This window comes from Seriola dumerili, unplaced genomic scaffold, assembly GCF_002260705.1.
Source record: "Seriola dumerili isolate Sdu_G_001 unplaced genomic scaffold, Sdu_1.0 BDQW01000044.1, whole genome shotgun sequence".
Lineage (NCBI taxonomy): Eukaryota > Metazoa > Chordata > Actinopteri > Carangiformes > Carangidae > Seriola > Seriola dumerili.
Genome location: NW_019174299.1, coordinates 5513884 through 5626412, shown reverse-complemented (window position 1 = coordinate 5626412; position 112529 = coordinate 5513884). Strand labels below are relative to the sequence as shown.

The window sequence follows — 112529 nt, the reverse complement described above, 5'->3', positions numbered from 1 at the left end:
CCCCCCCCCCCCCCCGCCCACCCCCCCCACCACCACCACCCTCCCACCCAGGATATCTACTGACACTCAATCCTCCCTCTGCCAAAACAGACTGCTGGCAAGGTCTCATAAGGCCTTGGAACGCACACGTCATCCTTCCTTCAACAATCATGCCAAATCATGTTCTCTTAAATTACAGTAATGGAGCAAATCCTATGCATTTCTCATTGTGCAATATGTATAGTTGTCTGTGATGCAGCAGTGCCATCTGTCGTGAAAACCCTGTAATTGCCATCCAGTACTAGTGCTCCTACAAGACCTTTGATCCTATGTACATTTCTGTTTAAGGAACCCCAAGTCTTTGTGGGTAATCGAAGCCACCGGGTTTCCCCGCCATACCGATGTGATCCTCCCCAGTCGCACAACTCAGTGAACCAGCCAGCCTTTAATCTTCACTGTTTGTTTGTTTCTATCGCTCATTGGGAACTCTGACCTAAAGAACTGAAACTTTTCTTAAAATAAGAATCTAGAGAAGGCAAATTATATGTAGAAATCATAGAGTAACTATAGAGATTTTATCAGAGTTGCTATTGTTATCTGTATCACAAAGAACTGCTATCATAGAAGAGAGTAGATAATGTTATTGTAGGCTCTGTACAGCATACAGGGAAAGGAAAAATGCTTTGCTTTCTTTCTTCTTTTTTTTTTTTCCTCATTTCTTTGTTTATTTACATGGTTTTACCAATATGTTTTTTTAAAGTACAAGAGAAAATATTTAAAACAAAATTTTATGAGTGAGCTTTTTTTTTTTCTCTCTTTCCTTGTTGACGGTGTCTGAATTAATAAAGTTATTCAAGGCCTTTTTTAGAAGATATCCTAAAGTCACATTAGCCAGGCCTTCTCAGGGGTAACAGGTTGAGCAAATGCTAACATGACCATCCATTCAGGGTATCCCTCCATATCTCTAGAGAGCAGGAAACACTGTATGCATGGATGGATTGACAAAAAAACAAACAAAAAGACTTACAGTGCTGTACATTAGAGAGGACAAGGGATGGTTTTGGAAAATAAAGCTTTTAGAACTTGTAAAAAAAAAAAAAAAAATGGTTTTAATGTGTGTGTGAGTGTGCATCGTGGGTACAACAGGAAAACAGCAGCATCCCAGAAGGCAGTGCTTTGATTCAGACTGATATTTGAGCAATAACAATATGTGGGTGGCTGCGTGAGGAAAGAAAATGACAGATAACTCAGGCAGATGATTGCTAATGAATAAACAGTGACAACACGAGTGCTCAGATTCACGAAGATGCTCAACGTTGCCCTCGTTCTTGAATTATGTTCGGTACAGTTCAATCATACAACAGTACATAATCCTGAGTGTGCAGGTGCAGGTAGGCAGGCTTCTCAGCGACACCCTCACAGCATCTGTTCATGTGCCAACATCACAGCCGCTCATTTTCCCGCCATTTCAGGGAACAACTTGTGACAGCAGGGCTGGTGTTAACCCGCAGATACAATGGTGAAAGCAAATGGAAACAAGTTAAAGCTACCACGTCTGAGCTCTCTTACATCTGTTGCGCACAGAGGAGCGATAGAATAATATACCTGAGTGGCTGATGTGGTTTACAGACAAGCTAATCTCCTTTATCTTCAGATGATTCTCCACAGATGGCCGCTACAATACATTGTGTTCTGGATTGGCTCCGGCTACAGCGGGAAGATTTGTTATTGAACAGTGAATCCTCCTGGAGTGTGGAACACTATCTCACTGTTTCTCAACATCTGCTGTGTGTTTGCCAACATGACGCAGTGTGGTTGCCTGTCTCTGTACTGTGGTTCCCGTCATCCCCAAAGCCAACCTCAACACATCTGTCCCTGGACTCTTCGTATGTGATAAACTGTGACTCTGTGCTTTCATCTATCACACCAGATCACCGTGTACTTAGCTCAGTTAGCTCTGTATTAATTTTCCAGTCTTCCTCTTTATTTGAAGGAGAGCCCTTGGATTACACACTGATGTTGTCCTCTACGCCTCAGGCCAAGCACCAGCCTCTCCTTTGTGGAAACGTGTAGATAAGCACGGCACCTCCTGTGGTGCCAATCAAAGGAAAGCCATTGGATCCTCAGCACTTCCTAAAGCCGGTGATACAGTAGGAGGACATGATGACCTTGCTAAGCTGCGACACTGGTGTACTGCTCCATTATCTTATCTTATATGTTCTCCGTGGAGGGAGTGACACCCTTATCTCCTGCTGCGGTGGTCAGCCAACGCTCCTTCACTCAAGAGTCACGACTTTTACAAACAAGGCTTCAGTGTAGATGTATGTTTGTGCGCGAGTGTGTGTTTGTGCGCGTGTGTGTGTGTGTGTGTGTGTGTGTGTGTGTATGTGTGTGTGTGTTTGTGTGTATGTGCGTGTGCGTGCATGCGTGTGTACACAAGCATAGGCCTTTATGAATTTGTACCATTAATCAAAGGCGTGCAACAAAGATGGGACAGGACGGGGAGAGGGTGAGTCAAACCTGGGACCATGGTGTGCAGTAAGGGTCCTGAACAACATGAGGCCGCCATGACACCCTGTGACATAGAGACAAAAAACACTACAGGAACTGACATGGCCAGTTTTTCAACTGTCCACTGTCATGACTAATAATGTAACACAGTGGCTGATAGAAAGAAATAGCCTATATTTGATCAAATTAACCCCAGTAGCACTTTATTTTACATATTTAAGATATGGGACAATTAGTAGAAAGGTCAAGGTAAATGTATGTGTCTCAACACTAATTACCTTGAAATAAATAAGGCATAGTAGAAAAGTGCTATGTGCAGTAATTAACTACTAAATAATGATGTATTTGTTATTTGGTACATAAAAGAAATTAATGGCAAATGCACAACAGTAAACAATGTACTTATAAGTAATTGTGCAGTATTTTCCATGTAAATATGCTGTAATTGTGGCCATTAAAAAGGTAACTTCCTCCTGTAATGTGTTACTTCATACTATTACCAAACATACATGATACATGTTTCATGAAAAAAGAAAAGAGTCTTAAATAGTGTGGAGTGTGACTCTGTGGGAATAATGTGTTAGTAGAATGTTATTATACAGTTCATCTTGACTTAACATGCTAATAGTTTTAATTAGTGCATTAAAACATATCGTACCAAATCTGAAAGCACATCGGAGCCTATTCTAAACTGTGTAAACTACATATATTGCTACCAAATAATAAAGCGTCAGCATATGTAAACCAAATATATACAACTTTTTCATAACTCTTTTTATGTAGTCTGGTTATTCTTACAGACGGTGGGTCATTTATTTGTAACCGATGCCTACACTGCAATTATCTAGCAAATACAACTTAATTATTAAACCTATTACATTATACCATAGTCACTAGTCACTACTTATCATTATTTTTGGTCCTAACCACAGTTAATTAGCCTTTGTATAAATATTTATGGCAGAATTATTAAAGATGTACTTGTTACTGGCTGTTAATGATAACATCACAAAGACAGTGCTGGGTAATTACTGTTAAATAAAGAGACATCCATGTTGTTGCACTGTTGCGGGACAAAATTAAAGGAAAAAAAAGGCACAAAACTGGTGACAGAATGAGACATTAATTTGTTCCTCTGCTTCCACTGTATCTTTATTTAACCGTTCATCGAGCTTGGATTGTCTTTCTTTTCGACTGGTGGGAGACAACGTGTCAACATGTCCCCCGGGATAATGTCAGCAGTGTCAAACTCCTTCAGCATACTCGCTGAATGTACAAACTCTGAGCAACAACTATAGGATCCCATTTTTGCACAGTTGAGAATGCTTTAAGCTTGACTTATCCCAGATGAGATCACCCTGTGCTTCCAGGACAAATGATCTGTCTCAGACACTCGTGGGCAGCCAGCATGACAGCCAACATTTGACATAACTGATGGCTTGAGGGCAGCTGATATTTCCACCCCACAGGGGAAAAAAGGCCTGATAGCAGAAAGAATAAAGGTGGCACTGCCATTTAAACTGCATGTGTTCACTGCTGTGTGGAATTGTTTTGTTAATCCGGCGCTTCATGATGGGGGACTGTGGAAGGAGGGTCACTGCAGCAGCTTCCAGGGTTGAAGTCTATTTTCTCCTCACACAAAAAATAAAATAAAAAAAACAAGGGGGGGATAAACTGTTATTTATTTTATGCCCCCCCGGGAGAGCTGGATGCTCAGCTGCAGTCATGAGACACGCTGTCATGCAACAGTAAAAGAGTATTACTGGTGGCAACGCAAGGGTGTCGCCTTGTTGCCCTGTGAATGTCACAAGCAAGTAGAAATTTCTCTTTTGTGGTCAGTGTAGTCTAAAGGAAGAGGGAGGTTCATAAATCACACAGGCAAGTGACAAATTGACCCCCCCATGTATTTCATTTTATTTTGTATTGTAAATCTTCTTTTTCTGTTTTTTATGGAGGTCAATACAGACATGGAGGCACCGAACAGAAAGCTTTGACAGGAGAATGTACTGACAACATGCAGGAGTCTCTCCCTCACTGTTTTACCTTGGGGACATCAAATTAACATCACTGTGTACTGTCATAGCCCAAATGTATGATATAATAACTGAACCATCTTGAGTGAAGTAACATCGGTGCACTAGCTCAATCCTAGTCATTAAAAAGAACATGATTGAAATGTGATAGTACATGATAGCACCCTCTGGGGAAACTAAGGTGAACATAATATCATTTCATAAATGTTCCACTTGAGGTTTTCTCATTATCTTAAATTAACCTCTCCAGTCAGCACGCCTGCGTGGAACCAGCAGATCCTTTCCTCCGCTCAAACATCTCTGACCTCGTCTGGCTGGTTGTTTTCACTATACTCCCAAACTGGTTTAAGCTTGTACAACAATTAATCAATGTGACTTTTCAACAGGTATTGACTGCCAAACTAATTAATGTTCCTATAACTTGGTACAATTTTCAAGTCAAGTCAACTCTATTTCTAGAGCACATTTAAACAGAGCTTGAGCTGACCAAAGTTCTAAACAAATGACAATGAAAATACATAAAAGCAAGTAAATCAAATGTATAGAATAAGTAGAACGCAAGTAAAGCATAGTAAACATACTGTATACAGAACATGTAAACATACTGACAAAAACAAGAAAATTATAAGGAGCTAATATACCAATTATGAACATGACAGCTGTTGGAGGAAAAAAGACTCCTGTGCCAAGGCATCGTAGTAGGGCCAGGAATCCAAAAGCCTCCCCTCTACCATAGACCTAAGGCTCTCGTCTATCCTCAAGCTGGGCCTCGCTACGGCTGCTACTCCAACACCATTGCTCCCAGGGTCCTTCAGACCATTTTTTATCCTCATTCACTAGGTTCCATTTTATAACAATCCTACTTCAGTTGTGAGTATAGCTATTCCATTGGATTATATAAGTTTAACATTTAGTATATTTATAATGCATAGTTTATTTTAGTGAGAATTTACTATGACACAACAGACTACAAGGTTAGTAAGCTAAAAAGGCCTGTGAATAAAAATGTCTCTTTAGCTTAGATTTAAAAATAGAGATGGAGGGAGCACATCTGATATCTAATGGCAGCTGGTTCCCTAATTTTGAAGCAGCAACTGCAAAGGCTCTGTCACCTTTCAGTTTCGGTCGTGATCACGGAACATACAGGAGGGAGGAGCTTTCAGATCTGAGAGATCCAGGAGCTGAGTGCCGATGAATAGGGTCTGAGATGTAAGGTGGGGCTTGGACATTAAAGGGTAAGGTATCAGGTAATCAGCATGGTCTTAAACTGAATTCTAAAGTGAATAGGGAGCCAGTGGAGAGAGGCTAAGACTGGGGTGATGTGTTCATTCTTCTTAGAGCCAATGAACATCCCTGCGGCTCCATTCTGGACCAACTGCGAGCGAGATAATGATGACTGGGGAGGGCCTAAAAACAAAGAATTACAAAAGCCCAGTCAATTTTGTCCTCCATATCATGGAAGGACAAAATCGGTTTAATTTTGGAAATGGTTCTTAGCTGATAGAAACTGTTTTGGACAACAGAAGTGATGTGCTTATCTAGGCAGAGCTCAGAATCAAGAATAACACCCAGGTTATTTGCATGAGACTTCACATATGGTTTGAGGTGGTCTAGCTTACTTGTGCGGAGGCTTCTGGAGTTAGAGGGACCAAATATGAGTACCTCAGTTTTCTTGCTGTTCAGCTGAAGGATATTGTTTTCAACCAGTTTTCTCGATTTGCAGAAATGATACGCAGCAGAATTCTGAAAGAGCAGCAGTGCACAGACAATCGCAGGTACCTGAAGGTTGCATTGGGGTTTTGGTGTCAGTTTCGGGGTAAAAAAAAAAAAAAAGAGAAGATCAGTCAACATAGAATTTCCACTAACCAGTGAGTCACTGGCACATGGGACATTTTTCCTCATTATGTTTGTCATGAATATTTCACTTTTGTGTGTGTTGCTTTTTGTTTGCATCAAAAATCATCAAATACACTGAAGAGGGTTTATTGCGTGACACTTGACAATTTCATTTGCCTCCTGATCTCAATTTTTATTCTTAAACTGGTATGAATCAATAAGTATATAACTGTCACATGTGACACCCATGTGCTCAGAATTCAAACAAATGTCCAAATGACAATGAGTTCATTAGAATCATTTGGCAGAGGCTTTTGTCAGGAGCAGTTTACAAGAAACGGATTCAACCTCCAGTGTAGCCAGAGATTGGTTACAGTCTAGTGCAGAGAACCCAACGTTTCTGAAGTGGATGCATATCAATATTTCCCTTAAAAGTAGATAGTTCACAACAGCCTCCAGTAATAGTAACTGATTTCATGACAACATCCAGTGTTTTGCAGAGACATCTACTGGCCATGAAACAAACTACAACAGACATTACACTGAAAACCACCCTGGTCAGGCACTGGAAAAAAAATCCTTTAATTTGTTTACAAAACATGCAAACAAATATCAAGTGAACACATTTTAAGGATATTAAAACTTGAATGCTAGATATTCACAAAAAAGTTGAATGATAAGTTGAGTTGATAGACTCAAACACATGAATATTCAAGACAATATCAAGAGATTTCCCCTTTTCAATAAAACATATATTAAAAGCTGCACGTTTGATCTTGAGTTGCACCCTGGATGATCAGGTCAGTGAATGTCTAATGTGTTCTTATGGGTTTCATTGTACAGCTCAGTATGAATAGACCAGCTCCAACTTCAGCAGTGACTGTAACTGATAATGTGAGCTGTGTTGTTGATGATACAACATTTTACTATATATATTGTGCCCCAAGTTTCTTTTAAGTGTAGCAAGCAGAAAAAAAGTAGCACCTGAGCCTGCAGAAACCGCCTTTCATCTGAACGTCTTTTATCTCATATTTAAAGCCTGTACAGAAGGCCATATGTGGTAAGGAATGTCAGTCATTCACTCTACAAAATCCAACAGTGAATCTCTGCATACATACAGTGTAACAAATCTCCAGTCCAGCAAACAGCACAATTACTGTACACCATCAATAATATATCAGTAAATCTCTTCACCCATCATAACTTAAAGAACATGTGAGATTCAGCATTTGTGTGATGTGAAATTTATGTAACATTTGAAACTGCTGCCATTTCTGATTTGTTCTGTGTGTACATGTACATATAATAGTAGTACGTGTACATGTGTGCATGTGCTAATTTATCTATACAGTGAGCACTATGAATCTATCTTAAAACTCTGGACTGTTTGAGTATACACCAAAATGAAATGCTGATCGTCAGTAGTCTGAGAATTATATTATGTAGGACCAACGACAACAGATGTAATTGTAAAGAATGTGGATAAACAGTTTGACCATAGTCCAACCCAATAAAGTGGGAGTGACAAACAAAAAAACTTTGCATGCTTTGATGATCTTAACTGATATGTCAAAATAAAATCAAGAAATCACCACTTTCAGTCATAATAAGTATTTCACCAAAACATCAAATATACTGCAGATGCTATGTCAATACCAACAGTGCTCACTGTATATAAATATCCATACAATCATCCTGCCTTTCCTCTCATCACTTCTCCAGATTCTCAAAACCAACTTTTACGACCTCAGTCCTTCATGATAACAAAATTGATCCTTTAGTAAAACAGGGTTCCCTTTTAACACACCTCTTCTCCCTTTTCACTCCCTCTTGAATGTGACAACAGTGTTTGGTCATTTAACTGTCTGTAGAACCACTGCCCTTATTCTTGTTGCGACTGAGAGGGAAGGTGGACTTGCTCTGTGGCTGGGTCATTTTACTGGCCAGGTACACAAAGGGCTCAATGAGTGTGCGCCGGTCCACCACCGACACCTCCCACAGACGAACCTTCTCGTTCTTCGCCCAGTTCTGGGCCAGGTTCGAGTCGACTCTCCTTTCGTCCTGCCTGTCTAGCTTGTTACCCAGCACAACAATGGTCACCTGTGGATCAGGATCATCAGGTTGGATCGACATCAGTGTAATCTTTAGTACCATCAACATCAATGCCCCCCACTAAATCTGCTGTATTTCTGCTATAGTTTTACCTATGGAAGGAAACAACATTCAAATGAATAACTTACATCTCATTCCAGTGCGTAGGGAAGATCACTAAATGTCTATATTTAATTTAAGGTAAACACAATTGTTGCCTTTAATTGCTAGACACCTGTGTCAGACCCAGAAAATCTCAAATATGTAGTGTCATGAATTTATAAAATCTGCTATTGTTAACCTGTTACCTATTTGTCTATTATTGTTAACCTGATGTAACCTGACCTCAAAAGCAAGATTACAACAGTGACTCACAAGCTGATATTTACTGTAACAGTGTTATGCATTAAGACATTGTGTATTTTGAAGCAGGATGTTTTGCTCAGTTATGTATTATATGTCACTTATTGACATTTATATCCACTCACTGATAACATTTATAGGACGTTTATTAAGAAATTGTAATCGAAAAAAAAACAGCTGACCGAATTGCTTTGGTGTCTCTAAATTGGTTCCTTCTAAAATGTTGCGGCTCACTAAACATATAAATGTGGTGAGTCCTTACCTCTTTCTTGTCTCTATGACGGTCTATGTCCTTCTTGAGTGCCTCCATTCGCTTAAAGGACTCTTTACTGTCAATGCTATAAACAAGTACAAAGCCATCTGCAAAAGTGTAGTAATGTCGAGGGAACTCCATCCCATCCCGGAGTCCACGGGTGTCATAGAAGCGCACCTGCTCTCGTGTGCCACGGTCAGTCTCTATGGAGCCAATATAGATATCCTCCAGGGTCTCCATGGGCTCCGAACCTGTGAATACACAAAGACAACCGTGTTTCATTTGGTGTGATATACTGCACAAGTATTAATGCAATTGCTTGTGTAATTAACACAAAGTGACTGAGCATTTTTACATTCCCTTACTTGAAACAAATATCAAGACACTTTGTATGACAGTTTGTCAGCAGAAAAATGTAAACATGCAGTACATGTCAGTAATGGTTAAGTAAATGCCAATTAATGTTTGCATCCTTGTAAACCTTAAACTGGAATGTAGCAATAAGTATAATATTAATCCGCCAAACCTGAAATTACACAGTCATGGTATTTTATTTTTCTAAGCTCTTATCACATGCTGTTCATCGCCCCAATGTTGTTACTGATGCTATCATCTGTTCATAGTGAGTATAAGCTGTTCCCAGAAGTGCCTGACTGAAAGCATAGCAGCATTTTGACAGGCTGTTTCAGGACCTAGATAGAAATATCTCAGATAACACTTTTTTCAATTTTTATAAGTGGTGTTTCTGAAACTTGATGATGATTCAATTGCATAAAAAACACACTGCATAAAAAAAAAAGTTTAATTTGTTTATAACCTTCTGGTTTACACATTCATGATCAAGTGTATTATGTACTGTTATTGCCTTGACTGTAACATTTGGATACAATGCATATTTAAACATGTAATGCCACTAATACCATAGAAAACTATTGACAATCAATTATTGTATGAACTATGGATCCAAGCAACTGTGAGCAAAGCCTAGACGTGTTGTATGCCCACTGCTATGCTTTTTTATTCATTTGACTCGTGGAAAATACTGATCGTGTTATCTGAAATAATGAGTGTACAACATGTAACACAATATTGTTATAAAAAGTTATACCTGCAACATGGTTGGCATACAGTAGCTGCTCCAAAACAGCCGTTTTACCTACTGCACCTTGGCCACACACAACCACTTTACAGCTCTTACCCATGACTGTCCCTCAGGTCAGAAAATCTGAAGAGATAGAAAAATGTTGAGTCAATTACTTTATAACAGTGTAACTGTATAGCATAGCATTAGAGTACACGCTATTTGGGAAGCTAGGTTGCTTCTGTTTATTCTGTTAGACACATTCACTATCATAGAACTAATAAATAGCTTGCCAGCAAACATATAAAATGATTAGTCATATATATTACAAAGTGAAACGTCAGCTAGCTCAGTATGCTAACATCGTTAGAGTCAACAATGTATATGACATCTACGAATAGCTTAGCATTAGCTTTCGGAGAGATACACGATATTAAGCAGCTAATGTTATTTGAAACTAGCTGACCCGACTAAAACTCGTGTATTCACATATTAAAACTGATATTGGCGAACATTTGGAATATATGTGTTAGTTATGACACAAATGTTTAAATACAAACTAGCCACTTTCCTTACCTAGCGGGCTACTTCCTGTTTACAGTGTACGTAACGACTGCAGTAATGTGGCCCCGCCCCTCCCCATTGACGGCAAAATGGCGACGGAGAACTGTGATGCTGTGAACATGGACCCTGACATGGACCTGCTCAGCGACGAAGAATTAGAAAGGTACGACACATGAAGTTTATGTTGTCAGCGGCAGAATTACATCTACAACGAAGTCTTTTACTGATATGCGCCGTCACAAGTCCATGCCATGTTAATTTTCTCGTCGTTTACTAGCGCTCCGCCGCTAACTGTTTAGCTAAATTTGGCACAGGATAACGTTCGGATTGGTTGCTAGCTCCTGTGCTGGATTTCTGGGTTGCAGCCGGAGACACTGTCATATGTGAAAATCTGCCGATACCTGTCGACTGTAAAAGTTGATCGTGCTGAGAGTACCGCGTTCACGTCATTGCAATATTCCCAGAATGGTGCTGGCTGGATAACTAGTTAATGACACCATTCACTCACTGTGTGGTCGTGATGTAAAACATGAAAGGCTTCCAAAAAAAGTAATGGCAGTGGCCCACAGCATGGTGTCATATGTTCCTGGCTCTGCTCTGCCTGTCTGCTTCACAAAATAGCTACGTGTATGATTGGTGTAGACACTTCTGCCCTGCTGGTTTGGCTCTTACTATGTTTAGCTAACTCAGGCCAGTGACATCTCAAATGCACACTGTCATAAATAATCATGGACATATAGGTGATTATGAATGTGATGCTCAGACATAACGGTCTTACAATGTGAATAATGAAGTGTAAAGCCAACCCAGCCAGTTAACAACTACATACAGTATATTCGTGATCTATTCTCAGAGCTACTCATCTCAGACTTCTGTGTTCAATTTGCGTTTAACCTTTTTCTGTCTTCCTGCTCACTATTACACAGGGAAGCGGAGGGCTTCAAGGAGCAAGGCAATGCATTTTATATCAAGAAGGATTATGCAGAAGCATTCAATTATTACACCAAGGCCATAGGTAATTATTCCTAAATAATTCTCGTTAGTCTTCTTTATGTTTGGAAATAATGTTGACTTCTTGTATTGGATAGGCCACAATAGCATGAAGTCAGTGTGACTTTGGTGTGGTGTCAACCAACTTGTTTTTTTATACAGATATGTGTCCAAAGAACGCAAGTTACTATGGAAACCGGGCAGCCACATTAATGATGTTGTGCCGGTATAGAGAGGCTTTAGAGGATTCCCAGCAAGCAGTACGACTAGATAACACCTTCATGAAGGTAGGCTGTGGGGAAACAAGCCCTTACATTCTATTAAATGGGAAATCCATTCATTTTTTGTCTTGCATTGCTAGATATTTTCTGTTAGTGACACCTTTACAACAGCATCTACTTAGGAACTTTAACTTGAGCTTTAGAGAAGTTTGGCACAACTTTGAGTGTAGTTGTTTTCTACATTGCAGAGCTTTGCAGCTGTTGTGTAACCAGTTTTATCCATGCATACATTTTTGTACATAGTGATATGTTGCTCTTCAAGTCATAAGCTGTAGCACATCTCTATAATATTGATCAATCAATAAATCAATCACACAAACCTTATGTGTATCTGTGTATAATAGGTCACAAGTCTTAAAAGATGTGTCAAAAAACAAAGGCGTAAGTTGTAACTAGTCATGGTTTTATTTTTGTTCTTGTTCACCCAACTGATTTTAGCAAGGGTGGGAATTGAGGAATGTTGAGTTTGTGAACTGTAAGTATTTTACCCACAGGGCCATCTGCGAGAGGGCAAGTGCCACCTGTCCCTTGGCAATGCTATGGCTGCCAGTCGCTGCTTCCAGAGGGTTCTGGAGCTGGAGCCAGATAGCAGCCAGGCACAGCAGGAGGTGAGTTGGCCTCAGCATGATCTGGCAATTTGGATGTGATTATCCACTGTCAGATAAGCTTTGCCTAGCCAGTGCAAATAAAGTGCAAAAGTCTGATACTGAGCGGTTTAAGAGGATATCAGCTAGAGTTACTGTCAATTCCCAATGAGCAAGCCAGGATACAAGTTTGAGGTTATTCAGAGAGCCACTGCTGCTAACATTGACCTGATTTTACAATCACTAAGCATGGCACAAAAGAGAGACCAGTAGTGGCTGCACAGCAATGAAGTCAACTATCTACTAGAGGTCTTTTTCTTTGTCACTGAATACCACAAATTCTTTTGGCAGCTGAAGAATGCAGAATCTATCCTTGAATATGAGAGAATGGCAGAGATTGGATTTGACAAGCGAGACTTCAGGATGGTAAGCTACTCAGTGATTACAGTGTTACTTCATTTTGGGATTTATATGCTATAGTATGTCAAGCAACACAGACTGCGGATATTCCTTGGTTGTTTCTAGGTCGTCTTTTGCATGGACCGGGCCTTGGAGTCAGCCTCAGCCTGTCACAGGTTCAAGATACTGAAGGCAGAGTGCTTAGCCCTGCTGGGACGCTACCCAGAGGCTCAGTCTGTTGCCAGGTAACAATGCATATTTAAAAATTACTTGTCAATTCCTGCCTTTATTGAACAGTATTGAAATTTGTCACAATGATCGCAAGGTGAAAGCAGAATAAGACACAGGGTTGTGCATGTGCCACACCATGTCACACCAATACATCTATACAGCATTCATTATGATCATATTAGAGACATGTTTATCAGTTAGATACAACAAATGAGTAATCCTATATCACAGAGCTCTGTAGAAATGGGAAAAGAGTGAGATGTGATTTGAAAGAAGTTATGTAAAATGTACACATCCGGAAAGTCAGACAACTCTATAGAGCCATAATCTTATTAAATGCACCAGGTTTACTGTGATTTATTGATCTGACTCATCTTTGATGATTGCGAGTATGCACGATTACAGAAATCCACGGGCCTCAACACATGATGGTTCTAAAAACGACATGCACCACTTTGTGTTTTTATGTTTCTTAAGAGTTATTTTAGTTTTGGCACATGGGTGTAAGAAGTATACACTTGACCTCAAATTTGCAATCACAAGACTGTACAAATGGCACAGCCTTACAATCATTCCACTGTGTTAATTTGACTTGAAAATAACAATTCTCTGGGTAGTGCCCTCAGGAACTGTGTGATTCTGGCTTTGTTTTCAGAGAGGTGGGCACAGTCATTCTCACAGTTTAAAGCAAGCAACTAATAACTTTGGATGGTGCCCTCTTTCCGTTATGCACATGTCTGTTACCACATTTACATTTCAGTTGCCACACCACTGCATCCTTGGCAATGTGTCATCACTGCAGGGAAATATAGATTCCACAGTTTGCTGTAGTTTGATGTGAACTAAACTATTACAGATGATGACACAGAATGCCATATTTTTGGTGTGATTTCTCTTTTTTTTTTAGTATGTATGTTTTCTTCTAACATTAATATTGATTTTTTTTTTGCTTCCATTTAGTGATATTCTGCGAATGGACTCCACTAATGCAGACGCACTGTATGTGCGTGGTCTTTGTCTCTACTATGAGGACTGCATTGACAAGGCTGTCCAGTTCTTTGTTCAGGCCCTGCGTATGGCTCCTGACCATGACAAAGCTCGGCTTGCATGCAGAGTGAGTTATTCAGAAGAGAAGAGTTTTGTGAACCAGTTAAACCATTTTCCCTATGAATTAACTGAGGAAAATTGCCTAAGAAAACATATTTCAGTACTTCTTTTATCCATCTTAAGTCAGATTGACTTCTATTACCGCAAAGATGGGCCAGAGTAGATTTTTAAGATTGTCCTATGTGTTTGTTTTCCCAGAATGCCAAAGCACTAAAAGCCAAGAAGGAGGAGGGGAACAAGGCGTTCAAGGAGGGAAACTTTGAGGCAGCCTATGAGCTGTACTCTGAGGCACTAACAATAGACCCCAACAACATCAAGACTAATGCCAAGCTGTACTGTAATAGGGCCACTGTTGGATCTAAGGTGAGACACATGCACAAGAGAGATACCACTTGTTGTTTGGACATCTGACGAGTTGTTTTTCATTATGGGAGAATCCTCTCATCCTCGGTTTTAGTCATTTCAAACACAACACTCGAGAAGATAATGCACACTTTTATATTTTGGTCATGTAAGAAAGAAATTTTATAGTCATCAGCACAGGATTAACATAAAAACCTACTTAATTACTGACTGTGTGGCCGTTTGCCACATAAAGCTGGATATGTTTGACACCATATCAGTAAAGATTGCAAACGAGATATGGACACAAACAGCTCTGACTAAACACAAAGTAGCAGATAAGGACAGAGTAGGACTTGTGTCTGTTTAGATAAAGGTAAGAACACAACCACAAACACACAAAACTCTAAACTGTGACTCCTACAGTGCACTGGACTGAGATATTTTTGATAAGTCTAGAATGATAAGCTTGTTCCAGGCTTACAGTAATGTAATTGGCATGCATCACACACACACACGCACACACGCAAGCCCTCATTCAGTTAGTTTCTGAGTGAGTTCTCATTCTGTTCCTATGACAGTATAAAGTTTTTTGGTATATTTCCTTTGTTGTATTTTCTTCTGTCAAATCAAGGCCACTACGTTTCTGTGTCTGCTTTGCATGGTCATACTTTTTTTCTTTTTCTTTGAAAGCTGAAGAAACTAGAACAGGCCATTGAAGACTGCACAAAGGCCATTAAACTGGATGAGACCTACATCAAGGCCTATTTACGGAGAGCACAGTGGTACTTCTAATATTTCTAACTCTGTTGTTAATAGAGATAGCAAGTAGCTCTTGCTATCTCTATTATTTGCTAACTCTATTACACACCAGGACAAACAGAAGACAGTGTCATTATCATCAATTACACTTTTATTCTATTATTCAAATTTGTTAAAGAAACAATGACAGACTTGTGCATACTGTGTTGCAGCTACATGGACACAGAGCAGTATGAAGAGGCAGTGCGAGACTATGAGAAGGTTTACCAGACAGAGAAGACAAAAGGTGAGAATCTGACTCCAGCATTCCTTTTCATTTTTCTAATTCATGGTGCTTAAACATTATGCACTGGGAGCTTATGACTGTTTTGCTACCTTCTGCCATTTTAATAACATTTATTCCTGTTGTTTATTAATCCGTTCCTTCTTTTCTTTCCATTATTCCATAGAACACAAGCACCTCCTGAAAAATGCCCAGCTGGAGTTGAAGAAAAGCAAACGGAAAGATTACTACAAAGTGCTAGGGGTGGATAAGAATGCCACGGAAGATGAGATCAAGAAAGCTTACCGCAAACGTGCACTTTTACATCACCCAGGTGATTTATTTCTTCAAGCGTTGTGATTTTACACAGGAAAAGAAACATCTAATGTGTCATTAACAAACATAACACTTCTATTCTATACCTTTCCTCAGACCGTCACAGCGGAGCTAGTCCTGAGGTGCAGAAAGAAGAAGAGAAGAAGTTCAAGGAAGTGGGCGAGGCCTTCAGTGTGCTTTCAGACCCAAAGAAGAAGTCACGCTATGACAGTGGCCAGGATCTTGAGGATGACGGCATGAACATGGGAGGTCAGCACCTGGGCAAGCCTTGGGGTGGGAGGTTTCGAGGGTGAACAGATCGAAATACAAGTCGCGTCTGAGCCAATGAGTCACTTCTTTATTATAAAGCAGCAATTGATTTTATAGTGAGAAGGTTCAACCTGGCTGGAAAGTTCTCTGTGTTGATGACTATTCTTACTTGCAATTTATTTCTGCCAGATTTTGATGCCAACAACATTTTCAAGGCGTTCTTTGGAGGCCCAGGAGGTTTTAGTTTTGAAGGTAATTTATGTTCTATTTGTATCCAAAAATCTGAGAGAAGTGATGTGATGCTCTTCTGTCAACCACTTTGGAAAGATACTCTGATTTTGTATTTCAGTTATTGACTTGTTTGTCGTTTGTTTCAGCATCTGGACCAGGAAATTTCTTCTTCCAGTTTGGTTAATTGGAGGATTCGTCTACCTAAACAGTTACTGCATCAGGACTTTTCAACAATGTCAACTCCCTGACCCACCATCCGTATTTAATAACTGACTGATTGCAAGTCAGATTCTTGTCTATGCCATTGACTGAATGAATGCAACCCAATGACCACATACAGCAAATGATTTAACGCCCGTATAGCAAGGACACCAAGACAGCTCAGACTGAGTTGATAGTGTTACTGGTTTTGGATTTGGTTTTTTTCCCTCCAGAATGAAACAAACTTGAAAGCCAGTAATGGCTAGCAACAATGGTCCAAACATTTTCTGGATTTTTGAGATAAAAGAGATTGTGCAGCTATTGTATCAGAGCTTTTAGGGATCCATACAGGAAGTGACATCCTGGGGAAACTCTTGAGATGCAACTGAGCACTGAGCAAGCTATTATCCGGCTCGTCTCAACTTCCTGCTGACGGTGTATTCTCTGCATGAAAATTAATAAATTGCTTAATGATTTCTGAAGAAAATCACTGAGCAATCAGCACCTCCCCCCCTTCCCCTGTCAGTCAGACAGACAGACAGACAGAGTTGGCTGCTACGAATTCACACTGAAAACTGCCTCCTTGTCATAAGCCAATACGAGCATTTGAGCATTTTTAAAATTCACAACACGTGGAGCCTAGACCTACACATAAAGTACAGCTGAAGCACACTAGAAAGATGGCAGTGGAGACAGCTGTGCTGGCTTTGTTGCCAGCGAAGTCCCCCTACCTCTTGTTGTCACAGGTTTTATGTTTGATGTTGCCATTCACAGATTGCTGCATTGTACATTTTACTGGAATGTAAAGTGTTGATTTGTGATGATAGTTGATGATTTTTTTCCATTTTTTTTATTTTGATATGTATATTTATTGTAAATTTGCTGTCTGATAGAACCATTGGTGTAAGATGAGGACACTTTTCTATTATGTAAACGTTTGAAAGCGACATCGATTGTGAGCGTCCCTTTGACACAAATTCAGGAAGGTAATTGTTTTGCTTGATCAGCATGAAGTATTGCACAGAAACAGATTATGCTCTTTGTGTTCCTTGACTGTGATGCAAGCTGTCTAATTTTACTCAATGCAACAGATAATAGAACATTGACCTGTGATATGTTTGCCATCGTCTAAGAAAGTCAGGCACTTGTGTGATGATGAAACCTTGTAATGTTTAGTTGCTTCCTGATGAGTGTTTTGTTCTCTTGGTGCATTTCATGATGAAAAGAAAAGCATCCTCATCTTTGCTTACCTTGTTTTTGCCCTTATGGTGAAACCATCCTCTCTTTACCCTTGAAAAGTACCAGCCATGTCAATAAAGTTGGCCTCCTCTGGGTTTCCCCTTAACTGTTTTTTTCATTTAATTTTACTGGAATAGTATCAGTATTAACAATTCTAACAAAATTATCAACCTTTAATGATAAGGTATAATTCATACTGAAAGCAGATTTTTGTTGTGCTGCGTTAAACGGCCAGTAGATGGCGTTACTTTCCTTCCTTCTAGTTTGTTGGTGTGGTTGCTAGGATACCGGAGGTGTTAGTGTGTTTGGATACCTTCCGGAGTTAAGTTTTCTGTGAGCGTTCGTCTGTGAATTAAGTTTAACGTGACAAAAAAATGTCAGGCAAAGATGGAGGCGACGATGGTCAAAAGCCACAGAGCGTATTCTCCACTTTAATGGCCGACGGGGATTGGCTTTACCTTAAAGGAGAGTATAAAAAGGCTATAGACAGATTCACAACGGTAAGAACAAAGAAACTAGTTACCTAGCCAACGTCAGGCATAGCACATTGTCCTAACTGAAGCTCATCATCTTGTGGTGATAACGCATTGTCCAAGGCTGTCAGTGAAACTTTTCAATGTAGGTACGGAATGCCTTGTTTTTGCTCTTTGTTTAGGCTCTGACTTTAAAGCCTGATGATAAGAACTGCTATGTTGGCCGAGCCAAATGTTACCTGAAGATGGGGCAATCTGAAAACGCTTTAAAAGATGCAGAGGCTTCACTCAAAGAAGACGTGACATTTTTCGAGGTACACATTAGTCAGCAGAAATATTTACGTTTGTGCGTTCCAGCGTCTAGACAGAAATACATGCATTATATATATGCATTTATACTATTTAAATCACAGACCTCAAGACAGAACTCTATTGTAAATATACGAGAAACTATGAAAAGTGAAGCCTATGACAATTTATTTTATCATGATTTTTTAGGGATTGTACCAGAAGGCAGAGGCTTTATACTACTTGGGAGAATTTGAATTCGCACTGGTGTTTTACCACACAGGACAAAAGCTACGTCCACATATACAGGAGTTCAGACTGGGTATCCAAAAAGCACAGGAGTCCATAGAAAACTCTGTTGGTTGTAAGTAATTTAACACATTTTTGTGACTTAAATTATAATGACAGCATATGAATATCTTTCTCACAATTTACGCTTAAAATCTAAATCATTACAGGCCCTTCATCTGTAAAACTGGAGATTAAGGGAGATTTATCATGTCTCCAAAAAGATGAGGAGGTAAGTCTTTCACTTGCCCTTCAGTAATAAAGTATTTAGTATGCATGCTTGGAGACAGAGCTGTTAAGGATAACTGCATGCATACAGCAACCAAGCAATTCTACTGCAACAGTAAAGACAAAAAAAATATGAAACTTCTGAACAGTATTTTAGTCTCACCCAGGATCACTTCTTTAACCAATGGGTTAACATAGACTTAACAGTTTTCTATATGTAATGTTCACCCTGACCTCCCATCTGAAGCGCAATACTATGTTTCTGAATGACTGACCTGTAAAGAGGGTACGGCCAATTACTGCTATTCAGCATCTGAAGAAGGAAAAAAAACAGCAGACCCAGAAGACCCCCAAGAGTGAAAAGACAATCAAACAACTGCTGGGAGAGTTTTACAGTGACAAGAAATATCTAGAAAACCTTCTGAAAGACAAAGGTACTATGTTATTTCTATAACCTTTTCTGACTATACTTTTGTCTCTCTACATCTTTCATTTGAATATACCTGATTAAATAGAGATTGAATGAAATTTGCTGTCGTTGTGGCTTCAGATGTTAACTATTAGTTTCTCCACCGTTCAGTACTGCTCAATATGTTTGTTTAATCCTAAATACAATGATGTTGTTCACTTTTAATAAACTGATATTTAAAACTGTTACGCAATGATCTGCAGATTTGGTAAAAGGCAAGATGAAGAATGGGGAACAACTGCAGGACGTCATTCAGAGCTCCCTGACATACCTCGACAATTGCACTGAGTTGTGGAACCAGGAGAAACCTATCTGTGCACGGGAAAGGGACCGTAAGCTCATGCAACAAAAATGTAGCAAGCTCTGTCCCATTGCACCCTCTGAACCTGCTCTGTCCCTGCTGAAGAGCCTGGATGACTTCGATGCAGGTAAGTCAGGACTCTGGCTGAACTTGTAGCCTTGTGCGTTTCTTTTTGGCCTAAAAGTGTTTACTTTATGTTTGTTGTCTTAGAGTTGACATCCGGAAATGCAGAGAGTAATCTCAAGAAGGCAAAAGAGGTCATGAAGACAGTGCAGGGATGGTCAGAGAAAGATGCACCAAATAAAAAAAAGGTTTTGGGCAGCCTGCACAGTTGCATTGGGAATGCTTTGATCAACCTGGGAGATATGGAGAAAGCATTAGACCATCATCAAAAAGACTTGGAGTTGGCTAAACAGTGGTGAGAATCTGAAGAAATTACACAAGAGGAGTCAAAGTATAGTACAACAATAGATCAGATGTTCAGTAATCTTTCTTATCAACAGCAAACTTCCAGAAGCAATGTCCAGGGCGCTGGACAACATTGGCAGAGTATATGCCCAAATTGGACAGTTGACACAGGCCATTGAGTTGTAAGTAAATAACGAAATATCTACTGCTCTTGTGAAATATGCGACATGGCCATCCTTAGCAAAAAATGCTATTTTGATGGTAATCTTTTCTAGTCACACCTTTCATAACAAGTATTATCTTACATTGAGAAATTACTATGGAAGATTAGTTTGTTGGTGACATTATATTTATTAAATTGTCTTCTCCCTCTTCTCTATTTCATTTTCTTCTCAATTCAGCTGGGAAAAGAAGATACCACTTGTGCGTGGTGGTTTGGAGAAGACCTGGTTGTTTCACGAAATTGGTTGGTGTTACCTGGAGCTTAATCGCCATAAAGAAGCCCGAGACTATGGCGTCCGTTCAGTTGCTGCGGCTGATGAAATTGCTGACGAAAAATGGCAGATAAATGCCAACGTGTTGGTGGCACAATCAGAAAGTAATTCTTTGTCTGATTTTATCACCTCATATTAGAAAATTTCGATTAACAGTAACATGTCATCTTCTAGTATTCTAATGCTGTTGTAACTGTACAAACTAGTGACCTGACCTTTAAGTAATTTCCACTGTGTTTATTATCAGTGAACCTTGGAAACTTTGAATCCAGTGTCGCCAGCTTTGAGAGAGCCTTAACCCATGCCAAACTGCAAAAAGACGACTCCGCCATGAATGCTATTCAGAAGGTTCCCACTCTGTTTCCCATTCACATCATCTGAGTTCCATTTAAAGATATTTTTAAAGGCTGACATTTATCATTCTTCATTTCAGGCTCTTGATGCAGCAAAGCAACACCTAACACAATGAGGATGTATCCAGTCAAGACTGAGTGCAGCCTGAAATAAAAGAAAGAGAATGATCACTGATCAAAACAAGTTCTATAAAAGTCATCTGACATGTATTGAAAAGATTTTGAATGTATTTGTGTTTGTATTTAAATTTGAGACGTCTTTGTTTTTTTCAGTAAGATTTTTTAAAGAAACAGGCTTATAAATAAGACCCAGTGTCTGCTTACAGGTTTTGATGAACACAGGCATGTTTTGAGTAGTAACTTCTCAAGATTAAAATATGAACACCAGTATGAAACACAAATATAAACGAGGCAATGGATCGTGGTGTTGGGTTATACATGATCAAGCTACGAAGGTCATATCAGGAGCAATGGTCTTTTGTTACAGACAACAGTAAATTGTACAAAGGTATACTGTTCTCTGAGAAGTAAAAATATTGGGAAATAACATGGGGAATTACTTTAAAGCCCCAGATCTGGCTTTCACCCCGCTTTTAGAATATAGCTGGGGAACTGGAACCAGAAAGAGTATCTTTCTATAAACAGTCTGACTTACCAAAGTTATTTGATTTTGTTGGATTACTTCTGGAGAATGAATTATATTATTTTTAGTACTTTAAATATTTTCAATCACAATGAACAATCTATTTGTGAAGCTGTGTTTTTGTCAAAGTTCTCTGAAAAACTGCAATAGCTATTATATAGAAAATGAGTCACTTGATACATAAAGTAGGGGAATTTTAGGGGAACTTCCACGTCACACCTCTTCTGTATCTATCATCAGGCATGCATGAGTGCTTGCTGCAAGGTTAACACAAATGTTGAGTGCTTTGTTTGTGTGTAGGTCAGAGACAGCAGAATTACAATTTATGATAATTTTCAGCTTTTTAATGGGACCCTCCTTTTTCTGAAATCTTGATAATGGATGTATAATTGTGCACTTTTCAATTAAAAGAATTTGGTTATTTTCCTCAACTGAACTCTTCATAAATGTTGGAAAAAATCACTGTTACATTGCCTTGTGTGTTTGCAAAGTAGTCTTATCACTTTGGGTTTGTCAGGTCTACTTTACGGGATAGGAGTGGTATCACATATAAAGTGACTGAGGTTCACACCTGTTGTGTGTGTGTGTGTGTGTGTGTGTGTGTGTGTGTGTGTGTGTGTGTGTGTGTGTTGACGTGAAAAATTGCAAATCATGTAAAATAGAGACATTTTTTTTGTCTTTATTAAAGTTCAGCACACATGTACACAAATACACATTCAGTTTATACACAAGAACAAATGACGAAATATATAAAATTAATTATTAATTATTTAGAAAATAATAGGATGTAAGGCTTTAATTATAATTTAATGCTTTTCGATGAATATTTTCAAAAATCAATGCAAATAAAGTTTAAAATGTTAAATAAATATAAGCTTATGACTTAGGGAAATTTTGCAGCGGTATAATTTTATATTTCCCCAGTGGCGTCCTTCCGGTGTCAGGGGCGTGTCCGTGGCCCCGCCCAGTTGCGCGTTCCCGGGAATTTCCGTTTTTTTCCCGTCTCCTTGAAGAGTGGAGCGGGTGCGTGTCTGTGCCAAGGATTGCCTTGTCATTGTATCCAGAGAGAAACGCGTGGTCAGCGGCACCACCGACAGCTTCACTGCAGCAACTGGTAAGCTGGCATTTTAGCAAACAATAGCCACTCATACTGTATGCTACAACTCGTTCATTATCTTTGTTTACTCAAATTACCTAAATAAGTTGTTCCAGTAGCACGCGGTGAGTTGTTTCCGCCTCATAAACATCCAACTTGATAAGACGTGGCGCTGTAGCTGGTGGTGTTATATCCAATTTAACTGGCTGCCAGGCTAAATTGTTTTTGTCTGGCGTGCTAGCGTTAGGTGCACGCCACTCCCCGCCTGGCCACATTGTGCAGTTAGTGAAATGTAATGTCCAACCTCTATCGATTTTCTCTGTTTAAAACCATATCTAAGGTCACTTTGCAGCGGCCGTCGAATCTTATTTTAAAATTTCTGATTCTTGGTTAAGTTAATTTATTATCTATTCAGTTAAACTTGCCTTAAACAAAAAAGACAACCACCCTCTCACTCACTGCGCATTTACTGCTGCTGTACCTTTTCTAATAAAACGAAAGAGGTTAAGTTAAATGAACGTGAAAGTGTTGGTATTTCTTAATTTTTCATGTTTGGTTTCGGGTTGCATTTTACCAGCTGGTAAAATACTGAGTTCAGTGTGGGCCAGGTTTGTCTTTGTTGCTACATTGGGTTGAGTGTTGAGAGCTTCCCCTTCTGTCTCATGACACGACGAGGTTTCGCACATCTGTAAAATCAGCATTTAGAAACATACCTTACTCTGACATTTGGCAAAATATCCTGCCACACGGCGGAGGTCGCTGTAGTATGATGTAATCACACTTTTCTGCTATGCCCCATTTTCTTAACCACCCTTTGTCTATGTTTGCTGGCAAGGTTTACCGATGTTAATTTCTCAATACAAGGTCTAAATACATATTTTTGCAGTCATGCTTGCGTGTCTCTACCATTGGACTGCTGGCCTTATTCTTTAACACATAAATGGAAATTAAAAATTGATTGAGTTGTATCAGCATTTTGCCCCCACCCATCCTATATGCACAAGGGCACAACACTGCTTCTAAACAAAAATGAACATTAAAGCTTAATGTTGTTTCAGGGCAATTGGATTAAATCAGATGCGACATTGTGTCCACCTACTGCACCAAAAAAAGATTCAGTCCCAACAAAACCACTCTCTTTCTTAAATTATGGAGTAACTTCCCGTATGAGACATTATGACCACAATCCTGATAAAACTGGCCTCTAGAAGGGCATGTGGTTAAAAAGCATATTGACACTTCTTCCACACTGTTTGCTGCCACATGTACATATTCTTCAATTGAGCCAGTTAAAGAAAAAAAATAATAATTTTATCAAATTGCTCAGTAGGACAGTCTGTCAATCCCAAAATGTAACCTTCGCCATTTTAACCATTTCAGTCAGATTTAATTTGGAGATATGATGCATGAACCCGAAATAAATGGATGCATGACTCATGCCCTGCTCCAGCCTTGGCCTAGTATTCAAACTTTTCAAGCCGTAATTTGCTGAGAGTTGGAGCAACTCTATTTTTGTGCTCTTTAAGGTATAATGGGTGGGAAAATGTTGAAAGGGTTCTATGAATTCAGTCATCACTGGGCTGATTAAAGCTTTTCTCTCTTTCTTTTAATTATGCATTTAAGGTACATGGTGGTGTATAAAGGCAGACTGTAAGCCAGACATGGATACTGAAAAGAGCAGCGAGGTTTTAGATGCGTCAGAGACTCCACAGCAAGAGGAGGCTGTAATGGAAAAAGAGGTTGTGTCAAAATTGGAGACACCAGTGGAATCCACAGAGCCTGAGAAGCCACCAGCTGCTGGTGAGGAGACTGAGCAGCTGGCAGTAAATGGTCATGATACAGAAATCATAAACGTAAAAGAAACAGAAGAGTTGATTGTGACAGAAAATGTGACACTGTCCGAGGAGAAAACAGAAATAGAGATTGACGACAGCTTGCCCAATGAAAAATCTGAAACGGAGTCAGTGCCCGGTGCGGTGGCTCCACCAGAACCAGATGAGTCATCTGAAAAGATCTCTGACCCAGTTGCAGCTTTAGACACAGAACCAGAGAACAGTCAGCCTGAACAGCAGCCTGTGCCAGAGAATGACCCAGAACCTTTGCCTGTGCAAACGCCTCTGGCAGAGAGTGCCCCTGTACCAGAGCCAGAGAAATTGGCAGAATCAGTTCCAGAAGCTGAACTACAAGAGCAAACATCACCTGAACCAGTCACACTGCCGCAGCCAGTAGAAACACAACCACCCACCCAAGAAGAGAAAGTGTCAGAGCAAGTGGAGACTGAAGCTGAACTGCAGAATACCATGGATACTGGAGCAGAAGAAGTTGCCAAAGATGGGGAGGCAGCGAATGATGTCGCAGCTGAGCCTACAAAGGAGGGGGGAGAGGAAAAACCAGCAGATACAGAGAAAGCAGCGGCATCGGACACGGTTTTGGTGGCAGAAGTTTCCTCTGATAAGCCAACAGAAGCTGTGGCATTAAAGGAGGACAGTTCAGGTGAAAATGTGAAACCTGCAGAGGACAAGAAGGAAGCTGAACCTGAAAAATCGGTTGAGTCTGATACTCTGAAGGGAGCTGAGGCGGCAGCAGCAGCAGATGATGAAGTTGTTAAATCTGAGCAGAATAATGCTGAACCTGAAAAGGAAGAAGATACAGTCCCTGCATCTGGTTCTCTGTCCTTTGCCCTCCTGGAACGAGAGCAGACCAAAAACGCCCTGCGCACCTCTCGCACCCTTCTTGTTCTCAGAGGCCTTCCAGGAAGCGGCAAAAGTTTCTTGGCGCGTGCAATAGCTGATGCCTACAAAGACCACTGCTCTGTCATCTGTGCTGATGACCATGGTGTAAAGCCAGAGAATCCAGAATCATCTGCGGACGGATACAAGGCTCTGGATGAGGCTGTGGTGGCCTGCTGCAGCGCAGGAACAGCTTCCTCTGTGCTGATAGTGGTGGATGACACCAACCACACCCAGGATCGGCTGGCCCGCCTGGGGGAGATTGCTGAGGCGCACCATCTTGTTGCCATCTTCCTGGAACCGCAAACAGCATGGAGCAGTGATCTAGCACAGCTGACCAAGAAGACCAGGCGAGGCCTAGAGGAGGCCCAACTGGAAGCCATGAAGGGTCCACTCGAGGAAGTGTCCATTCCTTTTTACTTTGGCTGGTTTCTTCTCTCCTCTGTCCAGGACAAGGTTAGGTGCACATCAATGGACTTCCTTAAAACGCTGGACACCTTGGAGGCCTTCAAGAAACACATGATAGACTGTGAGTGTGTTTAAAGTTGTTTCATTACAAAGGTGAATGCATCAGTGAGAAATATCAAATCTAAGACTAATCTCTCATATCTTTGGCATGACTAAGATGCAGCTGATCTTGCGTTGTATTTACAGTCACTGGTAAAGCTGAAAAAGAGGTGGATCTGGAGCAGTACTTTGAAGCCAAAGGAACCCTCCATTGCACTACAAAATTCTGTAACTATGGGAAAGCAGAAGGTGCCAAAGAATATGCACTGAAGCCAGTAAGAAACGAAAAAGAAAGAAAATGTCATTTAATTGTTTGTTTATAGCTATGTATGTTTGTAGGCATGTAAATGTATTGTCTATTTTATTTCTTGCATTGTTGAATAGACATTTCTCAGTAACAACCTATCATACTAAAATTAATCTTGTGATATTCCCTTTTCTTCTGCTTTCTAGACTGTCAAAGATTTCTATGGCTCTACATTTGAGCTGTCACTGAGTGCTCTCTTTGTCACTCCTCGCACTGTCGGTGCCAGAGTGTCCCTCACTGAGGAGCAGCTTCTGCTGTGGCCAGACGATGCCGAAAAGGAGGCAGCGTCTGTTGTCCCTGCAGCTGCCTCCCTGCCTCTGGGAAGCCGCGCCCACGTTACTCTGGGGTGCGCAGAGGGTGTCGAGCCAGTTCAAACAGGCCTGGATCTGCTGGAAATCCTAGCCCTGCAGCAGGAAGGCCAGCAGGGGGAGCTGGTTGAGGAGATGGAGCTCGGCTCTCTGACCTATTATGGTGAAGGAAGGTGGCTGCTCAGCCTCAGAGAGCCCATCTGCGCCCCAGCCTGCTTCTCCAGCTTCTACACGCGCAAGGAGCTGGAGCCGACCAAAAAAGAACCTGAGAAGAAGAAGAAGCCAAAGTGCAGCATACTGTAAATGGCAGACATGGGGGTGTGTGGCCTGGATGACTGGTGAATTAAAACTTAGGCTTACTCTGTGCAAGGTTTGTGTGTTTGTGCAGTGTTTAGGGATTCAGTAATAGCCACCCTAAATCCACAAGCTGTGTGCCTTTTACTGTTGATTTGCACCACAACCCAAGATGCCTTCAGTCCAGTTAGGCTTGTTGTTGTCAACGTTCAGTATCTTGTTTCACATATCAGTGCCAGAGTTGCAATACCTGGCTATTTGCTGAGGTGTTGTTGGCTGCAGTTTTAGGTAGTATAGCCTCCTCCCACAGCTCCACAGTTACCTAAAACTTAGATGTCCCCTTCTATACATGTCAGTGTTTCTCAGTATTCAGATGTGAATGATAAACTAGGTACTCTCATTGCATGCATCCCAGGTTAACAGTAGCAACATATTAACACTTTTCTGACCTGCTAACGGTAGCTCTGCCTCTTCAACATATTTGTCTGGTGTTTACTTTGGCTTAGTTGTAAATGAAAAAGATAAGCTGTCATTTCTGTGCAAGTGTGTATGTGTGCGCAGCCTAGGAAGTAATTGTTACAATAGCATATGGGCCAAAGTTATCTATTTGATTAAGTGTATTAGAGTAATGTCATTTATAGAGGTTCTTCCTTGTAAAATCTTTTGCACTGTGCATAATTTCAAAGGGAGAATGCTGATGAATTTTGGCATTTGTTTCAGCAGCTTGCACTTAGTACTTCTCATGCTGTGAAACCAAGTCCATGTTTTGCAATCTTTTCTACTGCGCAAGACTGCACCATTGATCCCTTTTATCCTCTTTGAACAGCACTTCCATGTATTGCATTTTGACTTGTATCCTCTGTGACTGTAATTTTTGAAGGGCAACTCCTACTTTGTGTAGCTCTTATGAATCACTATTTTTGCACTTGTTTTGTACACTTAATAAAAAAGAACATGCTTTGCTCCAGTACTGCCATTTCCTGTGTATTCAGTACTGTTGATGCATATCGATGACAAGTATTCAGGCTGATGATATCTGCAACGGTTTATGTGCACATGGTAAATTTCTCACAGCATGCACTTGTAGTTGACTATATAAACCAGCAGAGGGCACTCATCACTCACTTTGGTTTTAAAACAACAAAAAAAAAAGGCTGATGGACTTTGTTGTGATGTATTTTATACTTCTAACCTCAAGTAACCTTGCATCCAGTGTTTCAGAATTCGCTCTTACACACACTCATCAGGACTCTGCAAACACTGTATTTTCAAACAGTGTGTCACAGACTGGATTGCACCATTTGTCTGATCTCCCTTCAGCCTACATTTGCATAAGAAGCTGGCACAGTGAAAGTCCTGAAAGATTAATCATAGACTGTGAAACTGACAACTACCCAGAGCATTGCCTGTGATGGAGCAAGTTCTCAGCTGTGATGTCCATACTCCAGCTGACCCATCTGTTACCTTAAAGGTGTATCCCATTTGCATTAACAAATTCTTACACTCTAATATTGCATTTGTGCTTATTATATAATACTTATAGTTCTTGTAAGGTTATTGTTGCATCTTATCAGGCTGACACAGCCACCCCTGCCACACTGCAGCACATTGCTCTGAGAAGAGGCAAAAAAATAATTTGTTTTTTTTTAATGCAGACTATCTCCATTTCAAACTAAAACCTATATACAACTGCGTTTACTCTACATTGCACCCTTCAAACTAAAAACAACTTCCTGGTGTAGGCCAAGGACAGGTGAAAGACCATGAACCCTACAAGTTACTGCTGTCACCTCAGAGTCGATGTGTTGGTTGTGTGCAAGATGAAGTGATTTCCTCATTGGCTGCTGTGTAGATAAAAAAAAGTGTGTCAACCAATCAACATCAGCGGCAGATAATTGCCCTGTTTTCTCCATGAGTGGTGTGTGTGGGAGCTTGGTGAGGAAGCCAATGATACCTTCAAGTACCCCCGGGAATCACTTCTTTGACATGGAATTGTTGGGAACTTCAAGTGTTTTTGATTGATAATAATGACAGAAATTCTGTATAAGTGTTCACACCCTGTAATGAAGTAAAAGAAGCAACACCACACTGTAAAAATAATTCTTTACAAGTAACAGTCCTGCTCTCAAAATATGCCGTATAAAAGTGCAATGGCAAAAGTATGTAAAACTACTCAAGGCCCCTATGAGTGTTATACAATTAATTATTATTGGTAATGTAATAAAGTAGCATTTTACTGATGAAGTTGGTCAAGATTGAGTCAATTTTAACTATTTCATATGCTATTACATACTGTTAATCTAGAACAATGCATCATATTTTATGAGGTCCTTAAATGGTTTGTATACAAACATTTAATTTGCAAAGAAAGTTGAAACTAGCTGTAACTGTAGAAGTAAAAACTACAATATTTATCTCTGAACTGTTTTGGAATAGAAGTAGCCTATATAAAGTAGCATGGAATGGAAATACTTAATACTATAAGTATGTCAGATTTGTGTTAAGAGTAAATGTACTTAGTTAAATTTCATCACACTCATCATTGTTTGTTTGTTTGTTTGTTTGTTTGATAGATCAAGCAGTGCAGAGCTGCTGTATGTCTCAGTGACACAATGGAGTGGAGAAAACGTGTGAGCGTGTGTAATTTGTGTTTAATTTTAAAGCTGTAGTGACAGTGAGTCAGCTATAAAAACAAAAATAAGAATTATTGAAAATATTCAGTTATCACTTTTTCCTGATAACACGAATAGATAATGAAATTTTCCACATGTTGATATTTGTTCTAAGCACAGCGACATTTCATTCTGATTCTACCATAAAAACCGGACGAAAATCAGACTTTCCCGTTGTCTTGTTTAAATTATTTGTCCCGGTGCTCGTGTGCTGTTCAGAAGGATTTTTTTTCCGTCAGCCCTTGAAGGCAGCAATAGAGCATGGTGTGGAATGAACCAATCAGAGGCGAGAAAACATCAGCCAAGCCTATCGGCAGATGAACGATGGAGACAAAACTCCCAGGAAGCCTCTTTCTCCGGCACCACCGGTCTCCACAGGCGGCGAGAGTGGAGCAGCACCGCTGAGCAAACACCCACACCAGGACACGACGTACTTCTACAACTGCCAGAGGAAGATAAAAAACATTCAAAAAGCAAGGTAAATTAATTACTGCTCTTAAATGAAGACTTTTTTTTTGTTTCCTTCCTCTAACTCTTTCTCTCTCTCTGTCTGTGTCTCTGACAAAAGATCAGAAGATTAAACAAGTTGAACTGCTCGGTCCAGCACAACCCGTATTAAAATGTACTCTTCCTTCATCATTGTTCTGTGGAAGTTTGGTCACAGAAAGTATTCATTGATTGGAGATGTGGATATTTGCCGGACACGCACACACACGCACGCACAAAAAAGTGCATTGCTGTCTGACCGGTTTGTGAATGAATGAATCAGTTGGCAGAATCCTCCTTCTCGAGGATGTATGACTCAACCCTCTTGCAAAGTCAAGCAGGTTTTGTTGTATGAGTTATCAGGTCAAAATTGGTGAAGTTAAAAGTGAACTTGAATCTTTGACCTTTTTATGTTTTGTTTGTTTGTTTGTTTTTTTGTTTTTTGACCTTGATGAAGTGTGCCCTTGTGCTGATTTAAATCTGTATCTGACATTGCCTCCTCTCCAGCCATCCATCATCAACCGTGTGTCATCTGGACTGGTGTTATTGTTGTTGTGGAGCAGAGATACTTAATTCCTCTGGCAGGTCAGCTGCACAGAGAAAGTGGATGATGTATGGAACAGGGATGAGCTCTGGATAAACCACGTTTGCCTTGTCTGGAACCAGTGCTGTGGAGACTCAGGGACAATGATCAATAGTGAGAAAGGTCCATGAAAATCTATTAATCTATTTAAGAAATGGCTGCCAGGACCGCAGTGTAGAGAGGGGAGACCGGTTAGAGCCGACATCAGGGCTTTCAGCTTAATGAGACACATGGAAGAAACAGAGCAGGTCCTCCATCCCTGCAAGGTTATACAATGAGCTTTGAGAGGTGGTAATTAGGGGACTCTTGTGTGTTATAGCCTCAATAAGCCACATTTCTCAATTCTGGTGTCCATTAGATTTGAGGTAGAAGCAGTAACATTTGCTTCTAAGCACTAGGAGTTTAACAAATGTTTACCAAAATACTGTTTCATAATCCGGTCCTCCAGTCAAACTGCTGGTCGGTGTAACAGTGAGTGACGTATTAAACGATCCATGTTTTCATCTCTAAAAAGTAAGAATAGTGAAAAATGCCCGTCACAGTTTGTGAAAACGCAGATGTCCTCAGACTTCTTGTTTTATCAAACCAACAGTCCTAAACCTAAAGGAGACAGGAGGCAAAGAAAAGCAACAAATCCTCACTAATGAAAAGCTGGAGCTAGCTCAGATTGCCATTTTTGGCTTGAAAAATTATTGAAGCAATTAATCAATAATCAGAGTAGTTGTTATTTAGTTTTATTGACTGATATTTTTAACTCTAAACAGGATGTTTAAATTTAATTTGCCAAATTTAATGTACTTTTTTTTTTTTTTTAACCCTAACCCTTTTTTTCCAATTTGCTGAGGTTAAAGATCTGACGATGGATGATCTAATGTCTGTACTTACTGTGTATGGATTGTAGTCAGTGAAACTGGAGATAGGTAAAACAGATAAAAATGTTATACTGTTATTGCCCTAAGTTTAATCTTCTATTTTCGTAAAAGCCATGTTTGTTCAAGAAGTACATTATATTCTTGTTGATCAGACTATAAGCCTCTAGATTTCAGTATGGAGTTTAACGTGCAAGTGTTGTAATTCCAAATTACGATGCAAGTGTTTATCCTGTTTTCCTGATCTGGGTTCAGTCATTGAACAAAAATGATTCCATGTTGTGTGTTATGTGTCTCCTCTGTACAGTAACAAGACAAAATAGCTGTAAAGATTGTTATCATGTTTATTATGAAGTGACTGAAAATCACAGCTGATGCTGTGAGTTTAAAACCAGGATGTCCTGTTGTGAGCTGCGTGTCTGACATCTGGCCAAAGAATAAAGGTCATAGCTCCGCCCTGCTGCCATAAACTTTATAGATGCTATTACAGGTTATTGAATTTCTTATTTTACATCTGTCACGTTCCACCACTTAAGTAATGCACCAAAAAAATCAATTTCTTATCACTTCATGTGTCTCGGCTGCTTTCCAGCTCTGCTAATAATGAGTCACATCAGATCAAACTGATGTTACTCCTCAGAGTCCAGTTCTGCACACGCTCCCGTTGCTCCTTTAGAATCTGATTGTCTGAAGGCCAAATAAGTGGCCATTACCTCATTACCGTGCAGGTCAAACAAACCGAGGCTGATTGTGTTGGATTTAGCTTCACTGGCTTCACAGTCTGTGTCTCGCTTGGGTTCAGCGTGAGAGAAACAGAACGACAGAAGTCTGTAATCTGGTTTTCCAGCAGTCTCACTTAATTCTGTGCAGTTAAATTACATAATGGCACACAGTTTTTTTTTTTTTTTTTTTTTTGTTTAAAAAAAAAAAAAAATGTAATTCATTGAAAATACAAATTACAGAGCTGTCTTTCAATCACATAGTGACTAGACCACTTCCTGACAGTTCTGACAGCAGACGTGTTGTTGTTTCTACAGTCATCAGGAGAATCCTCTATGAATCCAGAAAGCATGTCTCCGTCCATCATGTCTGCTTTTCTGTATTCATCCATCCACACACTCACTGCTCATCTGATCATCTCCCCATTCATCTCTATCTCTCTCTGTCTCCCCTGCCCTTTTTAGGTCGGTCTAGACTAAAGCAGTCATGTCAGCCAAAGCTATCTCCGAGCAGACAGGGAAGGAGTTCCTGTACAAGCACATCTGCACGTCGGCGGCTGTCCAGAACAGATTCCGCTATGCCAACGTGACAGCTGAGACTGACTTTGACCGACTGGTGCAAGAGCACCCATGGCTGCTCACAGAGGTAAGACCAAAGACCAGTGCTGAGAACCAGCTATGATGAAAGTGCACATTTATGACTAAGAAAAAAGATATTTATTTATTTTGCCTGCATGAACAGTTTGTTGCGTCACAGATTTATAGCCCATAAATGTCTAAAGCACAGTCTCCTCTTATAGAGACAATTATTTAGGCTGGCGGTGAAGTGGTCTCTTGGCGCTTGTTATCTGACGTCACTGACAGCAAAGTGATCCGGCAGCTCTAATTTAGAAGAGAGCAAAAGACCCTGAGGAAGACCCTGTAGTGGTCGAAACCAGTCAGCCTTTTATTCCCTTTTTGTGTGATTTACTCTGATATTCCCTAACATAATAAAGGCATTTTAATTATATCCATGGCTCTGAGCGAGTGGGCCTGAAGTAAGCCCAGCAGCTTCCTTGTGTAGAGAAATTCTCATTTGCCCTCTCCACAGGGAGGTCAGAGTTCAGCAGAGGTAGGAGTTTTTGGTCTCCACCTTGCCCTGCTCTAACTGGTCTTCACAGCGAAATAGTAGCAGATAGACAGGCTGTAATAGAAGTTAATTGAATCACTCTATGACTCATCTTGTGTCTCCCTCATGGCTGAAGGTTTTTATCTGGAAGGTACGAGGAGGATGCGGAGGACAGATACACGCAGAGATGTGCTGCCATAGCATTGATTAGGAAATTGCATTAACTTTCACCCTCGGCCCTCTGTTCCTTTGCTGACTGGCGAGCTCCCAGATACTAATGGCTGCACTGTCATAAGTCATTCCCTTTTATCTGTCTTGCAAGTGAGAGGGGGAGCGGGCTTCGACGGTGGGGGCTGGATGTAATTTTGCTTTCGTGCCATCAGGGAATGATCTGTATGAGAGCTTCCTACTTAAATCATTTGCAGCTCAGTTTTCAGGTGATGAATATTATTTGACATCCTGGGGTTAGTTGAAGAACCCAGATATCTGAGTGATAGCATGACTAAAATAAGCAAATATCTGCAGTCGCGTGCAGTGAGTTAAGATGAGAAGAATGGCCTATCATCACTGCATAAAAGCTTTATTTGCAATTTTTCAAATGCAGTTCATGGAGCACATCTTTATGCTGGATTCTTGATTAGTGACCAACTTTAGACATTTGGCTTAATCTGAAACAGAATTAATTTCAGTTGAATCTAGGGCTGCTACTAACCATACTTTTAATTATCAATTAATCTGCCAGATGTCTTCATGATTAATTGATGAATTAGCTGCTGTATAAATTGTCAGAAATAATGGAGAATGGCCATCACAATTTACTTGAGCTTCAAATAGTTTTTTTTGTCAGAACAAGAGACCAAAACCCCAAAACGTTCAATTCACTATAACGGAAAACCTTTTTTTTTTTTTTTTTTTTTTTTTCTTAAAGCTGTTGCTTTTACATTTGTCGATCGACTAATGGATTTATTAACTAACCTTTTCAACTGTAGCTGAATCTAAAGACGGCTAATGAAGAGCAACAGAGAGTCATTAACAGATATACAAACAGTGTGACATTTTCAACAGTCATGTAAATAAATATTCTGTCATGATGTGAATGCTTGAGAAATCAAGTCATCTATAAAAACATGTTGAGCTTTATATTTTTCCTGATTTGATCTCTTTTTAAAATGTGTAATTCAGTGAGATTGCAGGAAATCATAAATGATGTGAATAAAATAAGGTATAAAAATGACTGCAGCCATTCTGCTGAGCTGAGTTGTCAAATATCAGTTTGATGTCTTTCAGTTGAAGCTAAGTGGAGATGCCTGTCGGTCCTGTTTTACAGACAGTGTCTTTTTTTGTTTTGTTTTTTTTTGTCCTCCAGAGGCTGGTGGTGAAGCCAGACCAGCTGATCAAGAGGCGAGGGAAGCTGGGCTTGGTCGGCGTCAACCTGGACCTGAATGGCGTCAAAGAGTGGCTGAAGTCCCGCCTAATGAAAGAGACAGTGGTACGTCATCCACCTTCTCCCTCTCTGCTGTTTCTTAGCCAATTACCTCCACCCGCCCCTCTATCTTCGGGGGTGCACTTTGCTGAGCACTCCTACGATCAATATCATCCCAGTGCATTATTCAGACCCTCCTCCTGTTGCCCTTTCCTTCACCCTTCCGTTTTCTGTTTTGCACTGGCGCATTTGGCTTCTGTATATATTTTTGCCTGATGCCCAGGTTGCTGAGGGGTTGAGTGTTAGTCTGCTGGTTGTAAATCAGTCCAGTCAGCTGAGGCGAGTGCGGCTAGTGAATAAACAGTCGGTCCATTTATCCAGTCAGCATAGGCACAGCACAAAAAGATCCATCACTGTGCCACAGAGACGCCTCTTTGCCTCATAAACCAAGAAGCAAGTCATGGGGAGACGCAGACGGTTCATAAAGTACTGAAGAAGAGTGTCTGCATGTGTGTGTTGGTGTGTTGCAGCACTGAGGTTGTGTGGATGTATCTCTTCACGGATGAGATGAAACTGTCAGCTGCTGCTGGTGGCAGTAAATAAGAATAAATGAAGCCACAGCGGTATTGTAGACACAGTGCAGTGTTTCAGCTTGTTGGATTATGTTATGTTCATTGTCCTCCTGAGACTAAAAGTAATTTAGTAGAGTTAAAGTTGAAGGATGAATTATAACAACATTTATCAGCTTCCCAAAACTTAACTTTGTCCAGTACTTTGTATTATTAACGACTATTATGTTTATTTCCATCAGTCTCAGTTGTAATTTGCGTATAATGCTAACACGCTAAACTAAGATGATAAACACTGTAAACATTAAACCTGCTGAACATCAGCATGTTAGCTTTGTCATGTAAGTATGTTAACATTAGCATTTAGCTCAAAGCACCTCTGGGCCGAAGTGCAGCCTCAATGCGCAGCTAGACTCTTATTACCTCTGTTTTCCTAAAATTGTAAAAGGTGCATTAAATTAGAATAAATCTGTAACCTAATACAACAGTCTTGTTTGGTCTTCTTATAGGCAAGAAAGCTTCATTTCTTCATGTTCATTTCTAGGATGTTGCCACTTACATATAAGCGTCTTCTTTTGACTGCTAATTACTTCCAGGTTACTGTTTTTTTTTTTTTTTTAGAAACTAGCTAGCAAGAAGTCATCAGGGTAGCAGTGTGAAGAGGAACAAGACACTCCAAGACTTGTGAATCATTTTATTTTATAGCAGCATTTTTACACTTGTACACTTCAAAATATCATGCCACTTATTTTCTTCCCTGTGTTGCTCAGTTCTCTTCTTTGCTGCTCTTGGCCACATTGCTTCACTTTATTACCACTAGTGGTTAAGCCGAATCATTCGCTATACAAATTGTATTAACAACATGAATGCCTTCCTCTTTCTTCTTCTGAGAACCAGTCACAGAGGTGTTATTTATCTGAATCAGCCTGAGCCCCTTGTGTCCTTTTCAATCAGATAGGCTTTCTGTTTTTTTCCACCCATCATCGTCATCCTTTTTATTTTCGCTCTTCAAAATGGCAACTCCCTCTCTCCCATTTCATGATTTTTTTTTTTTTTTCTGTTCTCTCTGGCTGACTGCTCTCAGCCAGTCCCTGGTTACTTTTTGCCTGCTGGCCTTTAACAGAGGAGCAGTGACAGCTTCACCAAATGAGCCGTGGCTGTGTTAGTGAGGCTTTGCCTAGACTAATACATGATGACATTTTCTTTTTCATTCTTCCCAACCTGTCTCTTTTTTTCCTCTGAAATTTCTATTCACTTGTGCCATGTGGTGGTCCTCTGTGTTTTAACAGTCCAGGAATTATGTCTGAAAATTAGGGATTAATGTGTTGATGTGGAAACATCCACAATCTGCAGACCAGAGAGCAACTGCAGTGTATTTTTTCCCAGTGGGAGTTTGTTCTGTTTATTCTAATGTTCTTTTTCTCTTAACAGTATCTTGTATCCCTTTTCATTAAGAAAATTATTTTGTTGATGATCCTCAGGTGGGAAAAGCCAAGGGCATTCTCAAGAACTTCCTCATCGAGCCATTTGTCCCCCACAAGCAGGTAAACCACTCATTACACAACCCTCAGTTTTTAAATGCCTTATTTATACATCATCATTACTACTAATAGATACTAGTGGTAGAGGACATTTATTAATTGACATCTTTGTCAATTCAATGGTTCAGGAGGAGGAGTTCTACGTGTGCATCTACGCCACCCGGGAGGGAGACTACGTGCTGTTTCACCATGAGGGAGGGGTGGACGTAGGAGACGTGGATGCCAAGGCAAAGAAGCTGCTAATTGCGGTGGATGAAAAGATCAGCGAAGAATCTGTGAAGAAAGAGCTGCTGACTCACGCACCAAATGACAAGAAAGCGTAAGTTGGATAGTAATTAGAGTGCGTGTGCAGAACTTCAGCTTTCTGTCAATGATGCACCACAGTGAAATACAGGAAGTGAACATGATATTTGTGGTTAAAGATGTAGTTCAATACAGTAGCTTGAAGTTTATGGTGTTCACTTTTAACAAGGACTGTGTCAGAGATGAGTTGAACTGGGAACTTCATCATAATGTTTCCAACTGAAATTTAATTTTATAAGCTTAATATATTATAGAATTAGCTTATTATATTGGATTTTATTAACCTAGACAAATGTTTCTGTTTTTGTGCTTTATAGTTTTCTGTCGAAGAACATTGATGCTCATTAAGAAATCGGCATATATTCAGTCTCATACCCCCAAGATTACAAGTTCATTTCAAAATTTAGATGACTGATTTTCATGACAATTAAAAGGTATTTTAACTTGAAGCAGTAACTTGGTACCAGCTAAACAATGTGTGTTTTAAAAATGAAAAGCAAAATGTCTGGATGTGCTACAGCCTGTGGACTTTTTTTTTTTTAAAGCTAAAAAGGAAACAGAAATGTAAACTAAATGTGATTTGCTTTCCCGTTCACAACATAGTGAAGTAGCTCATCACCAAACTACTAAAAAGTGCATTTTCCATTACTTAGTTTAACTCTTGACCAGTGGTGGAAAACAAAAGAGTCACTTAATTGACGTAAGAGACAGCACTTTTATATTGGCAGTAAAGATGGGGGGAGCAGGAGGAGATGGAGGGTTTCCATTAGACAAATGACAAACTCCCTCCTCCGCTTCACCTCTCTTTGATCAGCCTCCACCCGCAGCCGTTCTTACACCACAGCCACATTCAGAGCACGTCTGTTTATTTTGATGGGTACGGTGCACTGGCTCACCCCCTCCACCCCCTCCACCCCCTCCTATCCATCTCTCCAGCAGTGCTCTTATGACGGCACATTCTGGCCGGACTCACTGTCTTGGCTGACATTGAAGAAGCCGCCCCAGGAATCACTCTGCCAACAGCAGCTCACCTCCTCACCCCACACACACACGCACACGCACACGCACACGCACACGCACACACACACACCCTTCACACTCTGAATCGAAAACAAGAGCAGCACTTGGCTGTTTGTCTGCCCTCCCATCAGAATCGGACATGTTGGGAAGCTGAGTCACTCTGGGTCTGGGTCACAGTTTTCTCGCAGGGCCCAGTCAGAGCCCTGACAGTATGCTGATGTTGTTACACAAGGCTCTCAACTGCCAGAACAATTGACAAGCAGGAAAGGAGAGCAAAATACTGGCTTACTCCTCCTCCTCCTCCTCCTCCTCCTCCTCCTCCTCGTTTTCCAGTAACCCCACCCCCCACCCCACCCCCTTCACTGCTCTGTTTTGACATGTGAAGGAGGAAGTAAATTAGATTTTTCCTAGACTTACAGCAACGTCTCTGCAGTTAATTTACAGGTACACTGTTTCCTGTCCAGCTCAGCCTTAACAATCCTTCAGTGATATTGCCTGTTGTTTGTCATGGTTTGACTTATATGGAAAATATAATGGCCATGCTGTTAGGCAAGTTTATTTATATACTACCATTCAGACACAAGGCAATTCAACGTTCTTTACAGAGTCATGGAAATACATTAAAAATAGGACATTAAGATGACATTAAAATAGCATTAAAAAAACAAATATTTGAATAAATAAATTAAAAAAAAAAAAATGTGGTGAACAGAGGTGCTGTAGTGATAAAATACATTGACAACAAGCAAATGCACAAGATTAAAAAGATGTTGTGTATGTGAACAGCTGCCCATTCAGCTATGGCATAGCCCATTTACAAAACAGCACGTATGACATGTTCTGTCATGTATGTTGATAGACATCTGATATCACTAAATACACATGACTTAAACTTTGCTGATATTTCATGGGAAATTTAAATATAAATATATATTTCATATATATATTTATACAAAATGATTAACTCTAAACACCACTCTTAGTCTTAAAAGTTTATAACTACTTCTGGATAACATGAAAACAAGAATTCTCCACGCCACCTGTGTGTCCCTTTCAGGAACTGCTCTTAAGATTTTTTTTCTGCCCCCCCCCCCCCACCCCCCCCCCCCCCCCCCCCCCCCCCCCCCCCCCCCCCCCCCCCCCCCCCCCCCCCCCCAAGTAGCGAAATGAAATTTCTGCCCCTGCAGACATCCTCGGTATAAACTGGTGCTGCAGCAGCAGATCCTAAAATTGAAGTGTCATCTCTCTGCAGGGTCCTGGCCAGCTTCATTGTTGGACTCTTTAACCTGTATGAAGACCTGTTCTTCACATACCTGGAGATCAACCCATTGGGTAAGGAGTTTTTTTTTTGTTTGTTTGTTTGTTTGTTTTTTTTAATTAAAATCCCCAATAACATGACAAGCTATGTCTTAACAAGCAATCGTGACGGCACTTACACTTCATCCCAACACAGACTCATAAATATGTTATCAGATTATGAAATAAGAAAGAGAACATCAAAAGGAAATTGGGGAGGAAAACATCAATAAAACATCATCTTGAAACCAGGAGGAAGAAGTTGATTCTGCCACATTTTTAACACTGAAGGAGGAAATAGGTGAATAATTCATGCACTTGCTGTTTGATGAAGGCAGCGTGTGTTTATAATGGAGTAATTGGGCACCAGTTTATGCCCCCTGGCAGCTGTTGCTGTGGATGTGATTGGGGCTGCTGAGACTGGCTCTCGCTGCTTTGATGTCATACCACCTCCTCTCCATCTTTTCTTCCCTTCCACCTCCTAAGGATCCAGCAGGAAGGTTGTGGGTCACCTGGACCTGATCACCATCCTCTCCAATTTTCTCTTGATCTATTTAAAGCTTAGTGCTCTGTGCTAACACAGTGAATCTCAGTAGGTGGCTGTTTTGTAAATCTTGTTCGAGTATAGATCCTAACATGTTTGTTTCCCCTCCTCAGTGGTCACAAAAAATGGAGTTTACGTGCTGGACATGGCAGCCAAGATTGATGCCACGGCTGACTACATCTGCAAGGCCAAGTGGGGTGACGTGGAGTTCCCTCCACCATTCGGCAGGGAGGCCTATCCTGAGGTGAGGGAGGAGGAGCCCTGCATCAGATTTCAGTCTGTCAGCAGTAAAGAGCTGGTGTTGTTGTCCAGTGAGGGGGGGGGGAACGCTTATAGAGTGGAATGTAAAATTGGCAAATTACCAATTTCAGAGGTAACTTAAGAATGTTTTTCTCCTTTTTTAAAATCAGATTCTCATTAAATGTACAGTAGAAAATGTCTGTTGCAGCTCGTACTGTCCTCACTGTGGACATGATTAGGCTGTTAGTTAGCCTTTATGACTCATTGTGGAGAGGTCGCCTGAGCAGACACCCGTGCATAATATCATCTCGTATAACGAAGCAATTGTGTGCCTATGTATTTATTTAGAAATGGCTCAATGTGCACATGTTATCTTCCTTTTTTCTATTTTTGGCTGATGTGTGTAGAGGCTTGTTTGAGACTTGTTTGTGTACCAGACGGGCTGGTCTAATTGGGCTGCTGTGAGTCCAGAGTGGAGAGGGGTGGGGGGGTGGGGGCTGTGGTTGTCTTTTTGATTGGGACATTTTTTACACTCAGCCACCAGCTGTGACTCTGACTGTCACAAACAACCACGGATGCACATCACATCCACCACCAAGCTTAATATTTATTTAATATTTCCAGTGCCTCTTTAACATCAGTGCGAGCACATGTAGCCAAGTGAAGTGGTGCTTGTGAAGGTCCTGCTCTGATTAAGGCTGCAGTCACACACCCACTCCACCCCATCCACCCCCCAGCCATGCCTCACCTCTGCAGCATTCATATAACCATCCTCTCACTGACCTTTCCTTTGACTTTTGCAGGAGGCCTACATTGCCGACCTGGACGCCAAGAGTGGTGCCAGCCTTAAACTCACCCTGCTCAACCCCCGAGGCAGGATCTGGACCATGGTGGCAGGAGGAGGTGCCTCAGTGGTGTACAGGTACCCAGCCTCAGTGCACAGAACAAGACCACACTCCATAAATCAAATCCTGAATAAATAAAACCCCAGTAGCCATGTATGAAATAATTCAATTGGATGTTTTTCTTTGTTACTTAAATTGTCCCCAGACTTTATCCTCATTATATTGATTACACTACGCATAATTGGGTTTAGCATTAGTGGAGTATGCCAGCGACGTAGCAGCGAGACTGATGGTGCAGCGGCTCAGACTCTGCTCGTTCAGCTTCCTGCTAAATTGGATTCTTGGATGCGAGAGTCTGGAGAAATGGGCTCCGCCGTCTGTCGGGGTTGTAAAGCGTGACATGCGGACACGTCAGCCACAACTAATTATTCCCTCTGTGCACTGTTAAGTTGTTGCTGTCTGTTTACGGTGCGGTGTTAATTCATTAATATACGGAAAGAGTGCATTCTGGAGCTTAGTGCTCAGGTTCTATCTCATTTCTCTTGAAGTTGTGTTTATTGTTGGAGGTGTAGAGACTGTCCCAACAAAGGAGATAGACGGATATCTGTTGTTGCTATAGCTTTTTCCCCAGTGTGTGTGTGTGTGTGTGTGTGTGTTTGTGTGTTAACCTCTGTAAACTTCCTCTCAGTGACACAATCTGTGACCTGGGCGGCGTCAACGAGCTGGCCAATTACGGGGAGTATTCAGGAGCGCCGAGCGAACAGCAGACCTATGACTATGCCAAAACCATCTTGTCGCTGATGACCAGAGAGAAGCACCTCGATGGTAGGAAAACTGATGTGTCAAAACTTTCTGTGTGGACTGAGAGTAGACATCCCCTCCCCCCTAAAATAATGTATCAATAATTTTACAGGAAAGGTTTTGATCATCGGCGGAAGCATCGCAAACTTCACAAATGTTGCAGCAACATTTAAGGTACAGTATAATATGCTTTTTGTTTATTTTTGTAGCCTTATACTATTCACTCTATATCAAGTTATTTACTGAGTATATTCTTGTCTTTACTAGGGGATTGTCAGAGCCATCAGAGACTATCAGGTGCCACTAAAGGAGCATGAGGTCACCATTTTTGTCCGCCGTGGAGGCCCCAACTACCAGGAGGGTCTCAGAGTGATGGGAGAAGTTGGTGTGTTTATAGATTCTTACTTTACACTGATTTATACTTTAATTTCTTAATCTTACACTTTCAGTGTCTTGAGTATGTTTTTTCTTTTTTTTTTTTTTTTTTTAAATCTGGAAGCACCTGCAGGTTTTCACACACCACACTTAATTTTGTTGAACCTGCTCTCCTCAGGCAAGACCACTGGGATCCCCATCCATGTCTTTGGCACAGAAACTCACATGACAGCCATTGTCGGCATGGCACTGGGCCACCGGCCAATCCCCAACCAGCCTCCTGTTGCCGCCCACACTGCCAACTTCCTGCTCAACTCCAGCGGCAGCACATCGGTATGACACATACTGGCTCCACGGAGACAAATAGGCTGTCGTGATGTCTTGTCGGCTCACTGTGCAGGGAATTCAGGACCGTCCAATCCACCAATAGTGCGGTGCAGTTTAGCGGCAGAGTGAGCAGGAGACTTACAAGCCACAGTCTCTGTTTCAGTCTTTGCTTGTCTTGTCCTTTTAGTGAACCAGATTATCAGAAAGCCCAACGGCTCTTTTGTGTAAGAGCATTGCAGGGCTTTGTTGACTGCTCGCACTCAAATAGTCGTGAGACACAGTCACCCACTGTGGCTGCCTCCAGGCATCCATTAAGAATGTGCAGACTTTCAACTAAGAGTGTGTGTGTGAGCGTGTGTCTCAACATGTGCACACACATGCGTGCCCATTTACTTCAAATGAAGAGGTAGATATATTTAGAGTGTTTCAGTTTTACAAAATAAAAGTCATTGTTTTTTGTATTTCTTTTTCATTTTTTTTCTTTCCAGACTCCAGCATCCAGCAGGACTGGTTCTTTCTCTGAAAACAGAGCCAGAGTTGAGGGCTCACCAGCCAAGAAGGTCAAATGTGGAGCTCCTATTGGTTAGAAAACACACACACACACACACACACACACACACACACACACCACTGCACTGCACTGCACTGGGAAATCTTTGTAATGTATTCTGAGGCTTGGATGTTTTCATACTTGGTTCCTTTGCTGGGCAGCATAATAGGTAGAGGCCTTGTGATCACGCTTGGTCAAATCTAGGTGTTATAGCTCCCTCTCTGGACAGCAGGAGGACTCTGCAATCCAAACTTAATTAAACTGAAATTAACAGTGTTTCTATATACAACTCCACACATACACATCTACTCTCATATATCTTAAAAATCAACATGTTTTACTATTTTTGTTGTTTTATTATAATTATAATATAATTTGTTCATTTTCGATCTCTGGAAAAAGTCACCTTGTCTTCAGTTTCTATCTGTAACAACTTTTCTTTCCCTGTAGCCAAGGCAACTTCCCTCTTCAGCAAACACACCAAGTCCATAGTGTGGGGTATGCAGACTCGGGCTGTACAGGGGATGCTGGACTTTGACTATGTCTGCTCCAGAGAGGAGCCGTCTGTCGCAGCTATGGTCTACCCGTTCACGTAAGTTCACGTTTCTTAACTCTTTTGTGTGGCGTCAGTGTAATGGCTCTTTATTGCACATTTAATTATACTTTCCACACGGCTGCCTTCCAGTGGAGACCATAAACAGAAGTTCTACTGGGGCCATAAAGAGATCCTCATCCCTGTGTATAAGAACATGGGTGACGCCATGAAGAAGCACCCAGACGTGGACGTGCTAATCAACTTTGCCTCTCTGCGTTCGGCCTTTGATAGCACCATGGAGACCATGCAGTACCCACAGGTAAACGCCCTTCTCTACCATTGGGAGGTAATACAATTTAAGTAAGGTTCTAAAGTCAACCCTTTCTGTTCCATTGCTTTCAGATTCACACCATTGCCATCATCGCTGAGGGCATCCCTGAAGCCCATACCAGGAAGATCATCAAGGCAGCAGATGAGAAGGGAGTGACAATCATTGGACCAGCAACTGTTAGTTTTGCTTCACTTTTCACAAGATGGCTCAAGATTTCCCTTTGTGTTTTCTCCTCTCACCTTTTTTTTTTTTTTTTTTTTTCTTTCCCCAGGTTGGGGGAATCAAGCCGGGCTGTTTCAAAATAGGGAACACAGGAGGCATGCTGGATAACATCCTCGCCTCCAAGCTCTATCGTCCAGGCAGCGTGGCCTATGTGTCCCGCTCAGGCGGCATGTCCAACGAACTCAACAACATCATCTCCCGTACCACTGACGGTGTTTTTGAAGGTGTGGCCATCGGAGGCGACAGGTACGTAAATGCCTTTTATCTCCAGGATGTGAGTCTGTGTGTTTTTGAATTGGTGTATAATTCTGGTCTCCTCTGCTCTGCAGATACCCGGGCTCTGTGTTTACTGACCATGTGCTGCGCTACCAAGACACTCCTGGAGTAAAAATGATTGTTGTACTGGGAGAGGTGAGGAATAAATCTACACACACACACACGGCTGTCTGCAGCTTTAAACGGTTATCAATTTGCTACATCCAGTATCTTGTCTCTGCCGTCTGCAGATCGGAGGCACGGAGGAGTACAAGATCTGCCAGGCTATTAAACAGGGCAGGATCACAAAGCCAGTGGTGTGCTGGTGTATTGGCACCTGTGCCACCATGTTCTCCTCAGAGGTGAGAGGGCAGATGTAATGTCGGGTACATTTCGGGCACCATTAAGTACCTGCATAGTGAGAGATTTTAAGGAATGAATGACATTTCTGACCCATGTTGCACCCCCACCCCCACCCTCAGGTTCAGTTCGGCCATGCAGGAGCCTGTGCTAACCAGGCCTCTGAGACGGCAGTGGCTAAGAACAAGGCCCTGACAGAAGCCGGTGCCTTCGTCCCAAAGAGCTTTGATGAGCTGGGCGAGATAATCAAGTCAGTGCACAGTCACGTTCATTACTTCAGTTCATCATGCTAAGATAAAGATAAATGTTTGAGTTCTTTTCATCCTGCCCTTTTCTTCCATGCAGATCTGTTTATGACGACCTTGTTGCCAAAGGAGTCATCCAGCCAGCCGAAGAGGTGCCTCCTCCCACTGTGCCAATGGATTACTCCTGGGCACGAGTGAGTATGCGAAGGAAGTCACGTTTTTAACACCTGACCAAATCGTATCGTTTTAAATTGCAACAGATAGAAAACAATGAGTACATGAAGTTTTTCTTTTTCCTCCTTGCCTCTGTTTTTGCCCTGCAGGAGCTTGGTCTGATCCGTAAGCCAGCCTCTTTCATGACCAGCATCTGTGACGAGAGAGGTCAGGAGCTCATCTACGCAGGCATGCCCATCACCGAGGTCTTCAAGTCAGAAATAGGCCTGGGAGGAACTCTGGGGCTGCTCTGGTTCCAGAGGAGGTCAGCCTCTTATCCCAGCTGTTGTGAGAAACAAACTCTTGAAAAATCCTTGGAGTGCAAAATCACGATGTGTTGTTTCCCCCCACTTTGTTTTGCAGGTTGCCGAGGTATGCCTGCCAGTTCATTGAGATGTGCCTGATGGTGACTGCTGATCACGGCCCTGCTGTTTCTGGTGCCCACAACGCTATTGTGTGTGCCCGAGCTGGCAAAGATCTCATCTCCAGCCTCACCTCGGGCCTCCTCACCATTGTAAGACACTGTTGCCTGTGATGCATGTTCTCCATTTACCTGCCTGCAAAAATCAACAGTTTTTTCCTGGTCCTCTTTTCAGGGTGATCGCTTTGGAGGGGCTCTGGATGCTGCAGCAAAGCAGTTCAGCAAGGCATTTGACAGCGGTATGCTGCCTATGGAGTTTGTCAACAAGATGAAGAAGGATGGCAAGCTGATCATGGGCATTGGACACAGAGTCAAGTCGGTGAGTACCACAGCTCCCAGCATGGAAAGCAGCAGAATGATTTTTTTTTTACTTATTTACTTACTTTACTTTTTCATGAATCTTCAATTAAACAATACACTGCCAATATTGCTTTAAGGCCAGAATGACCAAGTAAAGGATGAGCACTGGAGATATAAATAAACTGTCACCTATAGAGAAATGTGGGGTTATTTCTCTACAAAATAAAACTGACGGAAGGAAAGAAGATTTTGAAGGAACTGGAATTCTCTGTTTCTGCAGATCAACAATCCAGACATGAGAGTCCAGATCTTGAAGGACTTTGTGAAGCAGCACTTCCCCTCCACCCAGCTTCTGGACTACGCTCTAGATGTAGAGAAGATCACCACATCCAAAGTAAGATTTGTTATTTCATCATCTCATCAATAAATAATCACAGACAATTTTTTTAATTGCATTATCCTCTTTTTTATTTTCTCCCCCTCTGTGTCTGTTTCATGGTGTTAGAAACCCAACTTGATCTTGAATGTGGACGGCTTCATTGGTGTTGCCTTTGTGGACTTGCTCAGGACCTGTGGTGGTTTTACAAGGTAAGACAGTGTCTACTGGTCATCTTCACAATGATTGATACAGTTAAACTTTTTATTATGAGTACAGCTCTCTTTTTAAATTCATCAACTCTCTTCCTTTGTGTCCATCACGCCACTGCAGGGATGAAGCTGATGAGTTTGTGGAAATCGGCGCTCTGAATGGCATCTTTGTCCTGGGACGCAGCATGGGATTCATTGGTGAGTCATCTCTCTGTGCAGACACACGCTATAGTAATGTATGCAAGCACCTTTTCTTTTTTTTTTTTTTTTACCTTGTATGTCAATCAATCCTTCCTGTCTCTGTCTCCTCAGGACACTACCTGGACCAGAAGAGGCTGAAGCAGGGTCTGTATCGCCACCCGTGGGATGACATCTCCTATGTGCTCCCTGAACACATGTCCATGTAACCAGAGGGTCTAAACCTACTGTCCCCCACACTGTGACCCATCACCTCGAAGCAGTGGCATAATATAGGGAAGATGTTACTACTAATATATAGCTGTAAATGGCAACTATTGAAAAAGAAGAATTTAATGTTTTTAATTTTGGAAACCTGTTAGTGCTGCATCTGTGTAAATAATAGTGAAGCCTGCTAAACTGTGAAGCTCCAGTCACACAGAGTCAGGGTCTGACTGTGTGTTAGGGAGAGTTAATGATGAATCAGGTGGGAGGTAGTGGATTATTCACCTGTCGACCACCACCACTATAACTCTGATGGCTACAACAGTGAAGTGCTGTTATTTACGCCCAGATATTACATTGTTGTATTAACCTAGCATGTGTGTCTATCCCGTCTCTCTGCAGCTCTCTTCATTGTGCCATTTCAAAATCACGAGCTTGCTACAAGGGGTGAACATGTTGTGCAGTCATGCCAATAATATGAGAACATACTGTAGATCAGAGCTTTATTTATGTATAGAAGTGTTCATGGTGAAAACTAAATGGTTATAGTTTTTGATTTTCTGTAATGTTTTTTGACAACAGTGAAACAGCAGTCTGCTTACTGTGGCGAACGGGACCACCTCATGAGTCATTCCTGGCAGGTGCTGCCATTTGCTGTCTGCAGGAAATGTTCTCTCTCAGCTGGTGCATAACGTGGGAGTATTTCCTACAAGGTTTTAAATGGAAGTTGAGAGTTCTTAATCATCAAGAGTGGAAAATAAATATGTAATTTCAATGTTTTTTTTCTTTCCCGAGCATTTTAAGTGGATTATGGTATTTTGCCTCAGATCCCAAAATGCAGTTCAGTTATAATCCCATCTTCTTATTCAGTTTTTGTTTTTTAAATACATGCACTAATCCATTACAATAAGCTTACTTGTTGTTAGAATATTTTTGTGACGGCCTAATATGGCAGTTAAATGGCATTATATATTTTTACATGATTAATATGTTAGTCTTCATAGATGTCTTCATATTCTTTTAATAATTGAGATTTTTCCATCATATTGTTTCATTTCTGTGTTAGAAGTTCAACACTGGACTTTGAATGACCTTTAAAATCCCGCTCTATTATCCACTGACTGTTTCTGTTTAACGAAAACATTTAATGTGACACAGACGATGTACAGGTCTCACCTTTTAGAGAATTTGACACTCCTTCCAGATCACTACCAATTTCATTAGACTTAGGTGCAGGACAGAACTCTCTTCTGTAATCCTCGCTGACATTCGATAATGTTAAACATTTTCCAAATGTTTATGTGGTCCAAAAGAAAGTATGTGGCAGCCATGACCAGTGTCATCTTCTCTGTAAATGTTGCAAAAATTGTAGAAAAATTCTGTGGACAAACCTCACCAGTGTTGTCACAATGTTTTTGTTTTTAACTGTTTCAGTGTGAACTGGATGTGCCTCTGTACTGATTTGTTGTATGTTGACAACTGTGTAATTGAGTACAATAAAATGTAATTGATGTAATGTAATAATGTGGTATGATTTCATTCTGGTCTTGCATGTGTGTGTGCAGTGTTGAATTTTGAAATATTTATACTTAACCTCTTTCTGGATACAATGTTGAATAGTTAATTTGGTAACTGAATGCATGTGCAGGGTTAAGGTGGCATTGAGCTACTTCCTACATATAAGGACTTTGAAATCTTTTATATTGATCTCCTTATCTGAACCTTTTGAGGTAAACAATTCTGCTTTTTTGCTTCATACATATTTTGTTAAAGTGTTAAATCTGGAACTGAACAGGACTATGCCTCATGACTTGTGATTCACAGGTGTAACTAATAACATTTTAATAAATTTTTTTTTACATGTAGGTGTGTCAGTGGCAGAATCATGCTATTGTGCACGTGTCTGAATGACATATTTTACAGGCACACCTAATTACACAGCCATTATTGTTATCAACGGTGTGCTTTTCCTGCTATTAATCTGGATTAGAACATCAAAATAGGGTAAAATGGTCTGATTTAATTAAAGGCCACAACGGATTAAAATGATATCCACTGTAATTATACTGAACCTGTACAAATATAAAGGTATGAGGCTGGGATGAGTGTGTTGAAATTCTCTAAGCCTGTATGGCTAACTATGTCAGTACAAGTTTGTCTACATGTGCAGGTCTCAGCAGTGAGCTCGGGAACGGCGGCTCACGTCAACGACGCGGTTACGCCTTTCACCCACTGCGCATGTCAGAGATTCTGTCTGTGTTTACCAAGCTGAAGTTAGTTGCTCATTCGTAGTTTCCTGACGCTTCCGTTACCGACTCCAAAAACGGTGCTTTTTTGCTTATCTATGATTGGTAGCCTATGTAAAATAATACTTTAGTCATCTTGAATAATTAAGTTATTATTTTGTACATGTAGCTACTCGCATGCTGAATGATGGTTGTGATTATACGTTAAATCTAACAAAATATCCGTAGCACTAGTTTGACATGAAAATGAATCTTCTGTTTGAAATTCAGGCTAAACTATTCCCTCTAAAATATCGCATTTACATCAGAAATATATGTATTTTGGGCTCGCTTATTTTCCCCTTCAAGTCGCGGATGTGAAACTCGAATGTGAAACGCGCTTCGGGTTCGTTCTCTGTTTTGACTCCATGTATGTGTGGCTGCGTATGTCGCCTCCTTTCCCTCACTAGTTTATTTCAATTCCCATTACTGCTCTCCTCCAGCGCTGGCACCAGTATGGCAGCGGCGGCCCCCAACCCGGAGGACTCCGCCAGGAGCAGTGGTAACAGCGGAACCAGCACACCCAGCGCCCTTGCCGGAGACGGGGACGCGGAAGAGGCCGAGGACTTCACCTCTTCCTCCCACTGCTCGGAGCTGTCTCGGCGGCAGAACGAGCAGAGGAAGCAGGGCTTGTTCTGCGACGTGACGCTGGCCTTCAGCAGCGGGGCGGCTGCCGGGAGCGTCCAGATATGTGAGTTTTCAGCCCACAGATCAGTGCTTGCTGCGGCCACCGACTATTTCACCCCCCTGCTTGGAGGACAGTTCTCCGAGTCCTTGTCCGGACGGGTAGAGATGAAGGAATGGAGCTCAGAGCTGGGGCCGGACCCGGAGACGGTGGAGAGTGTCATCCAGTATATGTACACTGGTGAAATCCGCGTCAGCACCTGCAATGTACATGAAGTACTGGAGCTAGCTGATAGGTATGTTCTGTTTACAGTCACATCTGTTTGTGTTTGTGTTTGTGTTTGTGTGTGTGTGTGTGTGTGTGTGTGTGTGTGTGTGTCAGAGACAGACAGACTGAAAGACTGACAGACAGTGATTTTGATAGTCAAAGCATGAGGCCTTGTGTGGCTGCTTTGTTGCCTGTAAGTATTGTTATTGTGCTCTAGACTGGTCTGGCCTAACCAGTTGAAACAGAGTAGCATTATCTATTTAACAGGAACTGATAATTCCCTCTGACATCCTATACTGTGTTTCTCACTGTTGGCTGTACATTAGGTTCCTCCTGGTGCAACTGAAGGATTTCTGTGGGGAGTTCCTGAAGAAGAAGCTGAGCTTGACCAACTGTGTGGCTGTGCACAGCCTAGCCCACATGTACACCCTGGACCAGCTGGCTCTACGGGCTGCAGACATGATCCGTCGCAACTTCCATAAGGTTATCCAGGATGAGGAGTTCTACACGTTGCCCTTTCACCTGGTCCGTGACTGGCTGTCTGATGCAGAGATCACAGTGGACTCTGAGGAGGTGCTATTTGAGGCGGTGGTGAAGTGGGTGCAGAAGAACCCAGAGGAAAGAAGCCGCTACTTTGAGGAGCTGTTCCGTCTCCTGAGGTTGCCCCAAATCAAGCCCACCTACCTGACCAGGGTGGTGAAAAATGAGCATCTGGTGGCTGCCAATGAGGCCTGTCTCCGGTTGGTGTCAGAGGCAGTAGAGGGTCACGCTATTCGTTTTGAAAACCTCAAGTCAGCTGACATGGAGCTCTGGTCTTCACACATGGCCTCCTTTCAGCCTCGTTTTGGCCAGAACATGGACGTTATCATGGTAGTGGGCGGAGTGTCAGAGGGGGGGGACTACCTGAGTGAGTGTGTTGGCTACTTCATTTACGAGGACCGTTGGGTCAACCTGCCGCACATCCACAACCACCTGGATGGCCACGCCATCGCTGCCACAGAGTCCCATGTCTACGTAGCCGGTTCTATGGAGCCAGGCTTTGCAAAGACGGTGGAGCGTTACAATCCCAATCGCAACACCTGGGAGCAGGTGAGCAACTTGACCACACGCAAGCATTCCTTTGGCCTCACCTGCATTAAGGATATCCTGTACAGCATCGGTGGCCACGGAAACTTCAGTCCAGGTTTCAAAGATGTCAGTGTGTACGAGCCGGAGCAAGACAAGTGGCACAATCTGGAATCTGCCCCCAAAATCCTGCGGGATGTGAAGGCAGTGAGTGTGGAGGACCGCTATGTGTACGTCACGGCACGTACACCTGTTGATACAGATAATGAGGATGGACTGAAGACTGTGACCACTCGTTACGACACAGAGAGCCGCCAGTGGCAAGATGTTGACTCCCTGCCCCTTATTGACAACTACTGCATCTTCCAGATGGCTGTGGCTTCTACTAACTTCTACCACACAGCCTCCTGCTGCCCCAAGAGCTACACAGTGCGGGATGAGGTGGCCAGGCAGAAGATTAGTGTGCGCATCTCTGATGAGATCCTGGAGAGCCTGCCACCAGAGGTCACCAGCATTGAGGGTGCCGCGATCTGCCACTTCGATGAGGATGTCTTCATCATCGGAGGCTGGAAGAACAGCGATGACGTGGACAAGCAGTATCGTAAGGAGGCCTACCGCTACTGTGCTGAGAGGAAGCGCTGGATGCTGCTGCCGCCCATGCCTCAGCCTCGCTGCCGAGCCACAGCCTGCCATGTCCGCATCCCCTACCGTTTCCTGTACGGCTGCCAGCGCTACCCCATGCCCCAGAACTTGGCCCGCCAGCGAGATCGCATGCAGCAGATGCAGCAGCTTCACCGGCGCACCCTCACCCTGCGCCGGCAGCTCCAGTCACAGATAGAGTGTTGAGCAGGCCGGTGTCTGCTCCTTCCAACAACTGCACAGTTCTATCTGAGGATCTACTGCAAACCACCATTCCATTGCAACCATCATCATTGACCCCCATTCGTACATAACACGCCGCGGTGGGTCTTGTGTTGCTCTCATCCCGCATTTCATTGATCTCAACCCTGTGCCATTGGCTCTCATACTGTGTTGTGTTAATGGCTGATTTGTGGAAAGCCATGAAATATGTGGGCAAGCGTGTGCTGACCTGCTGGTTGTCTGTGAGGGGGGATAGGGCGGATGTATACATGTGAATAAGAGTGTTATATAACAGCCAACAACTGAATATCCTTTTGTCAAGTATGTTGGTATAGATGCTGTTTATCTGTTTGTACATAAATAGTATAAAGCTGTATATGTATACATTTATATGGATATTTTACATTCCGTTATTGTATGCCTGTACTTGGAAGGCTATGTGACGTTACTACTAACTGCATTTCTACATTCAGTCCAACCTGCTTAATGAAGTCTCATTCCACTGTAACACTGTGACAATCTCCTCATGCCAGTATATGATCGATCTAAAAGTCTTAACTCTAACTTATATCATAGTTGCTCTATTACAATGGCTCTGCTTGTTGCTGTGCAGCCTCAACAACTAAATATGAATTGATTCAGAAAGGCTGTTAATCTTAAAATCCTGTAGACTAGTTTGCTTTTTAGATCGCAGTTTCTCCTCAACAGTTGTACAGAGTATATTTCTGTCTTTTTTGTTGCTCACATAAAACTTGAAAACTAGAAATGTTTTTCCAGGTTTATGAAGAGGTGAAAGGACAAGAGGACTGTAATATCCAAAATATGTGAGAAGATGTAATGAAAGCATTCCTTTGAGTTTCCTTAACACTGAAACATTCTATTTGGCCACTGCATTCTAGCACCAATCATTAGCAATGGCTTAATCATTCTTTTCTTTTGCACTTTGGCAGCCTGTTGCTCAGTGTATTCCCATTCATTTTAGAAAGATACATAGAAAACGTGTATATGTGTGACTGCAGGGGTGTGTATGATTTTGTGTTTGCAGAGGGTTCAGTTGTCACTCTGCAAAGAATGGCAAAAGCTTCTGTAGAACTGCACTTTTTCGACATGTAATTGTTTCTAAAGTCTTACAGAAGCATAGGGATTTAAGTTGCCACTGCACTTTGACTTTGCTTGTTTCATTTGTTTCATGTCAGACAAGGTGATTGTATTTTGGAGATGGTTTGTTTTAGCCAGCTTACAGCCAGTAAGTTCAGATCTTTTTTGAAAAAAAAACGAAAAAAACATGTAAACATCATTTTCAGATTTGTTTCCACACATTAAATGTCTTGTAAAACCTTGTGTTCCTGTACTTGAATGCCAGCTGGGTGTATATTAGAGATCTGCTATGTTGTTCTGTGGTCTCCCTTCACCCTCCAAAGAGACTTAAAAATGAGAATCAGACTTAAAGGCAAAACAAAAGGGATTGTTTTATGAATGTGTTGTGACTGACATTCAGAAATTCCCACTGTCCAGGCAGCGCCTATTACAGCATAAAGGTTACAGAGCGCAGAAATGATATTCATTTCCACTTTATAACCAACATTAATAGCACTGCAGATATTAAGTGGTATAAGCTATGTAATTTGCTTTGCATGTGATAGTCTGACATTGTGTCCTTAATATTGGATGTAAGAAATGCTAATGTCATCACTTGCAATTAAAATTGTTTTGTAAGACAAATGTTTGCACATGTAGTGTATCATTGCTTTGTTGGACTTCACTGGTTAAAAGAGGTACTACTTGCAAGTCTTGTAACTTCTAACTAACACAACAGTTAAATTGATTAGTCTCACAGTTGTGGCGGTTATAATGATAGGCTAGTTAGTGGTATTGACTTTCGTGATTGGATTTTTTTGATTAATTTAAAATGTATGTATGACCGAGAGTTTTGGCTCACCTTTGTAAACAGGGCTTTTTTGTTCCCTTCAGTAATAGTTAATCGTCCTGCGAAACCTCGGGTGAGGGATGGGGTGGAACCTTAAATCAGTGCCTTTGCCTCAGGGGGAAGAGTACACACCGTCCCACCTTGAAGTTATGTAAGTAGTGGTGCTGCCTTCACATATTTCTCAGAGGCTCGTAATTGTAAAAATACCAGACAAAATGAAGCCCTTTAGACCAGAGAACATATGTCACCTACATTATGTTTATTTTCTCGTCATAATTTATAAAGACGGCTCCCATACATGGTCTACAGTCACTTGAATCTCGTGAACTAGCACTCTTTAACGCTTAATTTTACTATTTAGTGCGATTTATTAAAATCCCGACGCTTAACGACTGTACCTGAAGGCAGCAGAACAACAAGATTCTGTCGTGTGCATAGCAACATTACACATCAACGAATATTAACAACTGATGACACGCTGTTTGTCAAAATAACCTTTACGGATCGGCAACAAATTTCAAGAAAATGGTGATTTTATTCAGCAAGTTTTCGGCGGAATGTCTCACACCAAAAAGGATGCATCCCACACCAGCGTACTTGCTTACTAGCCAGCTAAACTGGGTTAACAAACTACAGTGTCGTTAGCTAACGGTCTTCTCTTTGTTAGCTAGCTATACCGTGTCAGTAAATGACAACATAAACTGGTTATTATTACAGCTATAGAGTCAGTGTTTTAGCATTTGGAAATGTTGTGTGGACAGGGAGTAAGTTAGCAAGCGAAATAGTGTGCTTTTCAATTGGGTGCTAGCACCTTTCCGGCTAGCTAACTATGCTTCCTCCTTATTGCCTAAACAAACAACTCCAACGTCACATAATCACTCTGTGTCTCTCTCATTGACACTCTTAACGTATTTTCTCATCTCAGATCCCGGAGCTGTCCAACCCCTCGGTGTGTATGAGGGACCCTGAGAGGGTACACGAGATCCTACAGTCCATGGCGAAATCTGGCTCCAACACCGTCCAGGTAAACTACACCCTGTTGGCAGCTCTCATAAACAGTATCGGCCAAAATGAAAAATACTAGAGGTTTGTGTTCATATTCTTTTCTGCTCCAGGTGATCTCAGACTTTGACATGACCCTAACAAGATTTGCACACAATGGCAAAAGGTGCCCTACGTGTCACAGTAAGCACAGCTGTTTATCATGCATATAAAGGTTGTTTTTGGCTAAACTTTGTTTCACGTGTGTGTGTGTTTTATTTGCAGATATACTTGACAACAGCAAACTTATCTCTGATGACTGCAAAGAGCAGGTAAGAAAGATGCGTCAGTGCAAAAGTAGATTTTCCTTTGGTTGGACTAACATTAATTAAACTTGCACAAAACATAGTAGCATCGCTATGTAATAATTTATCTTATAGTATGGCAAATCTTAAATTATAGTTATTTTCCAGGTTACAATTGGAGTATGTCATGCGTCAGTGCAAAATAGCATGTGATTTAAACAGTCTCCAGTTCAAGACTCTGCAAAATTATCATGTTGTGGAGTATATTTCAATCCACATGTAAACCACTGCATACATATAACTTATATGTAATGTATTTAACATTCATTAAAATTTAATGATTTATTGCAAAGTTTTTCATTTTTCAGTTATTAAGCAGTAAAACACATAAAGGTCATGAAAATATCTCACTTATGCTTTTGTTTGATATTCATTCATTCAGTATTTTACATTTATTGTCTGCTCTCTAGTGGGCAATAGGGGGAATGGAAACGTATGACAAAATCAACCATGATCTGTGACTTGCATTTATTATTAGTAAAGCAAATAATTTAAGTGCCCTTATTACAGCCCTCTTGCTGTTAAATCAGACTTTTTCTTGATGTTTTTTTGTATCTGCAATGTGGCATATTTTTCAATAAGAAGATAATAAGAAGATTGCAAAGAGATAGTCTGGACCATGTTACTATTGTAACTACAGATTAAATAAAATGGATATAGGAGAAAAAATATAATCCGTGAAATGAATCCCTGTGATATAATATGACAGAAAACTTTCTCTTCCTGGGTGAAATTTGGCCATCTTTTCTGAACATCTAAGCCATAGTTCACTGAATATTGTGCTGTCTCCTTTAGATGAAGGAACTACTCAACACATACTACCCTATAGAGATCGATTCTTCACGGTCAATAGATGAAAAGTTGCCTCTAATGGTTGAGTGGTGAGTATTTAATACACCTTTTCTTGAAAATATGATACTTTGCACTTTCATGTGTCCATAAAACTGCTCTGCTTATTGTTTCTGACAGGTGGACTAAAGCCCATGAACTACTGGTACAGCAGAAGATCAGAAAAGACTTGCTGGCCAAAGTGGTACAGGAGTCTGATGCCATGCTCAGGTCAGAAAGTCTATTTTGTGATTTTTAATAAAAACAATGATAAAATGGCCTCTTGAACTGACTTGATATTTTTACAGAGAGGGCTACCAGCTCTTCTTTGACCACCTGCATGAGCACAGCATCCCTCTGCTCATCTTCTCTGCTGGGATAGGAGACATCCTGGAGGAGGTGATTCGCCAGGCTGGGGTCTTCCACCCCAACGTCAAAGTCTTCTCCAACTACATGGACTTTGATGAGTGTGTGAGTAGCCACACTACAAACATACCTCAATTTGAGCCCCACAGCAGGGATGGGGCATAAGGTGATGGACACGTGCCTTGATTTGCTTAAACAGGGGGTACTGAAGGCCTTCAAGGGAGAGCTGATCCACATCTACAACAAAAGGGAAGGCGCTTTGCTCAACACTGGCCATTTCCAGGAGTTGCGGGCACGACCTAACGTATTACTGATGGGGGACTCTCTGGGAGATCTGACCATGGCTGACGGGGTGCAGCAGATGGAGAACATCCTCAAAATCGGATTCCTCAATGACAAGGTAAATAAAAAGCACACCTTCACACGTTCATCAAAATGACTGGATAGCAATATTTAGTACCTGCCACCCTAAGGTGAAGGTTAAGTTGAAAACATTCACTGACTCAAACATTTTACCACAGTAAAGTCATATTCTGACATTTTAATACACACCTCTGATCTGTTTTTTCAGGTGGAGGAGAGGAAGCAGTCATACTTGGACTCATATGACATTGTGTTGGTAAAAGATGAAACCTTGGAAGTCCCCAATGCTGTACTGCTCTACCTCACTGGCAATAAGTGAACTGAGAATTGACTGTTTAAGGTTCACTTGCCACTCTGGTGCTATAAACTGAAGAGGCCCATCTTCAGAACGTTATTGATAACCAACTAAGAATGTTTAGAGTATTTTTTTTTAATTTCTACTAAAAAGGTATACACGTTTGTGAATGAGTCAAGGTTAGCACAGCTGCAGCTCACAAACACCATGTCACTCTTTCATATCCATGTTTACGGGCCTTCTTCTCATGTTAATGGTTGAACTGTTTTTAGACCATACTGTATATGATGGAAGCCAGATTTGGACTGTCTACCTATGTGCAGCATGTAAGTGTGTGTTAGTGTGTTTTAGTGTGTTTGTTTATTTTTTTTTTTGGGAGACAATTGTCAGACGTTTCTGGTTCTCATATAAAAAATATACTGATAAAAGGGAAAGAAAAATGCACGTCAATGGCAGCGCTTGACATTTGGTTTGAAACTGATTTCCAGCCTCTTACTACAAAACAATTTTCCAGCTAATTTTAACCTGAAACCAAATACTTTTAAAAATCATTTTCCATGTTTTACCTTGGTCTAGTTTTTCAGTTTCTTGCCATATTGTCAAGCTCACAATACATTTGGTGTTTTCTGTTAAAGCTATTGTTTTTCTTATGACACAACTGTAATAGTAAGTGTTGCACAGACAGCTGTCTGTGCAACACTTAAAATAAATAGGTGAGCAGAGATAAAAATATCTAGATCTTTTTTTAAGATCTGAGTTCACTAATGATCTGTAAGAGTAACTGCTACCTCAGAAGTTTTCTGGTATTTGCAAGAAAAATAAAACTTATTTAGATTTTTTTGTTTGTTTTTTAAACTTTAGATAGTTTAATTTCTAGGTTCATTCAGGAGTTTGATACTTTCTGCACTGCCACAACAAAAGTTTCTAAAAACCTTTTAACTAAAGAATAGAACAATATCCAAGAATGACAGATTTTTTTTTCTGTCATTTGTGGACTGTGTGCCACATGCAGCAAGTCATGATTTTTTTATCTGTCCAAACTCATTTACTTTTCCAATGTTACAACTTGTACGAAATAAAATTCAGTTTCATCTTTTCTGAGCTTCATTTTCCTTAAGTGAAACTAACTAAGTGAAAATCTGCCAAAGTAGTTTACCGGTACAGTGCATGTCTGTGCACGAACAGGGTGGAAGGAAGAAAGTTGATGTTGTCTCTTATTTTATTATAAAACAGTTTATTTTATGTTTCACAACACAATCTGTAATATAATTTTCTATGATAGATTTTCTGTTATAGTACAAACCTGCCACTCCCAAACTGTACAACCAGTGGTTTTTTATTTGTCTATCAAGAGACGGGTGTGAGGCACGACAACAACTCTGCATTTGACTCATTTATATAAAATTATATAGTCTGGAGGATGGGCCCTGCCCAAATGTTTGTAAGGTAGTTTGATGTAAATGCTTAAATCTGCCTTTCTTTTGAGGGGAATATATTTTCTTTACAGATATTATTTATTTCTTTCACAGTTTCAAACACCTGTTTCCTGTGCACAACATACTGACCCTCAGATACAGATGTTCTCTTGTGCTGTTGATGTGCTTCTGCAGTGGGGTGAGATGTCATTAATGCATTTTAAAAGAATCTAGCAAACTGTCTGACTGCCTTAAATAAAAGCTCTCAATATTTGAAACATTTTCAAAATAGTGGCACGACAGTTGCTAAGACGACAGTATTACCCCAGACAGTAAATGACCACCACTGAAATACTCTATGTCCCTTTTTACAACTCATCTCGTCTCACTTGTTCAGACTCCTCATCCATCTCATCTTCCACAATCTTCCCATCTTGATTGCGGTCCTGGTTATTGAACATGTCCTTAATGATGCTGTCGGCATCGACCCCTGGCCGCAGACGGCCTTTGCCCTCTTTAACTTGGATCATGATGAAGGATGAAAACTGGAGAAAATACAGGAGATATTATTATTAGTATTGCACTGTTATTGCACTGTTAAAAAGAAATTTCCCTGCTTATACCCAGGCTGTTTTTTTTTTTTTTCTTTTTTTACTTAGATTGAACCTAACTTGTCTCCTTACCTCCTCTAGAGGAACCTCTTTGTCACCATTGAGGTCCATAGCAGGAAAGAGGGGGTCAGGGCCGTCTCCTAGCCACACAAACATGTAGCCTTCAGGCACTCCCTTCTGCAGCTCCACCAGCTCCAGCTCAAAGAAGAGCACAGCACTCCTGGGGACTCCTCCAGCTGGAGACACCAAGACGCAGAAGAGAACACGAGTCAGGGTGAAAAAAAAGTGTGTGCAGGGTGTGATCTGTGCAGCTCCAATGACCGACCTCCATTTTCACCGTGCCCCCAGTGAGGAGGGATGACCACCTCCCTCCTTTCACCCACGCACATGCCGCTCAAACCTTCCTCCAGACCCAGGATCACCATTTTTGCTCCGAGAGTCGTGGTAGAGGGCGAGTTGTACTGATCCCTGCAGTGACAGATAACATGTTACCACTCTTAACAGAAGGAACCAAAACAAATTAAAACTAAATCAAAATTTTCTATGTAACAAAACCTCGAGCCATGCAAGCATACATGCTGTTGTCATGGATATGGAAATGGTATCAAATCTGCAGTTCCAGGGCCACTGAAATCTGTCGTACAAGGAGCCAGCAATGATTTCATGCATGAACCGGGAGGAGGAGGATGCAGTGAAGCAGAGTGAACAGCAGAGGGGGCTCACGAGGAGTACAGCAGGGTGCCGTCCATCAGGGAGCAATTGTAACGATACTGAATCAGATCGTCAGCTTCACTGGTCACGTTGCATTCCTGGGGCTTGTGGGTTACTTTAACCGCGACCGGATCTTTGGGATTGTGGAAATCAATGACATGAATGTCAAAGACCAGCACAGCAGATCCAGGAATGAGGTCTCCTGCAGCCAATAAATAAACAGGGCAATGTTATAAACATAAACTTAGTGATTTGTTATTCCAATCCAAATGTCTTCTTAATTCTTCTAAATCCATGAATCAAACTCACCAACTCCTTCTTCACCATACGCCAAGTGAGGAGGAATTGTAATCCTCTGTTTCTCTCCTATGCACAGCCCCTGCAGTGCTTTGTCCATCCCTCGGATCACATATCCCATCCCAATGTAAGTGTTATAGGTGCTATTTCGCTGGTAGCTGTCAAGGGAAGATTAACAATCAGAGTTCTTTTTTTTTTTCTTTGTATTTTATTGCTCTCGGAGAACGGAGAAGTCTCAGGTTTACCTCGAGTCGAAAGCCGTGCCGTCCTGGAAGGTACCGTTGTAGTGGTAGCGGATGTAATCTCCAGTCACCGTCCTGCGGGTGCAGCCTTTAGGCACTTCCTTCACCTCCACAATCAGGTCATCCTTGGGGTTGAACACATCAATCAGCAGCACCTCAAACACCAGTGTGGCCTGAGGAGGGACCAGAGTTCCTGTTGGGGAAAAAAACTAATACTTACAGTGTGCCTACAAATCACAGTTGCAGGTCCATACTTGTCAAATATGCTTTCCATTATTGCTCACCCAGTTTTGACATTAGTGTCCTATCTTCCAGGCAGACCTTTTTATCCATATTATTGTGCTATGAAACTTTCAAGTTGTATCTACATCACACATACAGTATATAGAAGGAGAATGTCGATCAACAGGCTGAGCCTGAGTTTCACACATTCACCTTTCATTGCTCTCAACTACAGTACCATGAAACAATACTGCAAAGGCGTAGGTTTGGCCTCAACACTGGTAGGGACGCAACAACCACGCCACCCCTCCAAAACAAGAGATTGGCTTTTTAATGCTGTCAACCAAAAGTTTTAATAATATAGTATAGTAATGGCATAAAAATGTCATAGTATATTAAGGCATAAAAATTTCATAGTATATTAAGGATATAAACCTCATAGTATAGTAATGGCATAAAAAAGTCATTGTATAATAAGGCCTAAAAAAGTCATAGTATAGTAAGGCGTAAAAAGTAATTGTATAGTAAGGCCTAAAAAGTCACAGTATAGTAAGGCATTAGAGCCACTAATAAACTACTGTGCATGTCTTTGGACTGCAGGAGGAAGCCAGAGTATTCGGAGAGAACCCACGCAGGCACAGGGACAACATGCAAACTCCACACAGAAGGGTCTCAGGCCCGTGATTCAAACCCAGAACCTCCTCACTATGAAGCGACAGTTCTAACCACTGCTCAACCGTGTCAGCTCATAAGTAACTCGTTGTATAGTAAGTCATAAAAACAACATAGTATGGTAAGGCATATAAATGTCATAGTACAATAAGCCATAAAAGGTCATAGTAGAAAGTCATGAAAAAATCATAGTATTCATGCTGACATTTCCTGCTAAGTTAAACATGTTTGTACACAAGCCACCACCATGTCATTATTTAGTACCAGAGCCGTTCTCTCCATACGCCAGGAAGGGTGGGACGATGACGATCCGTCTCTCTCCAACACACATGCCCATGAGACCCTCGTCCATGCCTTTGATGAGGTCACCCTGTCCCAAGTAGGTGTCATAGGTTGTATTCCTCGAGTAGCTATATTAAACACAGTTCAAAGTTGTTGAAAAGCACAGAAACAGTCAGGAGATACTTTTAAGTTCCTGCAATAAACAACCTGCAGCCTCAGTGGTGTTTGGTCTCACCTGGAGTCAAAGGTTTCACCAGACAGCAGGGTGCCGTTATAGTGGTAACGGACAAAATCTGATGCCACAGTGGTCCGTTTGCAACCTGCAGGTTTGTTGATCGTGCGGATCTGGACCTTGTCCTCAGCGTTCCATATGTCCAGCAGCAGAACATCATACACCAACACAGCATCAGCAGGAATTACACCACCTGTCAGACAAGCAGCACAGATTGTCATAAACCAGCACAGACCATGTCACTAATAAAGTGCAGAGAGAGTTTCATCACACCTGTTCCTATGCTTCCGTAGGCCAAGTGTGGGGGGACTGTGATTCTCCTACGTTCGTTCACGCACATGCCCTGGAGACCGCGGTCCATCCCTGTGATGAGTCTGCCCAGGCCCACCTGGCTGATGAAGGCTTTGCCTCGGTCATGACTGTAGACAGAAAGGGAGAAGTAAATGAAAATCAATGGTACCGACCACAGGTAGAAATGTCAAAACAGCACACATGTAATTAGGGAAAAATTATGCCAATATTTTGTAGTGCTATAAAGTCAGCATCCACTGTTCCATCCACAATCAGCAATATTATTTAAAGGGACTCTCTTGGCTTAATTATGATTAGTTATTTTAACAATTTTGAAAACCTAGAGGGTTGTTTGAAATATCCACCACCTTAACAAAAAAAACTCACGCTTTGTGTACCAACAGGATACTCAATCACAGCAAGAACAAAACTCGTGCATTTGTATTAAAGTTTTTACATAGCTAACACATAGCTAAGAAATTGTTACACATCAGAGACCATGTGGCTGACACGTCTGAAGGTATCACAGCTGTAGTCAGTTGAAAATGGTTGTGAGTCACATTCCTTCTGTTTACCATAGTGTCTCCATGATACAACAATGTTTGTTCCGAGGCAACATACTTTGCAGTTTGCAATATGCACTGCATAGCAACCATTCTGTAAGAGGGATAGCTAAACATGCTATTTGAAGCTATATTTTTCATGTGAAGTAAGCTCGTTCTTGACTTTACACATAAAGTTTAACTTTCTCGTACAAAAGACTTTAAAGCTATAAATGAACGCAGTTGAAACTAACTGACATACAAAAGTGCATTTCGCTGTAACTTCACCTGGAGTCAAACTTCTGCCCATCTGCAAAGAAAGTACCGTTGAAATGATAACGGATAAAATCTTCTGTTTGCACCTCTCGGGGACAAACTTTCGGTATATCGTACCGATCGACAACAACGTCCACTAAAGGTCCGGGATTGCATTTCACAGTGACTACATGAAGGAAAAATAAAACCAACATTATCATCAAATCCATCTGGAAAGTTATGACAATAACTGCGGAAGCTCGTGCAGTCTGCCAGCTGGGTGATGCGGCTGGAGTGGAGAGAGAAGTACCGCAAGAAATTCAGGTTAAATCAAGTGTGCTGGAATAAGATAAACTTCCGGTTACAGATTACAAAATAAATGCCTTTTCAAAGAACTTGGAATATGAATATATATTTGCTGAGCACATCCAAGTGACATTTTTTGTATAGGGGTAATCATCTTGACGGTCCAATTGAGGACTGACTCGTGTTACTCCTGCAGATATACTGAATGTAATTTATTTTTTTATATTACACATTTAGGGTCAGGAGCCTAAAACAGTGTTTCTCATCCTTTTCTGGTCCATGAATTTTATTTTATAAACAAAATAAAAGAGAGGTACTGAAGACAATACACCAACACCAATAGTAGCTATAAGGAAGAATGAGACAAACAATTGTCAAAAATAAGGTGAGGAATAGCAGTAGCATCTTAAAATATGATTATCTATGGTCTCAAAGTTATCAGGGATTATAGTATGGATGCACATTTTCAGCAGCATGGAGAGGCTGTGTGTTCTTGACAATAGAATGGAATATATTAAACAAATTCAGTCAGGGTATTAATCGACCCCACATATGTTTGTCATCCTAAGCTCTGAGTAGCAATTTGACAAAAGTCAGCATGTTGCACAAGCAGACATTACTTAAATAGACATCTGATGTAATGTATTTATGTCATAGAATGAATATTTCTATAACTGAAAGGATTATGCTTTTAATTTGTGCTTTTACTTCCGGCTCTCGCTGGCTCACTTGACGCATCATTCAGGCCATTCACTCCAGAGAGCAGGAGGAGGAGGAGTGGCCCCCGGGCACCCACCCACTTTTTAATGGATTCTGCAAACGTGTAATGCTTGGCCCAGAGGCCTGACTCCATGATTTCACTCACGTATGAGATGAAATTATAAGGTGCCTCACCATAATCTTTAGTTATCCTTTGGAGTCACAGTTTAGTATCCATCCCCTTTCGCACTCTACATTTTAAACAGGGATTACACGGAGAAGTGCTTCTGAACACATCTATCTGCCTCAAAAAACAGGCTCTGGGTCCTAATAACCATCAGACTAAAACTTCTACCACAAAAGCCTGCAGCCTCCAACATTATGAATATGAAATGTTGTTAAGAGTCCGATATTAGAGATTAGATTTGCCCAGAGGTGATGGATTTTTAAACTCGCTGACACGTCTCAGCTTGTCAGTTTTCTTGGAATGCACAATTTATAACCAGACTGGAAATACAAGCGCTTTTCAGACAACCACTATATTTTATAAATTTATTATCTGCCTATAGTTTGAGGGCTGGAAGCAAAAATGCTCAAATTGTAAAAACAAAACAAAACAAAATACAAAACAATAAGAAATAGATCCCTATTTCGGTGATACATTTTGGTTCATGGGTCCGTTGGGTGTTATGACCATGGTGGAAAACACTGAGGAAAACTGGACCCTCTTTCTTCAGGTCCAAACTCAGACTGTGACGCCTGTGTCAAGCGTGCAGCAATTAGCACTATTTATACCGGAAGTACGGACTTCTGACTTCAACGTAATTGTTGAGTTGCGTTTGTCAGCTATAAAGCTGCACAGTTGATTCATCTTCTCAGTTTGATTTTTGTTTTTATAAATGAAAAGAAGTTAAAAGTTGTAAGAGCCTGTAGTTTTAGTTTTATGCAATCATAAAATATTCATATCCAAGGAAAGCAAGAATCTAGGCATTTCCTGATATCTGCTTGATCCTGATATGTGCAAATCTCTTTTCTACCATTTAGTCCAGGCTCTTGTATGTATACATCACACCTCTTTCCTCTTTCATTACTGGGCTCAAAATATCTTAGGACGGTATAGTAGTGCTGATTTATTCATCACAAACACACGTGTGCATTTATTATGGTCAAACATGTGATAATGCATTTCATTTAAGATAGACGCAGACATGATGTTCCATGAGATGAATTGCCTTTCTCGACCAAGTGCTCGGATTTTGTTGCAATGGGCGTGCAGAAAAGCTACAGTGACTAAAAGCAATACAGCACAGATTACAATTTTAATCACTGACTGTATGGGTAAATGCGTGAGCGAGTGTGGCTTTTATTTTGAAAGTCGTGACCAGAAGATCTTATTTTCTGCATCCAGCTCAACACGGCTTTCCACAGCCTACGTGCAGGCAGACATGAGCAATCCCTGGTAAAGAAAGAGGAAGCTTCCTGATCCATTCAAAACAAGAACAGACTCCTGCTGGAGCCGGCGGAGGCGATGATGCTCCTGAAAAGCTTGTGCCTGGCCTTTCTCATCCCGGTCCTGGTGGAGGCTCAGTATGAGAAGTACAGCTTTAAAAGTTTCCCTCAGAAGGACATCATGCCACTGGAGTCTGCGTACGGCTACGCGCTGGAGCAGTACGGGGCGCAGAACTGGCGAGAGAGCATCAAGTTCCTGGAGCTCAGCCTGCGGCTCCACCGGCTGCTGCGGGACAGCGAGGCTTTCTGCAGCCGCAACTGCAGCTCCGTCAGCCGGGACAACGACACCCTGTTCGCCGACAGCAGCCTCCGCGTCGTGCGCCACATCCTTCTGAGAGCTGCGTGCCTTAAAAAGTGCAAGGCGGGGTTCCCAGTCTTTAATCTCGCATACCCACGGAGGGATTTACTGGAAGATTTCGACAAAAGGATACCGTATCGGTACATACAGTATGCGTACTACCAGGTGAGAGCGAAGCCTTCATGTGTGGAGTGCTGTGCCCAAGAGTGGGATGCAAAATAAATGTAGGCCCAACACTAAAGTCTAAGCTGACACCAGATACTGAAACAAACCTCAAAGTGGAACAGATAGAAAAGTAATAAAGTTATTGTAGGACATGTAATCGCGACTTGCCCGTTATAAAACCAATTTGCGAATGAGAAAAAACACAGAAACATACTGTTTGCGTGGGTTTAGCGTTGCCATTATTATGCGTAATCACTCCACTAAATTGTGTGCAGTCGTTTCCTTCAGGCAGATCGACTGTTTGACTCAGAGAAGGGAAATTTCTCTCCCTCGACGTGTGGAGTTTAGATCCTCAGCTGCTTTGTTGCGCCCTCCTGCCGACTGAGCAGGAGTTGAGCATGTGCCACGTCTCTTCCAGTGTTCCCCCGAAACAATCCCCTTATTCTCCTCTGTCAGACACACAGTGATGAGGACTGGAGGTGTGCTCACCAGGCAAACACACTCATTTCGCTCGTCTTAAAACTTGTGCGTAAAATGCATTTTGGTCACATCTATCGTGTGGTAATCTCCAGGTTATTCTAGCTACACAAGATTAGAACTAATCAAGTTTTTCAAGTGTTTCTTTGTTGTTGACACTCACCACTTCAAAACCTTGTCTGAAACCTTTAATTACCTACTGTGTGTGCATTATGACGTTACACCATTAAGATCAGCATCAAAAGGTTCTTTAAAGAGAGAGGGGACTGTGTTTAACTGGAAGTTCATTCCGTCCTTTTGGCCATGTTTATTTTCTTTACCTCTTATTTATTTCACATAAATTGAATATGGCACTGTGTCAGCCTATAACCAAGAAGCCTGACATCTCCATCTGTTAGTAATTGTTGCGATGAAGGGGTCAGAGGTCATGTTGTCCAGTGAGCAGAGACTGTGTCTCATATTTTCAGAAAACACTGTCCAGTCAAGCTGCGCTCTCCATTTTAACACTGTCTGTTGGTACACAGCTCAATAACGTGGAGAAGGCTGTGGCAGCAGCCCACACCTTCCTGAAGAAGAACCCAACTGACCCCTATTTGACCAAGAACATGAACTACTACAAGACACTGTTCGACGTGGAGGAGTATCTCATCGACCACGAGGAGCAGCCGTATGAGGTTGGTACCTTAACGCTGCTTTTGGTCTACAGTTAAAGATGTGCTATTGAAATTCAGCCTCATCAAGTAACATCTCTTTGTGATCCAGAGTGTGTTCCTGAAGAGTGTGACGCTCTACAACAGCGGAGACTTCAGCGCCAGCGCCCGGCACATGGAGCAGGCCATCACGCAGTACTTTGAAATATACAGCCTCTGCTTAGCAGGCTGCGAGGGCTCATACGAGATCTTGGAGTTCAAGGACTTCTACCCTACACTGGCAGGTGAGTAGAAAGCAGTTTGACGGAAGCTGCAGTTCATCCTGTTCTGGATAAGAAAATAATATGTTGTGTTTTTGTTTTTTTTGCGTGCTTTCCCCTCCCTGCTTCCCTCAGATCTCTACACTGATGTGCTGAAATGTAAGGTGAAATGCGAGGAGCACCTGACACCCAGCGTTGGAGGCTTCTTTGTAGAGAAATTTGTCGCCACCATGTATCACTACCTCCAGTTTTCCTATTATAAATGTAAGCGTTTTGACAGTGACTCTGGAGGATTTTGAGAGGATGTTGTGTGATGCGTTTATGTGATTGGATCGTTTTGCTGTTCCTTTGCAGTGAATGATGTGAAGAATGCTGCTCCGTGTGCAGCCAGTTACATGCTGTTTGACTCCAAAGACCAGGTGATGCTGCAAAATGTAGCGTACTATCGTTTCTACCGGGAGCAGTGGGGCCTGGAGGAAAAAGACTTTCAGCCTCGGCCCGTGAGTGAAAACTTCATTACCTTTCATCCATCCGTACTTCCAGGTCTTTGGTGGTTGAACCAGGCTCATCTGACGTAGTTTGGATTGTTTAGAGGCAGCAGAAAGTGTCAGCAAAATTCACACCAGCTATAATAAACCAAAGCAGAAAAATGAAGGCATAAAGTGGTCTTGGCATGAACATAAACACAATCTCAAGGTGGTAAGTACAAACCTCATCTGTAAAGACTGTTTTCCTGTCTTTTTTTTTACTCGGAGTGTAGTTGGCAGCAGCTGCAGTGGACCTGAACTGGCCCATAAACCTCTTTGCCTTGAAGCAGCTCCAGTTTCAAATACATTTGGTATCTCTGTAAATAATTTAAAGGGAGTAAACAAAATGAAAACAGGCCAAATGGTTGTTGTTGTTGCTGCTGCTGCTCAGTGCAGTATCATAAACCTGCTACAAGTTGTTTTGCTCTCGGATGCTGCTCCGGTCAACTGGAGCTGATGTCACTTTTGTCTTTCAGGAAGCCCTGAGGTATTTTAACGAGACAACCAAACAGAAGGAGATGCTGGAGTTTGCGTTGAACTACCTACAGACAGACGATGAGGTACGTTTCTATTGATGTACGATACAGATATGCAGCATGGTGGTACTGTGTACACAGCAACCATGCTTAAAGTCCAACTGAAATCACATTTAGTTATTTTTTTGCAATCAAACACATTGGCAATTAGTTTTTTTACTATTACAAGGAAAATGAATGGTCTTTGGGGAAATACCAGAAATGCTCCTTTTCATCTCAGCAGCTGGAACAGTGAGCTGGGCTGCAGTTTTTTTTGTTTTTGTTTTGGAAGGTTTAAACTGAGTGAAATGAACTGGAAATATCTGAGGAGCAGCCATGATAAGATCTGGTACAGTTCTCTGAATGATAAGAAAAGGAGCTTCAGTGCTTCCTATCTTATCTCCTTTAGCATAGGAAACACTGGACCTTCCTTTACGATAGGAAAAGAGAAAATGCCGTCCCACAATTCCTTGCTGCTACATTTAAAGCGACGCACATATTGTAGTTTCAGTCTAATTGTTGGTTTATTGGCTCTACTTCCTCCACTTGTGTATTCCTTTCATGTTATCTTATTTCAACCTCTCAATCCCGTTAACTTTCTTTTTATGGTTAGGAGAGGAGAGTTAAGAGAGTTTTTATCGTCCATGTGTAATAAATAAAGTTAGTTTAAAAAAAAAAAAAAGCGTGTAGAGAGAGTGTAAATGCAGTTGGATTCTCTCTGCATCACGGTTGTCTTTTCCTAAATTCTTATAATTCTCCTTCACATCTTGACCTCATGACGTTTTCAGTCGAGGAAAAGTGGTTAAGAAAGGAGATTATTTAGACTTTTCCACCGCAGCCTTGTTGTCTGTGTTTGATTGACAGCAGCTGGTATTTGATTGGCTGTATGGGAACAAGGTCTAATCCTGTTGGAGGACTAACTGTGTTCTGAGGAAGTAATGCAAAAAATATCTATAGATTTATCTATATATCTATAATTATATATATATCTTCTGTTTGTTGACTGAATTTTTTCTCAAAGGAGATGTAATTTACAGAGCAGATTTGAATGCTGTAGCATTTTTAGGGAGCTTATGTCACTTTTTTTTAAACTGCAGCCACAAGTGACAATTATGGAATAATGTTAAAACTTAAAACTTATAGCAACAGTGGCATGAGTAGGGAATAATCCTGAAGTCAGTGTTCGGACTCAGTAATGTCTGCTGTGCATATATCTACCTAAAGTCTGTTAGCAACTGAAAGCTACTGGTCACACCAGACTAAATCTGGCTGTAGCTGCAAAAGCGTTGAGTGCATTGGAACTGAGCAAGGATGTGTTTTATAGTTTATGAATTCAACTTTTTATTTGCAATAGGAAGAATATGTTCAAAAGTTATATAGTCTTGCTTTAAGAGATTATAACTTTATTATTGCTATAATCTGCTGGTTAGAAAAATAACAAATTCTAGACAGATTAAAAACCCAGTTTGCCTAAATTACAAAGGTGCGTTAGTTGTTTACTTCAAGTGGTATCTAGCTGTGCTGATTTTATCTGATGAGGTTTACAGATATCCATCTCTGAGATTTTTTTTTAACCGCACAAACAAAATTCCATCAACCTCCATTGTGCCGGGGTGGCGGCAGAGGTTTCAGAGACAGACATCTGAAAACCTCAGCAGATAAAACCCAAACTGTCTGCATGACTAGACAACAACCCTTGACACTTTAACTCGACTCAACAACAACTGAATTGGCTATTGAAGCTGGAGTTTATGGCCTTGTTTTTCAAAGGAGAAATTTCACATTCTTTATTTTAAGTTTATCAAAGTATCCTAAAGGTCTTTGGGGATATGCATTTTTACCTTGGAGGAGCAGACTAAAAGCAAGCTGCTGTTCAGATTATGGGAAGGAGAAGTACACAAGAAAAAAGTCTCCGAGGATGAAAGGGAGAGAAAAAGAGGGTGAGGAAGAGAAAGCAGGGGGGGGGGCTGTGTTTTCCGCCAGCAGTGTGTGGTATGTGGCTGGGAGGTGTTGGCCACTGAGGCTGTGCCACATCTATTTAACTCAGGTCAGCCCCTCCCAGCTGCGCACACTGCCTGGACCTGAGAGGGGGGTTGGTGGAGGGCTGAATAACAGGGAGCACAAGTGACAGATTTATCGGCACAAGCCGGAAAAATAATCAGTTTTGCCATGAAAGTGGAAGTAAGATAATAAAATGGTTGCTTGCCTAACAGTGTTTTGTTTAACTCTCAGGACGTGGTAAGTCCAGAAGAAACGGTGGCCTCTCACTCGGAGAACCCTGACGCTGAGTTTGAGGGGATGGGAGACTATGAGGAGTCATTCCTGGCCGAGTGGTGGCAGGAACCCAAAACTAAGTGGGACACCGGAGAGGTCGCAGACTGACCTCTGACCTCGTCCATGAACAGAATGCTTCCTCATCCAGCTCCGTCCCACCTGTCATGACAACATACCAAAGAATGTCGGCCTCCCTACAGACGGACTGACACTCCCATCAGTATTTAACAGAAAAAGCTCAACTCGCACACGACTCGTCTCCTCCGCCCAGCTGAAGAATAAAAGGATGAATTCCTCCATCATGTTGATCAAGATCAGAGATTGACATATTCTGTCTTGGCTGTCATCAGCCTTTTAAATCTGTTATTTTTTAAAATGAGTCACTGGCCTGTATGTCAACACTTGTCAATGACTTTTCTACAGTTTTTATTTACAGTTTTTATTTAATGAAAGCTGAGTGCCTCTGTGCCGTGGTATAAGGAATCTGACATGTAGCTTTTCTTATGAAAATGACCAATTGGGTTTTTGTTATTATAATTTGGTCATAATTAAAATGATATTTTAATATACTTATTTTGTTTTTGTCATTCAATATCAATTAGATAAGATCAGTAAGATGCAAAAACACAATTTGATTGAAGTATCTTGAAATGATCAGATAGTTAATTTTGGTAACAATAATTTATTATGGATAAAATGCCAAAAGTTACAGGTTCCAGCTTCTCCACTGTGAGCATTTGCTTCTTTTTTCTGTTTTACCTCATAAATTAAATACTTCCAGGTTTTATAGTGATGGTCCAATGATGATTTCCTGATGATTTCCACTGTAATTTAATTGCAATTGCTACTTTGCCAACATTAGCATTAACAGCTGTTTATTTACCAGAGCTTCAATACGAGAGGTTATAATATGCCCACAGCGACGGTTAGCATGCTAACTTCAGTGGCAGTAAAGAAGTGATAGAAACAGAAGCAAAACAAAGAGTTAACACTGGTGTTGCTTTTCCACCTCTGGAGACAGCTCTTGGTGAGCAAAGGAATGGAGTATAATACTGAACTTGCAACGTTTCTTGTAGACTGGTAAGTTTGTATTAGCTCTTAATGCTAATATTGGTTATGTAGCAATAGCAAAACTTACACATAGCTACTTTAACATAAAGGTGATTATGTTTATAATGATTATGTTTAAAAATGTTTTTCAGAAGCACAAAACCAAAGTATAAAACTCCCAAGTCCAACCATCTATCAAAACCATATAAAAACAAATACCAACACTAAAAGGCAGGGAGATGTGACCATAGGAGGTGTGGTTTAATGTTTTAGTATTTTATTTACCTTCATCTCAATCCATCTACAAGTCTTAGTTCATTTCTTTATTTTTGTCTCAATTCAAAAAGATAGTGTCTAAAAATACGGGGTAAAACGCATCTCATTTCCTCTTTTTTTTCCCCCTCTCAACTTCAAACTGATCAAACAGATTGTGTTTGATACCAACTCTGTACATATTGTAATAACAATAGTGCATCTGCCATAGTGCAAAGCTCGAACAAACCAAACTGACCTCACACACTCACACAGTGTCAGACAAGCTGCCTCCTGGAACCCACTCTAGATCTCTTTAATCTCATTTACAGCGGGGATCGTTACAGAGTCTCTGGGCTGTGGCGTTCGCCCAGAACTCGGGGGGGGGGGGCTATCAACAAATGTACAAAAGATTCATGACATTTTAGAGATAGCTGGAATGATAAGAGAGATGGCGAGGCAGCTATAGCTCAGCTGCGACGCCACATTTAAAGATGCATGGACGGCGCTGACTACAGGAGAGATTTGCAGATGCAGGTCGTGTCAAGAGACTGATAGGTATATGTCTTGCTGAAACAGATAAAACTCACTCAATTTAACATAGCTTTAAATAAATCTTCATACAGTGCATTTAACATTCAGTATATCTTGCACATATTTACAAATAGGTGTGCAATACAGTTGGCTAGTGCTCATTTTCTGTAGATACATGACATAAAAACAGTTGAATTCTTTATTAATGTGCTGCCTTTATGGTGCCATGGCTGCAGCGCACAACAGTTTGTAGAAACAAATGATCTTCTAGAGGTAAAAACCTGCCTATCTACCTGTGATAGGAGGAGTGTTAAGGTGTACACGGACACAACTGCCCCTAACACTAATGTAAACACGCGTACATTCTTCCTTTCTTTAAAAATCTCTCACATCCGCACATTCACTCATGCACACAGACACGCACATTAAACCTAATGGTACAAACTTTGGGCCTAAAAGTGGTGAGCACGCACACAGACGAATATCGTGGAATGTATGTTGGTCGGCCTGTGGTAGGAAACACTAAGTTGCGGTCTCTGCTGCTTCAATGTTCAGTGTTCAAAAATGATCCCAAAACCATAACACCTAGCTTCCCTTTTTGTACCTGAAAACTCGTGGGGGTGGGGGGGGGGGGGCAGGTTAAGCACAAATAACAATGAACAGAAAAGTCATCGTCTTATATGATAATTACTCTTTCCTCAGTCTCTCTTTGGAAAACATGCTAACAACAGTCCACTGTGGGGTTTCTTCTCGGTTATGTCCATGTTGTCAAACTTTGCAGATTAAAACTGATCACTGTCTTCCGTGAGACGCACCTTGTCAAGGCCTGGCCTTGGAGGGTCTGAGCCTCAGGTCCTTCTCCTTTAAGAAAAAAGGAAACTATTCAACTCCTGTGACATGTTTCAGGCTGTTAGATGTCCAGTCTGTGCTCTTGTCCTGCACTTAGCAGGGACTCAAGTGGTGGCCAGGTAAGAGTGTGTGCAGGCAGGCATTGGAAATACAAGTCTCATATTAAATTGGTCCAACGTTGATATGTTCTTTATCAGACTGTCCGAGATGTGAGGAAAGTAGGTACACAGACACCGAAGCACATTCTGAGAGCCACTGGACTGGAGGAAGACCCCGGTGTCTCCCGCAGGGAGAGCCACCTGCTCGCTTTAGGTATTGGCCCCGGACACAATCGTCAGTGGCCGGCTGGCAGCGGCCACACGAGTATGATTTGGCTGGTGAGAGGTGAGAGGAGCTCCACAGGCCCACAGGAGGGCAGAGCCCGGCAGGAGGATAGACAACAAGGAGTAGACGGGGGGAGTGTAGAAGACACAATTATCAGAAGAGGTTTGGAGAGATTTTGCGACAGGAGTGGAAGACTTTTTTTTTTTTTTTTTTGTTCCCCTCTTCTCTGACGTGGAAATGACACAGTGGGAGGAGGAAGACGAGAACAGACAGGACATAGAGACAGAAACACAGACAGACGTCTTATCCGCCACCAGATCTGAAAGAAGTGAAAAAACAGAGAGGTCGTTAACAGGAGGAAAAACAGATACAGGCAGTTGCACAGATGACAGAGGATGAAGATGCTTGAAAAATGGATGAAGACATTCTGCTATAAACGATAAAGGAAGGATTTTTATGGGATTGCAGACAAGAATGGGGATTTTTTTTAAGCAAGAATTGATAAAAAGTGATGCATTCAAGCATTTAGAGTCTAAAAGGGATGATCAGATGGTGGATGAATGAGTAAGTAGCCAAGCTGGGTGGGTGGGGGGGTGTTTTGCTCCGTGGACAGGACTTCACAAGTTTCAAGGTTATACCTTCCTCTTCGAATGTTCCTGCATCCCATGAGCACACACCGAGAGAAAAGACAAAATGTCAATACATGTCAATGACAATAGCAAAAATGACTAACGCTACTAATTGTTTTAGAGGCATGTTATAAAGCTGATCATTTAACATTAGATCTTCACATTAACATTTACATCATTCACATTAACAGTACAGCTGTGCAAGAAAAAGATAAATCATTCTACGGTTATAATTAATCAAAACATACACAGGATTTAATATGAAATGTGGACAGAAAACATGAATCAATGTTTGACTCATTTTCTTCCATGTTGGACTGGCTACTGTATCATAATTCAGATTTTAGAGGAAAAACATGAATCAAACAATGACTCAGTCAGTCATTTAATCCATTATTCATCTACCAGTCCTTTCCAAAATCTTTCTTGCCAGACTATAGTGATGGAACCACATGCAGCAGGTCTACAGTGCTCATGGCACTGACCCTCTGAGTCCCATAGAGCCTGACAGGGCGTTACACCAGACACCATCACACCCTCCCTCTACGCCAGAGGTCTGACTAGGAAGAGATGACTTCCTGCGAACAGCTCATGCACACATGCACAGACACTTAACCTCTGACCCTAAAAGGACTGACGACATGGTATAAGTCTTTAAAATGTAGCTTTTCAGTTAACCAGGCTTTTCATCAGCCACAAACGTCTAACGAATCTCAGTGAGAGTGAGGTGGGAGCAGTCCTTTTAGGGCAGAATATAAGGAGTGGACAATAGCCAGCATACACAGGAGCAGCAGTGCAGAAGATGCACTGCAGCGAGGGCATTTAGGGGATGCTGCCTACAGGAGAAAATAAGGAACTAAAATAAAATAGCACCATAGGTAAAACATAAAAAAGTGAATCCACTGTAGCCATTGAGCTTTTCATTACTACACAGAGACTGATGGCTGGGGAAACTGCAATCGGGGGGAACTTCCAGATGTGGCACCAGTGGAGTTAAGTCACAGCAGCTCTAGTGGTCATGAGAGAAGTGCTGCGATGGATCCTGGCAGAAAAAAACATCTCGGTCCTGCCCTGTCCATGCTACAGAAGGCTGGGCTCGTAAGGGGAGGGGTGGGGGGAGGAAAAGTGCAGGATGGAGCTCAGAGTTGATAACAGATCTGATCAGAGTAAATAAAACAATTTCATACGGAGTTCAACGCCAAAAGCAGTTCAAGCATTAGCACGTCTCAGACTTGGCTCCCCAGCTCCCCTCCCTGGGTCGGGAGTCGACTTGCAAACGGGCATGTTATTTTAGAGGGGTGAGCGTGGGAGGGGCAGGGGGGGTCCTTTAGGTAGAAGCAGACAGGTACACAAAGGCATGCCAGAACTCTTACTTAAATCCCCATCCTGTTCCCCCTAGGACTATAGCTGCCAGGAGAATAGCACCTGCGATGGACCCTATTATGATATTGGTGCCACTGGGACCTGCGCAGAGGAAGGAGGGGGGAGGAGGAAGGGTGCGGAGGAGGAGGTGGGGGAGGAAGAGGAGGGGCAGAAACAAAACAACACCACTAAAAAACACACGTCAGAGGACAGCATCAACACGGTACATCAACAACATCAACTAGAGAGAGAGAGAGAGAGAGAGAGGGAGAGAGAGAGAGGGAGAGAGAGATACCTGCTGACAGAGAAATGAGGGGGAAGAGGAGGAAACCAGCACGTGGGGTGGAGGTGGGAGAACGGGCGGGTGAGCGAGGGAGGTCAGGGAAGACAACAGTTACAAAAGAAAAATGAAGGAGAGAGTATTTTATTACTTTGTTCTCATTCCCCCTCTCCTGCTCTTTCAGCTGGACACCCTCTTGCTCAGGGTGGCTTTGGCTTTTTTGGCCCTATGAGAGCAGCTGCTCAATATCTCTGTGTCATTGGCAGACTGGAAGAAAGTAAGGAAGACACTTGAAGATGGCGGTGCCTGCAAGACATACATACATCACCACCATACACACGTACACCGACATACTGTGCATGCACATATGCTCTGATGGAAAAACGTGTCTCCACACACACCCACACTCTCACACACCAACACTGAAACCAAGACGCAGCAGGAAGGAAAACACTGTGGCCTAAATATTGATGTTAACGTTCTCACAGTGATCAGGTGAGCTGTTCTTAGTGTTTGAGGAAATGATATGGTGATGGAGAAGCTACAGTGATGATGGGGGGAGACTATGAGGGGGGTATGAGAAGCGGACAGAAAAGAGAGACATGGGTAGTTTCAGATGGACCTTTCTTCTCGGGGCCCGTTGGGACTGTAGGCTCAGGGATGGGATCAAAGACGCTGCAGTCCTTCCCTGTGTAGTCCCTGTCGCAGATACACTTCACCTCGTTACTGCAGGTCTGTGAGAGAGAGAGAGAGAGAGAGAGGGAGAGGGAGATGAAAATCAAGCACAATGCCTACAAACAGACAAAGTCCAGCACACAGATAAGTTAAAAACAGCTATGTAGCCAGTTAGCATGGATTTGGTGGTTTGCAAGTTGAAAGACATCTCTGCACGGTGTTAGGGGTGTAATGGTACATGGATTTGTGCCGTGCCGATCGGTACAGGATGTCCGGTTCAGTTCGTGGTGTGATCCAAATGAATATAATCTAGCTTTAACCATGCACATTACGTGCATAACCTTTTTGTTCTGATGGTTAGGCTACCGACATGTTAGTGAATAAGATCAAAGCAGTAGGGTGCATGTCATAAAGGGTTAGTCCTAACTGCAGAAACCTGGGTTTAGATCTGACCCGTGGCTTTAAATGCTGTTAAAATAACAGCTACATGTAACCTAGACATATTTTAGCCTGAAAATGCTGAAGAAGAACAAATCTTTAAAAGCAATGATTATATTTAAATGTGAAGCAGGTCCTAAATACATGTTAGATTACAGGAACTAAAATGCTTTTGAAACAATGGTAATCATTGCATCCTGGGAAGGTTCACAATTTTCTTTTTTTTTTTTTTTTTTTTTTTTTTACGCCGCCGTGGGTTCGGAACAGATGCGCCCAAAGTTGGATCCTGCACAGGTGCTGAGGTTGAACGCCGCCACAGGGAGGCAACGTCGCTCCAAACACATCATGTTGGGGCCACAGGGAGCGCCATCCTCCACATAGCCCAGATCAGAGCCATCCTCCAGCAGAGCATGGCCACCTCTGAGTGAAGCATCCAGACGGGTGGGAGAAGAGGTGTAAAGCTAGCTAACACGCTTAGGGACACAGATTTTAAATTTTTTGGATTAGATGGATGTGACACTTACCTGCAGTCCAGGTATTTGTTTTGATGGTAGAGAGTGAAGCTGGTCACCTCGCCCTGCAGGTCTCCGAACTTTGGCTTTGTTGTCACGTTGGCACAGAACAAGAAGCCGCATAAAACATCACTGAAACAGAAAGAAGTAAATGACAGAGGACAATGCACATCAAACTTGGGCTGTGTTCACAGTAGTTTTTTTTGTTTTCAAAAGTTGATCTGGGACATTTTTTTGGTCATCTAGGTTTCCAACTACATGTTAGAATCCAGTGGCAACCTCTCAGGCTGAAAAATTAAGCCAACACCAAAGTATCAAAAACAGACGCTTGAGGCCGACTCCAAAAGTGAGTCAATCCCCATAAACTCATGTTAAAATGTGAAATAAATATGTCTTGGTCTCTAAAGCTAATTTCCTTCTTCATGAAAACTGTACGGAGGGTGAACTTTTGTGAGTGTATGCTTACCACAAGCCAGCATTTTTGGATTAACTGAGTGTTAGGGGTGGAGTCAGGCGCTGCCAAATTGGTGTTGGCGGAGCAGCTGACTCTGAGCTTCAAAACCTCTCTTCAGAAACCTATTTGTGACAGAGGCTACTTCCATCTTTATATACAATCTGTGAAAACAACCAAATCCCCATACTCAAATACATTGGTTTTGGTCTTTTCATTGGATTTGGTGAAAATTATTAACTGAAGCCAGTCTTCTCCCCTCTGGAGACTTCAGGCTCAAACTATAGCAGTGCACCCTCCGCTTAAAATGCAGCTGAGCCACCACTTCTTTTGCACAATAAAGTGAGCAGACTCTCACTCTTCTACAAGAACAGCAGTAAAGGGAATCAGGGATGAGTTACTCACGGCTTGTTGCACTGCAGCCAGCCCTGGCCTTCAGGACCTGGACCACAGTTGCCTTTTTCTGTCCCCTCAGCATTCAGCTTCTCGTAACAAAACCTGTCTGCTGAATCTGGCCGGGCAAACAAACATGTTTAGATTACAGCAAGGAGAGTGAGACGACGGCCAAACATGGGTACACACTGTACATGGATACATAATAAGCTATAAAACATGCATATTTGATGGCTGTGCTGTACATGTGTTCTATACTTACTATAGCCCCAAAGTCCCCTACACTGTCCGTCACGTGTCCTGCATCGTCCACCGTAACATCGGCCCTGAAGAGATAAAACAACAGTAGTGTGTGTCAGAGTGAGCCGCAGACTACAGAAACGTGCCACAACCCGGCCCTTACCTGACTGGTATCACACATGTAGCCATCCAGCTTGTGGACATTATGAGGGCACTGCAAAAGAAGAGAAGTACATCATGAACTGGATACTCCGGTCGATCTTACAGTTTTTGCCCAGTGTCGCATCCACTCAGCTCTACCTGGCTGGAGTCTCCGGTGCAGGTCTCCGGGATATCACAGTCGTTCACAGCGTCTCGACACACCACGCCCCTCCGCTCATACTAGGACACAGCATCAAAAGGCATCAGGTACATCCAGTACTTTATTTGTGATCATACAGGTGATTTCTAATGCATGTCAATGCACCACAATATGCAATATGCAGAGATAAGACATGACTTTTCCTATTCCTGTTTAAAGCACCAGACATGCTGAGGTTTGTTCCATGCAGAAATAACTGTCATAAATACAAATATTATTTCCAGTTATTTCTTTTCTAGTTTTCTTTTTGAGAATTCACAGTGGAGCAGATGTTTTGGCTCAAGAGTCTTTCACTTTTTTTTCTACATGTAAAGAGAATTTGTATTTCATTCAGTTCATTTCTTTGCATCCATTTTTTGCTTCTCTGTAATAAAGGTTACCTCACCTTGCAGCCACTGCAGCAGAGTCCATTACTGCACATGGCATCATGGGTAAGTGTGCACTTTTTACAGCAGGCTCCTCCATTGCGGGCACACTCCTGCAGGCACACACATGAAAAGAAGCCATCAGTTCTGTTTCAGAAAAAAACACCACACCCTCCAGTGCTCTCACAGAGACAGGACGTGGCAGCGCTGCCCATCTGCAGCAGGTTTAAGAGCTGGCTTTCACGCTGCCATGTCCAACTGGCTACTCACCACCTGGGATCCACAATCACACTCCTCCCCTGGCTCCACGAAGCCATTCCCACACTCTGGAGGATCCAACAGCTGAGAGAAACCAAGAGGGAGATGTATGAGCACATACTGTATATATGTAGGAGACAGATGGACGAGACATGAGTCCATGTGTTGGTAATATAGAGATGAGATGAGAGGCACGTCGCTTAAAGCAGGAAAAAAAAAAAAGAAACTTCAGTACTGTATGTGAATGTGTGTTCTGATGGAAACGAGGATAATTCGTTAGTCTATAAATAATGACACTCAGAGGCGGCTCCTGTCACCACATCCTACATCCCCACATGGCCCTCACCTTGTTGGGCTTGTTGAAGAGGCAGCTCCCGCCCCCCTGGAGTAAGAACTGGATGTACTCGTCAACACTGCAGCGAGAAAACTTTCTGGGCAGATAGTATCTGTGTTCACACACACACACACACACACACACACAAAGATCGAGACCACGACATGACAAGAAAATCAAATAACAAACAGCATAATGCATTTCTACCAGTGAAGAATGCCAGATCCACTGTGGGTGTCTGTGCCATCACTTTGCAATCTGACAGAAATGTTACCATCTGTAGTAAGATATTGCTCAAATGAATAATTGAAATCTTTATTGTTCCATCTGGTGGGGAGAGCCAAATCCAAATCGCTCATATAGTAAATACTTTTAATTCACCATTTGTGATTCTTTTACAGAGAGCTGCATGCTGATGTCTGATGTTTCTACAAATTTGCTTAATGCATCAGATACAAGCTGTGATCATCACTGGCTTTGGTGCACTGAAGTAAAAGTCAAAGCCTGTTACAGGTGTTTAATTTGTCTAATTGAGTGAAATGAATGGAACAAATCGCAGGTTGGAGGGAGCGCAACAAGGAAACACTCCTGCTGTCATGTCAACAAAGAGAGAGAGAGAGAGAGAGAGAGAGAGAGAGAGAGAGAGTGTTTTACAGGTGTTACAAGTGTGTTATGGTTTTTTTTTTGTCAGTGGATCTTTACCCCGTGTCTTCCATGATGCAGCCCAGCCAGGTGTCTGGGCACCTGCAGTCTCCTGTGAGGACGAGCAGAAGGAAGGAGGACGCAGAGGAGAGTGGGAGAAAAGTGATGTAAGTAAACCGGGGGGGGAATATAACTGGCTTCACATGCTGCAGCACGTCTTGAGAAACAGCTCTACGTATGACAAAGAAGAAAGGCTTCCCATAGACCCGATACCTCTCCTCGTGACAGCGGTATGTATTGTGTGCACTGAGCTCTTGTCCAGGCATTGAATAATGGACCTGATGGCTCTTCAACATTAATCACACGGCCCATTGTTCAGTGGCAGCGATGCTCTAACCACCAACCCCTCCTTCTTGGATGCAGGTGACTAATCACCTAATGGAGAAGTCTAATTACAGAAGAGAACTGCTGGACGGGGATACCAATGCAGAGCCAACGATCTCAGCCAACACCCCCCACCACACACACACACACACTCCCATCACACCCAGCTATCAATCCCTCTGCCTGCTTTGCTGATTTATTCAGCTGGTTTATAGATCTCTCTCCATCCTTCTAACCTGCATTATAAAGCTTTCCGCTTGTCTTTTACCTGCAGAGTTACGGGCGTTGTTCCACCTCATCCCGATGTTCTGTCCAAGACTCTGGCACAAAGTGATGGCCATTGCACCGACATTCCCGTACTGAAATGAATACATATTGAATCCATACATGAGAGCTTTATTGGGGGATGGGAGGAACACTAATGTATAATCCTCTGGGAAACAGTCTGTCCAAATGAAACAAAATCTACCTAACAGCAGCTTTAAAGTTCACTAATTAATGTATCATATCTCATTTTTTTCATTTGTGCAAAAACAGAAGTTTAAAAATGACAGTCTGCTGTTTTACCAGGGTTATATGCAGGACTCTTCCTTGCTAGGACTAGTAAAATACTGAGCCAGCTCTGAGATGGAGCCAGTGATCCATAAGTCCTCTCAAAACCTAGATTAAACTTGGCTCTGTTACTCCAGACCTTTACACTTCCATTTTAAGTCTGATCTCAACTTTAAAAGGACAGTTGAAGTCGTTTCACTGATTTTCCATTTTGGTTCAAGTTATTAAACTTAGTTTTACTGATGAATGGTTTCATTCAAATTGTGAAAGAAATGTGAGATTAAATTAAAAATCATTTCAAACTATGTTTGGCTAAATCTTGATTAACCCTGACTTTTGTTTAAATGAATCCCTGCTGATGCCACAGTGAATGGGAGCTTTTCAGACTGTCCTCACCTCGTTGATTCCTCCTCCCCTGGTTAGAGAGCACACTCCTCCTGTGTAGGCCGTCCCACTGCGGCTGCTGTGAAAATTACGCCCTCTGAGGTGCACAGGGAAAAAAATAAAGACATTATATAAATTAAAACCTAAACTAGCATCCAAACATCAAGCTTTACTTCTGTGGAAATTTTTCTCTTGCAAGTTGTCTTACGAGAAAAGATGGACGACATCACTCTGCTCTTTGATGTTGTCTTTCCTGTATTTCATGAAGTTCTGCAGCGTTATCAATGGGTCTTCAACTACTGGCATCATATTTTTAGGGCCCCAGGTCTCCATGGCAACCAGCACGATCCTCGTGTTCAGCTGCTCCTTGTAGATCTGGGGACCAAAAATGCCCATCAGTCTACTGCTTTGTTGGCCTGGCACCTGTGCTGCGAGCCGAGCACTGAACACGGAGAGCTGAGCGCTATCAGGGATAAATTATTTCCAAATGTGGAAATGAGCACGCACACACACATGCACACATACACACACACACACACACACACACACACACGCTTTCTAGACAGGTGGCGGCGTGTGTATGCAGAGTTTAGCAGTAGGAGGATTATAATCCTACAAACAAAGCTCTTACCGCATCTGCCATGTTGACCACTGCTTTGGCAAAGTTCTTGGTTTGGCTAGTTGAGCGACGCAGCTGTACAAACTGTGGAGAGACACAGATGGCATAAAGGATGGATCACATTCACACACACACACACACACACAAATACAGTATGTATATAAACACACATTTGAATTTCTATACTTGTAAGGACCCTCATCATTATAAGGCTTCATTGATTTTATTTCCATGTATTACTCACATCAACAGCCCACAAAGGCAACGTTCTTCATAATAGTGTTACATAACAGACATCTAAACACTGTGCTGTATGTACTGATCTCATACATCCCCTTCCTCTGATAAAAAGTCAGACAAGTCTGTTCACTCAACTTAAAGTCGTAAAACAGCAGAGACTGTTTTTTTTACAGCAACTAATTTCATTTCTTTCTGAGGGTATAATCCATTATTAATATAATAATATACAATATAATAATAATAATTGTTATTATAAAAAATTATTTAAAAAATTAATTTCCTGCTCTACCAGGTGAGCCACCCGGGTGCCTGAGTCTGTCTTGGGGTGTAACATACAATAAACCAATCAGAGTGCCATCTCCCATTCCAAGCCAGACGTGCTTGCACCTTGGTGGACTGCTATTATAATGGCACAGTGTTTCACACAGAGATAGATTCTATTTGTGGTCAGTTGATCACATATTGTGACTGACCAGTGAGCCCAGTCCTGACACACGTATGTAGACGCATATTACTGTCTTGACAATGCGCCCTAAAAATAACAGTGAAACACTGACACTGACTTACAACCAGGTTTTCGTTGGTCAATCACGCAATTACTCTCAGCTGCTTCATGAAAGCAATGTGGCAACAATGCGCCTGACCACACCTCTCTTTAAGACCAACACGGCCATGGGCGCAAGTTTATTTGCTATTTAAACGGTGCGGGCACTGGATGGGAAAATCACAACTGGACACTTTGCACTTTGCGCCGGGTGTAAGATGAGGCCCATAATGTTCATGTGTGCAAAGCTTTGTAGTAAAATTCTGAACCTATGACAGCTAAAGCTTTTCACTGTGGTTCCCACCCGTTAGAGAAGAACCAGGTAAATACACTCATCCCCGAGCTGGACTGGTGTATGGTTACCCACACAAACCTTGCTGGCAGCTCAGCCTCTCTGACCTCTAATTTCTCTGCAGTAACCGGCAGCCAAATATACATTTAACTCACCATTTCATTGTCGTTGACCACCATCAACTCAATGTATTTGGTCTCAGTCTGGACAGAGGGCTTGCGCACAAATCTCTTGGAGCGCTTCAGCCCCCCGGACACCTGCTGCTCCCTCGTTTGGTCTGGCCTGGCGCCATCGCCGTCACCTCCCGTGCTATCCCACTCACTGTCCTCTGTACAGTCTGCACACACAGAGAAGCAAAGCTGCAGGCAGTTAGGGCAATAATACAGTTACAGAGCAACAAATTAAAATCTCAATTTCAGTCAAAACACCTGTAACTGTAATTAACCCTGTTTGAACTGACTAAAAATTACATCCCATTTAATTATCACATTTGTTTTGTGCTGTCTCACTAGTTTGAGCAATTCCTATCTTTTTGATTTCACTTTTTGAGCATGAGAGAAAGGCCACAGTTGCTGTTTGGAGGTTTACTGGGCAGTAGTATAAGCAGTACCCATGGAATATTAAGTAACATTCACTTTAAAACGACAATGGACAGGTGTAATTACTCGAACTGAAGGAAAGGTGGTTTTAAGATGAGCAGATAAGAAAAGACAATATTATTCTGATGTGACATGGGTGTCAGTGGTAACTAGCAACTAGGAACTCATGTACCTGCGCAGAGGGGGGACAGTCTGATATCAGGCATCCTGCGGATTAAGTGAGCGCCATCACCCTTTAACAGAATAAATCCAAATGACATTAGACACATTAGGACCTAAAAATGACAAAATCAGACTCCAGAATTAAATTCTCTACTGTGCTGATCAACAACACTACAGCTGTGATCCAGGGATTATTCACCTGATTGGTCCCATTGTGCACCGGCTCGATCCCGTAAGAGAAGAAGCCATCAGAGAACATCCCGCTGAGGAGCAACATGAGAGAGACAGTGAGATTCAGAGCAGGGTTTAGAGACATGATTATGTATGTAGAAAAATTAAGCGGGCCATCTTTGATGTTACTAATAAAGGTTTAGAACCAGGCTCACCACAGGCCGTGGCAGGTGGAGACAGCTGCCCAGGACTCTGGTAAACCTCTTAACCTTCCCTGGTAGTAGCAGTGCTCCCCTCCCTGTGAACACAACACACCCCTGTTTCATCAAACAGCCACTACTGACTCACTTCAGGCCTCACAGGCACAGGCTTTTACACTTCAACACATATCATGATAGGTCAGCTCTGAGGAAAAAACCTCTCACAACCTCTGCATATGTGGCTCCCGTCTCCCTCTTACCCCGCTTTGGCGTTTATGGAACCGTTTGTGACCTACTTGTGTCCTGTGCTTCTACTACACTCTATTCTCCTCCACTGGCAACAGCGGTGGAGGTAGACCCAGCACAAGGATCTCTTCAATAAATCAACACTCGTGTGGCCCACACAGTCAGATCTGAGGATTTAACATGGAGTAATGCAGCAGGCGAGCTGCAACTGAGAGACACGAGATGAAAGGGAAAAAGGAGAAATCTGCTCTGTTCTTTTTTGTCCTTTTAACAACCTTGACTGCCGCAGCACAGCCCTGGCTGTCATCTCCTGCGAGCAACCCCCCACCAAAAATGGGGGCGCGCTGCTTCACGAGGTCACGGCGGTGAAGATGAACCACCAGGAGAGGTGAGAAAAGTGAGGAACACTTGTTCACCTGGATCAAATTGAGTTCAGCGGGGTGTCTCGGCCTCGCAACAACATCTGAGGCAAACAACGCCTTCATGTTCTGAACAAAAATAAATAATAATAAAGGGTTTTGACGACAGAGATCAGGCTGGTGATGCGCTGCCCTGAATGCATCACGCCTGCCGTGTCCAGCAGCAGCAGCAGCAGCAGCAGCAGCGGCGGCAGCGGCCACAGCAGAGGCGTCACGTGAGGCCTCCATCCAGCTGAGCGACAATCTGGCCTGACTACAGGTCACTGTCACCGGCTCTGCAAGCACTCTGGGAACAAACCCATTGTCTTTGAACACACATAGACCCTGAAATGACTCCTTCCTCATTTCAAACCTCATCTTGCCTTTGTATTAACTGGCATTTTACTCCTTATTTTCCCTCCTCCTCCTCCTCCTCTCTCACTCTCTCTGTCTTCGAGTCTTCTTTCATTCTCTTCGCTGCCAAGAACTTAATGACACCGCTGAGCTAACTGGTTGCTATGGAAACAGGCTTGTGATTGGTCAGGAGGGCTGAGGGAGAGTTTGGAACGATTGTGGGTGGGGACACGGAGTGCTGCTTGGGTGAGGTGGGTAGCTGTTAGGGGGGTGGGGGGGGTGGGGGGGGGGGGATCAGTGACGTTTGAACAGGAAAAAAAAAAAAACAAAACAAAAAAACAAAACATTAGCCATCCCTCCTGGCTAGCAGACTGCAGTGACATTCCTCTGGTCTGTCCTGACAAGCGCACGTCACATTAGATGTAAAGGCTTTCATCCATGTCCCCATTATCTCCTGACGATTCTCGCTCTGAGCTCGCGCTTTTACACCGCAGCCTTTTTCTTTGGCTGCCTGAGAGAGGCCACAGCAGAGAGGCGTGCGCACATGACGCTAACAGGCAAACAGATGTATGTGTGTGTACAGGACTGTAACATACATAATCCTAATGGTCACATGGCAGCGTGCTTTTGAAGCAGAAAGCACACAATACCGCTTCCGCAAATAGATAGAACCAGGAGGAGGAGATCAAACTGTAGGAACTCCAGCATCACAATTACATAAAAGAATCAGCCCGAGAGGATAAAAACAAACAAAAAGCATGTCTTTTGTTTCTAAAATGAGATCTTAAAATATACATGAGACATAGGATTTATGTTACATAATGAGCTCTACACCATGTGAGGCATCGTATCTGACAAAAGTTTAAATTACTTCTGAGATCCACAGGCGACAGCACCGGTGCAGTGTCAGTTTCTACAGCCACAGAACCGAATGCCGCACTGCAACTCCGGTCATCTCATTAATATGCTGCTTTCTAAGTGTCGAAAAACAAGTTCACTCTCTAAAACCCTCTCAGCACACATCCTCACCCCCATGCAAAAACAAACCAAAAGAAAGTCTTACCACAGACTGCGAGGGTCTGCCATCCTGGTTAAAGTGCCGCTCCACATATTCTGAAGACAGGAGGTGGCTGCAAATAGAGGGAGAGACACTATGAATATCTCTAACAGCGTCATTACTATCACCATGTAATCAAAAGTGGTTTCATCAGGGATATTTTCCACCACTTGCTGTCCACTCCAAATGCATTACACAAAGAATAAGTGAACATATTAACATGTGGTGTTAATAAATATCAGTGGAAACTCATAAACATCCAGCTGTGTGTGTCAATGTGTGCGCTACTCCCCATCTTGTCATGTAACATAATAGAGGCACTAAGTGCATTTGCTTAAGTGCAGGGAAATGCTAATGAGAACAGCTGCAGTAAATTAAGAGCACCCACTAATACTACCGTGTACAATAAAAATAAATAAATAGGATATCTAATGATTTTGGACGGTGATACAAACTGGTTCAGCTCCAGGTCCAGAGTGAAGGTGTGTCCAAAGGCTTCCACTTGGAAACAGCTCTGAGCCAAGTGGACAGGCTGAAAGAAAAAACAGAGAGACAGATTTGACAGCTCATATATTAAAGTGTAACAAAACAATGGTGGTTAAGTGTGTTGCTTCGAAAAAGCCTCATGAATAATTCAGCAGAATCAATAGTGTGTACTCTGTAAAAGCATCTGAGCATCTGAAATAATATGATTGATAAAGTCCTCATTGATGGACATTGGCTGCCAGCGTTCAGGCAGGCATGGCTGCAGAGAGCTACTGCTGTGTGAGAGCTAGGCTGGGGTTTTGTGATGGAGATGGATGGAGAGGGGCTTGACAGAAGGAGGGGAAGAGGAGGAGGAGAAAACTTTTACTGATATCGTCTATGTTCAGCCGAGCTGCGCCAATGTCCCCACTGGACAGCAGCCAGAGCTGGAGAGGTGAGGAGACAGCAGGGCCAGGACAAAAAGAGAGAGAGAGAGAGAGAGAGAGAGAGAGAGAGAGAGAGAATGATATTGACTGCAGACTAAACAGTGCGTGTCTTCAGCAGCTCTGACTGTGCCAGCGTGGCTTTGATCTCAGTCTGGAGGAACCAGGCTGCAGTGAATCACTGGGCTTTTACTGACAACAGATTTCTTACTACTGTCTCGGAGAGGCTCGAGCATGATGTCCACAAGTGTCTCTGTCTCTGCTCAGTGGCCGTTTCACTGCTTTACTTTGACTGTATTCGTGTACTGATGTTTACCGTTCTCACGGCGTTTTCACTTCAAGGTCCGCTCAGTGCACGTCTGTTCTTGTGCTTTCAATCATATTGCATGATCTTCCTCAGCAGATGGAGTTTGCCTTGTTGAAGTTGAAGATTCATAATTAAACTTTTGCGCCCAGTTTAAGGAGCGTCTCATCCAAATTGGCTTAAAACTCGAGACTGAAAGTTCGTACTTGACAACGGTCTCTGATGCTGATACTTTTCTTCTGAACTGATCCAAGCTGCTACTGATCTTTATAAGCCATAATGGTTATTAAAATGCAAATTACTGAATATCTAATTTAAAAATTCAATATACATTTTTCATGTTTGCTATGGCGGATTTCATTGTCTTTAACAACAGGCTGCTGGATTTGACTGAGATCTGGTCTCACAATAATTTCTGTATCTCATTTATCTCATGTGACATGCATAATAATAATAATCACACAAATCCATTCTCTCTAAACTCTCAAGCTATGAAATTTAATGACTTAGTATATTATAAAATTATGCAAATAATGTTCAGAGCTAAATCAAAGTCATTCACAGACGGTGTACTACAGAGCAAATATGACTTGAGAGATGTTTGGAAGTTTACGGTACAAAAAGCTAAAAAAGGGATTGAAAGCTGATGTCTTTCTATAGTTGGGGTCAAATTATGGAACAATGTTAATTTGAATTCAAAAATGTGTAATTTGCTTTCGGTTTTCAAAAGGATGATCTGTAAAACTATTTTTGAGGGTTATAAATGTGAGTGATTCCCTTTCTCAATTTATGGAACAATACTAGTTTGAATTTTAAAAAAATGTGTAATATCCTTTTGGTTCTTAAAACAGTGGTTTATACAGATACTGGTGGGTAGCTTAATCAATAAGAATGTCGTCAGGCATATATAAGCATTTTGCTTTGGCCTGAGCCTGTTCAGTCACTACTTAATACATCGACAGTTGACTGTTTTAAGTTTTGTTTTTTTCTGTCTATATTGTTTATATTTACTGTATCATGTGTGATGACTGAATAAAAAACTACTACTACTACTAACCAGTATCATCAATAACAGGCAGTAGAAGTACATACACCTACCAACTAATAAAGATTATATCCTGGAAACGTATACACCCCTCAGCTTGCAGACAACTGTGATCAAGTCGAACAGTTAAAAAGTCTGCTCTTCATGCAAAAACATAAACAACATTTCAAAGAGGACACAACAGGTAATTGTAAAACCACCGAAAACAGTAAAGCAAAACCGCCGCCTCATCTATTTCCCGCTCAGCATGAAGTGACAGAAAAGAAAGAAAAAGTTCAGCTCATCTCCTGCTGCTTAATTTATCTTGCCCCTCATTCTAAGCATCTTCAATATTTTAAAAACAAAACACAGCAGGTCTAGACGAGTGCAGCAGCTGACACAGGGACTTCTGCAGACTTGTACAGTGTCATCGTTTGTATTTCATCCATCACTGTTGCTGTTCTTAAATGATATAGCATCAGCCTTGTTTAAGAATGCTTCTCCTCCTGGGACAACAACATTCATCTTCACTATAAGTCTTCAAACTAAGTGTGTGTAAGGAGTCTAATGTATTCTCTCATAGCAGCTATATGAACTACATCATATCAGCAGAGAGAGAGAGAGAGAGAGAGAGAGAGAGAGGGTATGGGGAAGAGCTCAAGCCTCTTGGACCATGCAGCACTTCTCACACAGGCCTGCTTCATAATTAATTGGGACATACTTCAACACACCACTGAATAATGAAGAAGTCAGGGGCTCAGCACGGCAGCCGGATGATCAGACGTGATGGCTGAATATTTCAGGATGGGCTAAGCTTTGTCATCGTGGAGATGGCGGCCACTACAAAACAAACATTTAAGCGGCTCTTTGATCAACTGTGCATTAACTACGCTCGCTCAGCACACAAAGCAGGTCCAAGAGGGTTTGGGTTTCAGAACTTGTTGCTAGATGTTACAACTGGAACCACAACCAGATCTCAGCCGAGAATAAATGGCTGCGAAGCAACAACTTGTCTGTCCTGGTTTCATCCGGCTGACACGACTTCACTGTGGACATTCAAAGGCATTTTCAGAGACTAACTAGGTCAAAATCACGAGGAGCGAAAAAGACTGCTGCAAGACACCACCCTGCACTGTCATCCCTGTGTAGCAGGAGCCGCATGAGCAGCAGAGAGCTGAGCGCTGCACTGGAAAAATGAGGTTCGCATCAACAGGATAACAGTCTGTCTTGGTACTGTCACACCCCTATATGTGTATGTATATGTACGCACAGACCTGCTACAGTTTCACCGACAGTTGATCTTCCTTGGTAAGGATGCATGTTGAGACCGGTGTTGAATTCATTTACATGGACATAAAGCTGCAGACCCCCATTTTATATGGTTTTGGTCCAAGACAAAATGTACCTACACCTAATGTATCTCTTCGTCAGATGAGGTAATAATGAATTTTCTGATTAAAAAAGCTATTCTCGTACATTGTCCAACTGGGATACTTTCTTTTTAATCAAATCATAGTGAGATTAATCTATTTCTCATTTTGTTAAGAGATTCCTGAAACCTTGTCAAGGACCCCTGGGTGTCCCTGACCCCCATATTAAGACCACTGGGTGGAGAATCCACAGAGAACAGAGTGGTTCAGTGTGAAAATAAACACAGTTGGAGAAGTGAGAGAGAAACAGGAGCATATTACATCCAGACTCACAACTTACCAACGTGTCCCCAGTGCTGTTCTTCACCCTGGTATCCAAGTGGTCGTGAGCCATTTCCTCCTCCGACTTGATCTGCTGCACCAGCCGCTTCGGATAGGTGACCTCGGCCGTAGTGTCACCGCTGTCCCGCCACCCGGCCGGGGTAAACCAGTCCCACATGTCTCCATCCTGCACCGGGCTCCTGTCCTCACCTGCATACAGTACAAGGAGAACACTCAACACAGGCTTGTGGGCGTACAGAGGGCTTGGCAAGGTGGCGACACACCTGAGCCTGCCTCCATTTAACCTGCTAGTGTTTTAGTAAGGAAAGTGAATTGTAGAAACCAATTTAAAAGTGATGCATTTTAAAGAAGCCACACTGTGGAGGCATTCATACCACTGGTCTTTCTTTATGATGATGGTTTGGTGACCTAATTTATCACACTGACCAAGTGAAGATGTTTTTTTAAGTCACTGCTGTATTTAAAGGAATTTAGTGGATATAATTAGGTTTTTATATTTTGGATGAAAATAATTAATGTACTTACCATATTTCCAATAGGCTCTATAGTTGACATACAGTATGCCCATACAGACATATATACTCTGGGCCTATATATCTTTAAATCTCAGGAATCATCAATCAGGCTGCAAAACATATTGTTTTGGTGATTGACAAGTTCTATCATAGTGCTTTTAGATGTTTATTGGATAAAACAGGCTTGTAAATGGTTATGGGTACGTTGGATATAGGCAATGGGGCTGCGTTGGAAATGTGTTGATGCAGCAAATCTACCGCATCGGAGAGGGTTTTCAGGCCAGTAGGCTGCTTGGCACCGAGATCCCGCTACAATAAAATCACAGGCTGCGCCGGGGTCAGAAAAGTGCTGGTGCAAGGGGAAAAAATTGTGGATGCAAAGGAAATGAAAAGGGTGCTCCCGCTCTTTATCCGAACCCCCTCTCTCCCTCTACTCTCTCTCTCTCTTACCTGAGACTGCAAGCCTCTCGCCCACTGCCGCAAAGACCATGAAGCACCACACCGCCAGCATGATCTTCACATATTCCCCCGGATTACAACATCGAGAGAGCCGCAAAAAATATCACGAACCCGGCCGATGGAGGGGAAGAAAAAAGACCAAAAAGACAGAGCAGAGCACGGCAGAAATGATGGCGAGGATCCAAAGTGAATCTGCTAAACATCTGATGATGCGCGTCCTCTCATCTCTCCCCCTCTCTATGCCGCTCTCTCTCTCTCCCTCTCTCTCTGTCTCTCTCTCTCTCTCTCTCTCTCTCTCTCGCCCTCTCAGCTCCAGACAACACCGCTACGGAGAATTTGGATTTGCATATCAGAATAATGAAAAATGAATCATTGCCTAGGCCTGGGGCGGAGATGATCGATACAGGCCTATCGATTGATCAGTGAGGAAATAGGGAGAGTGCGCGCCACGGATGCATAGCTCCGCAAGGCTGCGCGGGCGCGTATGGGTGTATGGATTAGCTTGTGTGTGTGTGTGTGTGTGTGTGTGTGTGTGTGTGTGTGTGTGTGTGTGTGTGTGTGTGTGTGAGTGTGTGTGTGTGAGTGTGTGTGTAAGCGAATCTGCGGTATGCGGCGGAAACGAAGGGAAGGAGAAAGCGAAGAGAAAAGCGTTGGGTCTGCGGTGAGGAGGACACGTGGGATCGTGGTACCCTCCCTCATCCTGAGCAGCCTCCTCCTCCCGTTGCCATGCAGCTCGGCGAAGGGAGAGGATGCGACAGCCCGGCTGCTGAGGTGCACGGCCGAAGAAAAGTCATGAAGGGGGGTGGGGGTGGGTTAGGGATTCACGGTCCATTCATTTTTTCAATACAGCGGTACGAATGGTGCAGTACCTTGGTGTTCCGTCACATGAACATCACAGGTCTGCAGAGGATGAAGGTGTGTCGTGTCACCAACGAGAGACATGACAGCTGAACGCAAAATCTCCCTGACAAATAGACACCAATAAAACACTGTCACATGCTCAAGCAGAAGCTATAACGACACTGTCATTTGTGCTGTGATATAAAATAAGAACTATAACTACAATTCCTGAGGACTAATATTAAAATGATTATAATCTCCACAATTTGAGTTCTAGGCAATACTAGTGGCTGCATTTCTAAAAACCTTGGTGGTGATTAAAGGCAGGTCAGCCTATTTCCCTCTTTTGATATTTACAAAAACTGGTTTCCACTTAAGTCAACAGTGTGGCATTTTACATGAAGCTTTCAAGGATCCTCTTACTGTGGAAATTTGCAACAACTAAAATGTCCAAAACTCACTTGTCTATTTGATGTAAAATACTTTATGCTGTCCATGAGTGAATTGAGAAATGTGGAGACAGTACAGTGTTTAGTGGGACAGGTTCTGATGAAGCAATTATCTGAAGCATCACTGTTAAGAGCCAAAGTGAGTGTGGGAATTTCAATATCATCAATTTCTCATAAAAAAAATTGCAAAATGATCTGAAACATCATCTGTGTATTACTGAGTAGATCTACAGTGGCAGCACTGATTTAGAGGTGAACATGACAGGCACTGTGTGATGTAAGAGTTTAATTGTAGATCTCCAAAGGACAATGCCATCACAGTCAATTAGCTCCTTCTTGAGAACCATAAAAACAATCAAACAGTGAACCTGAAGACCTGCTCTCTGAGCTCCTGTCTCAGCCCTCTGACCTGCGGGGTTAGCATCCTTGATGCAACAGCCATCGCTAATGGAGGCACATTGTGCACTGACAGCCCCCACTGAATATTTCATCTACCCCCCTTTGAGACTAACAGGGAGTGAGAGACAGTGGAGAAGAGAACGGAGCAGCAGGAGCAGGGCAGCATCAAGGGCTGTGCCCCCCCACCCCTCCCTCTTCCCAGAAATTAGAATGGCTGCTCTGATGTTTCAGATCTCAAACTCCTTTTAATATGAATTCAAACAGCAGCAGCAGCAGCAGCGTCATCATCTCCACTGTCCATTTCTGTGGTTTTCCTCTTATAAACAGAAGGGCCACTCGTTGCACAGTGGTACCTGATGCAGGCAATTAAGCATTCAGCAGTGCTACAGCTGAGTAACAGAACTGCAGTGACAGCTGTGGGGAGTCAGGGCTGCAGAGGGGATGCTGGTCGTGCTTCACATAGACATAAAAGTTCTTTGGATCCCATGGGGTCCAAAGAATTGAAGGGCACCCTGACCTGATATTAGGTCCCACAGAAGAATGAGTAATTCACCACTGACTTTCTCCATCACAGCAGAGAAAAAAAAACTCTCCTCAAATGGCTGTGCCTGAAGGAAAAACTTTGATTATCGAAGTCTGCACTACTCTCAACCATTTCACCACTAATTCCCATATTTGAAATTCGACAGAGACACAATGTCTCGGGCTATATTTGCTGCAGAATAGGTGGAGACACAATTAGACTTAATCCTTTCAGTGTATCTAGTAAAAACCAAACGTGAAACAGTGTAAACCTCAATGATAGAGCCTTGTGAGATAGAGGTACACTACCCTCTACTGTGCAAATAGCTGCATCACAATTACACCTGAAACAGCAGTGCTATTCGCAGCTCCCCCAAGTCAGCCAAAGTAAGCGTAAACCTACAGTATGGGAAAGTTTTCCTTCACAGTTGTAGGCTACAGTTGGTTACTCATGGAAATAGACTCCCCACTGTAGCCTAGTTTTCAGATCACATTAAATCTCGCTTTATTAAGACAGGGGAATGTAGGACCGTAAGTCTTTCCAGCTGTTATGTTAAGTAATGCCAGTGTGTTGTGTGATAAAGGCCTGTAATGTGTGGATAAACCCATTGTATGAAAGAGTTTTATTACTAATATGTTGCTGGAAATTTTGTTTTTGTATTGAATTATGTTTTATTACTGTTATTAATTTATATGTTGGTGTTTTATCGTCTGTGAACTGTCCCACTTTGTCATGTAATAATTTCACTACTACTGACCAGAAAACAACTGCCTGTCTTTAAGTAGTTGGTGCATGTGCTGACGTGCCCTTGCTTCACCTTTGTTTGCACACAGCTGGTCTTAGCAGGACAATTAGGTTAATTAGTATCAGCTGCGCTTGTTCAGTATCGCACCATGTTGAGTCAGTGGTCATCGCGCGCGCAGCCAGGTGACCCAGACGCTGCTAAATGACCAATTAAGGCCTTTCACAAGGCTATAAGAGAAGGTGACAAAAGCGGCGGCCTGTCCATTAGGCTACAGATTTTCAACGTGTGTTCAGATAATGGATGCGAAAATGAACGGTGTGCGGAGCGTGAAACCTGTCGGCGGTCCGCCGCGGCAGCTGTTACACTGCACCCGCGCTGGCTGTGGAGCGACTTTCACTCGGCAGTGGAAACTGAAGGAGCATGAGACGGTGCACACCGGCGCGGTAAAGGAAACATTTCAGCCCGCACTAAAATAATCTAAAAACAAAAAATTTTTTTAAAAAAAGTCTTAAATACACGTTTGGGCGAAGACGTCATTAATTTGTTTTTAAACGTGGCTATGACATTGTTGAACATTCAACCTGTTAAAACTTTACCAAAAATGCCCACAGCGTCCGTGTCGGTGCACAATTGCGGGCTGTGGTCGCAGTTTCTCGAGGAAATCCCACCTGAGCCGCCACATGCTTCAGCACGAAGGACTGAAGCAATTCAAGTAAGTCACCCGTCGCATTGTAACTGTTGCTCCCCTCAGTCACGACCTCATATAACTTTTGCTTTCTTCAGATGCAAATTTGCAACCTGCACGAAGAGTTTCTTCGACTCAAATAAACTGAAGAGACATACGCGTTACTGCCACGGAGACAAAAATAAGTACTTCAAGGTTTGTGTAAATACTCGCATTTAGCCACGAGATGGCGCCAATGAAACGCATTTTAACCACCAGCTTCCTTGCTCTTGATGTTTGTTGAGTAACAAGTTTTTTTTAGTCTCTTGTGTCATTTTAACCCCTTGATAATTTCTTTTCCTCCCACAGTGCAACCAGCCAAACTGCTCCTTGACCTTCAAAAAGCGCAGACTGTTTAAGCTGCACTTAAAGGGACATGAAGTGTCTGCTACATTCAAGTATGTCTGTCTGTAGTACAACAGTGTGTAGCCAACAAGGCATAGTTTCCTGTAGCCTAGTGAAAAATCAGACTGCAGCTCTGTCCTGTGAGTTGAGATCAGTTCAGATGAGTATAACTGTAGCAAAGACATCTAGTAGGAGATAAATGAGTGGTTACAGGCTGAGTGGGTGTGGCCCCAGTGAATTGGTTGAATGTATTTTTACCTGTCTGTCGCTGGTTGGGGTACTTAGGTGTTCAAGGGATGGATGCACTGCCACGTTCGACTCCCATATCAACCGCAAAGCTCATGAGAAGAAGCATGCAGGTTGGTCTATTTCAGTCTAGGTAGGGGTCCTTTCATCTTCCTTCCATGTAAAATTCCTTCATTAAAAGAGGGCTGTGGCTGCATTTGCCTGTAACCTTTTCTTGCATTGAAGATAATTCTTTCAGGACAAATGATACACGGTATGTAGTTCCTCTAAAGAGCCCAGAAGGAGCCAACCTGCAATGGTCTTTATTTCCTGATGCATTCAGTGGCCTTGTTGTTTGGTCGTTGCAGGGTACCGCTGCCCGTATGCTAGCTGCCAGGTGCTTGAACACACCTGGGGGAAACTTCAGAAGCACATGGCCAAGCATCCAGGTTAATATGTTAGGCTCATAGCACAAAAAAGCTGAAATCCATCCAAAATGTTTCTTTCAGGAAAGGATGAATTTTGCCTTTGTTTTCACACATTGTGGCAATAGATGGCTAGTTTAATTATTCTGCCTTCTTAAATTGTGTTCCAGCCACCATTTCATGCCAACTGTGTAAGAAGGTGTTTAAGAAAGCGGATGCCCTGCGGAAGCACAAACGGATCCACGCTTCCCATAAGCCTGTGCTGGTCTGTCCCAGGGAAGACTGCCAGGCCTACTTCTCTACAACCTTTAACCTGCAGCACCACATCCGCAAGGTGCACCTTGATCTCCTCAAATACAAATGCGCCTTCCCTGAATGCCCACGCATGTTTGCTATGCGGGTATGTACATGTTTTCTCTTACTGGTCCTTGTGAGATTTCCTGAAATTTATTTTCTTTGCATTCAAAGACTTCTGTATCCTTAAATTCTGTTGTGATTTACTCCATACAGAACTGTCATTTTAATAGAAATGATATTCCAACTGGGACACTGTTTACACCAGTCATTTCTGACACTGGTTGTAAAGTAACTTAAGTAATTCTAATCATTGAGTAATAACAATATAGATGTAACATGCTTTCTGCACATTGTACTGCAATTTCTAGTTGTTCAAAGTTTCAACCCGTGTATTACATTATGACTGTGCTGTTCCACAGGAGAGTATGAACAGACACCTGCTTCGCCATGACCCAAGCGCCACCACTCTGAAGGTAAATCTCACGTCAGTATCCCACAGTGCAAATGTGGGGTAAAGCCATCACACAGTAGTGGACTAAAGCACCTGATCAGGGGACTATTGATTATAGATTTTTCTTTAAACCTGTGAAAACAAACTCCTTTGTACTTCTGGACAACTGAGGTGAATTGGTCAGCTTGAGAGTTTGCGGTTTACCTGATTTAAGCCAAGCATGTCAAATTTAATTTTTTATTTTTTTTAAAGAATAGATGACTGCACAGCTAGTACAATGGCATGAAACTGCAAAAACATAAATGTCATCCTAAAACTTCCTGTCTAATTTTTATTTTGTTTATCCCAACAGAAACGTCAGCGACCCAAGAAATCTTGGCAGAAGCGTTTGAATGGACACCATCTGCCCCTTGTGGAGGAAAACCTTAATCGCCTCTTCACCCTGCGCATGCGGATCTCCAGACGAGCCAAAGTGGAAACCAACCTCTCAGGCCTCTTCAATGAACGCAAGATCCCGCATTATGTTGACCCAGAAGTCAACCTGCGCAACCTGTTTGGCATCAAACAGTCACGTCCTTTGGAAGAGAAGTCTGAGGTCTCACCTGTAAAAGGTTAAATGAAAGAAATGCGTCCGCAGTTTGACTGTTAATTTTGAACTTTAATTTTTGAGAAATTGGGAATTTGGGTCTCTCTGCTTTAAGTTTTATAATGTAGCTGACATACATTAAAATATTTTAATTTCAAAGGAAGTAATTGAATGTCACTTAAAACATTAAGATGTCAAGCTTTTGAGAATTTGAAAGATTGAATTCTTCTGTGAAGACAACAGGTCTTGAGTGAAATGCTTGTAACATGACATTTGTTGACCCAATAAATGAGTTAAATTTTTGAAAGTGGTATATTAATGCTGTCATCTTTCAATTTGAGTGTTTAGATGAACAGTGCTGAAACTGCTGGAGTTCTGCCCATCAGTAGCAGCTGCTGGAGAGAGAGGTATCATCTCTAGGACAAGATTTTTTTCTTTTGTTCAGCCACATTTAATTGCAATGGAAAGAGCATCTCATTGTTGCCACTCTCAAACAGCTGTTCTCCCCCAGCATCTATCGTTTGTGCTTGCTTTGGCCGCACACATTGGTTGACATTTGCCGAACATGTTGGAGCTCATTAAATATGAACAAAGGACTGAACATGAGTAAGAGCTGAGTCACAGAAAGCATGTCACTTTGGGGGCGGATGAGACTTTGAACACAAGTAATACGAGTCTCAGCTGTCAGATCTTAACTGAAGTTAAGCTGTTCGGAGTTCATGTTTTGGCCTCATGAACCTGTACAGGAGAGGGAATGACTGCATATGTGTAATTTGACCACTCAGTCTACCAGGCTTTGTAGGTTTGCAGTAGAGCTGAAAATATTTTCATTAGAAATTAATCATATACCTATTCTCCATTAATGGTTTATAATAGTGGGTTTCTGCTGTTTGTTGGTGATGAATATGCCATGACTCTGGAACCTCTTTGGTGTTTATCTGTTTATTCTGATTTCATTCATAATAAAATACTGGCATAGACTAAGAAATAACTATACAATAAATTATACCTGATAGGAGAGATGATGTCATGGTAATAAAACTTGCTTGAGATTCCACAAAAGTGAAACAGGAAGATGGACCAAAATACACAAACGGACATAAGGAACAACACAAAATGGATTAAAAAAATAAATGGGTAAATGACACTTTCTTCTTCTTTTGCTTAAATGGACACCCTCCAAGAGGTAAAGGGTCAAAAGGAATTCACAGAGGAAATGAAGGCATTAGTACTGTGCAAAAGTTTTAGGGACTAATAATGCCATCAACTGTTTTAATTTATCAAATAACTTCATAAAAACTGCAGGTCATGGAAACAAAACAGACACAATCACCCTTTGTCTTAAAAACTGATCCAATTCTCCTCTACACTTGTGCACAGATTTTCAAGGAACCGGGCAGGTAGGTTGTTCCAAGTGTCTTGAAATTAAACATTAAGTTTAAAATGATTTTTGATGGAATTAAATCAAGGATACATTAAGAGTTTACATACAGTATGTATAGGATGAGGTATTAATAGAAGCCTTTGTATTATATTTCTAACTTGTGCGAGTGTTGGCTTACAAACCAGAAATGACCTTGTTGAAAATGTAATATACAATATAAAATCAAAAGGGTTTTAGAATTTAAAAGGTTCCTTTTTCTTTCAGCAGTTCTGTTCAACACTTCCTTTTTGTGTTAAACAATTCAATTTTTTTTCTTGGTCCAGTGGAGCAAAGCAGAGTCAATTTCAAAGCTTCAGCTAAGCTCTGTAACAACCTGTCAGTTTGAGTTTGGATGGTGTCTTCACTGCTGTGTTTTTCTTTGCTCTGCCAAAGGTCATCCTCTCAGCTTTACAGCCTCAGGCTCCCTTCCCTCCCTCACTAGCTGCTGCACTACCTCTTTAGATTCCATACATTAACCTATCCTACAACAGCTGACCTGCACGCTCAGTCAAACTGGAGGGACTGTGCACAGCTTCACACAGCTGCAGCTGACAGTGTCTTTTGCATCTGTAATTATCTTACCTGTAGTTCCAAGCCTGTAGTTATTGTATATCTCATTTCTTCGCAAAATGTCATTTACAAAGCGCAGATAAAGCCATCAGACACTGAGTGCCTCTTAAGATCGTGATATTGCTTAGGACATGTAGTGAGGCTTTTTGGCAAAGTCAACACATGCTCAGCTGAGCAGGAATTTAGTCTTGTTTCTATGGAGATGCAACGGAGTAAACAAGTTTCCTTAAATCTTGGTTCTGTTCCTCGTCTTGTCAGGGGGGGGGGGGGGTTTAGAACAAATGGGACCGTGAAGGTCAGGTATTCAGCAGGTGTGGAAGCTATTTGGGTTACTGGATGTTCCTTGTTGACTGCAGAGTTGATCATTGTTTTCCACTGGTGTGCACAAAGTCCCATAAGACCGATGACGACGCCTGGTGTCGCATGGGCCGAGCTTTGGACTGAGACCAGCAGCACTGTCAAAACCGAATCACACACGGTCAACCACACCCTCACAATCGCCCCGTGGCTCTCTGGAAAGGCCACGTCAATTATCCACATAGTGAGCATGACCTCACATGCTGAGCTTGATTTTTGCAGCATGTGCATCACAGAGCAGCACAAAGGAAAAAACTCACAATAATATCATCATAGTGAGGGAGGCTGGGATCCTCATTCAACATACAGTACATGACTGCCTGATTAGCTCTAAGGAAACATTCAATAGGTGATGGATGGATTTTCAATGGTCTTATTAATACTTGGTCTGTAAAATGGCACAGCAAGAATAGTTTTTTCGTGAAAAGAATAGTTTTTCATGGTCCTATGAAAGCAAGTCTTTCATCATTTTATAGTTGCAGGGACCATTTTAGTTTTTATTTCATGGAGATATGAAAAAACTATTTTTACTCTGTGTCATTTTCATGTGTCAGTTTTATACATGTTTACGGCAGCTGTGGCTCAGGAGGTAGAGTCGAGCCCTGGCTCCTCCAGGCCGCATGTTGAAGTGTCCTTGGGTAAGATACTGATCCCCACATTGTTCCTGATGGCTATTCCATCAATGAATGAGTGTGCATATGAGTGAATGTGGCAAGTATTGTAAAGCACTTTGAGTGGTCAATAAGACTAGGAAATCACTTACATCACTGTAGTTTTACTTATTAAATTTTAAATGATCATGTTGCACTGTACAATATACATTTCTACTCAAATGTGAGATGATTATTTGGCTCCTGTATTAAAAACTGTCTTCATGACTCTAACTTAAGTTTGACAAGGCCAAAAGGTCCATCCTGCACTGCAAATCAATATCTGCGATACCAAACATTCAGGGGTTTCAACTGCTGATGGTTCTTTAATTCTCCATCCGGTTCTGGTTTGTCTTTTTAAACAGGAACAGCTTATTTCTAAAATGAAGTTAAAACTTTAATAAAGATGATTTTATGTAAAAAGGTCACAATTTTACTTAACCTGTTGACGCCTCCAAAAAGAAGTAAAAGTCAAGTGATTCATTTTGATGAATCACTTGAGTCTGTGGTGACGGGACACTCGTCTCTGCTGCGTCCACACTTTGTGACTCAGGCTGAAAAAACATGTCTTTTTACATAAATCTTACCATTGTAGCTTTCATTACAGGTGGTTCATATTTCCCTGGCATTGCTTTGCCCACTCATGGGCAAAAATAAATAAATAAATGAATAAAAATACACCAATAAAACATCTGAATCACCTTGCTCCTGCTGTGAATCATTTTCTATCCTGATGACGACAGCTTCTGGATAAAAATTGTTGTGACCTACAGGAACAAGTGCTTACTGAGTGGCTCCACAAGCAACAAAATGATTCAGCTAGGGTCTCAACTACAGTGGATTGCAGCACTTTTTGCTTTTACCATTAACACAACAAATAGTAATACAGGAGCTCTGTCTCTGCAGCGCTTTTACAGATCTGCCAGGAAACAGTGTGGATGTTTGGTGCCTTGTGGTGATCCAACAATATATCTGCAAATGAGTTAAAGTAACTGCATTCACAACTCCCAAGGAATGATGTCACCAAAAACGATGAGCGCAACCCTTTCAAACAAAAAACTAAGAGCACACATTTAATTTGCTCTATTTGCCGGAAAGCAGATCCAAAAACATGATTTATTACAGGATTGCTACAATAAATACAACATTTCTGAAGCTTTTAGGTGCCAATATAACCCTAGTTATATCTGGGTTAATATGTGAGGTACTTTCCAGTGTTGGTGTTCCTTTTTTCTTTTACCACTTTATCAATAAAACCTTGTTCTCTTTGGTGATTTTCTCATTTAAGTGGTAACCCACATTTCTATTTTCCAGTCTCATTCACAGAACATACAGGAGAAAAAACAGAGTCACAGGAGGAGAAAAATATTGCCTCAGAAAATCCCGAAACAAGGAGATAAATTGAAGTAGGTTAACCATACAGTCGTCATGCCCTGATTTAGCCTGCTTCCTCCAGAATAGATGACCCAAAACGTCTTCTCCCCTCCCTTTTCTCCCTTTTCCCATGGCCCTGTTTGAAGAGAGCGACTCATAGCTGTAACACAACTGCATGCCTGCTAAACTGATAGGATTAACAAAATAAACAGGAGATATGGAGCTGTCTGTAAACATGCTCAGCTTCTCTGCCTGCATCAGAGTGTGTTGCGCTGCAGCTGGATGGCAGTTTATACCATGTGAGGAGGTTTAAACAACTCTTGTTCCAAAAATAAACAAGTATTACCAACTAATGGTCACAAGGTTCTCTAAAATGACAAGGTCAGAAAACAATATTTTAATCAGTGGGTGGATTATGTTTCATTTTTATGCCTCTGCGCTGGCGACAGCCAGAGCATGTTGTTTTCTTGTTGTCTGTCCGACCGACTGTCCGTCCCATTCCTGTGGACATGATATCTCAGTAATGCCTTGAGGAAATTTTTTTGAATTCAGCACAAATGTCTTTTTGAACTCAAGGATGAACTGATTAGATTTTGGTGGACAAAGGTCAAAGGTCAAGGTCACGGTGACCTCACGGAACGTGGAGGAGAGTGCTGAATGTTGTTGTGTGTGAGCTGCCCAGTTAGCACACCTGTTCTCCTGCTGCTTTTCAGCCCAGCAAAATAAAGAAAAGAAAAGAAAAAAAGAAAAAAAAGAAAATGCAGTAATCCAATTTGCATTTTCATTTTCACATACTCATGTGGGCGTTCTATGACCATATCAAAATGAAAATTGAAAAGCTGTTGACAATTAATTTTCAGACTTAACCTGCTCTACAGTGACAATATTCAAATACAATAAGCAAACAGCGCCCAAAGTCCATTGCAATTACATTTACATATCACTAGACTCTTTTAGGGTCAAAATTATAATGAAAATGAAAATGAAAATGAAAATACAGTCTGTCAGTCCTCTCATCAAGGCAGCTCATCAGTTAGGATAGATAGATAGATAGATAGATAGATAGATAGATAGATATATAGATAGATAGATAAACAGATAGATAGATAGATAGATAGACTGTATTTGCAGATCCATTTCATATTTGCAAGATGTTTTTGTGAGTTTAAAAATGTATTTTTTGTATTCGTGGAGGGTGTTTTATATTTACAGATTACACATTTACACACAGATTGTCAATCTGTTCACAAAAATAATATTGGGACAAATCTACCTCCATAGGCTAACATGCTCATAATGACAATGCTAATGATGGTTAGTAGGCAGCCTGTAATGTTTACCATATCCATTCAACATATTAGTTTTATATGTTAGCATGCTAGCATTTTCTTGTTAACACAAAACACAAAGCACAGCTGAGTCTGATAGACATTAGTTTTTGGAGGTATTTCATACAGCAAAGTATTTTGACCCAATGGTGGCACCAGGTTAAAGTTGGTGAATCGCCAAAGTTTATCCTGAGGAGAATGTGAATGTCTCTGCCAAATTTAATGGCAATACATATAAATTTTGTTGTGCCATTTCACTCAAAACTACAAGTCAAGCTCATGTTGAGGTTAGAGGGAAAGTAAGGGGATCACCAAAGTCATTTGGATTCATCCTCTCAGGGACCTGGATGTCAGTACAAAATCCCCTCAGTAGTTGTGGACATATTTTGATCTGGATCAAAGTGCTGGAACGACTGACCAAGGGACATTGCCATCCCGTGGCCATGCTGCCTGCATGGCTAAAAAAATTAGGATGGGACTTTATGGGGATGGAATTTCAGCCTTTAACCTCTGAAGCTTTACTTACACACAGATGAGACACCTCAGGTCCAGTTTCATTTGAACAGTGAAATGAATCCGGTCAATATCAACAATAGAAACATACTGCCTGTTACATTATTCTATAATGACATCCGCTCACCTCACAGTCCTTGAAATTAACCCTATACTTCCTGCAGCCCTCATCACCGACCTTTGGGTGAACTTAAAGCATATGAGTGTGCTCGAACAATCATTTCACTGCCTCTTACCTCACTTAGATTTTACTGTAAATGATTGTTTATTCCTTCAAAGATGTTTGAACAGTCTGAAATGGCCAGTTGCCCCCCCCCCCTTTTTTTGGTGCTGTAAATCTGTGACACCCATATAAATCAGCTACTGAAGTAAAGGCAGCAGGGAGACACGAAGAGTGACACAGTTTATTTTTATTTGTGCTGCCCACACAAATTCATCTGGGTCATAAAAGTGGCTGTCCAACCAGGAAGTCCCACTTCTTAGAAAACTATAGCAGGTGCAGCAGCAGCCAGGTCGCTGAAAGTCACCCAAAAAAAGCATAGATTGATGTTGTTTGTTTCAAGACTCCTTTGACATTGTGTTAGGAGCTGTGAATTCAGAGACCAAGCTATTCCCCTGGCTGGACCACTGCTCAATTGACTATTTTGTCCAGTACATTTGGTCTATTGGCATAACAGAGAGATCTTGCTCTTCCTCTCATCCTCTCATTGTAAAATGTCCCTCGGTGGCCTACCATCAGCAGTAGGCTGTTTATCATCTTTTCCCGATCATTAAATCATGTCACACCATACATCAAAGCTGTCCTTTGTTTCTCTGCTGTTTGTCTTCATGGTCTCTCTTTGTCTTCTGCTGGGATCGTTTACATGACAAAATATTCACTTGCAATTTTTCCACTGCTTCCTTCGTCTGCGTCTACAATTTGTAATCCTTGAAGTTTCCCTTCCTGTCCTCATGAAAAATTGTGCAAACGTGAATCCATGAAGAGGGCATAATAAGATGACCGTATTTCTCTGTCTCAGGCACAGACAGTGACAATGGTTATTTATCTCTTTTGCATAACAAATTGCTGTATGTCTTGGTATGGTGCAGTTTGTACAGTATAGCTCTGCAGCACCAGATGTAAGTGAAACTAAATTGCAGTGAGTCACATGTCCAGAGGCTGACATTGGATTGATGGCTCAGGTTAAGAAAACCTATATAGTTCCTTCACTGTGACAAGTATTTGCATAATACAGTCATGAATGCAAAAGGAGTCTCTAAAAATGAGACACTGACACGATTTATCTTGGCAGACTATCAGTCATTCTGATCAGATTAGATGTGATTTTTTTTTAGCCGCAGATCTGTGTTGCCTGAGATGAGACTTGATTACCAGAGACGACAATTTCGGGTTGATTACACTTCCTTTTGTTGACATCCACATCACAACATCCAATGCTGTCCTTATTTCCTCATATTCGCCGTGTTTGATGCCTCATCAATCAAAGCCTGGCTTCCCGTAAGCGCCCTGTGCTCCAGTCAAGCTCCACCAGTAATTAAAAGTGCTGCAAGGGAGCAATCAGGAAATGTGACAGCAGGCTTGTTTTACAACATCTTCAAATGACCGACCAAAAGTTCTGTCCATTATAATCATTCATCAAAGCTGTCAATTAGAGAGAAAATGATTAAACATCTCCCAACACGCTCCATATCTCTGTTATGGTTTTATTCATTTTTCTGATGCGCTGAAGAGAATGTGTGTGTTGTTCCAAAGAGTCGCTGATTGATTTTAACCTGCTGCTCAATCACCGTAAAGGAAAGCGCACACGGACCTGCGGGTGGGCCAGTGTTCAATTAACAGCCATGTAATCCAAAATGATTAGTTTACATGAGCTCAGCATGAGCGGAGAGGAGGAAAGGGTTACAATGACATGAACCAGCAGCCTGTTTTATGTTTTATGTATATTCTGCGTGAAAGAAACTTTATTGATCCCTTTGGGGAAATTGACTAATCGTAGTAGCAGAAGTAATTCTGCAAGGATCAAATGAAGTGGAAGTTAAGCACAGAACAAGGACACAAAAACACAAAACACTGGGTAGTAACTGATAGAAAAACCTTATCTCAGATTCTTCTATAGTGGCTGACAAATTCATTTTGAGTTCCCAAAGTTCTTCTGCAGCAAAGGGAATTTCTCTGATGTTTTGTCAGTATGAATATGGCACTGTCTGCTTCATTTGGTTGAGAAATATCAGAGCTCAGATGGAACATTATACGGGGGGGGGGTATTTCTAATACCATACAAAACGGTGTTAGGCTAAACATGAAGCTACAGTCAGTACACAGTAAGCTTAACTTGGCACCATGATTGGAAACAGGGGGAATTAGCTAGCCTATAGTTTTGTTAGCTTAGGACAGAGTTTACCCCATTTTCCAATGTTTATGCTAAGCTTCACCTTCACCTTATAACTCTCAGCAACAAAGCAAATAAATTTAACTTATTTTCCAAAATGTCAAACTGTTCCTTTAATTTTGTTGTCGTTCTGGCATCTTATTCCAAACCCCAAGTTAAGAAACTTGATGTAAATGATAACACAGGTATTTTAACTGTGTATGTGTGAGAGAGAAATAAGTCTTTCTTTAGACTGAGATTCAGGCTCTGAGAAACCGAGTTCTTCCTCTTCACCAGGTTCTCACAGTTTCATTTCATCTCCTCTGTTTGACTAAAGAAAAGGTCAGCTGTTTGGAGAGAAAGATGGCATGAGTTGTTCACAGTAACAGTTCATCTGTGTATGTGTGTGTGTATGTGTGTGTGTGTGTGTGTGTGTGTGTGTGTGTGTGTGCTTCAGCAGCTCCAGCTCATGGACCAGCGCCTCACCACTAACGATGCCGCTGGCTGCAAACTCTTGGGAGAGAGCGGGAGAAGAGCAACAAGGAGGTGAGAGAGAGCTGAATGGGGGGGGAGCTCATGTTTCATTAATAGAGAATATCATGCAGTGTGTGTGTGTGTGTGTGTGTGTGTGTGTGCATTGGAGGGGATGCAGGGTCACAGTTGACATTAATTAGAGGGAGTATGTGTTACACAAATGTAGGGCAATCACTGATTCAGAGGAGCGTGGCGTCCATGTTAGTCTACCTTTAATCAGCGCTGATCAGGGGTAGAGCACACCGGGCGAGCTGAGCCCTGCTGATGGCATGAGACACCGAAGAAGACTGATGAGTCAGTAGCCTGTTTCAAGCATCAGTCATCATTACTGACTGAGTGCTGAATCACAGTCAGACCAGCGTCTCCTGGTATTATTTTCCACATGGGGACGGTGAAGCTTTCAGCCCCCCCTGCCTGTCTCCCTCTTTGGCCGTCGGTCACTTCCAATTATCATATCAGTAATAACCTCTGACTCCTGCCTGGTTGTGGACCGACTCTGCCTCTCCAGCACCCTGTCTGTCTCTCCGTCCTGTCTATCTACCCGCAGGATTTACAATCTCAAAAACATCGCAGCTCTAAACAATCACAGCCACCCTCCATAGAGTTGACAGGAGTCGTGTTACAACAATCTGAAATCACATTTTTATTTTTGGAAAAATGGTGCATTACTTCCTGCTGAATAATAAAGACACTAAAATCATAATTGATTGTGCTACATGCTAACATTAGCATTTAGTTAAAGGTATCATATGCAACATTAAAATGTCTAAAAATGACTAGACCTATGTTATATAATTTGTTGAGTTGTGTACTTACATTATCCCAAATGTTTCCAGTAATTAACCTCTCATTTGGTCAGCCGTCACTGGCATCATATGCCCTTTGTTCACTTTTTATTCAGTTTTAAGTCACATTTTTACAATGCACTTTTTAGTTCTTAGTTGTTTGTAACTGTAAATTTTAGATGAAGGATTTTAAGTCATCAGCTGTCTGGAGCTGAAGTTATCCAGCCAAGTTGCAGGAAATATGGCCACAATCGCCTCTTCCTGAGTTACAGCATGAGTGGCATCGCAGAACATTATGATGTCGCAATGATTTTTAATGCGAAACTTTAATCAGGGTTCTTACTGGTTTTAATCACCTGGTCCGTTTGTTTTGAGGAGGAGGAGACCTCTGTGAATAATTCAGCTCCCAGTAAAAACCTCCTGAACAATTGACACTGGAGGAAACCAAAATGGGAGAAGCTGAAAACAATGATGGTGAAGACAACAACTCCCATGATCCCATGCTACTTCACGAGGTCACCAAACTGTCTTTTGTTATTGTGTTGCTTGAGAGAACCCCAGTGGCAGAAAATTACATATTGCACATTTAAGTGAATGTGAATGTGTGAAAAACTACAACTACACTATATGACATAGATCAGAAGAATATTTGTATTTATATGTTTTTTAAATACACGATAGTGCATTTCTTTCTAATCGAACACTCAATTAAACTCATATTGCTGTATAAATCTTCGGTCGTGCTTGGTGCAGGGATCCTCAGAAGGAAGGAAACAAATAATGAAATATCCAAGACTGCACTCCTGTTCAGTGCGCAAGTGTCATACCAGGAATGTCTATGCAGAATAATTATTTTTAAAAACCAGACCTGGAATATATCCTGTAGCTTTGGAGCTGCTAAATTTCAAATCAAGTTTTTCAGACGGTTATCAGCAGTCACTCAACATGATTTATACTTGACTGTAAGCATTAAGCACCACAGTAAAAAATCTACCAAACACATGAATGATGATGTTTATTCTTTTTTTCTCTTTTTTAAAAGAGATCAGCTGTCTTATCTCCTCCAAAAAATGTTTATTTGTCTGATGGCTCTATGGTGCTCTGTCACACAGAACTCCTTTATCCCTGATATACACACATGCACAGCTGGAAAGAAAGAGGCATCATGTTCTTCTGCAAGCTTTGTTTTGAAGTGCTGACTGAGATAAAAAAGATGATCTGTGGTCCCTGGATTTTGTTTCTTTTCCAAATTTGCTCTTTGTAGACGGTATGCTTCTCGGCCTTGAGCTTGTCACCATATCTGTCTTTGAGGTTTGTTTTATTAAATGTTAATGACATTTTGCTTTCTTCTTCTGCTATGTGCAAGGAAACAGCTGGAAACTCAACTGGGATAGTGGGGATGTAAAACAAGAATGAGATAATAACTTCAACTCCACCCTTGTGCCATCTGTAAACCACATGCATTTGACAGCATTATAAATTGCTTTTTGTCTTTGTTTCTCTCTCCCTGCCTATACTGTACATTTATTTGTGTGTGTGTATCTGTGTGTGTGTGTGTGTGTGTGTGTGTGTGTGTTTGTGTGTTTATGCCGATTATTGCACAGTGTTTGTTCCTGTGTGGGTGCAGTAGAAAGGGTAATGGTATGTTGTACTTGCAGCTGAAGAAATAGTTCTTTATGCTTTTGTCAGCTGGTGTCAGTGACAGGCCATTGTATGTATATATATATATATATATATATATATATATACACATATATATATATGTGTGTGTGTGTGAGGTGTGAGTTGTGGGTGTTTCACCATCCTGTGATTACCTGATATTCTTAGAATGACTGTTCATTAATGAATAGTTAGAATAATCAGCTCTATTTTTGCAATTGGATTCCCCTGACAGCAGCTTTTGTCATTATTTGCTTTGCTTCGATAATTGCTCGCTTCCCCCATCGAGAAACAGAAAGTGTGAAAATTGCATATTTATAAAAAGAGGCACCAATGAGTGTAGAGCCTCTGTGTGTGTGTGTGTGTGTGTGCATGGGCAAGAATTCACACTCACCAGCAGAGAAAACGTACCAATATCCCCTTTAAAGCTGCCATGAACAGTCACTTGTCTTAGATCACAAAGCACTTCTTCATGTTTTTTATGTAAAAAAAAAAAAAAAAAAAGGAATAAAAAATAAGGAAAAATATAAAATTAGGACATTATCACAATAAGTGGGAGTCATTGTGATTGCTGGAAAAAGCATTTCACAAGCTAGCAATTTACCTGATTTCCAACTAAGAACATCAAGCAGTATCAACTTTCCACAATGCTGGAAATCTAGTCCCTAAGTAGACCCAGTGGAGTTTGTTCCTGCTCATAGTAAGCATTATTATGACATGTACTTTGACAATAACCAGGCATTCAGCGAGCAGCATGATCAGTGAGTCATTGTCCATTCAGTTCCAGTAATGGGGATCAGCCAGAGAATCACAGCTACTGTGGATGTTCGACTGAGTAAAGTTTGGCTTGGCTGAATCTGTCAGGGCCGTAGCCCTGCCTTGACTGGACTGAAATCAAACAAGTGAAATATGTGAGAAAACACGACGATTATTCATCCATTTCATAGCTCTGAAATAAGTTTAAAGATATGTTTTTCCTCAGTTTCATCTACAGATATCATTGCTAAACACCTGTAACACAACATTACACCCACTGTAATGAAAATGAAGAAACCCTGGCTCTTTCATACTGTAGACACTGTTAGATGGTCACTAAAACTCAATAAGAGACTGACCTGTCAAAAAAGCTGCTTGTTGCATAAAGGTCTTCAGCTGTAGTGAGCTAGCAGTCAAGGAAAACTTGATTTGGTTTCTGATTTTTGTTGTTTTTCTGCTCATATTGTGATTCTGGTCCACACTCGAGCCACACTGGACCCTAATGGAAAACAGTACAGTTTGATGTTAACTAAAAAGAACCACATGGATGAGAGATAAAAGGCGTGCAACACGAGGTTCAGTACAGCAGCTGATGCTCTCTCTATCTCCCTCTCTTTTTCTCCATCTGCCTCTCTCTCCTTCCTTTCTGTCCGCCCCTATTGACGTTACGGCTGCTCTGTTCACCTGAACCGGGACAGAAGGCGCAGAGGCTGTTAGTCCTCACACTTGCTCGGAGGCACATCGAAAGGTCACGAGATGTAATAAAAACAGCTTGGGACGTTCTGAATAATGATAGTAGACATTTATTATACAGGAGCAAGAGCAAACCCCTGCAGGGTGTGTGCAGGGTTGGCCAGATATGACGCTGGGTCAGATTACACAAATAACCCCCATTTACACCAGGCCTTAATTGCCCCCTCCCCCCTGCTGTTGCTATACTACCTTAGAAAGTCAATGTTACAGCCAAGCAGAGCCAGAGCAGCCAGCAGAAATGAAGCATTATTAATAGGCAATTTCACTTTAAGCAGCTTCACCACCTCCTCAGAATTTTCTCCATAATCCAATCGGGTGAGATGAGTGAAGATCGAGCCTCCTTACAATAACTTTAATCATAAATAATGTCGGAACAGGAGCTGGAGAGAAGAGGAAAGGACATAGACAGTCACTCCCTTGTTTGCTTCTCCCTAGTTTAACTCAGAGCCAGACTGATGCAAGAAAGAGAGACATGGGCATGAAGGCAGTGACAGGAGCTGATAGGAAGAGAGAGACAGAAAGAGACACTGAGAAGATTAAGAGAGACAGTAAGAGACAGGGGAGAGTGCGAGGGTCTGCGTCAATGTCTGTAAAAGTGATGGTAAGGAGGAGGCAGGGGGAGAGAGGGAGATTGAGCCAGAAAGATGAAATGAGAGGATTAGAGGAGAGAGAAAGATGGGACTGTTCAACAGCGCTCTCCCACACTGGCAAAGTTTCATCAGCTTGAAAGGACTCGCCGTGCTCTGAGTCACAGCAGATGGGCAGCACTGTCAAGTGTTAATACAAGTATGTAGCAGCCACTGTAGATGGAGAAACTCATCTGCTTCATCATCCCACCGAAGATTCCTTACATGAAGACACCAGCTATTGTTTTGATCAGCTGGTGTCAAATCTATGGCCAAAAATCAAACACATGCACCAGTAGAGGTGGCCTCAAAAGTAAAAAAGCCAAATATGAAAATGCTGCCGTTGTTTATCCACTGAAGTGTCAAAACATTAGCAAGTTAGCAAGTGCAGCTTTGTTCTCCCAACAAGGGCCAAAAATCGATCCCCGAATTCAACATCCGCAGCTGTGGCATGACCCGAGTCTTCTGAAGCTGTGTATGATTGTTCAGAGTGTGAAAGCTATTTTTTTTGGGAAGCATTCATGATTATACCCAAAGATCGAGTGCTACTGCTGTAATTTACACGGTAACAATTCGCTATCTGTTCACACTCTGAAGCAGAAGTTATTACAACGGTGACAGGTCTTCTCCAACTGTGACTTATAATGTCCTTATAATGCAAACTTGAGCTCTCTGTGATGAACACCCCTCATATAAACTCAAACGTAAAAAAAAAAAGAAAGATTCTCTTTATTCATTCACATCAATAAGAGAATCAACAGGAGCATGTATGCTTTTGAAAAGTAGCATATTGTAACTAATGGCGTCCGTATTCTC

General features: G+C 41.8%; 11 protein-coding genes across 14 annotated transcripts; 8 read left to right on the top strand and 3 right to left on the bottom strand.

Moving 5' to 3' along the window:
* Positions 1-6922: 6922 nt before the first annotated feature.
* On the bottom strand, positions 6923-10808 carry nkiras2 (NFKB inhibitor interacting Ras like 2). The gene is made up of 4 exons (XM_022739366.1): positions 10724-10808; positions 10175-10291; positions 9076-9317; positions 6923-8459 (listed from the first exon to the last, which is right to left on the bottom strand). Exons 2-4 carry the CDS (start codon positions 10266-10268, stop codon positions 8217-8219), a joined length of 579 nt encoding a protein of 192 aa, XP_022595087.1. The 5' UTR covers positions 10269-10291; positions 10724-10808; the 3' UTR covers positions 6923-8216.
* dnajc7 (DnaJ heat shock protein family (Hsp40) member C7) lies at positions 10770-18015 on the top strand. Its single transcript, XM_022739365.1, has 14 exons — positions 10770-10874; positions 11638-11726; positions 11864-11988; positions 12477-12590; positions 12918-12992; positions 13092-13210; positions 14157-14310; positions 14502-14666; positions 15339-15430; positions 15620-15693; positions 15857-16003; positions 16102-16254; positions 16444-16506; positions 16632-18015. The coding sequence occupies exons 1-14, from the start codon at positions 10801-10803 to the stop codon at positions 16667-16669; spliced, it is 1482 nt and encodes a 493-aa protein (XP_022595086.1). The 5' UTR covers positions 10770-10800; the 3' UTR covers positions 16670-18015.
* Positions 18016-18235: 220 nt separating this feature from the next.
* ttc25 (tetratricopeptide repeat domain 25) lies at positions 18236-22259 on the top strand. Its single transcript, XM_022739598.1, has 11 exons — positions 18236-18425; positions 18581-18712; positions 18897-19050; positions 19145-19206; positions 19486-19636; positions 19875-20099; positions 20183-20390; positions 20476-20562; positions 20782-20978; positions 21122-21222; positions 21308-22259. Exons 1-11 carry the CDS (start codon positions 18300-18302, stop codon positions 21341-21343), a joined length of 1479 nt encoding a protein of 492 aa, XP_022595319.1. The 5' UTR covers positions 18236-18299; the 3' UTR covers positions 21344-22259.
* A 608-nt stretch (positions 22260-22867) lies between these two features.
* Positions 22868-28081, top strand: cnp (2',3'-cyclic nucleotide 3' phosphodiesterase). The gene is made up of 4 exons (XM_022739673.1): positions 22868-22984; positions 24590-26224; positions 26350-26477; positions 26656-28081. Exons 2-4 carry the CDS (start codon positions 24628-24630, stop codon positions 27118-27120), a joined length of 2190 nt encoding a protein of 729 aa, XP_022595394.1. The 5' UTR covers positions 22868-22984; positions 24590-24627; the 3' UTR covers positions 27121-28081.
* Positions 28082-30152: 2071 nt separating this feature from the next.
* On the top strand, positions 30153-48919 carry acly (ATP citrate lyase). 2 transcript variants are annotated; one of them, XM_022739393.1, is made up of 29 exons: positions 30153-30261; positions 30777-30854; positions 32906-33086; positions 34915-35037; positions 37022-37084; positions 37210-37400; positions 39657-39736; positions 40358-40488; positions 41288-41406; positions 42018-42154; positions 42243-42304; positions 42398-42515; positions 42684-42838; positions 43321-43414; positions 43833-43974; positions 44068-44236; positions 44320-44424; positions 44520-44716; positions 44800-44881; positions 44977-45087; positions 45208-45335; positions 45431-45524; positions 45654-45808; positions 45907-46057; positions 46140-46283; positions 46545-46658; positions 46770-46852; positions 46974-47050; positions 47165-48919. In XM_022739393.1, exons 3-29 carry the CDS (start codon positions 32928-32930, stop codon positions 47257-47259), a joined length of 3279 nt encoding a protein of 1092 aa, XP_022595114.1. In that variant the 5' UTR covers positions 30153-30261; positions 30777-30854; positions 32906-32927; the 3' UTR covers positions 47260-48919. The 2 variants fall into 2 exon arrangements, with proteins under 2 accessions (XP_022595114.1, XP_022595113.1); XM_022739392.1 differs by lacking the exon at positions 30777-30854 and having other exon boundaries at positions 47165-48918.
* A 616-nt stretch (positions 48920-49535) lies between these two features.
* On the top strand, positions 49536-54068 carry klhl11 (kelch like family member 11). Of its 3 annotated transcripts, none has more exons than XM_022739727.1 (3): positions 49536-49580; positions 49983-50459; positions 50758-54068. In XM_022739727.1, the coding sequence occupies exons 2-3, from the start codon at positions 49996-49998 to the stop codon at positions 52340-52342; spliced, it is 2049 nt and encodes a 682-aa protein (XP_022595448.1). In that variant the 5' UTR covers positions 49536-49580; positions 49983-49995; the 3' UTR covers positions 52343-54068. The 3 variants fall into 3 exon arrangements, with proteins under 3 accessions (XP_022595448.1, XP_022595449.1, XP_022595447.1); XM_022739728.1 differs by lacking the exon at positions 49536-49580 and adding an exon at positions 49868-49885; XM_022739726.1 differs by lacking the exon at positions 49536-49580 and having other exon boundaries at positions 49903-50459.
* A 631-nt stretch (positions 54069-54699) lies between these two features.
* Positions 54700-58579, top strand: nt5c3b (5'-nucleotidase, cytosolic IIIB). The gene is made up of 9 exons (XM_022739584.1): positions 54700-54812; positions 55210-55308; positions 55400-55469; positions 55551-55597; positions 56426-56511; positions 56600-56689; positions 56767-56929; positions 57024-57224; positions 57396-58579. Exons 1-9 carry the CDS (start codon positions 54810-54812, stop codon positions 57504-57506), a joined length of 870 nt encoding a protein of 289 aa, XP_022595305.1. The 5' UTR covers positions 54700-54809; the 3' UTR covers positions 57507-58579.
* A 180-nt stretch (positions 58580-58759) lies between these two features.
* On the bottom strand, positions 58760-63535 carry fkbp10 (FK506 binding protein 10). Its single transcript, XM_022739582.1, has 10 exons — positions 63288-63535; positions 62440-62585; positions 62170-62359; positions 61917-62062; positions 60762-60951; positions 60529-60674; positions 60232-60421; positions 59834-59976; positions 59581-59744; positions 58760-59442 (listed from the first exon to the last, which is right to left on the bottom strand). The coding sequence occupies exons 1-10, from the start codon at positions 63482-63484 to the stop codon at positions 59266-59268; spliced, it is 1689 nt and encodes a 562-aa protein (XP_022595303.1). The 5' UTR covers positions 63485-63535; the 3' UTR covers positions 58760-59265.
* A 2158-nt stretch (positions 63536-65693) lies between these two features.
* Positions 65694-71841, top strand: p3h4 (prolyl 3-hydroxylase family member 4 (non-enzymatic)). Its single transcript, XM_022739462.1, has 7 exons — positions 65694-66231; positions 67233-67382; positions 67471-67642; positions 67754-67882; positions 67973-68118; positions 68622-68705; positions 70893-71841. The coding sequence occupies exons 1-7, from the start codon at positions 65788-65790 to the stop codon at positions 71040-71042; spliced, it is 1275 nt and encodes a 424-aa protein (XP_022595183.1). The 5' UTR covers positions 65694-65787; the 3' UTR covers positions 71043-71841.
* A 1800-nt stretch (positions 71842-73641) lies between these two features.
* LOC111217546 (disintegrin and metalloproteinase domain-containing protein 11-like) lies at positions 73642-92214 on the bottom strand. Its single transcript, XM_022739461.1, has 26 exons — positions 91999-92214; positions 91032-91222; positions 87541-87617; positions 87092-87158; positions 85046-85128; positions 84859-84922; positions 84670-84730; positions 84054-84235; positions 82835-82906; positions 82412-82578; positions 82216-82300; positions 81536-81626; positions 80944-80995; positions 80254-80353; positions 79920-79991; positions 79670-79762; positions 79224-79304; positions 79087-79137; positions 78946-79009; positions 78696-78801; positions 77852-77971; positions 77579-77747; positions 76837-76948; positions 75946-76036; positions 74582-74599; positions 73642-74262 (listed from the first exon to the last, which is right to left on the bottom strand). Exons 1-26 carry the CDS (start codon positions 92057-92059, stop codon positions 74247-74249), a joined length of 2346 nt encoding a protein of 781 aa, XP_022595182.1. The 5' UTR covers positions 92060-92214; the 3' UTR covers positions 73642-74246.
* A 3057-nt stretch (positions 92215-95271) lies between these two features.
* On the top strand, positions 95272-98046 carry LOC111217731 (P43 5S RNA-binding protein-like). Its single transcript, XM_022739717.1, has 9 exons — positions 95272-95406; positions 95575-95675; positions 95747-95843; positions 95997-96085; positions 96318-96391; positions 96626-96706; positions 96853-97082; positions 97399-97452; positions 97783-98046. The coding sequence occupies exons 1-9, from the start codon at positions 95272-95274 to the stop codon at positions 98044-98046; spliced, it is 1125 nt and encodes a 374-aa protein (XP_022595438.1).
* The last annotated feature ends 14483 nt before the right edge of the window (positions 98047-112529 follow it).

Bases quoted from the DNA above. Each gene is read 5' to 3' on its own strand.
- nkiras2 (XM_022739366.1), bottom strand. From the start codon at position 10,268: ATGGGTAAGAGCTGTAAAGTGGTTGTGTGTGGCCAAGGTGCAGTAGGT. The intron at 9,318-10,174 runs GTATAACTTTTT...GTGTATTCACAG, and splicing joins GTATGCCAACCATGTTGCAG to GTTCGGAGCCCATGGAGACC. The intron at 8,460-9,075 runs GTAAGGACTCAC...CCTGATCCACAG, and splicing joins GTCATAGAGACAAGAAAGAG to GTGACCATTGTTGTGCTGGG.
- dnajc7 (XM_022739365.1), top strand. From the start codon at position 10,801: ATGGCGACGGAGAACTGTGATGCTGTGAACATGGACCCTGACATGGAC. The intron at 13,211-14,156 runs GTAACAATGCAT...GCTTCCATTTAG, and splicing joins GAGGCTCAGTCTGTTGCCAG to TGATATTCTGCGAATGGACT. The intron at 15,694-15,856 runs GTGAGAATCTGA...ATTATTCCATAG, and splicing joins CCAGACAGAGAAGACAAAAG to AACACAAGCACCTCCTGAAA.
- ttc25 (XM_022739598.1), top strand. From the start codon at position 18,300: ATGTCAGGCAAAGATGGAGGCGACGATGGTCAAAAGCCACAGAGCGTA. The intron at 20,100-20,182 runs GTAAGTCAGGAC...TTGTTGTCTTAG, and splicing joins CCTGGATGACTTCGATGCAG to AGTTGACATCCGGAAATGCA. The intron at 21,223-21,307 runs GTTCCCACTCTG...TCTTCATTTCAG, and splicing joins CCATGAATGCTATTCAGAAG to GCTCTTGATGCAGCAAAGCA.
- cnp (XM_022739673.1), top strand. From the start codon at position 24,628: ATGGATACTGAAAAGAGCAGCGAGGTTTTAGATGCGTCAGAGACTCCA. The intron at 26,225-26,349 runs GTGAGTGTGTTT...TTGTATTTACAG, and splicing joins CAAGAAACACATGATAGACT to TCACTGGTAAAGCTGAAAAA. The intron at 26,478-26,655 runs GTAAGAAACGAA...TCTGCTTTCTAG, and splicing joins AAGAATATGCACTGAAGCCA to ACTGTCAAAGATTTCTATGG.
- acly (XM_022739393.1), top strand. From the start codon at position 32,928: ATGTCAGCCAAAGCTATCTCCGAGCAGACAGGGAAGGAGTTCCTGTAC. The intron at 45,336-45,430 runs GTCAGTGCACAG...TCTTCCATGCAG, and splicing joins GAGCTGGGCGAGATAATCAA to ATCTGTTTATGACGACCTTG. The intron at 46,284-46,544 runs GTGAGTACCACA...CTGTTTCTGCAG, and splicing joins TTGGACACAGAGTCAAGTCG to ATCAACAATCCAGACATGAG.
- klhl11 (XM_022739726.1), top strand. From the start codon at position 49,912: ATGTGTGGCTGCGTATGTCGCCTCCTTTCCCTCACTAGTTTATTTCAA. The intron at 50,460-50,757 runs GTATGTTCTGTT...GCTGTACATTAG, and splicing joins GTACTGGAGCTAGCTGATAG to GTTCCTCCTGGTGCAACTGA.
- nt5c3b (XM_022739584.1), top strand. The intron at 55,470-55,550 runs GTAAGCACAGCT...TTTTATTTGCAG, and splicing joins AAGGTGCCCTACGTGTCACA to ATATACTTGACAACAGCAAA. The intron at 56,930-57,023 runs GTGAGTAGCCAC...TTGCTTAAACAG, and splicing joins ACATGGACTTTGATGAGTGT to GGGGTACTGAAGGCCTTCAA.
- fkbp10 (XM_022739582.1), bottom strand. From the start codon at position 63,484: ATGGATTTGATGATAATGTTGGTTTTATTTTTCCTTCATGTAGTCACT. The intron at 60,422-60,528 runs GTGAGTTTGATT...TATTGGCTGCAG, and splicing joins GTATGGTGAAGAAGGAGTTG to GAGACCTCATTCCTGGATCT. The intron at 59,745-59,833 runs GTCGGTCATTGG...TGGTGTCTCCAG, and splicing joins GGGGCACGGTGAAAATGGAG to CTGGAGGAGTCCCCAGGAGT.
- p3h4 (XM_022739462.1), top strand. From the start codon at position 65,788: ATGATGCTCCTGAAAAGCTTGTGCCTGGCCTTTCTCATCCCGGTCCTG. The intron at 66,232-67,232 runs GTGAGAGCGAAG...GTTGGTACACAG, and splicing joins TACAGTATGCGTACTACCAG to CTCAATAACGTGGAGAAGGC. The intron at 67,643-67,753 runs GTGAGTAGAAAG...TGCTTCCCTCAG, and splicing joins CTTCTACCCTACACTGGCAG to ATCTCTACACTGATGTGCTG.
- LOC111217546 (XM_022739461.1), bottom strand. From the start codon at position 92,059: ATGCTGGCGGTGTGGTGCTTCATGGTCTTTGCGGCAGTGGGCGAGAGG. The intron at 84,236-84,669 runs GTACATGAGTTC...CTGTGTGTGCAG, and splicing joins ACTGTCCCCCCTCTGCGCAG to ACTGTACAGAGGACAGTGAG. The intron at 79,992-80,253 runs GTGAGGGCCATG...GGTTTCTCTCAG, and splicing joins TCTTCAACAAGCCCAACAAG to CTGTTGGATCCTCCAGAGTG.
- LOC111217731 (XM_022739717.1), top strand. From the start codon at position 95,272: ATGAACGGTGTGCGGAGCGTGAAACCTGTCGGCGGTCCGCCGCGGCAG. The intron at 95,407-95,574 runs GTAAAGGAAACA...AAATGCCCACAG, and splicing joins AGACGGTGCACACCGGCGCG to CGTCCGTGTCGGTGCACAAT. The intron at 97,453-97,782 runs GTAAATCTCACG...TTATCCCAACAG, and splicing joins CAAGCGCCACCACTCTGAAG to AAACGTCAGCGACCCAAGAA.